The sequence below is a fragment of the Geotrypetes seraphini genome, chromosome 5 (genome assembly GCF_902459505.1).
Source record: "Geotrypetes seraphini chromosome 5, aGeoSer1.1, whole genome shotgun sequence".
Classification (NCBI taxonomy): domain Eukaryota; kingdom Metazoa; phylum Chordata; class Amphibia; order Gymnophiona; family Dermophiidae; genus Geotrypetes; species Geotrypetes seraphini.
Genome location: NC_047088.1, coordinates 168,505,891 through 168,650,069, shown reverse-complemented (window position 1 = coordinate 168,650,069; position 144,179 = coordinate 168,505,891).

The window sequence follows — 144,179 nt, the reverse complement described above, 5'->3', positions numbered from 1 at the left end:
GAAATAGTAAGAGCCTCATCTCCTCCTAATCCCTTCCTCCTTGAACAAACACAACCTCCTCTCCCTCCTCCTGGGCCTACCTTAGAGTCCCTAGTGGTCTAGTGGCTGATCGGGACAGAAGCAATCCTCAGTCACTCCTGCTGTCTCCACGGTCAAAATGGCTGCTACACTCTGTTAGGTAGTGGTAGCCATTTTGAGATTGGAGCCAGCATGGACAGGAGCAACTAGGAGTTTCTCTCCATGGTACGATCTGGGAGGGCTAGATCCAACATGTTTCGCAAAAAACCTTTTCAAGGATCCTCCCCAGAGCCATCCTTTGCCATCCGACTCCACTATGCAAATTGTGTAACAGTTAAGCAACTAAGACTCCACTATACAAGAGAAGAATAGTAGAGTCGGATGGCAAAAGATGGCTCTTGGGAGGATTCTAGAAAAAGCTTTTAGGTGAAACATGTTGGATCTAGCCCTCCCGGATCGTACTTTGGAGAGAAACTTTTAAGATAAGTGAAATGTTTGAAATAAATGTTTGAAAAAGTTAGGAGTCCAATAAGAACAATAAATAAATAAAAATACTTAATTTTATTACTGTAAGCAGCTTAGAAATCTGATAAGCAGGATAACAAATTTTAATAAAACTTGGAAACTTGATGAGCAGCAAGTAGTGTCACTGAGGTCCGGAAGAAGGTTTTTTTTTTAAAATAAAGACACATAGGCATCTACTAGGCTTCCCCACTTAGGAAATACCCTCTGCATACCTGTATGGTGAGGATCTATTGTATTAAATTATTTAGTATCCAGGGGGCAGAATACACATTCTCTTAAGATTATCTGCTATGGCTTATTGTCAGTTCGAGTTGTTAAGTCCACCCAGTTGGCTGCTATATATAACAGTACCTTTTCTGTAACAATGCACATCTGTGGAACTCTCTTCATGCAGACATTCTCTAAAAAGGTCACAGATTATTTGGCATTCTATAAAATACTTATTTCTTTGAAGTGGCATTTGAGCTATATAACAATTTTTTTTGTCTCTTCACCACAATACAATATGATCCCTTCTTTGAGACTTCATCTTTTCTCTGGAGGATCCACTGTGTTTTTACATCATGAATTTAATTTGTTTCAGCCATAAGGAAATGTTTCTGCTTCTCCATTATCAAGTGGCTGGTCCTAAGCTATGTTGACAAGGCAAGGCAGCATGATGAATGGGAGCAATGACCAGAAATGAAATGAGCCTACCTGCAGGGACTAGTCAGCAATTGATCGGTTTCCTCCCAATGCTCAAATCATTCCTCCAATAATAAAGCTAATTTTTAAATTATACAAGCAGAGGAAAATAAGGGGAGATGGATGAGTGAGGGAAAACTATTAACATCTCCCCTAATGGTGATGTAATAAGACTTTAAAAGTATTATAGTACCATAACAGTTACAGTTATTTTATTTGATATACCACAATTATTAACAAGATTGTTAAACAAAATCTGAGAGGAGAAAGTAAAAATATCACATTCTTGGAGATGTTTGTATTTGTCTCTGATTTTTGGTGCTCTGTTAGGTTCAGATGATTGCTCAAGGAGGACAAAGGAATTTTATCTCCAAATACCGTTCCTATCACCTGTCTTTGAACACAATACTCCAAGAAGGGCCTCACCAACAATTTGTGCAGGGTTATCAATACCTCCTTTCTTCTGCTGAGTACTCCTGTCTTTATACAGCCCAGCATCCTTCTGGTTATAGCCACCACCTCGTCACACTGTTTCTCCGCCTTTAGGTCCTCAGACACTATCTTCCCAAAGTCCCTTTCCCTATGCATACCAGCCTCTCACCTCTTAGCACATGCAGCTCCCTTGGATTTCTGCTTTCCAAGTGCATCACTCTGCATCACATTCATTGAATTTTAATTAAGAACATAAAAATTGCCATACTGGGACAGACCGAAGGTCCATCAAACCCAGTATCCTGTTTCCAACAGTGGTCAATCCAGGTCCCAAGTACCTAGCTACTATAGGGCCAAAGTTGTAAAACAGATTGTATGTTGCTTATCCTAGGAATAAGCAGTGGATTTCCCCAAGCCATCTCAATAATGGCCTATGGACTTCTCTTTTAGAAAATTATCCAAACCTTTTTTAAACCCCGCTAAACTAAATGATTTCCACCACATTCTCTGACAATGAATTCCAGAGTTTAATTACAAGTTGTGTGGTTTGTTTTAAATCTACCACTTAGTAGCTTAATCGCATGTCCCCTATTCTTAGTATTTTTTGAAAGAGTAAACAAGTGATTTACCCTTTCCATGCCACTCCACTGCGCATCTTCAAAAAGATATAAAAAGGATGGAGTTGGTCCAGAGGAAGGCTACTAAAATGGTGTGTGATCTTCATCATAAGGCATTTGGGGACAGACTTAAAGATCTCAATCTGTATTCTTTGGAGGAAAGGCGGGAGAGGGAAGATATGATAAAGATGTTTAAATATCTACGCAATGTAAATGCGCATAAGTCGAGTCTCTTTCATTTGAAAGGAAACTCTGCAATGAGAGAGCATAGGATGAAGTTAAGAGGTGATAGGCTCTGGAGTAATCTAAGGAAATACTATTTTACAGAAAGAGTGGTCGATGCATGAAACAGTCTCCTGGAAGAGGTGGTAGAGACAGAGACTGTGTCTGAATTCAAGAGGACCAGGGATAGGCACGTGAGATTTCTCAGAGATAGAAAGAGGTAATGGTTACTGCGGATGGGCAGACTAGATGGGCTATTTGGCCTTTATCTGCCATCATGTTTCTATGTCATTCTTCAGTCAAAGAAAGCACCTCTGGAATGGTAAATGCATTCCGAAGAGATGCAAACTTAGATTGTGAGCCCTTAGAGAGGAGAGTAATACCTACTGTACTATACTTAGGGTTACCATATTGTGTGTTAAAAAAATCCCGTACTCATGACCCTGTCCCGTTCTACTTCAGCCCCGCCCCATTTTGCCTCCAGCCCTGCCCCATTCTGCCTCTAGCCCTGCCCCTGGAAAGCTTCATCTTTTCATTCCTGACTTCCAGGCCGCGTGGATATGTGTGATGTCATTTGTGCATGTTCAGAGGCCACCCCCAGACGCAGCTAGAGCTTTCCAAAACCTGGACGAATTGCTGGGTTTTGGAAAGTCTGTCCGAGCACCCAGACAGTCCTCTAAAAAGAGGGCTTGTCTGGGTTTTCATGGTCGTCCGGTAACCCTAACTATACCTGAATGTAACTCACTGTGAACTTCTACTTTTTCCCTACCTATCCTTTTCTATGAGGTCAGAGCTTTAGAGCTTGTACGGGTATATTGCAGACCTAGTTCTGTGTCTGTCTAGCAATCATTTAACCATCCTCTCCTGCAGGAATTTATTATCTTAGCTTACAATGGGGATACAAAATGAATACTTGATCAGCACTTGAGCACCCATTTGTCACAATGAATATGCAGATACCATAGTGAGAAGACTGAGTGCTGTAAGTAATGGCTTTGCTCAGCAGTGCAAATACCACAGAGGGATAGAATGCTGTTCAAAATACTAATTGATAATAAATCTCTGTGGATGATATAATGAATATTGTCTGAGGCTATAATGAGAAAGGCCTGTGCAAATTCAGATTTTGAAGAACAGTGTAAAATTTACTATTTTAAAGGAAAATTGTTAATTACCATCTTTCTCTGGATAACAGCAGTTAATAGAACCTTCCACCATTTTGAAACAAGTCAGGAAAGTTAAGTTTCAAGTCTCTTTATTTTTGCTATACTGTCTATCAAAATAAATGTCTAGGGTAATGTACATGAAGCAGAAGGAAAGTAGGGGAGGGAAGAATTGTTTAAAATACATTGAAGTAAAATTAGTAAAAATGAGATGGTAAATGGGGAGTGGTAAAATCATTAGGATGGGAATCACTTCAGAGGCAGCATTAGATGTTTCAAAGCTTCACCAAGATCAAGGGATTAAGAGACGAAAGTTGGTATTAAAGAGTAAAGGCATCTTTAAAGAGGAAAGTTTTAAGTTTGGCTTTAAATTTTTCAAGTGAGTTCTCTAATCGAACATCTAATGGGAGGGCATTCCACAGAGTAGTATCGTAAAACAGTTCCCGTATTGACGGTATTGAGAGTAGATTTTGATTATTAGATCGGAGAGCCCTAGATGATGAGTATGGGATCTGAAGTCTATCCATGAACGCCGGTTGGCCAGAGTTTTTTGTTTTAAAGGTAAGGAGGAGTATTTTATAGGAGAGGTGATGAGTGATAGGTAGCCAATGCGCTTTGCGAAGGAGAGGAGTGACATGGTCAAGTTACACAGTTTTGTGGCTTCCTGATATTGATTGCTGAACTTCTAGCTATTTCTATGCCTGCTTTGGTAGACTCCCTACATATTTTTCAGCTTCAGGACGAGGTCATTAGTGTAACAATGCAAGAATTTATAACTCTCTTCTTGGCTTGCCCCCTCTGCTTGCATCCCTCCTACTTCTGGCACCTTCTCAAGTAAACTTACATTTGACCCTTCCATGTCATAAGAAGGGATTTATTGTATGCACGGCACTTTCTCAATTGCTTCAGCCCTCTGAGCTTCCCTTTCCAGCTGGTGAGACCTTCTGTCTGTTCCAAGAGTTGTCAGTACCCTCTGATTAGAGCTGATGTCCCACAATGAGCAGTGACAGCTGCTCTTATCCATTTCTGCATTGCCAGAGGACAGTGGCTGCCAGCAATTCATTGACAGCCTGTGTAAGGATCTTCCAAATATATTCTTGTTACGCTTGTTCCTTTCGTTCTCAGAGGTTATACATGGTTAAAGTGATGGATCATGTGCTCATTATGTTAGTAACATTTGCTGCAGTTTTACTAGAATTTATACATGTGATCTCAATGATTTAATATGTGGTGTATAGTCATTATGATAATTATTCATTGTTTCATGCCTCATGCATACTGCATCACTCTCAGAAATGGCTTCCTTCTCTTTGATTATGGATTTAGTGAATGTTTGCGTTTTTTTGGTTATGAGACAAAGTCAGGAGATCATTGCACCTGTACGAGAACGATAGTTACTTAGCCTTCAGTTGTACATTTTTCTCCATGATGCATGGGGGAGATATAATTAGAAGGTAGAATAATGTGTACATGTCATTGTTTTTAATAAGAATAGTGCTGTGATATGCTGCAGGGAAAGCTCTGTTGTGTCTTTTTAAGTGGTGGAAAATGTTTCTAAGGGATTTCTTGGATTATCTGTCACAACACAGACAAATCTCATAAAGGGTAAAGGGTCATGCATTTGCTATACCGTCTTTCTGTGGGTACAACCATATGCAGTAGATTCTCAGTTAACCGGCACCCATGGGGATTGATAGATGCTGGATAAATGTAGTTTCTGGTTCCATGAGAGTTACTATTAAAAATAGGCCTACCTAAATACTATACCCCATGCTATGCCATACCATAAACTGTTCCATACAAGTCCTATAATGGACTGGCCACTCAGACATGGCAACAGAGCAGTGGGGCACCTTAGAGGGCACCCTTTATGTGAACTTCACATAAAGGGTGCAAGATAAGCATCTCTCTAGAGCAGTGGTTCCCAACCCTGTCCTGGAGGAACACCAGGCCAATTTGGTTTTCAGGCTAGCCCTAATGAATATGCATGAAACAAATTTGCATGCCTATCACTTCCATCATATGCAAATCTCTCTCATGCATATTCATTAGGGCTAGCCTGAAAACCCGATTGGCCTGGTGTTCCTCCAGGACAGAGTTGGGAATCACTGCTCTAGAGCTCCCATACAGGTTATGGTGAACCCTCTAACACCCCCCAAATCTCACTATACCCATCTGTCTACAACCTGAATAGCCTTTATGGCTGCAAGTGGCACCTATAAGGCAGTAGAGTAGGGTTTCCACCATGAATGTAGTGCTAGAGAGGCTTATGGGACTTGCTACTTCTTTCTAAGGTTCACTAGCCCACCCACCAAGCTACTTAAGACACCTGTGTGCAGCTCTTCTAGGCTTTCCTATTCTAAGTGCTGATGTTCTGGAGACAGGCATGTACATTTATATTCTGATCTTTGCAGGTGTGTGTGGTGGGGGGGCATGAGCACTGGGGGAATGTCTTATATTGTGCTTGCAGTGGTCATCTGATCAGTTTGGGCACCTTTGTGGCACTGAGACCCTTCTAAAACAGGTCTAGTTCCAAACGTATAAGTTCTGTCAAGGATGTCTTCAAAATGTTTATCATTGCAAGACATCCATGTCTAACCCGCCTTTGAGACTGTCTAAAGCCCACCCATAATATGCCTCCACCCATAGGTGACAGAACGGGGAGGGGGGGAGCACAGGCCTCCCCAAAAATTGGCGATGGCTCAGCTTCCCCACCTTACATCCTAATCTGGCGGCTGTAATTTTAAATCTTTGGTGTGTAACTTCCCTTCCCTTCCTTCCTACCCCCAGCGGGACCCTACAGCACAACCTCTTCAGCTCCAGCACAACCTCTTCAGCTCCAGACTATCCCACCCGGGTCACTGATATGTTAAATGTTCTGGCAGCCGCGGTACAGCATCCACGAGATGAGACTTCTGCTGTCGGCCTGCCCCAGATGTCTTCATTCAGCAGCGACTTCCTCTTCCCACCTAGGAGGGCTGCTGCTGAATGAAGGGTTCCAGGGTAGGCCGACGGCAGAAGGCTTATCTCCTGGATGCTGCACTGCGGTTGCCAGAACATTTAAACTAACAGTGACCCGGGGGGGGGGCAGGTGTGGGGGCGTCCAGAGCTGAAGAGAGAGGTCGTACCGCAGTGTCCCGCTGGAGGGGGGAGGGAGGGAAGGAAGGAAAGAAGAACAAACGCTTCACGCCACAGGCTGGGGGTAGGGGGCTGGGAAGATAGGGAGGACCGCCTTCCCACCCATTGCACTATGAAGCAACACAGAGGCATTATGATATTTTTGTTGTTTTATTCTCTACTAGCCTTATAGCCCGTTACATTAACGAGTGCTAGAATGTATGTGTGTGTCTGTCATTATTTTTTTCTCTCTCTGTCTCCTTAGCCGCTTTCTGTCTTTCTTTGTTTTGGCTGTCCATCACCACCCCTTGCATGCTCCCCCTGCCCATTCTCTCTTCCTTTTACCTCCCCTTATCCAGCAGCAGCCCTTCTCCCTTGTTTACCTCCCCCCTGTCCATCAGCACCTCTTCCTGCTCCCCCTGTCCAGCAGTACGCTTCCCTTCCTTTCCCCCTCCATCCATCAGCACCTCTTCCTGCTCCCCCTGTCCAGCAGTAGGCCTCCTTTTTTTCCCCCCCATCCATCAGCACCTCTTCCTGTTCCCCTACTCCCCTTGTCCAGTAGTAGGCCTCCCTTCCTTTTTCACCTCTGTCCATCAGCACCTCTTCCTGATCCCCCTGTTCAGCAGTAGGCCTCCCTTCCTTCCTTTCCCCCCTGTCCATTAGCACCTCTTCCTGCTCCCCTTGTGCAGCAGTAGGCCTCCCTTCCTTTCCCCAACCCCCACCAAAGCAGAATCTCCCCTCTGTCTATCCCCCCAACAGTCCAGCATCTCCCATCAATCCATCCTCACCTCTGTCTGCCGTTTGCCATGTGGTCAATCTGCTGCCGACAGGCGGGGTCCAGCTCCGGCGCGTCGCTCGCGCACAGCAGCGGGAGCAGCGCCACCAGCAGCAGTGCTGCCATCGGGAGCCCTTCTCGAGAGAGCGGGACAGGCTGCTGAGGAACTTCGGGGGCTGCTGAGACGGCAGAGATGGAGCGGCCGAGCTGAACTGGCGTCCCCCACCTCTCCCCGGTGCCAGCGACGCTCTCCCTCTCAGCGAGCCGTGCTGTAAAAAAAGGAGATTGTGACGTATAAGCGCGCATGCGCACTCGTGCTGTCGCAACAGAATAGGGAACACGCGACGCGAGTGCGCATGCGCGCTTAACATTTTATTATTATTGATTGCATTCCTATTAAGTCCTATTCTATTTCTTTGACCACTGGCCACTGAACAGGAGATTTTAATATATTCACAATAATACTTAGATCCTTTTCCTGGATGGTGATTCCTAACATCATTTTGGTTATTCTTCTTCCTTGTACTTGTCCACTAGGTATCCCAATTATCCACTTGGGGTACTTTTTCAACAGTTATATCTATTCAGATCTCAGATCTCAAATCTTTAAATAATTCATCTTGTACTTTGAACATTTGTTCTACATCATTCATGAAAGCATTGACAAATGATTTTTCTCCAATAATTATGTGTATTGTAAATAAATCACTTCATGAGGGAGAAGTACGGTATGTATTGAAGCAGGCAATCGCTAGACTGTTAAAAAGCAGCAAGCTTGATCATCTAATCCTGGCAATTATCCTTTCTTGTTGCTGTTCTAACTAGAAGGTCATTGAGAGAATAGTTTTATCTCAATTACAATCTTTTATTGATGAGAAAGGAATTTTGAATCTTTACTAGTTTGGAGTCTGTTTTAAGCACAAAACTTTAGTACTACCTGTTTTTGATTTTGCATTTGGCACTGTGATGTGATCTATGTGAACTTTTGAGTTCTAATAATTTAAAAAACATCTATATAGGGCTGAAAATTATAAACCGGTGAGTCTCACATCAATAGTGAGTAAACTCATGGAGAAGTTGATCAAGAACAGATTGGACACATTTCTGGATGATAAAAGATTAAGGGATCCCCACCAGCACGGCTTTACAAAGGGAAGGTCTTGTCAATCCAATCTGATAAGCTTCTTTGACTGGGTAACGAAACAACTGGATGGGGGTGAGTCCCTGGACATCATGTATTTGGACTTTAGCAAGGCTTTTGATAGTGTCCCAAACCGTAGGTTATTGAGCAAGATGAACACGCTAGGACTAGGAGAAACACTGACAGCATGGTTAAAAGATTGGCTTAGCGGCAGACTTCCAAGGGTAATGGTAAATGGTATTCCCTCGAAAACATCGAGAGTGACCAGTGGAGTGCCACAGGGCTCGGTGTTGGGCCCGATGCTGTTTAATATCTTCGTAAGGGATCTGACTCAGGGACTTTGTGGCAAAATTACATTATTTGCAGACGATGCCAAACTTTGCAACGTTGTGGGCAGGGCAACGGAACCTGGCAGCGCTACCAGTCCCAACACTATGGAGCAGACCTACTTCGGCTGGAACAATGGTCCAGTACTTGGCAACTAAACTTTAATGCCAAAAAATGTAAAGTAATGCATCTTGGAAGCAGTAATCCATGCAGAACATACACCTTGAATGGTGAAAACTTGACAAGAACTACTGCAGAAAGGGACTTAGGAGTACTCATCTGGGACGATATGAAAGCTTCAAATCAAGTGGAGAAAGCTTCAGCACAAGCTAGACAAATGCTGGGTTGCATCAGAAGGAGCTTTATCAGCCGAAAGCCTGAAGTCATACTGCCATTGTACAGATCCATGGTGAGACCTCACCTGGAGTACTGTGTCCAGTTCTGGAGGCCGCATTATTGGAAAGATGTGAAGAGACTGGAGTCGATCCAGAGAATGGCCACTAGGATGGTCTCGAGACTTAGGGATCTCCCTTATGAGGAACGTCTGACCAGACTGTGTCTATATTCTCTCGAGGAGCGCAGACAAACGGGGGACATGATAGAAACATTTAAATACATCACGGGCTGCATTGAAGTGGAGGAGGAAATGTTTTTTCTTAAGGGTCCCATGGCAACAAGAGGGCATCCGCTAAAACTTAAAGGGGTAAGATTTCATGGGGACACCTTTCTTCACTGAAAGGGTGATTGATCGATGGAATGGTCTTCCATGCCAAGTGGTCGAGGCCAGTAACATGCTCGACTTCAAGAGACATTGGGACAAACAAGTGAGGTTGCTACAGAGTCATGCTTAAAATATGGACTCATGGGAGAGGCAAATTTGCTGAGGGAGGGTTCTTGAGTGGGCAGACTTGTTGGGCCGCCGGCCCTTTTCTGCCATCATACTCTATGTTTCTGTTTCTTTTACTAAGGTACACTAGCGTTTTTAGCACGCGTTGAAGATTAGCAAGCGCAAACCATGCGCTAAATGAAAAATACTAATGCAAGCTCTATGGAGGTGTTAGCGTCTAGCGCACGCTTAGCACGTGCTAAAACCACTAGCACACCTTAGTAAAAGGAGCCCATAGATGTGAGACAGATGCCTTAAATATAAGCCTGAATAATGCTGGCCTACATGTTGGGCACCTGACCAGGACTGCAGAAACAATTCTCTTTTGGATGGCAACATGTGATTGGCATGCAATTGGCAGCCGCTTCTTAATCAATTGCCGATGTCGGCATCCAAAAGAGAATCAGGCCCGAAGGGGCAAATTCTATAAATAACATCCCGACTGTAGGTGACGGTAGATGTCATACCATTGTCTAACCAGCTAATCAGGATGCACGTTTTAAAAAAATCACCCCGAGGCAGGCAGCCTACATTGTAAGTGTTTTTGCAAGCCTAGGGAGACGCGTAGGACTGCCTAAGCTCGCCCAAAGCTAGGCATGGACATGGTTTTGCCCAGAAGTAGCCTTAGGCAAACTTAGGTGGCCCTAGGCATCTCCCTAGGGTCATGATAGGCATCTGAAATGTAGGCCAGCAAAATGCTGGTCTACATTTCAAATAGATGTGGCCACTAAGTCAATTGTGGCAAAGGAATATCCCTGTTATTATCAGTTTAGCAGCCACGGGAGGAATCCTTCCCTCTCAGTAAAGTTGGCGGGCAGGGGATCCCAACTCCCTCCTGCCGGAACCCCCAAGGCCCCCCCCCAATGTTCACGGCAGGATGGATGCCCACTCCCTTCTGCTGCCACCTTTCTGAGACATCCCCGGGCAGGAGGAATGCCCACTCCCTCCTGCCACTGGCCCCATCATCACTCCCTAAGATCCCCCATGCCACTCCCCCCTCCCACGAATGCCCTAGTATCTTTTTCTGATGGCCGACAAGAGGGATGACCACCCCTCCTGCCAGCAGGCCCACCTCTACAGAATGGCGGGCCTTCCCCTTCTCAGTGCATCCGATAGGAGGGGCCTTACGCACCTGGGCTAACAGAAGTCTTAGGCCTCTCTCCCAGTGCATTCTGGCCACCCCCAATCAGAATTCTCAAAGCTGGCAAAACGATGGATGTTTTGATGCAGTTGGGGTTTCAGTGCATAAACCATCTACCCTACTCACCAGATCTTGCTATATCTGACTATTTTCTGTTTCCAAACCTTAAAAAGAATTTGAAAGGGTGACAGTGTTCAAGTGATTCAGAGGTTATTGCAGTATTTCAGTGACCAGACATCAGAGTATTTTTGGAAGGCTTACAGAAACTTCATACATTATATGCAAAGTGTGTTGAACTTAGCAGTGAATATGTAGAAAAACTTGTAAGTTTCATGGCTGCACGTCATTTCCTTTTTTGTTGGACTGAGAATTTTCATCACCCCCTCAAATATAAATAGAATCTTATCTCCTGCAGTTTCTCACAATCGACATGTGATGTAATAATTATGAATAATTTTGTGGCATCTACAAATTTGATCACCTCACTCATCCTTCCCATTTCTGAATTATTTATAAATATATTTAAACGCACTAGTCCCAGTACAGAGTCCTTCGCTATACAGCTTCTTCCATGTTCCGCCTCTCTGTCACTTCCTGCTTGTAATATTTATTTAAACAAATTTGGTGGAACCTGTTTTCCTAGATTTTGCCCTGTAAATTATTTAAGAAGTTCCTTAAATTTTAATCATCTTTTCCTTCCATTTAATTGTTCTACCTTTTTTTCCTGAAAAGTTTTTGCATGATCACTATCTCATTTTCTTTCTCATATTTGATAAGAAAATTGTACTGTATGGCACATTAATTATACAAGAGCTAAATAAATAATGCAAACAAAATCTCAGCTCACAGTTCAAACTTTGTGTTTGTACATTCCCTTTCTGTGGTTATGGAACAGTTGTGCATGCCAATGATGTCTGCAGAGTACACAGTGGGGTTATGGAGAAGCATGCTCTCATACATCAAACTACAGTAGTTTCCTATATATAACTAGGGCTCAGCTCAAAGGCATTATGACTGATCCACCTTCCCTGTCCTGTAGTAAATCTGCCATTTTGAAAATTCACCTCTAGTGGCTTCTGTCCCAGACTGGCTATTTGTTTTGGATGTCCTGTGCTTTCCTTTAACCTCAAATGTTTTTTGGCATCCTGATTACTTCTTTGGCATTTTTAAATCCAAAGTCCAAATCCTTTGCTGCTGGGTAGCTGTTATATTTTGAAAGGGTTTCTTACTAACAAGTTCATAACTGTGGCCAGTTATGAACTTGTCAGCCCGGTATCTTTTTCTAAGTGCTTGAATTCAAACCTCACCTAATTTAAGAAATTCTGTAATGTTTAAATTTATTTCATGTGGAGCATTAGATGGATCTGTGACATCCCAGAAATATCTGGCTTATTTTAGTTGCTAATCAGTATCATTTGATAAATTGAATGGAACAATTAAGGTAACAATTAAGCCCCAACAGTATATACTATAAAATCAAATTGACTTTTCTCTCAAAAGAGGTAATAGGGCAGCAGAAGCTGAGAAATCTGGGATAGTTTTTCTTCTTTACAGACAGACATGGTATGTGGTGTAAATGTTTTTCTGGAAAGGCAGGCAGGACTCTGAACAAAAAGACATATTTGAATGAAAGAACTGAACTCTGAGGGCCTGATTCTCCAAAGTGCGTCCCGATTTTAGGCAGCTATAGGCGTCCTACAGCTGTCTAATCAGCCAATCGGGATGCACGTTTTTTAAAAAAATGCTCCCCAGGCAGGCCGCCTATATTGAAGGAGCCTCCGGGAGCCTAGGGAGACCCGCAAGATGCCTAAGCTCGCCTAAGGGCCTTAGGCGAGCCTTAGGCAAACCTAGGCGGCCCTATGCGTCTCCCTAGTAGAGTAAGAAACGCTTAAAATGTAGGCCAGCAAAATGCTGGTCTACATTGTAAGTAGATGCGGCCGCTATACTTATTGCGGCAAGGGATCTCTCTGCCGCTATAAGTATAGCGGGCCGCGGCCGCCTGTCCGATTGCTGGCAGGAGGGTGCCCAAACCCTCTTGCCAGAAGATGCCCCCCCCCGACACTACCGACCGCACCCCTGACACTACCAACCGCCCCTCCCCCGACATTACCGATCTCCCTCCCACCCCGACACTACCGATCGCTGGCAGGAGGGTGCCCAATCCCTCCTGCCCAAAGATGCACCCTCCCCCCCGACAATATCGATCGCTGGCAGGAGGGTGCCCAATCCCTCCTGCCCGAAGACGCACCCTCCCCCCCAGCGCTAACAACCCCCAAACCTCCACCCCACCAAACTAACCTTTTCTTAAGGCCAGACGGGTCTTGCCCATCCAGTCGGCAGGCCCGCCTCATCGAAATGAGGTGGGCCCGCCCCTTCCCGGCCCATCCCGCCGAAGCCTAAGGCCTGATTGGCCCAGGCTCTAGAAGCCTGGACCAATCAGGCCTTAGGTATAGAGGGTCCGCCCATCCCCACTTAATCTAAGGCCTGATTGGCCTAAAAGAGTTAGGGCTCTTTTTACTAAGCTAAGCAAGTGTTTATAGTGCGCGCTTAGCGTGCGCTACATTGCCGCGTGGCTAGACGCTAACACCGCAATCTAGCTGGCGTTCACTTTTATGCTTAGTGCGGGGGGGGAGGGAGGGACAGTGCGCGCTAAAAACGCTAGTGCACCTTAGTAAAAGGAGCTCTTAGTTTATGAGGCTAACAAAATCCAAAGAAGATTTTTACGAGCTGCAGGAGGAAGACCTATATGGTCTCTAATAAGAAAAGCACTGAAAGAAGATAAGTTATCGTTTTTCATCTTCACCCCTATTTTTGCATCTTCTTTTAGGGGTCCTTTTACAAAGGCGCGGTAGCGGTTTAACGCGCGGAATACCACACGTTAAACTGCCTGTCGCGCTAGTACCTAACGCCTCCACTGACGAGGCGTTAGGATTTTAGGCTGCCGCGGGGGTTAGCGCTTGATGAAATGTCCGACGCGCTAACCCCAGTAGCGTGCCTTGATAAAAGGAGCCCTTAGTTTAGCTAGCTCCTCACAGAGGGGTCCTTTTATTAAGGTGCACTACCCGATTTAGCGTGCGCTATAGATTATTGCACACATAATGCTAAGGCATCCATTATATTCTGTGGGCGCCTTAGCATTTAGCGTGCGCTAAATCGGTTAGCGCACCTTAATGAAAGGATCCCAGAGTGTTGTGAAGATCTTTTATCCCTAGATTCAACACATGCTGCCCAGATATGCGAGCCCAAATTTGTGCATGTGTCTAAGGAGTAAGTGCAACTTAATTAACAAGCCCTTAGCTATCGATAGTTGGTGCTAATGAGTAATTATTGAAGTTAATTGGCACTCAAAATTTAGCTCTGTATCTGGCTATATGCTATTCTGTAAGGAATGGTTCCTAACTCTATTAGCGTATGTTTCAACAAGGGCATGGCCATGGGTATGTCAGGAGCATTCTAAAACGTGTGTGTAGTTACAGAATACGGACTCAACGTACCTAACGTGGGCACCAGCATTAACACCAGGTCTCAGCAGGCATAAATCTAGTGTCTAAAGTTAGGTGTGAGAATTATCATAATTGAGAATTAACATACAGGCACCCTCTTTATAGAACCACGCTTAGCACCGATTATTTCTGGCACTCAATTAGAATTAAAATAACGATGGAGACCAGATGTTGCTCAATCCTATTAAATAAACAGACTCGACACGATCGTGTTTTGGCCCAGAAGGGCCTCAGGAGTCTAAGAAATAAGACATGTATTAAAATTAAAAATTATTATGTGTCTTTCTTTTTTAACTATTCATGTAATTTGATATTAAGTATTTATGCTTATTTGCACAGTATTTTTTTTATTCAGTATTTATTAAATTCAATATATCGTTCTCCCAGGGGAGATTTTTGTGTGATTTTTAAGTGGAGGTTTCTCAACATTTTTTTTAATTTTTAATTTTAATACATGTCTTATTTCTTAGACTCCTGAGGCAGGCCCTTCTGGGCCGAAACATGATCGTGTCGAGTCTGTTTATTAAATAGGATTGAGCACCATCTGGCCTCCTTCGTTGTTGTTTTTGTGCCCCTTTCTGGTGTGAAGGCAATTTCTCCTGTTTGTCTTTTGGACTGAATTTTGAATGCCATTTATAGAATTATCTCCTATATCTCTGCTTCACTTTCATTCTTATCTTTGTTTTCAGAGGTCCTGTTCCCAGCCAGCTGTAAACACATAAGAACATAGGCAATGCCTCTGCTGGGTCAGACCTGAGGTCCATCTTGCCCAGCAATCCGCTCACCCGGCGGCCCAACAGCTCCAGGACCTGAGCAGTAATCCTCTATTTATACCCTTCTATTCCCCTTTCCAGCAGGAAATTGTCCAATCCTCTCTTAAATCCCAGTACTGTATTCTGCCCTATAACGTCCTCTGGAAGCGCATTCCAAGTGTCCACCATACGTTGGGTAAAGAAGAACTTCCTGGCATTTGTATTGAATCTGTCCCCTTTCAACTTTTCCGAATGCCCTCTTGTTCTTTTATTTTCTGAAAGTTTGAAGAATCTGTCCCTCTCTACTCTCTCTATGCCCCTCATGATCTTATAAGTCTCTATCATATCCCCTCTAAGTCTCCTCTTCTCTAGAGAAAAGAGACCCAGTTTCTCCAATCTCTCAGCGTATGAAAGGTTTTCCATCCCTTTTATCAGACATGTCGCTCTTCTCTGAACTCTCTCGAGTAACGCCATATCCTTCTTAAGGTATGGCGACCAAAACTGGACGCAGTATTCCAGGTGTGGGCGCACCATCGCCCGATACAGCGGCAGGATAACTTCTTTTGTCCTGGTTGTAATACCCTTCTTGATTATACCTAGCATTCTATTCGCTTTCTTAGCAGCCGCTGTGCACTGTGCCGTCGGCTTCATTGACCTGTCCACCATTAGCCCCAAGTCCCTCTCTTGGATACTCTCATTCAATAACATCCCTCCCATCGTATAGTTGTACCTCGGGTTTCTGCTTCCCACATGCAATACTTTACATTTCTCAACGTTGAACTTCATTTGCCATTTTGTCGCCCATTCCCCTAGTTTGTTCAAGTCTCTTTGCAATTTCTCACAGTCCTCTTTAGTCTGAGCTCCCCTAAATAGTTTGGTGTCATCTGCAAATTTTATTATCTCACACTTCGTCCCTGTTTCTAGATCATTTATGAATATATTAAATAACAGCGGCCTGAGCACCGAGCCCTGCGGAACACCACTCTTGACCCTCTTCCAGTCCGAGTAGTGGCCCTTCAACCCTACCCTCTGTTTCCTACCCGCCTACATACACATAGAAATATTTATTAAGCAATTGCACATTATCTTCATCAGCTTTTGCCTTTTCCTCCTTTTCTGTTAGACTGTTATACTTACAATTCTCTGTTTAGTCCACAAGATTCTGTCTAGAGATGTTCCTCTCTACTTTACAACTTCCCTAAAGCCATAGGGTGCATTTTCGATAGGATGTCTAAGTCCGACTTGGGATGTTTCCCACCAATGTCCAAAGGTTGAGGCTGGGAAATGTCTATTTTTTTAAACCATTAGACATACTCCCCCTCCTCATTTTTTTTAAATTGAACTATTTGGATATCTTTGCCAACAGGACATTCAACCTTAGGACAACTAACTTCATTCACTATTTTTGACCACAAAAATATCCAAGTTCAAAATATCCAAATCCAGACCATTTAGACATGGGAAGGGCCATCATTGTAATGGACTGGCCACATAGACATGCAATCAGAACAGTGGGGCAGCTTAGAGGGCACTGCTGTGAACTTCACATAAAGGTGCCATATATATATCTCACGATAACTCTCATAATTTATGGTAAGTCCACCCAAACTCCCCCAAAACCTAATATACCCACCTATCTACCACCTCAATAGAATTTATAACTGCAGGTGGCACCTATATGGTAGTATAGTAGGGTTTTGGTGGCTCATGCTTTTCATTTTAAGTGTAGTGGTTAGATCGGCTTATGGGCCTGGGTCCTCCTCTCTATAGTTCACTAGTCCATCCATCAGGCTGATTAAGACACCTGTGTACTGCTCTACTAGGCTTTCCCATACCAGTGCTGCTGTTCTAGAGACAGGTATATTCTGTTTCATTCAGATCTTTGTGTGATGGGAGGGGGTCAGTGACCAATTCCTCCAGTGGTCATCTGGTCAGTTTGGGTTTCTTTTTGGCACTTAGACTCTTTTAAAACAGGTCTAGTTCTGGATGTCTAAGTTCCATCCTGGACATCTTGGGATATGTTCGATCAACACCGCAAGACATCCAAGTGCTAAGCAAGCCCAAAGCCTGCCCATTACACAGCTCCTCAGCAGCTAAGAAGTCTTGCAAGGCATCCAGAAAATCGGCTTCGAAAATTGGTACTTGGACTATTTGGCGAGAAAAACATCCAAGTGCTACTTTATGCTGTTTTTTGGACATCTTTCTTTTTTGAAAATGAGCTCCACACTTCCCAAATTGCCTTTTACATTCAAAGAATTAGAAAGGTTGCAGTTTCCAAATTCTCAAAAATGTTAGCGTGTGCAGACTTATAAGTTATCATTTTCAATGACAAGTATGTTTGAATGAAATAATTTGCTCACTAATATTAAAAAGATAAAGAATTATTTTTATTTTAGGAAACAACTAAAAACCATTTTGTATGCTGAAGCATTTGCAGGGAGCATTCTTTATATGGCATTAGACATTAGGCGCTACTTCCACACAGAATTTTCAGCATGGAAAAGCATTCTGATAGATGCAGGTGCTGAAACTGTGCAGAAATGGCAGATCTGTGCATAAAGACACTTGAACATCCATTTACAGAATGACACCTAAGTTTTTTCCTATGAATCTGCAGAGGGGGTGTGGCCATGGGAGGGGCATAGGTGGGTCAGAGACATTCCCTTAAAATGTGTGCAGTGTTATAGAATAGTGTGGATCTGCACCCGAATTGCATGCCAGGATATACATTTGGTTTTTACATCTGGTTTCAGTTGGTATAACTCCTCGTGTCCCAAACTGAGTATAGATAAGGTTACCAGACGTCCGGATTTTTCCAGACATGTCCTACTTTTCCAGCTAGCAGCGACATTGGGACAGCATCTGTGCATGAAAGGATGCAATACAGTGATATTACACACATATGCGCATGCGTGTGACATCATTGCTTTAGACCAGCACATGTGCAGATGCCTTCCCGACAAGCAAACAGGTTGAAGGGAAGGGGCTGGGGGTGGAAAGGGGCATAACTTGGATGGAATGGGGCGGGGCCGTGCGGAGCTATGCAGGGCCATGGTTCCGGATTTTTCCCTAAGTATGGATGCAGCGCTATGAAACTATTTTATAGAGGGCACAGATCCTGGAACACCCATTACAGAATGCCATTCAGTACTGATGTTTTTGGCACCAAAGTCTTAGAGCCATTTACTGAATCCAGCTTTTGCTGGGTAGATTTGGCTTTGATGGCAAATATACAGTTTTGATGAATAATCTGTGAAATTGCGTTTGTAACTGTCATTTTTTTAATTTGTTGCTTTATGGTGATTCTGTTTTATTATGTTTGTGTTATTATATTTCACCTAGAAATTTCTGAGATAGTGGGGAAAAAAAAGATTTAGGGCTCCTTTTACGGGGCTTAGCACGTCGGACATTTCAGTACGTGCTAACCCCCACGACAGCCTAAAATCCTAATGCCTCGTCAATGGAGGCGTTAAGTACTAACGTGGCAGATGGTTTAATGCGCGGTATTCCACACGTTAAACCGCTACTGCGCCTTTGTAAAAGGACCCCTTAAATGAATGAATTAATAAATACATATTGCCCCCTGACTCTGAATATTGTCTGAATATTGTGCCTGACAATTAGATGCTAACAGTCAATTACTGGAGTTAACAAGCATTTAATTGGCATTAATTAGGAGTACAATGCCCTTTATAGAGTACTTCTCTTTGAAAGTCAAAACAATATACTACCAATCTACATAAAGGGCTTATTACTATATAAGCTTCTTAAATCCTCTTTCAATGTAATAAACTTTTTTTTTTTTACAGGACCTCAGCGATGAAACTCAACAGTGTTTAGACTTTTCACCAATGAGTCATATCCTTCACTTTCATCACCGGTCCAATAGAATATTTTTTATATTTATTTAAAACATTTGATTTCTCAATTCAACATACATAATCTTTAAAACACAAAGGTCTCATAGTTCTTCCAGAGAACAAGAGCAAAAACAGTAAAAGAGGTAACTTACTAGACATTTTATCATACACTGTCTCAACAAGATCACATATTCTGTTCAATGTAGGGAACAATTAATATAAAAATGCATGAGCAAAAAAATATCCAAAATGTAGCTGGTTGCCACAAAATCTCAATATACCTGTTAAGGCATTCCAGAGAACGGACCCAGCAGTAGAAAAACATGATTTCTTTGTCCGCACATAACGCTCTGTATTAATTTTGCCCGTGTCAAGTAACTAATGGTTCTCTGACCTCAGTGCTCTGGATGGTCAAATAGGCAAGGAGCCGTAGATTCACTTTCACATTTTCTATATGTAACATTTTTATGTTTTCCAGCACAATCCTTAAAATATAGTACTCATCTTTCAGTTTCTTGAATACGCTAAGGTGAATCAGCCAGGGAACTTCATTCCGACATGGTACATGTTTCGCTATTACTATTTCATGGATAGCCCTTTGGAAAACCGATTGTCATTCCTCCTGAATGTTCTTTTTTTAAAATCTTTATTTATTTTTAAAACTTTCAACAAGTGTAACATAAGATACAATCATTTTATATTTTAACATCACTTAATATACCATCAAAGTTTAACTCACATCAAATATCCCTGCCCCCTTATACCCAACAATTGTACTTAAGCATAATAAATCAAAAAATATTCCCTCCCCCACTCCCCACCCTGCACGTGTATGAATAAAGGGAGAAAATAATATTCATTCTGTACAATATTTTGTTAATGGCTCCAAAACATCCCTAAATTTCTTAAAATGCCCCTGCTGTATAGCTATTACCTGTTCCATTTTAAAGATTTGGCATAACGAATTCCACCAAAAATTATAATTCAGCCGATCCCAATTTTTCCAATTTTTCATAATTTGCTGTATGGCAACCCCTGTCATGATGAGCAAAAGTTTATTATTACTGGAAGAGATTTGACTCTTGGCTCTCATGGAAATTCCCAAATAACACAGTGTCATATGATAATGCCACCTGATTTTCCAGTAGATTATTCACTTGGCCCCAAATGGATTTCCAAAAACTAAGTATCCTCCTGAATGTTTTAAAGCTGGAAAGAAGTCCCCTGGCCTATTCATCGCAGTGTATTAATGAAACTGAAGGATGAATATTATGCTTTAAATTGTGCTGGAAAACATAAAAATATTACTTATGGAAAATGTGAAAGTGAATAGATATATACTGTATATATAAATCTGTTGAACTAGTGACAAAAGTAGACTGGAAGATTCTTTGGTGAAAAGCCTAAGCACCATTAGAGCATCACTGCTGAGGTCCTGTATTACAAGTTTACTGTACTAAGGGAGGATTTAAGTGGTTCTGGAGAATACTAGCATAGCGGGGATAATCACAGCACTGAACTTTGGACACCATTTATTGAATGCAGCTCACAGTTACAACAGCCATAGACCTGGTGTAACTGTGGGTGCCTAAGTGCAGGAAAGGTGTGTCACTTCCTCTACTGCATAAATTGTGCATGTAAGTGGTAGTCCCTCTTATGTTCCTTTGTGAATGACCCCCTTGAATTTATGTGCTATATCATCTACACAAGCCCTTATGCTTTGATGCCAGTTTCAAACATAAGTGTACATTTACCTGTGAAACTGACAGTATTCTATATATTTTTGTCTCAAGCAGAGCATAAATTTGGGCACCCAGTTGAAGAGCTACTGTTTTAATGAGCACCACTAACCCTATTGATGTGATAAGTTATGCATGTTTTATTGTAATCCGCTTAGGCATTAAGCAGAATAGAAAATTTTAAAAACACCTAGCCCCAGAGGGCCAAAATTCTCAAATAGTTGGCTGAAATGCTCTTCAAACCCTGTAGATACGTTAATTTCAAACTTGCTCGCCTGATATAGAGGGGCATTTTCAATATGACATTCAAATCTGATTTTGGACATTTTGTGACACAAAATCCAGTACCAAATATGCCCATTTTCAAAACTGCAAAATGCTTATCTTGGTTTTGGGAAAATGGCCATTTTTCAAATGTGTGTTTACCTTTTTGAACCTTAAAAACAAATTTCAAAAATAAAAACATACAAAAGAAGCCATTGGAATATAGCAGGGATCAGCATTCTTAGTAGTCTGGCCATACAGACATCCAGGCAAGGCAGGATTAATTCTTTGAGGGCCTCTAGGCACACAAGTACACTGGGTCCCCTGGCCCTGCCCTGCCCATACCCCACCCCTTGCCCCGCCTCATCCACATTTATTTACTTGTTTCTTATTTGTTTTTATGCTTTTTATTAAATGATTATATATATATATCCCCTTTCCTCGTTGTCTTCCTTCCATCTACTATCTGCCCCATCCAGAAACTCTGCCTCCCCTTGCCCCCCCTTGGTCTGGAATCTCTCTCCTTCCATCTCTACTTTCCTCCCCCTGTGGTTTTTAGCATCTCTCTCTTCTCATTTCCTCCACTCAGATATCTCTGTCTCCTTCCCCATTCTTTGGCATCTCTCTCTCTTCCCTTCCCTTCTCTTGAATTCCTTCTCTATTTTCTGCCTCCGTCTAAATAAATTTATTTCTTACTATTCAGTCCTCAGTTTCCCTCTTTTCATTGTGTCTACTCACAGCTTGCCATCCCTTTCCTTCACCCCTCCACTATCTCATTAGCTATATCTTCTTCCTCCCCATCCAGCATATGCCCCCCATCCATCATGTGGGAAAGCAGCAGCAGTGGTGAGGAGGTGAGGGCTCCTCACCTCCTCACTGCTGTTGCTTTCCCATATGCGCCTAATGCTGATGGCACAAGTTCTCCCCATTTCCATCATCTTCCCCCTTCTCCCCACTTCAGTCATCACAACCAAACCCCCTGCCCCCCAACAGCAAAGAAATATAGCAGGAAAAATCACAACCCACACAGTCATTCAAACCGATACCCTTACAGACACACTCTGGCCAGCATAAATCCCTACAATAGTATGATGTCAGAGTTACCCAATTATCAGGTGCACAGACTATTAAAGACCCTACTCTCTGCTTTCCTGGTGACTCTCCACACTCCTCCCCCAGCATCCCCTGAAAAACAGTATAACACAAAAAGAGAACTGTCTATATATTTTCAAGGGGAAAGAAGTCCCACAAATCACAGTAGTGTGTCCATTCTGATAATGTTCGTCCAGAGTATGTGCAAAGTTCTAATTTAGCATAACCCTGCATCTGTTGGAGCCAGCAACCAAACTGAAGGGAATGAGATGATGTCCAGCTCAGCAGAAAAGTATGTAGCAGATAACAGTACTAAGAGAGTTCAAAGGCACTCATCTTTCTTTCCGATTTTTTTTTTTTCAAACAGTTACGGGCCCCGGCATCAACAGCAAGTAAGAAGATCAGCAACGAGCCCCCTGGCATCAAAAACAAGTAAGATCGGCAACGCGGTGCTGAGCCTAAAGCTTCCCTCTGATGCAGCTTTCTGTTTTCTCCCAGGCAGTTCGTGTTAGAGGGGAAGCTTTGGACTGAGCACCACATTGCCGATCTTACATGTTGATGCCAGTGGACCCATTGCCGATCTTTTAAGTACCGTTGATGCTGGGGGGGGGGGGGCCCATGGCCGATCTTAACTGCCCGGGGGGGGGGGGGCCCATAGCTGATCTTACTTGCCGTAGATGTATTAAAAAAAAGGTGAGATGAAGGGAAACAGTAGGACAACTGCTCTCTGTTTGTCCTCCTTCAGCAGGCCCCCCCTGAAATTTCGGGCCCTAGGCACATGCCTCCTAGGCCTATTCATTAATCCGGCCCTGCATCCCAGCAGAGCAGTGGGGCACCTCAGGGGGTGCTGCAGTGAACTTCATATAAGGTCCAAGGTACACAGCTCACCATAACCTCCTTTTATTGTGTGGTGAGCCCTCCAAAACCTACTGGACCCAACTGTGTACCACACCAATAGCCCTTATGCCAGCAGGTATCACCTATATGTAAGTACAGTTCCATTTCATTTACATCTTTGGTGGAGTGTAAGGGAGTCAGTGACCACTGGGGTAATGTTTACATCTCTCCAGTGGTCATCTGGTCACTTTGGGTACCTTTTTCATTGGACACTTATTCATTATTAAAACAGGTCTACCCTCAGATGTCCAAATTGTGCCTGGACGGTTTCTAAACTGTTCAATTATTGGAAAAAAAAAAAAAAGCCTTCCAAATCATAAGCCCACCCTAGACCCACCCACACCATGTCTTTATCATGCTCCCTTGAAGTTTAGATGAACTACTGATCAACAGCATAGAAATCCATCTAAAATACATGTATAGGTTTAGAAAATAGTGACTTGGAATGGTTTGTCAAGAAAAACATCCTTTTTTCCTTTATGCCACTTTTTGGATGTTTTTTCCATTTTGAAAATGAGCCCCTAATAGTAACTGCAAACAATCTCTTAAGCATGTTACTCATGTGTCTCACTTATGGAATTTTCTACTGTTGGGTTCCGGAACTTGGGGGTAGTGAGGATGGTTGCTTGACTGCTGAGCTCCTCCTTAGGCAGCACATTCAGATTCATTTATCAGCATTGAAATATTGCTTTTCTTCTGATAATGGCATCAGGGAAACAAACTAGAGTAGAGGATGCCTATACTGCTAAAGGAACAAGTAAGAGACTGAAGGCTGATCCCATTGCTCCATCTAATGTGCCTTTACCTAAAGACTCCATAGAGATGTTAGAACAAATGATGGAGAGATTGAAAAGTGTACAAGAACTGCTTCAAAATAATTCAAATAAATTGGCATCAATGCAAGAAGAAATGGGAAATTTAACTAAGCAGGTACAGATCTCTAATGTTAGGTTGGAGACCTAACATTAGAGCATCGAGTAGAGACTTGTGAGACCAAATTGCTACAGTGCTAGTCTGATCATAAGGCTGTTTTAAGATTTGTCAAAAGAGCTGGAAGATTTGAGCAGCAGGGGAGACAGAAAAATGTAAGAGTGATCGGTATTCCGGAGGGAGCTGAAGGTTCAGATCTTATAAAGTTTTTGAAAGAATTATTACTGAAAACCCTCTCATTAAAGTTTTCACAGCCATTAGAATTTCAGAGGGCTCACAGAATCTCATTAAGGAAAAATAATGGCTTTAAAGGGCCCAAGTCGATAATTTTTAAATTGCTGCGTTTTTCCCAGGTAATGGAAATACTTCAGATGGCCAAAGAAAAGTGAAATATTAAATGGCAGGATTCAAAGATCTTTCTCTTACCTGATTTTGCCCTGAAAACTGCAAGTGTAAGAAAACAATTTCTAATGCTCCGCCCAAAACTTCGGCAGAAAGGAGCAAAGTATGGGCTCTTCTACCCAGCGGTGATGAGAGTAACTCCCTTAAATAAGATTGTCAACTATAAGGAGACAGGAAAGTTGCAGGAGTACATTGACAAGTGTGCAGAAGAAGAGATGTCATAATTCTTGGAGCATGGGTTTTTTTTTAGCTTAATGTTGGTCTAGTAAGAAAATTTTTTTTTTGAGAGGGTAATAACTTTTATTCCTTTTCCTTTTGATTTATCTATGTTTTAACCATTTTAATGCTTATATAATTTACAATTGAGGGACACAGTTAGAGATGGTTATTTTTTAAAAAAGAAAAAAGAACAAGCAATGTTAATATTCTATCATAGATTCCTATCCCTAATGCCGGTTTTCAACACTCTTTATTGGATATAAAGATCAGTACGTAATTGGATGTGGGAGCTGTCAGTCTCTGGAAGAAGCTATGAAGTCAGGAAAATGGGAGTGGATAATATAATGGAAGTTTATTGCTGATACCTTACTTTAGTGTGGTAATGTGGTATCCAACTGTACAGAGCAGCTTTAAAGAATCAATAATGTGTGTTTAGTGACATCACCCTGGAATAACTTTTGCTAAAATGCCTGGTTTGTGAGTGAGGCTTGGTTTGGCTCATTGTGGATCTGGTTGATGGAGGCGGGAATCGCATCAGGATTTGTGCATGGCCTTCTATGTGGCCCTGTCTGGGGAGGTCTACATCAGTGCTACAAGCCATTTCAGGAACTACACAATTGTAAGCTGCTCTGGCACAGTTCCCGCACAACCAACTTTGCAGGTATTCTTTCCCAGGGTCTGCGCATCGCTCCACCTGAAGCTCCTGTGACTGGCTATATGTTTGGAAAAGGGATCTATTTTGCAAACATTGTCTCCAAAAGTGCCAACTATTGTCATGCATTCCCTGGAAATCCCATAGGCTTACTCTTATTTGGTGAGGTGGCCCTTGGAACATAGATGAACTGAAATCAGCCTCCAAAATAACTAAATTGCCTAAGGGGAAGCATAGTGTGAAAGGTTTGGGAAGAACAGCTACTGACCCTGCTGCTAGCATTACCCTTAATGGTGTGGAAGTTTCTTTAGGAAAAGGAATTGATTCGTACATCAGCAATACCAGTCTACTTTATAATGAATACGTTGTCTGAGGTTGCTCAGGTCAATCTGAAGGAGCTGCTGAAGCTGAAGTTCAACAATTAGACATCACTCTGGTGAAGAAGTCCAGAGTGCCCTCAGTAACAAGTTATCCTATAGCTACATAGAGTTGATGTACAGTATGCAGACATGTCTGCATTAATTTCTGACTTACTTACAATTTGAGCTGCTAAAGACTGCTTTGCAGATTCACAGCAATCTATTTAAACTTGAATGCAAACACTTCACTACACAAGTTAATTTAAGCAAGTGATACTTAAAAACTGATGAAGTCTCCTGTATTTTGTTGAAGATATGCTTCCATAGTTTTGACTATATTTGATGTAAAAATAAAAGCTAACTTTAAAGCTAACCTACATCAAAATGGAGCTGAGGGATCGTGCCCTGACAGACATCAGCCTCCTCTCATCATACATTAAGTTTCAAGTTTCAAGTTTCAAGTTTTATTAGCATTTGATGAATCGCTTATACAATATTTCTAAGCGATGTACAAGTTAAAAACCGCCAGATGGTGGTCTCACATATATATTATACAAATTAGTCATAAAAACAAACAATTGACATTTAGACAGTAGGGATAGAGATAAGTATGAATGTGTAGGAAAGGAGGGAAAACTTACAATATCTTTATCTGTTGAAATTAACATAAAAGGGAAAACACAATAGGTAATGAAGGGGATTGGAAAATGTGATAGTCATTACTAAATGTAAGGGGGTTGATATGAGACGTGCTATGTGTCAAAGGCGTCTTGAAACAAAAAGGTTTTTAAAATTTTCTTAAAAGATTGAAGGTCTTTTTCAATTCTGATATAGTTTGGTATGGAGTTCCATAGTGTAGGGGCCATAACGGAAAATATATCATTTCTTCTTGTGCCGATAATTTTTAATGAGGGAATTGATAAAAGGTTTGAAGAGGATGAACGCAGTGAACGTGAGGTGTTGTGTGGAATAATCATTTTTGATATGAATTGTGGTTCATTATAAGTTAATGTTTTATATACTAGAAATATAATTTTAAATGTAATTCGGTGGGAAATGGGAAGCCAGTGTGATTTAATCAGTAAAGGTGTGACATGATCGAACTTTTTTGCTTTATGAATTAATTTTATTGCAGTATTTTGAATTATCTAAAGTCGTCTTTTTTCTTTCTGAGTTATATTGATTAAGAGTGAATTGCAGTAGTCAATTTTGGAAATGATCAGAGAATGGACCAGAATATTAACTGACTTAGATTCTAAGAATGTGGAAATTGAACGGATTAGACGTAATCTGTAAAAGCATGATTTGACTATTTCACTGATATGATTATGGAACGATAAGTCTACATCAACAGTTACACCAAGGATTTTTAAATGAGGTACTGATTCCAGAGGGGTATTGTCAAGGATGAATGGTGAAATTGGTGTTAGGTTTCCTTTCCTGGTGAAAAACATGGTTTTTGATTTTTGGATATTTAGTGCTAATTTATTAGTGTTTAGCCAATTTTTTATTAGTTCCAGTTTTTCATTGATAGCTTTTATTTCTTCAGCTTTTTCCGGATTAAAGGGATGTAGAAGTTGAATATCATCTGCATAGGAAAAAGATGTGAAACCTAGCGATTGTGAAATGGTAAGAAGAGGTGATAAGAAAATGTTAAATAGGAGAGGCGAGAGTATAGAACCTTGAGGTACCCCGTAGGTTGAAGAGTAAGTTGAGGAATAGGTATCATTGAATCTGACTTGAGAAGAACGGTCCGATAGAAAGGAAGTTAACCATTTTAAAACTTGACCTCCTATGCCTAATGATTTCATCCGATTTAGTAAGAGTTCATGATCAATTGTGTCGAATGCGGCAGATAAATCTAAAGAGAAAAGGGCTACTGATTTGTGATGATCGAGGAAGTAATGGATATTTGTTATGAGACCAATCATTGAATATTCCGTGCTATGATGTTTTCAAAAACCTGTTTGATTGGGGTGGAGGGCATTCGAAGATTCAATGAAGTCTGAAATTTGTTCAAAAACTAATTTTTCTGTCAGTTTCATTAGAAAAGGTAAGTTGGAGATAGGGCAGTAATTTGAGACATCATCATGAGTAGTTTTAAAATTTTTTATTATTGGTGTGACAATTGAAGATTTCCAGGAGATGGGAAAAGTAGCAGAGAGAAAGCTATTTTGGATAAGAGAGAGAATAAAAGGGCCGAAGTAGTTAAAGAATTTCTTTAGGTAGAATGGGGGAATTATTTCTAATGGAGAGCCTTTTAGATTAATTGTTTTTAGGTATCCTTCAATTTCTCCTAAGGAAGGTGTTTTGAAGTTAGTACATTTGGCTGTTGGTATACTATTGTTAGTGTCATCGGATGCAATTGTGGTTATTTTATGGCTTGGAAGATTTTGGCTAATGGTGGTAATCTTTTGACAGAAGTGATCAGCTAATTCCTGTGCTGTTAAAGTTGATTTTTGATTAGTTAGTTTGGCTTTTGTCTCTGGGTTGATGGGTTTAAAAATTTTAAATAGAACTGATGTGTTTTTTGCTTTTTGAATTTTGTTGGTATAGTATGATTTTTTTGCTTGGGTGATTTTGTTTTTATAGAGAGAAGCATTATCTTTGAATTGTTGAAGGTTAAATGAAGATTTAGAGGAGCGCCATTTCCTTTCTGAAGTGCGAAGTTGTGTTTTTAATAAAGATAGTTCTTTGGAGTACCAGGGTTTTTTTTGTTTACGGGTAGATATAGTTTTTGAGATTAAAGGTATTTTTGTATTTATAATAGATTCGAGGGAAGAGTTCCAAAATTGAAGTTGTTCTTCAATGGAGTTAAAATTTGGAGAAGGTGTGGATGAGCCAAAGAATGGTGAGATGTCAGAAGTTTCCAATTTAGAAAAGTCTCTGAATGAGATCCTTCTAGATTCAGAAGGATAGTTTGAAGGTAAAGGTTCTGCAAGGTGAAGGTTTAGCAATATTAGACTATGGTCAGACCATGGGACTGGGAAAATGTTTGGAACAGAGTGAGAAATAATTTGAGATATAGGTGTTAAAATCATGTCAAGGATATGTTGAGCTGAATGAGTGGGTTCTTGGATAACTGTTTGCAATTCCAATTCTTTGAATAAGTTTAATGTATCTGAGGTGTTTGGATTTTTGGGGTTATCAAAGTGAATGTTGAAGTCTCCTAATATAATCGGGCAGTTAGTGGTTGAACAGTAGTCAAAAAGCAAATTGTGAAAGGAGGTTAATTTAGAGTGGTCTACAGGGGGAGGAATATAAAGTAGAAGAAGGTCAATTTTTTGGGTTAAGTTAATTTTGATATGAAGGTATTCAATTATGGAGTTATTTGTGGATTGGTCATGGAGTTTTATTAGGTTTTTGAGGAAGATAATAGCTAAGCCACCACCCTTACGATTATGGCGGTGGTTCCATATATAGTCATAATTAGGGGGACAACAAAAGGAAAGGTAAGGTTCTTCGCCTTCGGAGAGCCAGGTTTCAGTAATACAGAGGATGTGTAAGTTGTGTTTAAGAATAGTGTCTTTTAGGAGATGATGTTTGCTTTTAAGAGATCTAGAGTTGATCAATCCTAGTTTTAAAGTATGAAAGTTATAAGAAGAAAATGTTTGAATTGGTAAAAATGTTTTTGGTGTTGAATCGTTTGATTGAGATATAGAGGTAGGTATAGGTAAAAGTGTATTTGGAAAGTTTCTGGAGGGTTTGTAGGTTAAGGGTCTATAACCTAACTGTACTGGGATATTCTTGTGTATAGAAGCTGTAGTTGGATCTTCCATAATGAATTATATTTTGGATATGTAAAAAGAGGATAAAAATGCAAGATAATAAGTTATAGTTCGTGTAGATTTGAGCTTTACTGGGGTTGAAAGGTATTTGTCAAGTGATTAGTGAAGGCGCCCTCGGGAAGCGCACAGAAGGAGCGAACTAAGGAGCAGATCCTGCTCCTTTTGCGCACATCCTTCGGCGCGCGCCTCTGCGGCGTGCGCCATCAGAGAATCCAGTTATGTATGGGCATGCGCTGGGTCAGACCAGAGGTCCATCGCGCCCAGCGGTCCGCTCCCGCGGCGGGCCCATCAGGTCTATGACCTGTGAAGTGGTTCTGACATTTCTCTGAACCTACCTCTACTTCTATCTGTACCCCTCAATCCCCTTATCCTTTAGGAACCTATCTAAACCTTCCTTGAACCCCTGTAATGTGCTCTGGCCTAATCACAACCTCCGGAAGCGAGTTCCATGTGTCAACCACCCTCTGGGTAAAAAAGACTTCCTAGCATTTGTTCTAAACCTGTCCCCTCTCAGTTTTCTCCGAGTGACCCTTGTACTTGTGGTTCCCCACAGTCTGAAGAATCTGTCCCTGTCTACCTTCTCTATGCCTCTCAGGATTTTGAAGGTTGCATTATGGTCAGCGTCTCTCAGAACCAATTGCAGGACATTTCATCACTGAAACTCCCTCATCCATCTACTGTGTTGAAGCGGACCAGAACTTGCTTGTGCACATACAGTCATGCGAACTGCCCTATCTGCAGTTTGCCCAACTTTAGTCATAACCACATCAGGGAGCTGGAAGCATCAGCCACCCCAGTCTGGAGTTGCTTAATCTTAATGGAAATGAAATATCCACATTCTCTAGAGTGAATTGTGCGAAGCTGGAAAATCTGTAGACTTAGAACTCCGAGGCAACAGGCTAGAGAGCACAGCGGGAGTCCTTTTGCACAACCTCTACCTGGCTCAAAATGCGATCATACACCTAGAAGGCTTGGAAGGGCTGGTCCAGCTTCAGACTCTTCATGTACGAGACAACTAGATGGCTTCTGAAGTAGTATGAAATCCTTGCAGTATCCAAACATCAGAGGATCCAGATAGGCAGAATAATGGATTTGTAGAAACTGGGCTGTCTGAGAGGTCTGCGGGCCCTGGCAATGCAGGATAACCCCTGTACAGAGGTTAATGACTATCGCAGGGAAGCCCTAATTGCAGGTTTTCCTCCTCCTCACACGGCCAGTGCCCAGACTGCTAATGTTGGAAATCTGGGATGTAAAAATGTTTTGGTGCCAATCCTCTGCTGTATTATTCCTACCCGCTGGCTGTTAAAGGGGAACTGGCATTTTCCTAATTAAGGGAAGGAGATTAATGGTGTAAAATTGTACAATTGAAAGCTGAATATAGTTTAGGTGAGAAAAAGTTCAATTTATTGCAAAAAAACCCCCAAAAAACCAAAACAAACCTCCCAATCATAAGCCCACCCTAGTCCCACCCACACCATGCCTCTATCATGCCCCCCCTTGAGATTTAGATGAACTACTGATCAACAGCATAGAAATCCATCTAAAATACAGGTATAGGTTTAGAAAATAGTGACTTGGAATGGTTTGTCAAGAAAAACATCCATTTTCCCTTTATGCCACTTTTTGGATGTTTTTTTCTTTTTGAAAATGAGCCCCTAATAGTAACTGCAAACAATCTCATAAGTATGTTACTCATTTGTCTCACTTGCAATCCAAAATAAAGTAAGTTTTTAAAATATAGCCTTGAAGTGTGTTAGAATTAATATTAGTACTAAGTTTTAATGTTTAATACCTAGTCTGAGCAAATAGGTTAAGACGGTTTACAAAATTAGTAGTATGTGTAAGCTTGAAATCTTTTGGTGGCCCTCAGAGCTTCTCATATTCACACTGCAGCCCTTTACATGAATGCATTTGAATATTGGGCCCTTGGTTTTCTCAATTCGGCAAAGATAAGGGATACATTTAGGAAATTTAGGTGCCCAGCTCTTTTTGAATATCTGGTTCATTATTTCTTTCTGCCAGTTTTAATTTGCCTTTGCCTAAAACAGATTTTCCACTGTTCTAAATAATAAGATCAAAATTTGTAACTAATCATCGCCTGATAGCTGAATAAGCAATTTTATTCACTGCTGAGAGCTACAAAGGAGGCTACATTGTTCAGGACATTGTCTTGACAAAGAGATGTTTATGCAAATGGACAGGAGTTCATTAGTTGAAACTAATAAAAAGAATTCAAAGTGTGCATACAATTTATTTTGTGAGAAAATACCAAACTTCTTCCCAGGTCATTTATTCAATTATTCTCAAGCATTGACATGTTGGACAATATAAAACTACTTGGGAGAAATCATATGTACACCCTGCTGTTTTTCTTGCTTAGTAAAGGGACTGAAAGCAGTGGGACAGTTCGATTCAGATATAACTGCTAGTCATCGTAATTTGTATTTCCCTAGATATGGTGTTAATGTTTTTATAGTATCAAGAAAAGAAAAAAAGGGTAAAACCCAAAAGCACCAGCAGATGTAAAGAAACATGGAATATAAAATGTCATGCCCAAAACACCAGCCTAAGTACACCAGCCTATGTACAGCAACACTTTTGAAGATAAGTACATAAACTTCATTAGTCGTTTTAAAGTATAAAAAGTGTTCAAAATAAATATAAAATTATTGAGCATCAGCCATTAAAAATTTAAGCCTTGACCGATGAGGAGGTTACACATGAATCTCCCCGTTATGAGATCATAACCTTTATGGGACGGAGGAAGGGTGTTTCTGAGGTCTATGGCTAAAACAGAAGTAGCAACATCAGTTAAGGATTTAAAGGAGTAACATAGAAAGAATATTCTAAAAGTTGGAAGCTTGGAATTTGATATTGGATTTATGCATTATGGTGACAATTCCAGGAATAAGACTTTAAACAGTGCCTTATAAGGTTGTTGAACATGCCCAAAACACAAGCATTTTCCAAGAATACAAATAAAATAATTTCTAATGATAGTTATATATGTCTGTGTGAGAGTTAAGAACATGAGAACATGAGAATTAACATACCTGAATCAGACCAAAGCTCATTAAGCCCGGTTTCCTGTTCTTGACCCAAAATTGGGGAGGCCTCAGCCGAGTAACCCTGCTTTTGCCCCTACCCAACCCTCCACCCCTTTCCCTCCCAACAAACGCAGTCTGAGTCCATGGTAAATTTTCCGCTATGAGAAGTTTATTGTAGGCTGCAGCATGGTTACTTAACAATAAGCAATACAGTAGTTATCATTAGTACCTAACTTAATTCGCCTACAGGCATAACAATTCTCAGCACTAGCAATAAATACTTATCTATCACTAATTTCTACTCCGGCTTTTAGCTGTTATAATCTAGACCCAGGAAGCCACACTATCACACGAAGTGAGGGGAAACTGTGACCATTGCCATTTACATTAGTCATTCCAAAATGTGTAGCTGATTGTATATGAGTAGGCACTGCCGTTCAAGCCATGCTCTACTCCCACTTGGCCCGAGCTGCCGTCCAAGCTTCTCAAGCCCCGCTGACTGCTCCTGCCCCCTTGTGCTATTCAAGCGAGTGGCTACCACTGTTTATTTCTCGGACATGCCCCTCCATCCAAGAGGGGCTCCTCATTTGCCATCAAGGGGTAGGAGCCCTCACTTTAGAATGGCACAAAACCTAGTCCCCTTCCACCTATATATATATATATATACCCCCCTCTGCTCATCTCGTGGCCTCCCTGAGTCACCAATCCTGCCTGCTGTGACAAGCTCAGCCGCTGCCTTGGCGGTTATGCCGGCAGTGCGCTGACATGTAGCTCATTGGGCGGGAGTGCGGGTGTCCTCTTCCTTCCGGCGTGCCACTAAAAAGATGGCTGCGCTGGGAAAGACCTAATTTAAACTGTCTGCCATTTGTTTCGCCCCACCCCTTTCTCTTTCCCATTGGCTCCTCCACTTCCTTCCTGCCTAACCTGACCAGTGAGGCCTCCCTTTTGGGGCAGGCCTCGCAAATTGCTCTGGCCTGCTTCTTTACCTGCTAGGATCCTAATAAGTAGCAAGATTCCATGCTGCTTACCTCTTGGGATAAACAGTGGATTTCCCCAAGTCTACCTATATAATGGTTTATGGACTTTCCCTATAGGAATTTGTCTAAGCCTTTATTAAACTCAGTTATGCTGGGTTTCCCAAATCTCCTTCCCAAATCTCCAGGCTCTAGAGCTTAGATATGCATTAAGTGAAAAATAATTTTCTCTGATTTGTTTGAAATGTACTATCGGGGCTGACCCAAGCATAGCCTATGCCTTTAGCAGTCATATAAACCCTAGGAGCAGCTGAAAAACCTTAACTCCCCCTATAGTATAGCATCTTCTCTTCACTTCCCTACCCTTCATAGTTCAGAGTCACCCCTTCCCTTTCCCAACCCTATGTCCAGCATCTCACCTTCTCTATTCTAACTCTATATCTGGTGTCTCCCCTTCTCTTTCCTACTATTATTTCATCTTCCCTAGCCTTCTAAGGAGTCCAGGATGTCTTTTCCCCTAAGGAAAGAATTCATCAAAGCTTTAGTGCATGATAAAAGCTAGATTCTATAAATGGCACCTAACATATCAACGCAGTAAAAAGTCCTTAGCACTGTTCTATAAATGGCTCTTAAAGTTAGATGAACCAAAAGGAGAAGCCAAAGCTCTGCACCAAACCCAAACTTTATGCCATATCTATAAAATGGAAAGATTTACTGCGTTACAAAAGGATTTTAAGAAATTTCAGGATGCATGGAAACCATTAACAAAATATTGTCAGGATTAAGTAGAAGTATTTCCCTTATGTTTATCAGTTTATGAGGTAGGGAGGGGTGTATTTTATTTTTACATATATCATACAAGAATGGAGTATTTGGTTGGGGGGGATGGGCGAGGGATAGGGATAAGAATCTATGTAATATACCAATGATTGTTTATAAGTGATCTATTTATTGTTACTGTGAATGAAAAAATATTAACACTTAATGTAATTTGTGAAAATGAATAAAGAATTAAAAAAATAAAATAAAATAAAATGACATAAACTAATTAAAAACAAAAAAAAAAAAACCCCAAACTGAAAAACCAAAGGAGCAGAGAAGGCCAAACTAAAAGCTTTAATGGCAAAAATGACGGACCGTGTTTCAGCTCCAGAGTCGGCATCAAGAGTCTTTAAGTCGTCCACTCAACAGAAAGACAAAATAAATTAGCTTATGTAGCAATCTAATTCAGTAAAAACTTTTGGATGATAGTTTTTGATGAATTAGATTACAAATTTACAAGTTTTTATTAAAATTTGATATAATCACCTAATTAAAATGGATACAATTTAAAACGTACAAGCGCAATGATTATAATACAAAACACAGACTAGGCTATACTGAAACAGACGGGGGAGAAGGGAGAAATACAGTCGTAACATAACCTCATTTATTTTGTCTTTTGTTGGGTGGACAACTTGAGGACTCTTGATGCAGGTTCTGTAGCCAAACACGGTCCATGTTGGGACCATTTTCATGTTCCACTTCCTATTTGTGTCATTAAAGTTTGGTCTTCTGTGCTCCTTTGGGTTTTCCTCTCAAAGTTAGGTGCAATGTACAGAATAGTGCTTTTCACTAGGAACTGTGCCTAACTCAGCTATTTACACCAGCTGAAATGTGGTATAAATTCTTGTGCCTAAATCAGGCACACATTCCTTCTTATTCTACTACTGCACACATAAATTGCAGGAATGCTCCTGATTAGTCCATCGCCATGCTACCTTTTATGGAACTATGCGTAAAACTTATGCATGCAATTTTTAATTCATCCCAACTTACACTGATAATTGCTTGTTAAGATTCCAGTTATTGGTGCTAATTGTCTCTTTATTCAATTAAATTGCATGTGCCATATTTTGCAAGCACAATTTATAGTGCCTTTTATAGAATTTGGGGAAATATTATGATGCTCTAAAGAGACAAATATAAAGAACCCTCTGTAATCAATTACAGACCTACAGTAATCTATACAATATTTAGAGGAACATCACTCCGCAGCACAATCACACATCAAAGAAAGCAAAAAGACATGAAAAAGAAAAGAAAGTGGAGAAAAAGCCTCAGTTCAGCTTCATGGGCACTGATGATCAGTGCTGGGGGGGGTTGTTCGGCAGGAGAGATTGGGCATCTCTCCTGCCGGGGAGGTTCAGGATTATAGTAAGAGAGATTAGACATCTCTCCTGCCACAATCTTTGCTGGGGGGGGGGGGGGGGGGAGAGGACAACGGTTCCAGGATTCTGTAACCGGCATTGTTTATGACAAACGCTGGTTAGAGAATTCTGCTTTTAGGTGAACGACTAAAAGGTATTGTTTTGGGCGTTTGGCACTTGGGCGATTTTTTGGTTGTGAATGTGTGGTAAGGATACACGTAGTGGCAGTCTGGGCAATTACATTGCTGAACATAAAGGTAGGCCAGTCTAAAAAAAAAACAATCTCATTTTGGACGGTTTTTTTTTGAGAATGGACATTTCCCTGCTGTCTACTTTCTGCGCCTAGGGACTTAGGCCAAAAGGAGACTTAGACGTTTCTTTTGATTATGCTCCTCTTAGTGTTTTTGGCATTCAGTTTCAACTTATGTTCACACATCCACTCATCCACCACATCCATTATGCAAAGTTTCAAGAGAAACTGAAGAAGTTATTGGAATGAGTAATGTTTTTTTCTTGTCCAATAAAAAAAAGCTTATAACATACTTATTGGGTATAATCCAGTTTTGTAAATAAATAAATAATAAATTTAAAATAGTTTCTTGCCTTTAGTAAGGTATTATTTGTTATGAAAACCATTAGGTATTTTCATGACTTTGATATATTTGCTCAGCGTGAGCCCACATCACAGACAATCTGCTTTATTTTTTAAACATCTTTCTAAATCTTGAATATTCCCTTCTGGTTTATCTGTCTCAATAGTAACAGTGTACTGTATTTGATTTGAAAAGAATCATTTCAACATCATTATCTGTTCATGACAGATATTCCACTTTTTCACTCATGCTATTTGTAATCTCATGGACTTCTTCCAAAGCTTTCAAATCTCAAAGGAAATTGCACCGGAGATAGAAGAAAAGTAAAAATAATTAAAGATTCATATTTAACTATAGTGTAGCACATAAGATCCAGTGTCTGCCAAAGCTATCCAAAGTTGAAAGTCATGGATCGCTGCATTTACTTAAAAAAAGAAAGAAAAAAAAAGCCTTCAGTACAGCAGAAATTGGTGCTGCAGTGGAATATCAATATTTATTTATACCTCCAACCGTCTTCATTGTATCCATAAGCTTTTCACAAGATTGCTACTATTAGATTTTTTTAAATTAATTTTTTCAAGGTTTACATGCTAGTTTCAAGTTCTAATATAAGGAACTAACTCTGAAACGTAATAATGTGCCCTCTTTTATAATAAATATTTCAATGAAATGATATTTTAATAGCTATTCCACTAACACCGACCTAGGAGATCCTGGCCTTGTTAGATCTAAGAAACTAAACAGGATTATATTTAGCTAGTAGCTGCATGGGGAAAGATCCCTCTTTGGAGTCAGAAGGTCCTGGTAAGTCATTTTAGGAGTGTTGCCTGATTATAGTAAATATTACTATAATTTTGAGCAAAGCTTTCTTATTGTATTCCCTGTTTACTATTCACAGCAAGAGTATGTAAACACAGTCTGACCTGGTTCCCATAAATTTTATATGTATGGAATGCATCTCTGTACAATTTGTATGTTTTGTATGTGTCTTTCAAAGTTTACTTTATGTATATGATTATATTAACCCTCTCTTCTATTAAACTGCGCTAGCAGTTTTTAGCACAGAGAGCTTCGCTGAATGGCCCGCGCTGCTCCCGATGCTCATAGGAACTCTATGAGCATCAGGAGCAGCTCGGGCCATTCAGCATGGCTCACTGCGCTAAAAACTGTTATCGCAGTTTCGTAGAAGAGGGGGTAAGGATTTATTTATTCAACTATTTATTCATTTATTGGTTATTTATTTATTCTTTGAGTTTTTATGCTTTATTTATTCATAACGTAATGTGTTAAGTTATGTGATCTGTTAGTGAGATATGTTTTGTTGTATTTTATAGTAAAGGTTAAGCCCTGAAGCAGCCCTTGCAGGGTGAAATATAGGTGTGCCAGATAGTATTTTAATCTATTAAAATAAAGATTTTAAAGACTTTTTCCACTTTGATTGTGTCTACCTCCATAATTTTCATACTTTAAGATTTAGAAGACCATCTGCCTACTTGGTTTTGTTTTTTTGTTTTTTTTGGAGGGGGCAGAGGAAGTGGTCAAGGTAATTATAGTGGAATTGAAAAGAGGATTGGACAAGTTTCTCAAGGTCAATGGAATACAAATTATTAGGCAGGAAAATTTGTGAGAACCATCATTCATACCTGGAAATCTACTTTGTAGTATCTACTGGGTATTTGTGACCTGTACTGGTCAGCTTTTAATCAGTTTTTTAAAGCTTGTTAAGATATCTAGAACACTTCTATTCTGCAGATAAATACAAATGGGATAGGATAGGAGGTGTGCTAGACCCTGATCGATTTTTAGAGAACTGTATTTGTGAGGAGCTAGTTAAACTAAAAGTGGGCAGGAATGTTTAAGAGGAAGGCATAATAAAGGACTCAAATTATCCCTGTCATCTTCTCAGCAGCCTGTAGATTCAAGAAAAAACAACAACACAATTTGAAGTGTCTGTATACAAATGCTAGAAGCCAAAAAAATAAAATAGAGGGGTTATGAGTGCTGTATATAGCACTGAATGATGAGGTAGATATAATAGGCATCTCAGAGACCTGGTGGAAGGAGAACAATCAATGGGACACTGTGTTACCTGAGTACAAATAATATTGCAAGGATAGAGTAGATCAAATTGAAGGGGGGCTTGCACTGTATGTTAGAGGAAATTGAATAAAACTAAATAAACATTCTGCATGATATAGATAGCAGTGTGGAATCCATATGTGTTATGTTTTATTAAAACTTGTAATAATGCTTGTTCATATGACGGGTCCAAGCGGTTTACAATAACTATAAAATATAGAAAAGAACTCCAATTAAAATAGGACAGACCTAAAGAAATTTAAACAAGAGATAAATTACATTCACACATAAATACACCACCACATCAACCAAAATCAACCTAAAAGTTTTCTAGCCATTAAAATCACAGGATTCACATTATAAAGACCCTTTTCCCCACAATATATATGAATTATCTCTGATAATGAAGAATCTTTACCAAATGCCTCACAAAAATAAAATGTTTTTAGTCTAGTCTTGAATTCTTGCATGTTTACCTCCAACCTCAATTCACGTGGTAAATTATTCCATAATTGAGAGCCAATGTGTGAGGGGAAGGAATATGCAGATAGGGTTATACTACTGTTGCCTGGGACAGAATGAACAGACAGATGAATAAATGTTTTCAGAGATTAGGAAAGCTGGCAAATTGGGCAACAGTATAATAATGGGTGATTTCAATTACTACTTAGAGAAGAGAGCAAGCACGTTCTTATAAATCTACAATGCATGCTTGAAACTGGCCACCCAGCTCTCTCCTGTGTTATACCTTCACTCAGTCATTGCTTGCAATCAAACTCTAGACCTTATACAGTGGATGAATCAAAATATGAAAAATAAAATAAACAATTAAAAAAAAAAATGAAAAGAGTGGAAAGAAAGAGCTCAGTTAACTTCCTTGGACAGCAAAATCTCCACTCTCACACTGTTCAAAATATCATGCAGGGAACTAAAAAGATCTTACAATGTTCTTAATAATCACAGGAGAACAGCTTGTCGAAAAATCTTAGAATGAAAAAAACACAATGATCAAAATATGAACTTAGCTGCATGGCATAATGACTTCAATCTTCATTCCTTTAAAGTCCACCTGTTCTGCATGCTTAAGTCCAGTCTTTACCCAACAGGGAATCACCATTTTGCCTTCACTCCGGCTGTGTCACAGGTTTAAAGTCACTTCACAGGATATTTTGAACAGTTCTAGTTACTGTTGATGAAACATGGTTATACCACTATGATCGTGAGACAAAACAACAGTCCATGCAATGTCAGTACTCAGGTTCCCCAAGGCCAAGAAAATTCAAGACCCGAAAGTCAGCAGGAAAGGGCATGGCCACAATGTTTTGGGATAAGGAAGGTGTTGTAATGACTGACTATCTTCCAAGAGTCCAAACAGTTAATGCAGAATACTACTATAAGTTGCTATGCCAATTAAAGGAGGTATTGAAAAAAAAAAAAAAAGGAGAGGGAAGCTGAGGAAAGGAATTCTGTTTTTGCAAGACAATGTACCTACTTAAAAGGCTGGCAAAACAACGGATGTTTTGATGCAGTTGGGGTTTCAGTGCATAGACCATCCACCCTACTTATCAGATCTTGTTCCACCTGACTATTTTCTGTTTCCAAACCTTAAAAAGAGTTTGAAAGGGTGATGATTTTCAAGTGATTCAGGGGTGATTGCAGCACCGGAGCTGTATTTCAGTGACCAGATATCAGAGTATTTTTTGGAAGGGTTACAGAAACTTCAGACACAATGTGCTAGGTGTGTTGAACTTAGGGGTGGATATCTGTAATAACTTGTAAGTTTCATGGCTCCATATCATTCCCTTCTTGGTTGGGCTGAGAACTTTTCAGCATTGTGCAGACTTTGTCAGATCTTCTAAGCAAAGTCATGTGTCTACTTGTTATCAGGCCCAGCGGTCATCACCCATCACTCCATCACCTCCAGGCACTTCTGGTCTTCTTCTTCACTCACATCTAAAACCTGACTAGGTTCCTCTGAGCTCTTTTCTAGTCACTACCGGGTTCTCCAAACCCTCCCTGGACTTCTGGGTTTTTGAGCAGCTTCCAGTACCATTAACAGTCTTTAAATTGCCACCGGTCCCTCCTCCGGCCTCTTACCAGTCACTGTCTGTCCAGAGTCCCTCGTTCTTCACCAGGTCCTCTCCAACCCCCATTGGACCTCTGGGTCTTTGGGCTGCTTCTGGTACCATTACCAGTCCCTCTGCCACTTGCCACCAGACCTGCTAGTCCCTCCGCTGGTCACTCGCTTGTCACTTTCAGCCAATGCTCCCTGGTTCTTTAGGCTGCTTCCTTCAGGGTCTTCTGGCTGCTCCCGGTACCATTACCAGTCTCTCCGCTGGTCACCACCTGCCCTGCCAGTCCCTCCACCGGTCACTTGCCAGTCCCCCTCAGCCTAGCACCTTGGACTCCTCTGGCCACTTACTCCGGTCCCTCTGCTGGTTACTTGCCAGTCACCTTCAGCCAGACTCTCCATTGTTCACAGATGATTGTCAAGCTGGTCATTCCAAGCTCTACTGGCACTACTCCCTGAGGACTCTTTCACTCATTCTCTCCCTAAAGACTCTCCTAATTATTTAGGGCTAGATGCACTAGTCAGTCAATAATACCAACTGGATCACTATTGACCGATTCTCTGGCCGATTGTGGAACAGCGATTTATGCGCTACCAAGTTTGCATGTTCAGCTTTATAGGCCAATGAGCAGTCAGTTGTACACACAAATCCTAACTGATGCCAATTAACTGCAAAAATTGGTTGTTAGTACCCAATTATTGTTAGTTAAGGGTTCATTAATCAATTAATATGTATACACAATTTGGGCTCATGCTCATATTTCAGCATGCAACTTTGGAAACTATTAACGTAGAACAAAATCTTTTCCAGAGAAAGAAAAATGTACAACCAGAGGACATAATTTGAGGTTGAGGGGTGGTAGATTCAAGAGCAATGTTAGGAAATTCTACTTTACGGAGAGGGTGGTGGATGCCTGGATTGCGCTCCCAAGAGAGGTGATGGAGAGGAAAACGATAACTGAGTTCAAAGAAGCGTGGGCTGAACACAGAGGATATAGAATCAGAAAATAATATTAAAAATTGAACTAAGGCCAGTACTGGGCACACTTGCATGGGCTGTGTCTGTATATGGCCATTTGGTGGAGGATGGGCTGGGGAGCGCTTCAATGGCTGGGAGGGTGTAGATGGGCTGGAGTAGGTTTTAATGGAGATTTCAGCAGTAGGAACCCAAGCACAGTACCGGGTAGAGCTTTGGATTCTTGCCCAGAAATAGCTAAGAAGAAAAAAATTTAAAAAATTTTAATTGAATCAGGTTGGGCAGACTGGATGGACCATTTGGGTCTTTATCTGCCGTCATCTACTATGTTACTATGTTACTCAAAAGGAGGTTTACAGCATTACCAGCGTGCTTAAATGAAGGAAAAAAGGATCTCAGAAATCCATGCCAAAGATGACTACAATCTCAATTGGCTAACTATGGATGGGGGTTTCATTCATCGATCCTTAAAAAATCCTTCAAGATAACTGGATTGCATACACAAACTAACAATCTTGTCTCATACAATGATAATCCATGTTATTTTTATATTTTGCTTATTTATATATCTTTTTTATGTTCCTTTAGATTAAACAGTGACCAACTGTTTATATAAAGTTATTTAACAATCACTAGGCAGAAACAACTTGAAACTGCGAGTGAGTTTAGAGCACAGAATGGATCATTTCTCAAATGTAAACTACATAGTGCTAAACAAGACACTTATCATATGTAGAGCATATAAAAATTCTTCTTGAACCTCAACCATCAACTTTTCAAAAGTATGCAGATAGCATAACTTTCTATGTTGTGCTTGCCGACTGGACCCGTTTCGCCCTACACATCGGGCTTTTTCAAGGTGAATGCCGGTTATTTAATGCGCAATCTGCAAAGACATAGTGTTAACAAGCTCACATTGCCCTGGTTTCCTTTCACACTATACCACGGGATGGGGATGGTGACAAATTCCGTCACCGTGTCATTCTCAAAGTCACCTATTTAGATCCTAACGTTAAACCGCTGAGTTTGTTCATGAGCTTTCCATAAGGAATCATATCAAAGGTTTACTGAAATCCAAATAGATTATATCTAGTCTATCTTTTTCTCATCCATGAAGTAAAGGGGGAATGTATCAACATCAGCTACCATTAAGATTGGTTATTTCATTGTTAACCTGGATTATTAGTATAATTAGTATTAGGTCTCATTGCATAAAATGCTAGCTGTGCTTCAATAGGTTATTTTACTACAACTCATTCAATCTTAATGGCTACCCATGTTGATAACTTAAACCTCCCCCTCCCCCCAGTGCTGAGTTCCTGTCCCAGAGAGCTAAGCTAAATGATACCTAGGCGCTTAAATATCGATGGTTTCCTTTTGTTTTGGGCCATGAAGCTTAATTAGGTCCTGTATATTCCTAAGAACTGAGATGTAAAATTAGCTAAGCCAGGGGTGTCCAACCTGTGGCTCGAGGGCCGCATGCGGCCCCGTGAAGTATTTTGTGTGGCCCCGGTCGAGGGCGATGCTTTGTTTTCCTGTGCTGCCCCCAGGTGTTTACCGTCTTACCAGCTCCCTCCTCTGTCTTGCTGCAGCATTTGCACATTTGTGCGGTCTCAGAAAAAAGTTTCTTCGGCCAGTGCGGCCCAGGGAAGCCAAAGGTTGGACACCCCCTGAGCTAAGCGATGCTAACGTCAATATGAAGTGAGCTGGATTGCTGTTGTCTGTAGAAGAGGAGTCTCAGAGCTGCCCGGTAATTGCACTATATTGACTACGGAGGTCGAAAGATATCAACATTTGGAAAACAAAAATGATTTTAAAAAATCTGAATTTACACTCTGACATTTAGGGCTCCTTTTATCAAGACGCACTATACGGGGTTAACGCACGTGATGTTTCATCACACGCTAACCCCTACGCCGGCCTAAAAACTACTGCTTGCTCAAGGGAGGCGGTGGCGGCTAGCGCATCCCACGGTTTAGCACGTGCTATTAAGCGCGGCTTGATAAAAGGAGCCCTTAATTATGATAGTAGTAATTTATGCATGAACCCCTTGAGCAGAAATAAGACAGTCTCGCACAGAAGGGGACATAGTCAACAGACTGGCTGATGTCTTCATCAGTTTCTGCAATGAGGTATGTAATATGATGTAATGAGGTAGAAGAAGGGTTAGTATAAGCCTGAAAAACGGATGTACTTTGAGTACATTGTGCACTTTCTCATTTTGGATAAGAGAACTGGATGCACAGCTTGCCAGTGAATCAGGTTCATTATTTGCAATACATGCTGAAAGCTAACATCCTAGTTTATTCATTCGATTTATTCACTTGATGAGTTCCTATTTTTATGCATGCACTCAAATTAACTGATTTGTAAAATAGACAATGTGCTTTCCGTATGCTGCTGCCCAGTCTCTGAATGAATTAGATTGGAAACTTGGGAACATTACATCTGTCATCAGTTGTAAGGGGCCTTTGAAGAATCTTTCCATTGCAATTCATAATTACTTATAACCGCTTATTTTATGCAAATGTTGACACGTGGGATTCGTAAAAAAATGGTGACAAGCATAGCAAGACTTATAGCTACTACTGGAGAGGCAACTAAGCGGATGAAATGCTATTATCTCCGTGGGTTCTTTCCGGTGTTATAATTTTGAAAACTAAAATTTTGGGGGAAATGTAAATTTTTTTTTTTGCAAGTTGTAACAGTTTAACTTTCAAGCATGTGCTTATTTTTAAACAAGATGAAGTAATCTTTGATTTTAAGGGAGGGGGTTACTGTGCATTCAAGTTATGAATTATGTTAGCTGGGAACTTAAAGAGAGCTACAGCATTGTGCAGTATGAATACAAGACTGGGGAACGATGTTACTTAAAATATAACTTAGGGTCAGTATGGACTTTATTTTTAAAGCTCTCATTTACATTTTGGATGTTTGAAAACAAACATTTAAATATCCGCATTGCATGGACATCCAAATTCCAATTTTATAAAGTCTGGAAATAGACATCTAAAACTGAGTTATGTCCCTGTGGCAAGGGGGCTTGGTCTGGGCAGGACTAGGGAGAGGCCAAAATATGGACGCCTAACTCTGATTTCAGAAGGGAATGGGACATCTATGTCTAAAAAAAATGGGAACTGTTATTTAGTACCTGGTACTCAGCACATCCAGGCTATAGGAAGTTGATTTGATTCATAATTAAGACAAATCACCTCCTAAAACACCAGTAGTTGCTGTCTCCCTCCCTCCCTCCCTCCCCTGAATGAAAAATTGGCAAGGGTTACAGAGCTCTGAGACAGCTTGGGGGAAATCCTTTATAAAATTAATGCCATAATAGATCTCCATGCAAAGTTGATGAGTAGCCTAATAATTAGACTGACAACGAGGGGATCATGGTTCAAATCCTGCTTCAACTTTGTGTGATTATTTTTTTTTTCCCCTGTAATTGTGAGTCCTCCAGGGACAGAAAAATACCTACCATACCTGAATGTATACTAAATAACTTTTGAGCTTCCAGGTGGTATATAAGAAACTTGTAAGCCTATTGATGTGGTATAGATTCAGGTATACTGTAGTAAACATTTTCTGTCCTTAACACCCTTCCTTAGACTACTGAAGTGGGATTTGAGCCCGTGTTTCAGTGCTCTAACCATTAGACTACTTTGCCACTCCACATGGACGTTTAGGTAGCCATTGTATTGTATAACATGGATGTTCCCACATTGCCACAATAATGTTCATGTTCCTTGCTTTGCCCTTTTCATAGTTTGGATGCTTCAGTTTGTAAATTGGATATTCCAATCCAATCCTTTAATTTTTTTATTTAAATTCTTTATTCATTTTTATAACTTACATCAAGTGTAACAAAAAGTAACATCATTTTAACTTAAATATATCACTTGAAATTCTATAATTAATCATACTCAATATATTTTATCCCATTCCCTCCCAACTCTTCAATATATCATAACACATATATCATATAATAAAGACTTTCTTTTAATTCAAAGCATCTAGTGAAAATTCAAAAAATTACCCCCCCCCCCATTATTTCATTTGTCCTAACCTGGGAAATGATATTTATTCACTGTAATAATTTGTTAATGGCCCCACACATCTTGAAATTTATTAAAATTTCCTTTCTGAAGAGCTAATGTTCTTTCCATTTTATAAATATGGCACACTGATTCCACCAAAAACTATAGTTTAATCTACTCCAATTTTTCTAATTGCATGTTATTTGTTGTATGGCAACTCCTGTTAAAATAAGTAAGAGTTTATTATTTTTGGAAGATATTTGGCTCTTAGCCCTCTTAGACATGCCAAATAATACTTTATCATATGATAATACCACATAATTTTCTAACAAACTATTAATTTGGCCCCAAATTGATTTCCAGAAAGCCATAATAAATGGACAATAGAACAATAAATGATCTAAAGCAGTGGTTCCCAACCCTGTCTTGGAGGACCACTAGGCCAATCAGGTTTTCAGGATAGCCCTAATAAATATGCATGAAGCAGATTTGCATGCCTGTCACTTCCATTATATGCAAATCTCTCTCATGCATATTCATTAGGGCTAGCCTGAAAACCCGATTGGCCTGGTGGTCCTTCAGGACAGGGTTGGGAACCACTGATCTAAAGTCCCTGCTTCAAGATGACAATGCCAACATCTATCCGACTTAGAGCAATCTAATTTTTTTAAACGAACAGAGGTTCAGAATGCTCTATGTAACAGGAAAAAACATGTTTGTCTCATAGATGCAGACATTGTACATCTCATCCTCCAAGACCAAATCAATCCTTCAGTTTTTATACCAGGTCATCTTCTCCAAAGAAGCCAGACTAGTACAAATCAATCCTGCACAGTCAATCCTAACAGAAAACCGTGTCTTTTGAATACACAGAACACACCTTCGCCTAGTATGGAATAAATAATCACAAACTAACCCCTCCCCTTTTTACAAAACTGTAATGTGGTTTTTAGCCATGGTGGTAACAGCTCAGACTCTCATAGAATTCTGAGCATCAGAGCTGTTACCACCATGGCCAGTGTTAAAAAACGCTCTACAGTTTTGTAAAAGGGGGGATAAAACAGAAATACATAGACAAAGGTTAAATTGAACCACCAAGAAGCTGGACTCTGCATATAATGCAACACCACAGAAACAGTGATGCATCTCCCCTAAAGCAAAAAATAAATAAATATATAGAATTTTTTTTCTATCTTGTCTTCTCTGATTTCTGCTTTCCTCATCTTCTTGTCACTCTCTTCCTTTCATCCACTGTCTACCCTCTCTCTGACCCTTCTATATGCATCTTCTCTCCTTCTATTCCCCTTTTAGAAACTTTATAACCCCCCCTTCCATCTATCCCTTCACCCCCATTGGTCTGGCATCCATCTTTTTCCCTTCTCTCCCACATGCCCATGGCCTCTCTCCGCTCCCTTCCCCCCACTTCCATCAGCACCTGCCCCCTTTCTTTCCCTCCAACCTAATTCCATCCAGTATCCTTCCTCCTTATATCTCTCTCCTCTTTCCCTGAACACCAATTTCATCAGCATCTGCCCCTTTCTTTCCTTCCAACCCAATTCCCTCCAATATCCTCCCCCCCTTATGTTTCTCTCCCCTTTCCATGCACACCAATTCCATCAGCATCTGCCTCCTTTCTCCCCTTCCACCACTCTTCCATACCACCCTAACCCCCTTTCTCTCCCTCCACCACCCTTCTATGCTCCTCTCTCCCTCCAAACCAGCAAGGTCCCGCGATGACCGCTTCTGCTGGCTCTGCTCTGGAAGACATAAGTGACGTTGGAGGGGGTGGGCCGGCAGATGCAAGGAGTTGCGGCAAGGTCTCGCAATGACTGCGGCTGTCAGTCCACCCCGTCCGACATCACTGACATCTTCTGGAGCCGAGGCAGCAGAAGCAATCATCCTGCACTTCAGCTCGGCTGCCAACTCTGCTTCGGAAAAAGTACGGCAGCCACACTGAGGTGCAGTTTAGAGCAGCGTGGGAGATTCCAGACCCGGCCAGCTGTGCACCCCCTTAGGGCTGGCACACGGGGAGGTCCACATCCCCTGTCCTGCCCTTGGTACGCCACTGGTTCTGAGTTAGATGTCTTTTCTAAAATGTCATTCTACATAACTATGATGGAAACAGTACTAGCGTCTAACAGTTCTAACCTGCAGCTTATTATAGCAGCTCCTTTTCAAGCCCTGGGAGTCGCTATTTTCTTGATAATTAATTCTGGATATTAAAGAGACTGGTACCATGCACTTGCCTCTTTCCCTATGTCTCGTTTTCAAATAAGAGAGAGACTATGCACTGTCCTACACAAATATTAGAGCACATCCTCCAGAAGCAACTGCATTAAACCTGGCTAGCAAAGTACATTGACAATGCATTTTTCAACTGTCTCCTACAATTTTCCATAGATAAGTGAAAAAAGCTAATCTAATACCAACTTTGTTTCCTCATACTCCACTTACTGACCCCACCATATCCAAGCTGCTGACCACAACAACGGACTACAAAGCGTTTCGAAAAGATATAAAAACCATACTATTCAAAAAAACACATCCCATATTATAATCTACCATCATCTTCTCTCCCTTCATAACCTACTGGCAACTCACAACCAACTGCAACTTCGTCCCCATAGGCAACATCTATCTAGCTGCATCGGGCGTAAAGCCAATTCATATCTAGAAACACAGTCTCCCCATAATACGAAAAATCAGATATAGCAACCTAGGAACAGACGATTTTTTGGTAACATAAGAATATGCGTTGTAATATTATGTAAAGTAACATAAGGTATGCGTTGTAATATAACATAAGGTTATGCTTTGTAATATCATGTAATGTAAGTTTGCAATGTACATGGAATAATAAGGTAAAATAACATAAAATAACTCTACGTAAAGTCTTGTAAAGTTATGTAGATTAAATTATGTAAGATAAATTATGTAAACTTAATGCAAGTTATGCAAGCACGGTAAGGATAAGTAAAGTAAACACAAAGTAACTCCAACGTAAAGTTATGTAAAGTTATGTACGTAAGTTATGTAAAGTTATGTACGAAAAGTTAAGAAAAGTTAGGTATTGCAAAGTTTGTAAAGTTATACAAATAATTTGTATTGTCCATCGCCTGGAAAATGTCCAGCCATCTTCTAATGTAATCCGCTTAGAACCGCAAGGCACAAGCGGAATAGAAAATCACTAATGTAATGTAATGTAATGTAACTTACTTATTCATACTCTCCCTTGTCCATATGTTATCAATGCAGTCTGTACCACCAAGAAATTGTCCGAGAAACAAGAAAAAAAAAATCTCTCACAATCTGCCATCATTAATGTCCCCTTACCTCCTTACAAATTTGTTTGCTGTTATAAGCAATTCTGTTGGGCCTAAAACTGATGTCAAAATTGCTTGACTAAAATGTATCACTTTCCCCCTAATGTTTTGTCCTTACAATTTTATAAAGACATAGAGGGGCATTTTTTATATAACATCTATGTCTGAGTTTGGACATTTTGAGAAGTGTATCCAAAACCTGGGTGGAAAAAATGGTCAATATCAAAACTGCAAAACATCGTAGTTATGGGTTATGGAGGTCAAAAGTATTAGCAACTTCTACTCGGTTCATTTCTTAAATTTAGCACTTTTGATCAAACATCTTGCAGTACTTTTTAACAGAAGACTTTGCCCTTGTAGGTTTTTTTAATGCATATTTTGCTTTTCCAGAGTAGAAAATTAAGCCCTTGAACAATAAAGGTACTGAAACTCTAATCACTGATATTTGAAATTAATATGACCTGCAAAGTTGTTTTGCAAAATAAAAGCTGTTGCATGCTAAAGGCTTTTCTTTCCTGGTTTCATTTCTCTTTTAGATGTATGGTATGGTGATAGCCCCAAGGAAGCTGGCAGAATACATAAAGCTACAGGAAAGACACTTTACAGAAAAGGGAGGATACAGCTATATGAGTTTCTGAATTTATTGGTTCTGTAAGATGTTTTTCTTTTTCCTTTTTTTTCATTGTATGTTTTGTCCCCTCCTTTTTCTTTTCTGATCATGTTTTGACTGTAGAGAGGTAAAATCCAGAATACACTAAAAGGTTTGTGCAGACTAATTTTATAGCAGGTTGCCTAGGTATATAAAATAAGTACTTGTACCTGCATACCTCTAAAGACCCATAGTTTTGGTACAATCGGTTCATAGACAAAATCGCGCGAGACAACGGCGCGCCGACAACTGAGCACAGACAACTGAGCGCAAGGTTGACGGCGCGCCGAAGAAAAGCACTATTTTAAAGGGTTCCGACGGGTGGTGTTGGTGAGGAACCCCCCTATTTTACTTAACAGACATCGCGCTGGCGTTGTGGGGTTGTAACCCCCCTCATTATACTTGAAACCGAACTTTTTGCCTGTTTTTTAGGAAAAAAGTTCAGTTTTAAGTATAATGTGGGGGTTACAACCCCCCAAACCCCCCACAACGGCAGCGCAATGTCTGTTAAGTAAAGTGTGGGGGGGTTCCCCCCATACCCCCCGTCGGAGCCCTTTAAAATAGTGCTTTTCTTCGGTGCACCGTCAACCTTGCGCTCAGTTGTCTGCGCTCAGTTGTCAGCGCGCCGTTGTCTCGCGCGATTTAGTCCCGTCACCATTATATCTAAAGGAAAACTGGTGAAATCTTACATGTTTAAACTAACAGAGGTTTGGAATACAATGCTATCTATGATAAGAGACTTAAATTCCCTTCAACTATTTCATAAAACACTGAAAACATTCTTATTCTCTAAGGAGCTCATAATTGAAAGAGAAAAACATCCAAGAACCGGCATAAGTCGGCAGTTGGACATCATCAGTCAAAAACGTCCAAGTGCCGATAATAAAACCAGGTTTCGGACGTATTTATAAACGACCTAGGAATTCAGAGTGCCGCTGAACGACCATAGCTAAATGGGGCATGTCAGGAGGAGTATCGGGGGCAGGATTTGGGCGGGAAGTGGGCTGGCTTAGACTTAGTCGTACTGCATATATAACTGAAAGTTATACAGCACAGGATCGACGGAACTTGGACGTTGTGACTTAGACCATTTAAAACATGGTCTAAGCCACAAAAAACCACCAGATAAGCACTGCAAACACATAATACAGACCCCCACACACTACCCTAGTGATCACCAACCCCCTCCCATAAAAATATTAATCACAACTTGAAAATTGTGCCTCCAGAACATCATCACCTGGCAGCATGGCATAGGAAAGCCTAGTCGTGCTGCACAGAGGCATCTTAAGCCGTCTTGGGGGTGGGTTAGGGACCCATGGAGAGGAGGACCCATGCCCATAAGCCCCTGTAATCACTGCAATTGATATTGAAACATGTGCACTAGAGGTCTGCATGGGAACGGGATCGCGGGGAATCCCGTGGGTCCCGCGGGAGTCCCCGGGAATCCCCCCTATCACACGCGACTCCCATGGGGACCCCCCACTGGCCCACGGGACTCCCACGGGGACCCCCCTCTAGCCAACGGGACTCCCACGGGATGGAAGGCTTTGGAAGTAGGGTTCGTCCATATAATATAATGGACACGTCAGCCTTAGTAAAAGAGGGGGTTTATAAGTTAATTACCTGAACAGAAAACAAAAAAAGGGTTCCACCAAAGAGATTCAACAAGGAAAACAGCAGCGCAAACACAAAAGAAACTGTGGAATTGATAATCCTGACAGAAAAAATTGCTGCTTTTTATGGGGATGGGCGGGGATGGAGGTAATTCCTTGCGGGGATGGGTGGGGACGGAGAGGATTCTGACTTGGATGGGTGGGGATGGAGAGGATCCTGGCGGGGATGGGTGGGGACAGAGAGGATCCTGGTGGGGACAGGCGGGGATGGGTGGGATTTCTGTCCCTGTGCAACTCTCTAATGTGTACTCCCCTATACACCCCAAAACCCTTTTTTACTGGCATATAAGTGGCTCCTGCAGTCATAAGGGCTATTGGGGTGGTAGATAAGTGGGTCTAGGGGATTCTGGAGGTGGTTTGGGGACTTACCATTACCTATAAGGGAGCTGTAGTGAGATGAAGACATGGCGCCCTTTTTGTGAAGTTCACAGCAGTGCCCTGTAAGGTACCCCACTATTTAGGTGGCATGTCTGGGTATTCAGTCCATCACTTTGCAGACCCATCCCACGTCCAACAGGGCTTATTCTAGGTATAAATGTGGTATAAAGATGAATGATTTAGCGACTTGGATGATCAGATCAGCAGGACGTATACTTAGACGATTTTTGAAACGAAAAAAAATTTGAACGTATTTTTCGAAAATGTGTCCTAAGCTGTTTTTTACTTTGGACGACTTGCGACTTAGAAGAAAACGGACTTAGATGTTCCTTTCGATTATGCCCCTCCACGCAATTTAGCAACTCATTCTAATTTAAACTCTTCTTCATTGTCACTTCTTTTTTGGGGTTCAATTTACTTTTTCTCCTTATCTTTCAATTTTTATCTCATTATTATTGGTTCACCTTATAATTTTTAACCAAGTTGAGCTTCATTTTTATGAAGATGACCCGGTCTATAAATTTAAGGTTTAGTTTAGTTGCCTATGGGGTATGTCTACTAAAGGGTAGTAAGTCATTACATACTGCTAAGTGCATTAAAATGTTTTGTTTTGATTAGTATTTTGATGTGCTAATCCCTAGCTTCTATATATGGTGCCCAAATTTGAGTGTGTTGCCAAGATACATGGGCATCTTACTTGGGTAAACAGGTGTTAACCATCAATAGTTGAATTTTATTGACACAGACATCGACTTGCTCTGTGATGGGAACATGCTACTATTGGGTTTCTGCCGAGTACTTGTGACCTGGATTTGAACACTATTGGAAACAGGAAACTGGGCTCAATGGACCATGGTCTGACCCAATATGGCTATTCTTGAAATTAATTAGCATCAGTTAGGATTTGTACTTCATGTTATTTTATAATGCTATAAATCCCATAGCAAGCTTCCCAAAAAGGATGGGGGGGGGGGGGGGGGAGGGAGGGACGGCATGGACAGGTTGAAGCATTCCACAAAGTTGCACATGGTGTTATAGAATAAAATATACCTAATGTGGGCATGAGGATTTATGGTCTTGGAAATAAACAGGAGAAACTGCCTTCACAACAGTGAACAGCAAATGCAACAACAAAGGTGACCAATTGGTGTTCAGTCCATTACAATAATAGAGACATGAATACCAATTGGTCACCTTTGTATGTTGCATTTGCTGTTCACAATGGATTTATACCAGGTTTCAGCAGGCATATGTCTGGCATCCAAAGAACTGGCACTAAGGGCTCCTTTTACAAAGGTGTGTTAGCGTTTTTAACGCACACAGCGGATTAGCGCGCGCTATAGCACGTGCTAGCTGAAAATCTACCGCCTGCGCAAAAAGGAGGCGGTAGCGGCTACTGCACGTGGCAATTTAGCGTGCGCTATTCCACGCATTAAGGTCCTAGCGCGCCTTTGTATAAGGAGCCTAAGTACTATTCAATAAATGGTGTGTGCTCATACACTGCTTTAGAGGAACCATTGCTACTAATCCTTATCTTTTTCATGAGGTAAAACTTCTCATCAATAGACACTATAGTCATAAAATGTTCCCATTATAGAGGATGATTTGTTAATGAAAATAAATTATTATGTATTCCACTATTACTGTAGTTTTACTCATGTATGTCATCATCATCATTCTGCCCACAGTGAATGAGAGACTGGCAGCTTTGCTTTCTCTCTGACATTCTTTGTCAACCTCTGAACTTGAAGACATTTACAGGTCTTTTAATATTTTAATTTTAGACTTGCAAACTTAAGTACCCACATTTTGAATGGTAGCCTTGCAAAATAAAACATTAAAGGTGACAGTGAGGTTATCCTAGACAGTCCTGTTAACGAACTGATTATCTTTGCATTTGACGGTATGAATAACAATGAAGGATATGGAGGAATTACTGTCTTGCAGAGAACTCTCAGGACACTGAACTTCAATATAAATAGCTGAATAACAGATACTTTAAAAAAACATAAAGTTCTTTGTCATATACGAAGTACACTTGAGTCTACAATTGGGGACATAAATCCAATAAACAAGAAGAGCTTATCCCCATAGTCCAAAAAATGTAAGCCACCGCCGACGCACCCCATCCCCGATGACGATGCCCACCCCCCTCTGATGACCTTTGGAACCAAAATAAAGGCAGGAGGGATGGGCATCCCTCCTACTGTACACTTCGTGAACAGGTACAGGGATGGTTCGGGGGTGTGGGGGCTGGGGGGGCATTTAGTTGCAGGAGGGAGTGGGCATCCCTCTGCCAATTTTTATTGACATGCAGGAGGGGGCAGTTTGGCTGACACACGGGGAGGGGGGGGGAGGGTTGCGGCTGCAGGATGGAGTGGATATCCCTTCTGCCTCTATTTTGGTTCCGTGGTGGGTCACGATTCTCTATTGGACGCTCATGTGTGATTCTTAAAAGCTGCTTAGGCGGCTTCTGAGACTGGGCATCCTAATCAGAATCAGAAACAATATTAAAAAGTAAACTTAAATAGGAATACAGTAATGTGAAAAAGTTTTAACCCAACCCCTCTATTCTGATTTCTCCTATTACAACTATATGTCACACTGCACTATAACCATATAATAATTTCATCCTAAGACAAGCAGTACAGCATATTCTCACATGTGAGTGATGTCATCCATGGAGCCCGTAACAGACAGTGCTAAAGTGTACTGTCAAATTAAGCTTTAGCAAAGCTTTAACCATGCACGTGCGAAGTTGCTATTCTCTGCTCGACTTTGGCTTGCAGCTCCTCAGTTCTCATTTTCCATGGACAAAGAAATTCTCTGGACTTGGTCCATGTACATTGCCTTCTCATCAACATTTTTTCCTTCGGTCATTTATTTCATTTTTCTATTAACTGTTGCTAGTATATTCCTTTTATTTTTCTTCCTTTTTTTGTTGAGTTTTTTGACTTCCAAAAAATTGTCTCAGTGGGCCTTGTGCCTGTTTCGGCCTTCGGTCCTTTCAACTTCGAGTAATCTCTTGGCATCACAACCATTGCGTTTTTAAAATTTTTGCCACGAGATTTTTCCTCTCATGTGAAGCCTTCTAGCAGGTTCAAGAAGTGCTCTCATTGTCAATGATCACCATTTCGCTCACTGATCCACACAACTGGACCAGAGCATCAAGTAGACCTTTGTACCTGCTATCTTACACTGAAGAAACACTCCCTTAAGGCTCGATGCCTCTAGCAGGAGAAGCTTTTTGGAGCATCCATGGCCTCAGAGGACAAATCAGTGCCACTAGTTCCAGAGGTACCAGCATCAATATCTTTGAACTAAAATATATACTGATAATATATATATATATATTGATGGTAACAGGAAGTACTCCTGAGTGTTTATAAACTGATACTTAACAGGACTAATGACTTTCTTTATAAAAAAAAATAAAAATAAAAATTGAGTATTCTGCAAACACCATTTCAAATTAGAAATTTGAGTAAACAAATGCAGATTCCTTTCTCCTTCAGCACATGTGGTATCCCTGTTTCTTCTCATTTTACTCTTTGATAAATGAGGCAATTTATCATTTATCCACACCATACTCTACTCTGATTTGAACGAACATTATTAGGCATTAATCCATTACTACCTGCTGCTTCTGTCTGCAGTTCTTGATGAATTATATACTGTATCATGGGCTGGCAAAAGGAATGTCACAATTCAAACCTTTTATGTTTTGTGATTATCATTACTGATGATGTATGAAACAGAGAGAAAAAAAGACAGCACGATTTCCATGAGGCAGGGTACCTAATCCTACAAAGTTTTAAGAAAGCAGTACATTTTTCTTACCAGCAAATTAAAAAAAAAGGACTATTTGCACTTTTCCTACAGCTTTTGTGCAGGGCAGAAACACCACCTATAAACTAGCTAAATTAAGGGGTGTAACTATCAACATATGCTCACATTGAGACATCATTTTACCACTAACTGGTGCTATTGTGTCACTGGTCCCATTTTATGCGATGAGACCAATTTACTAATTATTGGGATTACCAGTAAAATAAGGGGGGAAGGGGAATTGTATACTGTCTTTTTGTGATTACGTATTCAAAGCGGTTTACATATATATGAGAGGTACTTATTTGTACCTGGGGCAATGCTGGATTAATATAGTAAATGACAGCAGATAAAGACCTGAATGATCCATCCAGTCTGCCCTGTAATCACAATTTCATGGTAAATTAAAATGTATTTTTTCTTTGTTATTTCCAGGCCATAGAGCTTAGAAGTCTACACATTATTGGCCTTAGTTTTCAACTACTGGAGTTGCCGTTGAAGCTCATGCCAGCCTTTCCAAACCATCTCATTTGTGGTATTTAGACCGTAAAAGTTAGCCCATTTATATTCTAATTAGCGATCCTCTGTGTTCATCCCATGCTTTTTGAATTCCATCCCAGTTTTCCTCTCCACCACCTTCCTCGGGAGGTATCCACCACCAACCACCACTCTCCATGAAAATGAATATCCTAACATTTTTTGTTGTTGTTCAGAATCTGATATACTGCTCTCGCATTTTACTGACCTAAGCGGTTTACAAATTAACAGTTAAAATCAGAAAGGAACTCCATAGAACATATTCAAATAGGAAACTCCATTGAACATATTCAGATAGGAGAGGTAGAGATAGAGAAAGACACAAGATATACAGTATACATATCCTAATAAGTACTCAATTACAGGAGGAAACAAAAATTAAAAAAAAAAAAAAATACTTTGAAAATAAATAAAACATAATCCTAAGTCTACCACCCCTCAACCTTAATTTGTGTCCTCTAGTTTTATCAGTTCCCCTTCTCTGGAAAAGATTTGGTCCTATATTAATACCTTCTAAATATTTAAATGGCTGTATCATATCACCCCTGTCCTCCTCTCCTCCAGAGTATACATGTTGAGGTCTTCTAGTCTCATCTCATACTTCTTTTGGTACAAACTCCCTACTATTTTTGTCACTTTCCTCTGGACCACTTCAAGTCTTTTTATATCCATGATCAGATATGGCCTCCAAAACTGAACACAGGATTAAGTGACTTGCCCAGGGTCACATAAGTAACACTGGGATTGGATCCCACCCCCCACCCTCCACATAACACATCTTTATAATAGTCCATATTGATAACTTCCTCCCTAAGGGTTTCTCTCATGGGAGATCCTTGAAGAAATATGGTTGTGGTTGGATTTAGTAAATGGCACAGGGTGGGTGGGTAGGTGGGGAAGGGGGTGGGGAGATACTTTTAATTTGAGTGCAATTGTTGGATATGTAGAAAGGAGGGGATGATATATGTATTTGTCACAAAATATAATTTGATAGAATTTAAGTGCTGTTAAAGTATAAAATGTATGTATAATATGTTGCACTTATTTTTCATTTTAAAATGAATAAAGATATTAAAAAAAAAGGCACTCAAAATTCGGTGCTGGAAAATCTCGGCTTTAAGTGCTATTCTATAAAGGATATGCAACCTTAGCATCGATTCCCTTGCCTAATTTTAGGTGGCAAACTTACACCTGATGTAAATGCTGGCGCCTATATTTCAATCAGTGCTGATTAAAAAGCTTAATTGAGCTTGTTATTCAATTTAGATAGGCACCTATCTAGTTGGGCGCCTCTGAAATAGGCATCTAACTTTAGACGCTGGTTACAGAATTTAGGCCTTAATCCTCCACTGCCCCATGTACATTAGATAGATTGCGAGCCCACTGGGACAGATAGGGAAAATGCTTGAAGTACCTGTATATAAGCTGCTTTGAATATGGTTATAAAACTAAAAAACAGGAGGTATTCAAGTCCCTTTCCCTGTAGTATGTATGCCTACAATGTAGGCACAATTTCTGTCATTTACATTATTATTTTATAAAGATAAATGGGCACCTACTTGCCTTCTTAACTGAAGCTAAAAGTAATTTTCAGAAGATAGAATATAAAGGGTAAAAAACCCTCTTGAGGCTTTTTCACATAGTAACATAGTAAATGACAGCAGATAAAGATCTGAATGGTCCATCCAGTTTGCCCAACAGTACATGCTCTATAAATTACTGATTTAATGTAAATTGTCCTTTTTCTTAAATATTTCTGGGCCAGAAACCCAGAGCTCTGTGCTTAGGTTTTATCTAGTGGAGTCTCCGTCAAAGTTCACGCCAGCCCATCTAAACCATTCCAGACATCAAAACCCTCCCCCTCCCATCCTCAACTGAATGGCTATATACTGTATGGGACACAGACCATACAAGGCCGGTACTGGCCTTAGTTCTTCAATATATACCCATTATTTTCTGATTAGAGATCCTATGTGTTCATCCCATGCTTTTTTGAACTCTGTCACTGTTTTCTTCTCCACTACCTCCCTCGGCAGTGCATTCCAGGCATCAATCACCCTTTCCGTAAATAATTTCCTAACGTTACTCTTGAATCTACCACCCCTCAACCTCAAATTATGCCCTCTGTTTTTACCATTTTCCTTTCTCTGGAAAATATTTTCTTCGATGTTAATACCTTTCAAGTATTTGAATGTCTGCTTATCTAAATAGTTCTCATATATATTGATAAAAAGCTATCTATTAAACCTGCTGTGAAAAGAAAATCATGAGTGTGATGCCTTCTTCAAGTATGCATTTTCAGGTGGTTCAGGATTTAATGCCTTAAGACATTCTGGCCCAGATTCTATAACCAACACCAAAAGTTAGGCACCAAAATTGCACCTACCGGCGCCTACCTTATTTGCATTAATCGATGTGGTAACTGACCTTGCTATTTAAAACCCATTAAAAACCCATTAAAAAAGTAGGTGCCTACTGGGACCTAACACTTAGAGGCACCTAAGGTCAAAGAAGGAATGTTTAGGGGCGGAGATGACCTTAGGCAAGTCTCTAAAAAGCTTAGGAGCCAGAAATATAGGCCTTTAGAACCCTGGCCTACATTACCGGCACCTACATTTTTTTCATAGGCGCCAGTAGTCGTGATTCCGTTAACAGCGCATAAGTGTGATATTGACATGCAGCCAGAGCCGTTTTTCAAGGCGCCATTTCCAGAATCCGGGTATTTGAGTCTATTGAACCGTGATTTACATCATAGCATCCGGCTGAAGCATTTCAGCACAAGGTTGCTACCATTGTGATTGTGTGAACAAACGTGAAGCTAAACTCTCTATTGGTCATGATTTATCAGCTCCTAAGTGGCTTCAGTTTATCTCAAATATTAGACTTGATTATTTCTAGTTTGAAAACCTCTAGTCCTCTGTGTACTCCACTGTGGTATTTAAAGCTATGAAAAAAAAGATCTTATTGAGTCTATTTTATCGTAAATAATATCTTTCCTCTCTGGACATGTTCTTGTAGCTCCGAAGAGAGTCTCAGTGAGACCTATTCTGAAGAAAACTGATGCAGATATGACTAACTCTGATAACTATCATTCTATCTGCTTTTTTTGACCTGACTTCTAGAAATAGGTGTTTTGTGAAGTGTTTTTTCTTTTTAAACAACTGCAGACATGTTGAGGCTGAAAATATTCTTGTTTTTGTCAATTTGATTTTAGAGCTAATCATGACATTGAGACTTTATTGTTCTCTAGGTCTGGTACTATTTTTAGAGAATTTGATATAGGGACTTCATGGGGTTGATATTTAATGCGATTTGAGTCTTATTTTGCAAATCATTTGAAAAAAGTATTTTTTTTTCATGCTGACCAATCAGATTGGTATTCCTAGATCAATGGATTCCCTCAAGGCTTGACACTCTCTGCTATACTATTTAATTTGTGTCTCCCCATTTGTCATCTACCGGTGAGTCTCACATCCATAGTGTGCAAACTCATGGAAACACTGATCAAACAGAAACTCGACAAAATTCTAGACGAAGAAAATCTACGTGATCCCCACCAACACGGATTTACCAGGGGAAGGTCCTGCCAATCAAATCTGATTGACTTCTTTGACTGGGTGACTAGTCATCTGGATGCTGGGGAGTCCCTGGACGTGATATATTTGGACTTCAGCAAAGCTTTTGATAGCGTCCCACACCGCAGGCTGTTGAACAAACTAAAATCGATGGGATTAGGGGATACACTCACTACATGGGTTAAGGATTGGCTAAGCGGTAGGCTTCAAAGGGTGATGGTAAACGGTACCCCCTCCAAAACGTCAGCCGTGACGAGTGGAGTACCACAGGGCTCCGTCTTAGGGCCGATTCTATTCAATTTATTCATAGAAGATATGACCCAAGGGCTTAGAGGAAAAGTATCACTGTTTGCCGACGACGCCAAACTATGCAACTTAGTAGGTAAAAGCAGTGTGCCTGACACAGGACCTACGACAGCTGGAACAGTGGTCGTCAACTTGGCAGCTAAGCTTCAATGCTAAAAAATGTAAAGTGATGCACCTAGGTAAAAAAAATCCACACAGAACTTACACACTAAATGGTGAAACCTTGACCAGGACCATGGTGGAACGTGATCTAGGAGTGATCATCAGTGATGATATGAAGGCTGCCAATCAAGTGGAGAAGGCTTCGTCCAAGGCAAGACAAATGATGGGCTGCATCCGTAGGGGTTTTGTCAGCAGAAAACCTGAAGTCATAATGCCGCTGTACTGATCCATGGTAAGGCCTCATCTGGAGTATTGTGTTCAATTCTGGAGACCACACTACCGGAAAGATGTGCTGAGAATTGAGTCGGTTCAGCGAATGGCTACCAGGATGGTCTTGGGGCTCAGGGATCTCACGTATGAAGAAAGGCTAAAAAAACTGCAGATGTACTCACTGGAGGAACGAAGAGAGAGGGGAGACATGATTGAGACCTTTAAGTATATTACGGGACGTATAGAGGTGAAAGATGATATCTTCTGTCTTACAGGGCCCTCAGTCACCAGAGGGCACTCGCTGAAAGTCAAGGGAGGGAAATTTCATGGTGATGCCAGGAAGTACTTCTTCACCGAAAGGGTGGTCGATCATTGGAACGAGCCACCTCAGCAAGTGATTGAAGCCAACAACGTGTCAGATTTTAAGAGAAAATGGGATATTCAAGTGGGATCTCTAGGGGAGTAAAAGTCAGGGAGTGGGTCATTGGAATGGGCAGACTTGATGGGCCGTGGCCCTTTTCTGCCGTCAATTTCTATGTTTCTATGTTTCTATCTTCTCTTGATGTCTTCTGTAGATTATGTGCAGATGAAATTCAGTATTTTGTACCTATTAGCAATTCAGTTTCTGCAATGACAGTTTTTCTCTTTGTTTACAGGCTGTTAATATTTGCATGTCAACTAATAAGCTTTGTTTAAATATGAAGAAAATTAAAATTATGTCTTGACGTGCTTCATTGATATCTTCATTCCCCAAACAAGTTTAATATTGTGGGATTAGATTTTCCAATTATGCATACTCTTCATAATTTGGGCATACATCTTGATTCCCGATTATCTATGAAAAACTATGGGGCTCATTTTCAAAGGCGAAAAACATCCAAAAAGTAACATAAAGTGGCAGATGAACATTTTTCTCACAAAGCATCCAAATTGCTATTTTCAAAATGTATTTTCTAGACTGATCTCTATGCTATTCATCGGCAATTCACCTAAATCTAAGGGGGCATGGTATGGACAGAACTAGGGATGGCTTATGACTTGAATGCGTTTCTGCCATAATCAAATATTTTAGAAAACATCCAGGGACAATTTGGACATTTGGTGCTAGACCTGTTTTAAAAAAGAATAAGGGCTAGATTCACTAAGCAAACCGATCGTGTACCGATCTGTTTGCGACTCCTTTGTGACCTGATTTTCCTCCGACTCGATTCACTAATTTCTGTGTCGATCCGATTCCGATCCGTGCATGCAAATGAGGGGAAATAGCATGCAAAATAGGCAGGGACGTGATTCACTAAACAAATCTAGGACGCCAACTGGGCTGGCGGATCAACAAAAGAAGCAAGTGCTGGGGACCAGTCGCACACTCCTAACGACTCTCCTGCTCCATTGCCGCCCTGCACTCCTGCTCTGATCTTCCAGCCCTGCTCTTTGCCCCGATCTTGCCCTGCTCTCTGTCCTGATATTTCCCTGCTCTCTATCCCGATCATGCCCTGCTCTCTGCCCCGAGCTCTGCCCCAATCTTCCAACCTACTCGGTTCCAAAATGCCATTGCTAAACTCAGCTCACAATCTCCACTTCCCCTGCTCTCTGCCGCCCAGACTGATCTCTGCTGCCCTGACTCTGGATCTATGCCGCCTTCCCTGCAGTGCAAGCCCGTGGGGCTGCACTAAGGCGTGTTCCAGAACCCTTGAGCGAACACCGCCCCTCCCCCCGAGCACCTGCCCCCGTAATGCAGCAGAGTGAATTCATGGGCGGACAAGGCAGAAGCAGCCTGTTTAAAGTGCTGCCAGCCCACCGCTGCTTATGGAGGTATGTAGGGCTCGCTCACAGTTGGCGGGTTTCAGATGGGAGGGAGGGAAGGATGGGGGTTTGGCTGCATGGCAGGGGCGGGTGCTAGGGGGGGTTGATTGCTCAAGGGTTCTGCTGCACAAGGGATGGGAGGGAGGGAAGGATAGAAGCTGGGCAAGGGTCCTGCTGCATGAGGGATAGGAGGAAGGGAAGGGAAGCTGGGCAAGGGTCCTGCTGCACAAGGAATGGGAGGGAGGGAAGGGAAGCTGTGTAACGGTTCTGTTGCACAAGGGATGGGAGGGAGGGAAGGGAAGCTGGGCAAGGGTCCTGCTGCACGAGGGATGGGAGGGAGGGAATGACTGAAGCTGGGCAAGGGTCCTGCTGCATGAGGGATAGGAGGAAGGGAAGGGAAGCTGGGCAAGGGTCCTACTGCACAAGGGATGGGAGGGAGGGAAGGGAAGCTATGTAACTGTCCTGCTGCACAAGGGATGGGAGGGAGGAAAGGGAAGCTGGGCAAGGGTCCTGCTGCATGAGGGATGGGAGGGAGGGAAGGGAAGCTGGGCAAGGCTCCTCCTGCATGAGGCATAGGAGGGAGGGTGAGATGGTACATGGGGAAAGAGCATGTTGGGTTGGGGGGTAGGAAAGAGGGATGCCACTTGAGGGAAGAGGCAAAGACCTAGAGAGAAAGCATGCAGGAGGCAGAAAGTGCTGGACATGGAGAGGGTGAGATGGATGGGGAGGGCAGAAAATGTTACACTGTCATCTATTCTAGTATATACTTATGAAGGGAATTTTTTAAAATACAGTAAAATTCTGGAATCTCTTATGGAACACCTGGAATCTCTTTGGGGCACACCACTGTTCCGTGGCACAGTTTGAGAGACACTGATCTAAAATCTATTTCAGTTTCTTTTCTTGGCAGACAACAAGGACAACTGAAGATCAAGATAATATTTTGCTCTCTATTTCTCCCGAGGCCATGAATGCTTGTCTCACAATATTTCCATACCTGTCTAACCTAACATGTAGGAAGGAGTTGGAATCAAACAGAGACCTACCACTTGGCAGAGGATAGTGCTAGCTGCTGGGCACTTTAAACAGCCTGGTTTTAATTTTTAATAGGATAGGAATAAACAAGAGGCATGAGTGAAAGTCTGAGTCTTAATTAAGTAACACGATACGACAGGTAAACCATTGTTATGAATATAATCACGCCATAGGCTCTTCAGAAAGCTGTATGAAGTTATTATAGTCAAGGTGGTTTCTTAGCTTGTGCCATTGGTTAAATGAAACACATTTTTCTAAACTTGTGAAAAAATAGCATAGAAAAATATCCAAGACTTTTTCAGCTACTTTTTTAACGTGAATGTCGCAAATTTGTTTTGACTAACCCTGAATCTGAGCATGCTGTAGTGCTCTAGATTAGAATATAATTTAAAGTAATATTAATGCTCACTGCGGGGACAATTTTATGAAGATTTTTTCCACATGTAAAACCTGTTTTACACGTAGATAAGGCCTTTCATAAAATTGTGCAACTGTATACACATGCAAAAATTATGCACACTGAAAGATCATGCACATTTTTATCAGACCATGTGTATATATTCTTGGGAGAGGAGTTGTGATGTGCAGGGATTTTTTTTCTATTTGTGCCATAATAAATATGGCACCTGCATGTTTGGATTACCCCAACAAACTCCGAAGTTGAAGTGCAGCTCCCTCCCAAAACGAATCCATGTCAGCTTATATTGAGACACTGGAGAACAGTTATGGTGAGTCGTGTCTCCTCGGGGCTTTTCTCCTCTATTTGTGCCTTCCTGCCAGTTCCATTTTAATGTGCACAGAACAGCATCTCTGCAGTGCTTTTCTTTGCAGGCTAGCTTTTTTTTCTCAGTTTTTACTTCCTGTTTATAGAAGGTGGGCCTTCAGAGAGAGTTATTGCACTATTAAGGGCATTTGCACAAAAACATCCAAAAAACCCAGGATTTGCTATTCTCTGTCATTCTCTCTTTTTCTTTTTCCTTACAGGCTGGATCAAGCTACACATTGTCACTTTCTTGCTCACTGAGGGGAAGATTCTCAAAATTTTAATGTGATCGCTAAACCGGTTCCAGCTGGTTTAGCGTTCATGTATTATAGCAGCAAATTATCAAAATGGCTTACCGTGGTCTTTTCCGCACTTCCTAGCAGTCTCCGACTCTGCCAAACAACAAGGTCATTAATATTTAAACAAGCACTCCAGGCGATTCCCTATTATTGCCAGGTGATTCCTTAACCTCCCCCATCCTACATTTACAAGCAAAATTTTTCAGCAGGTCTGAGCTGTCCTAGACTTACTTTCTGATTAGTGCCTGAGCCCTGATTGTAAGTATTGACAGCTCAGACCTGCCATAAAACTGCCGCAATCAAGCAATCACCCCTGACATCCCCCCACCCCAGCAGCAGAAAGGATGCCCATTCCATCCCGCCATTGTCATTAAGCAACCCCTCCCCCTTCGACACCCTCAAGCAGTGGGAGGGATGCTCACTTTCTCCCGCCACTGCCATTGAGCAAATCCCCCCCCCCCAACACATCCTCCGGCATTGGGAGGGATGCCCACTCCCTTCTGCCGCTGCTGTTAAACAAACCCCGCTACACACACACCCCCAGCAGCGGGAGGGATGCCCACTCCTTCTTGCCACTGCCGTCGTGTCCCTGCCAACCTTCCCATGCCTCTGACTCCCCCGCCTCTCCCTTACCTTGTTTAGAAAGGCTGGCCATAGGGATACCTATTCCCTTCAGACAGCAGGCCCATCTCTTTAAAATGGTGGGCCTTCCCCTCCTTGGTGTTTCCTGGGATGCACTGGGGAGGGGCCTAAGGGAGCCAATCAGGGTCTTAGGACCCTCCCTCTGTTTCCCTTGGGAGGGGCCTTAGGTGTCTGAGCCAATCAGGGCCTTAGGCCCCTCCCTGTGCATCACATGATGCACCAGGGAGGGGAAGGCCTGCCATTTTGGGCTGGTGGACCTTGGAGCTGGAGGGACTGAGCCTCAACTTTGGCAAAGATAGAGGGGGAGGGGTTGGGGGATGGTGGGGTTTGGGGGTGCATCCAGTGGTAGGAAGGAGTGGGCATCCCTCCTATTTTTTGTGGGTTGGAAGGGGAAAGGGTGAGGAGAGAGGATGGTTTGTTTGGGGGGTGGCGCATGGCATGGGTAGGAGCATCCAGTGGCAGGAGGGAGTGGGCATCCCTTCTGTCAATTTTGGCTGGCAGAGGGAGTTTTCATGGTGACAGGATGGAATGGGAATCTCTCCTGTCTCTCCGTCAAGGGGGGTGGTTGGGGGTTCGAGGACTTGCGGTTGTCATCGTGAGGTGGGTTGGTAATTCGTCATGGGGGAGTGGCTCGGCTCGTGGTTTTTTTTTAATGAGGCAGATATTGTGCGTTTGTAAAACACATACATCTGTGCCCATTTAAAAAAAAGTTATGGCATATTATAAATATATTAATCTGTTTCCGTAGGACAGGTAAGCGACTAACCTTGACCAGTTGCTTTTTTCTGATCGCTAAAAGTGATCACTATTTTTGGTACATTGGGAAGCCATGTTAGAGCATCAATCGCTCTGCTAGTTTACATGGCATTTCAATATTAATGACCTTATTTGCAAGGCCGGATCGTCGCTAAACCAGTCAAAATTGGTTTAGCGACGATCATTAGACGATTGCTGACTTTAGTGTATCTAGCTCTTAGTCTTTTCTTTTACCAAACTCAGGAATTCTGACTGATCATATAAAGTGACAAACTGCACACACGAACACGGAGCTGACAAATGTCAACTGCATAGAAATCTACCAATTTCTGAAAAGGCAGGCTACAATCTCCCTTCTTTACTTGTCACTTCTGAAGAAAGAATGAAATAGTTTTATTGCTTCAGAAACGACTGATAGAAAATAAATATTATTTATCTTTCCTAATAACAGAAAGCTATTCTCATCCAAAGCATACTGCAGGTTAATAACTTTGGTCAGTAGCCCAAGTAAACTGAATCATGAACTAAACTATTATTCAATGGACAATCTATTCTATATACAGTATATACTGTTTAACAATGCCAGCCCTAGTTACAAGGGAAGAAGTAGCATGAGATTCAGTTAAGAAATCATGAAGATACTGAATTGGACTCTCAGGAGATAATTTTTATAACTTTTTTCTCTGTGCAAATACTGCTTTATATAAGCAAAGGACCTCTAATAAATTAGGCCATATTTAAAAGTGTACGCTGTGCAAACTGGCATATATCTGCACACGAGCTCACAAAAAGATAGACTGTTTTTATTTTACTTGCTTTCAGCAGCAACAGGGGGTGGGTGGGTGGGGGGGATAGTTGGAGTCACTTACTGAAATTTTCAGTTCCCTCCCAAATTGCCCTGAGTCTCCCTCGGTCTTGGTCTTTGGCAGGAGATGGAACAACCAAAAGCCTTCCTCTTATCCTGTCTTTTATAATCTTCCCCCTCCCCTCAGGAAAAGGGCCTCCTACTCCCCCCCACAAGTCTTGTCTATCCAAAGTTAGAATTCTGCGACCACCTGAAATATTCTCCACCACTGCTTTCATAGTAGAAGGAATTTTTCATGGGGGGGGCACACTCACCGCTCTCTACACCTCTTCCCTAAGAGGGCACCATTTTATACCCATTTTATTCTTCACAATCCGGTGCATAACCCATATCATGTCAATATTACTACCTGTACATATTTTTTCAGTGTACATTTTTATTAACACCCTTATTTACCATACTCAGGCATTGTTCAAATGACATCATCATCTCTCTTACATCACCTCTCCCCTGTTTCCTTCCCTTTAAGGAAACTTGGAGCATATTCAAACATAAACCAGGTTTCATTGTCACATCCATTATTTTACCTCTCCCATGTTCCCTTCCCTTTAAGGAAACTTGGACCTTGTTCCCCTTTTGTCACATCACATTTTCTTCACCCTTCCTCATCTTAGAGGAGCATCATTTCACTTCCTCTCTTGGGCAAGACATGGCACCCCTTTTTCAGGACCCATTCTCCTCTCGGAAAGAGACACATTACCTCCCCCTACCTCTTTGTAGGGGCACCAGGCAACCTTCCAACCCACACTCCCAATTGGGTTCTAATTCAACATTGTGTTTCTTTAAATACATCTTCACTTCATGTCTCATATAAAATGAAAATAGGCAACCTAATAACATTAAGATATACACTCAGTTGTTGTATATCTATCCCCTTCTCCTACTCACATCACCCTTGTTCTTTCTTTTGTTGAAAGAAATACAGCACATTAATTCTCCATTCTCTTAGTATATCAGATTTCTCTCTTAATATAATTTGCTATCATATTATCAATGCCACAATTCGAACACAGCCAAACACACTTTTTCTATACCATACCAGGACACATTCCACACAGATAGATATTCAATAAACCCCATTTAATTTTTATTTTACACTCATACTCATTTTATCCCTGATATTTATCACACTCATTAAACAGGTCTTAAAAGTTATGCAGTTAATCCATTTCTTCTTAGCTGTACCACAAGGGGTCAGGCTTCTTTATCAAAGCCCCAACCAAAAGGGCACAATTGACGCTTGTAAAATTTCTTTCAGTGTTGTCTATGCACCACCTCTAAGAAATGCTTCTGAATACTCCATCCAATCTGCCAATCCTTCCGAGATTGTATTGTCAGGGCTGGGATTCTTACAAGTGGGATCAGTTCTCATGTGGTTTTCCTCTGTGCCTTCACCATAAGAACATAAGAACATAAGCAGTGCCTACGCCGGGTCAGACCATAGGTCCATCCTGCCCAGCAGTCCGCTCCCGCGGCGGCCCAAACTGGTCACGACCTGTCTGTATCACCAGAAGAGGCTCCCTTGCCACCTTGGTTTCTCATTTAAGTCCTGTCTTCCTATCGAAGTCCTAACCTTCCGGTTTTGCACATGCACGACCTGGTTTGGTTTCTATACTCATTACTTGGTTAGCTTTCTATACTTGTGTTACATCCCAGCTCCTCCCTCAGTATCCCATGATCCCTTTATCCCTCAGGAATCCGTCCAATCCCTGTTTGAATCCCTGTACCGTACTCTGCCTGATCACTTCCTCCGGTAGCGCATTCCAAGTGTCCACGACCCTTTGGGTGAAAAAAAACTTCCTTGCATTTGTTTTGGAACCTATCTCCCTTCAGTTTCTCCGAATGCCCCCTCGTATTCGCTGTCCCTTTCAGTCTGAAGAATCTGTCCCTATCCACCCTCTCTATGCCCCTCATGATCTTGAAGGTCTCTATCATATCTCCCCTGAGCCTCCTCTTCTCCAGAGAGAAGAGCCCCAGCCTATCCAACCTCTCGGCGTTACATGTAGCAGCACGTATGTGAATCAACACAATCACCACAGGTCCCACACTAGGTACAGGATGTAATGCTTCACTCTACTCAACCTGGGTAGTTTCTCTTCTCCTGCCTTCACAGGCTCCAGCCAGGGGTCTGGAAGGTATGCCCTGGGTATCGGGGCATCCATCCGTGGGATGACCCCTCTCCAACAGCTCAGGGTGCACCAAGAATCCTCCCTCTATGAAGGCTACACCTACGTTAGCATCTCGCACATGCCGGTCAATTTCCAAACTCCTGACTGTCCACTCAGTCATCAACTCCATGGGTACTGTGAGATCCACTTTCCCCAGAACCAGAGACAAAAAATGAAAACAGTCTTGTGCTGGGTTAGTCCAGTATCTAAACCTTTTGGTATGTTCTTTGGGGTTCCCAGGTTTGTCTCTTGCACCATCTGGCCCTATAAAGGGAACTGATTCATTATACTCTTTAGATGCAAAGGAGCCACTGACGGTGACTTTCTCCCCGTGATATCTCTCTCACATGGGGTCACAGGGTTTTCCTCTCTTCACAGCTCTTGCGCTTCTGGAACATCCGTGCTAGGTAAAGTTCCACTACTCATACTCAGCATTCCTGTGTTGAACAGTCCCAGTCACTCTTTCCAGACTGGCATCACTCTTCCTCGGCCCCACCCCATGGGAACTTTGGTCTTCACACTGTACAACATTGAAGACACTGACCTAGAGGGTTCCAACCTCAAGGTTTTGATCCCCCAAACCAAGCTGCTTATGTTGAAAATGGTTCCCGATCTGGGTTCACTACTACCCAGGCTAGATTCTCCTCCAGTCACAAACCCTGAGGTGTCATCCTCGCGGAGCTCCAAAACTGAAGGTTTGGCTGATGTTTCCCACTGGAAGAACTTTCGGTCACACATGTAGCAGCACAATTGAATGGACATGTGAACTCTTCAAGCACCACATCAATCACACACAATGCAGCTCACGAGCACTCCATCCTCAACCGATATATTGACCATGGCAATCGTCGGTGGGTTATGATCAGATCTTTCAATATCCTGGCCAATCGGGGACAGCTCTCTCTGTCTCTATTCTCCACGTGCAATCGCTCAAACAAGGTGTGGTTCTGGTCCTCACTTGGGGTATAGTTCTGATCTAGACTCCTTTCACTCTCACCAGAACTTTCACCTTGCGTTCAACTGACATCATGATGCACTTCCCACAAGCGTCAGAACATGGGGGAGCAATTTCTTTGTCTCCTCCCTCTTTCCCACTGGTAGGAATGGGCACCACCTTGGCTTCAGTTTCTTCCTGCCCGGACTTTTCCCTGTTGGTGATCACAGTTCTTGGCGGGGACTTTCTCCACGGCTTCTCCATGCCAGCCATCTCCACTGGGGTCTTCTCCTCCCAAAATTTGCCTTCTATATGCCCTACATTGGGTGTCATTTTTGTAGCCCTGGTCTTGTCCCTGCCACGTGGTGTAGAGCCATCTGGCTATCTTATTAGGTCAGGGGGTTGCCCACCCAACACTAAGGCTCACAAAAAGTTTAATTTGGTATAATTTTACTTGCTTTCAGCAACAAAATAGGGTATGGGGGGGATGACTTAAAAGTACTGGAGGGGGGGTACGGGGATGATTTAAAAATACTGGGGGATGATTTTAAAGTACTGGGGGGTACAGGGGATGATTACAAAAAGTACTGGGGGTATAAAAAAATGTTGGTCGGCTGGGACGGATCCCTCCTGTCCTAGCCTACAACTAGACCACCAGAGGGGGGACAGGGTACAGAGCCTGGCAGGGAGGGGGGACAAGGTGCAGAGCTTGACAAGGAGTGTTGTGGGGTTGGGTGCAGAGCCTGGCAGGGAGAATTTGGTTCAGAATAGGTTTTTTTTCTTGTTTTTTTCCTCTAAATCTAGGGTGTGTCTTATGGTCAGGTGTGTCTTATGGAGCGAAAAGTACGGTATATGTTTCCACACAGAATCAATACCATATATTTACCCTAGCTTACCACTTGTTTGGCAAATAAAACTTGAACTTTGCTAGCTGCTGTCAGGCTAGTAGTGCTCTAAAAAGAGTCTGATTCAAAACAGAATTTCACTGACGTTAGCTCAGTTAGAATAGAAATTTCTCACCTCTGCCCAGGAAGAAATTCTCCACATCATATCTTTCCAGTCTCTCTGGTTGGCTGGAGGCAACAAATTCTCATTCACTTTCTGTCATGCTCTCATTCTGGCTCTCATCCCCACTTACTCACACATACACACTGGCTCCCATTCTCACACTATCATACTCATAATTAACCTTTGGCTAATACACAGGAAACCCCATGTTATATAGGATTTGTCTCCATAGCCATGTCCTGTCAGTGGTTAACGTTAGGCTAACATGGAAGTAATGGATCTTGGCAATTCATGATAGGTTCAACTTAATAAGGATTAAGTCATGGGAATCGGTCCTATGATGCAAAGGCCTGGTCAGCTTAAGCCTACACAACCCATTCTCTAATAGGCTCATTAAAGGGGATTCTCAGCAGACTTACCCTCTCCCACCTTCATGGGTGGGCATAACTGTCCAAGATCATCATGACCTAAATGACCTTGCACCATGTTTTTTTTCTGTCCCATGATCTTACCTAGAATAAACAATCCAGCTCCATATTGCAATGTTTTTCTTTTTTTCAAGTTCAATAAATTTTTATTGAGTATTTTGAAAAATACAAGGAGCAATTCAAATACATAAGAATAAGATAACGTTTTGTATATATATGATCTATAAATATAAAATTAATTATAAAGGACCATAGCATTAAGAAAAGCTCAGAGTAATGGAGTTGTTTGTGAAGACTGTATGAGAAAAAGATGAAAGAAGACAGAGTAAAAATAAAAAGAGAAAGGAAAGAAAGAGGAAAGGTGGAGAAAAGGAAGGGAAGACAGGAGTGTCTACAAAGCAGAGCGTACATATTAATCTAAAAATGACCAGGGTGATTTCTTGCTTTTTAAATTCATGGAGATTCGGAGTGTGATTTTACTCTCATATGCATATGATTCAAGTCTATGATACATACATAGTGAGTTCCACCAAAACGTATAATCAAATAACGAAAATGATTTCCAATTTTTCAGAATGTGCATGAGAGCAGTCACAATCATGGTATCAATGAGTTTAGGAGGACATTTTGATTGCGCGAAGCAGGGATGTTGAGATCGAAGGATTATAATGTCCATAGAAATTTCTTCTGAGCAGTTAGTGATAGATTGTATGGTATTCCAAATTTGGGTCCAAAAAGAGCGGACTAAAGTACAATGAAAAAACATATGATCAAGAGTTCCCTCCTCTTTCAAGCAGTTCCAGCAAATAGAGTCAAGTTTTAAGTTGGCTTTCCACATGCGAAACGGGGTCCATATTGCATTCCACATAATAAAGAACATTGATTGTGAAACTCTAGAAGATAGAAGTGGGCGGTTTGTTGAAGACCAAAAGAGTTCCCAATCAATGTCAGATAGCGGAATGGTGAGTATATTATCCCAGTGTTTCATAGATTGATATGAAAAAGTGAATAAATGATCTCTCAGAATATTATAGAAAAAAGATATAGCTTTTCCTTTTGATAGAGACCATAAAGACCAATGGTAGATAGTGTTTTTGGAAGACATGAAGTCATACCGTATATGCACAGAAGACAGCACTTCAATAAGTGAGATCCACTGTGAATAGGCAGAGGAAGGCAACAGGTATGTGGAGCAGAGTATATCAAAAGGAATTGACGTAGTGAGAGTAGACAATTGATGAGCAAACCATATACCTGCTCGCTGCCACCGTTTCCATGAAAGGGATTTGCCATGGTTTTGGATTTTGGGATTATTCCAAAGAGACATGAGTGGGCTTACACTAATTGAGATCTCAGCTATATTATCTAAATGATGGAGAGCATGCTGCGTTGAATTCAACAGAGAATACTTTCTCAAATGTCTAGGTATTGATATCGTTAGTAAGCAGGAGATGTGTAGAGGTTTGCATAGAAAACACTCCATTTCAAACCAAGTAGGAGGATCTTGAGAAAAGGAGTCATTAACCCAGTAGGCTCCATATTTAGCTAATGAAGCAATATAATAATGATAGAAATCCGGGAAGTTAAGACCACCGTTAATTTTAGAGGCCTTCAGCTTGGCTAGAGCAATTTGAGGTTTTTTCTTGTTCCATATAAATTCAGATAGCTTCCTATTTAGCCAATGGAAAAATGATTTCTGGCATAAAAGAGGAAGCATAGAGAGAATGTAATTAATTTGAGGTGCTAGGGTCATTTTGATGGATGCTATTCTACCCCACCAAGACAAATAAAGTGGAGACCACCGAGATGTAGTGTTAAGAATTAAATTTTTGATTTTAGATATATTAAGATCTTGAGCGAGGACCGGATCCTTGTGTATTAAAATCCCCAAGTATTTCACAGCTTCATTAGACCATGTGAATGGAAAGTTAGCCAAATCTGATTGAAGAATGTTATTATTCAGAGGAAAGATTTCTGATTTCTCCCAATTGACAGAATATACGGAAAGTCGGGAGTATTGTTTGATGATATGTATAAGATGAGGAAGAGAAGATTGAGGGTTCCTAAGAAAAATTAAGACATCATCAGCATAGGCTGCTAATTTAAAGTTTCGATCAGAGGAGGGAATACCGTTAATTAAGGGATTTTGTCGAATAGCAGAGAGAAGAGGCTCCAACACTAAATTGAACAGTAGTGGTGAGAGAGGACATCCCTGTCTAGTGCCTCTGTGAAGGGGAAATTTATTGGATAGAGAATTGTTAATTAGAATACGAGCGGTGGGACAGTGATATAATGTTTCTATCCATTTCGTGAAAAATGAGCCAAAGTTATACCATTTCAAGACACAGAAAAGAAAAGGCCACTCCACTCGATCAAAGGCTTTTTCAGCGTCTATAGTTAGGCCTATTATTGCAATGTTTTTCAATATACCAGCTTGGGTCAATAATGCTGACAGCTTAATTCTCTTAAAAACAAAAAACTGCCTGGAAGATCTGAAGAAAGACTGGAATTTGGCAGGTTAATCATTTAAAGAATAATGAGGATTGGGTCTCATTTCGTGAAATAGTTGCTAAATATGGGTTACCTGAAAACCAACACTATAGATGGATCCAGCTCTTACACTGTAACAAATTGGCTCATTTACATCATAAATTAAAAATCGAAGAACCAGACTATATTTCCTTATGCACTAGGTGTAGAGGAGCAGCCTCTAAATGGTATCAATGTTTAAAATTGGCCACTTGTAAGCGTCCTCTCGGTCTGCAAAGCACTTGGGAATTCAAATCGGGTTTCAACCAGGTGAAGCACATTGGGAAAAGATTTGGATGTCAATTACATCCTCTTTACACTCAGCAAACATAATGCAATCTCTCTTTTTCCTTATGCACAAAGCTTTATGGACACCACTGAAATTGTCTAAAATTGATAACAATCAAAGGACTGTTTTTTGGTCTTGCAATTTGGCAGTTGGTACTGTTGAACACATGTTTTTTTACGTGTACGATGTGGCTGATTACGGGAAGTTTGGTCATCCATTTCTAAGATACTTTCCATATCAATTCATTTGTCTTATAGATTAATTTTTTTTGGCACTAAAAATGTAGTTGTTGTGCTGGATACTTATAAAGACCAGTTACTGAAGAATCTAGTTATGATGACTATCCTTTTCCACTGGAAAGACTCTTCAAAATTGATGGAAATTGGTGTGTTTATATGCTAAATATGAAAAAATGTTTACAGTTAAGTGTGGCAATTTGAAGAGATTTCACCAAATATGGGAACCTTTGCTTAAATTCTGTAATTAATATATTTATGGCAGTTATTATGATTCTCTTACAACTTCTCACGATTAATGTTTTGCATTTATTGCATTAGTATTGTCCACTTGTTGTTTTGTTTTGTATATATAGAGGGGCATAATAAAAAAAAAAACATCTAAGTCCCCTTTTGGCCTAAGGCCCTAAACACTGAAAGTAGCAGCAGGGAAAATGTCCATTCTCAAAAAAAAAATCCAAAATGAGGTTTTTTTTTTTTAAAAAAATGGCCTACCTTAACAGCCTATTAGAAACTCACAGCAGATCGAGGAGGGGAGGAGTTAAGATGGCGGCAGCGTGAAGCCTGCGATCACACCAGCGGTCCAGGAAAGTTTTTTTCTCTTACCTTCGTTATGCCCCACTCTAAACGGAAGGGTAGTGTCCGAGCCGAGCCCTCTGTGGCTCGGACGTCTACCCCCGTTCAGCGCTCTATCCTGGACTTCGCTGCAGCTTCTTTTGGCCCCGTAACTCCAGGAGGTGGACCCGGGCTTTCTCCGGCCGGAAGAGCGGCTGGAGATTTCGGGCAGGAGGTTTCTCTCTCCCCTCCGGAGCCTGCTCCACCCCCTTACCCTGCTCAACTCGCGGCCCGAATGGAGGCTTCCTCTGCGGAAGTGAACGCTGGGGAGACCCCGTTTCAGGGGCTCGGAATCGCGAGAGCAGAAGAGCAGGGGGAAGTGAGAGCCAGCATTGTTACTGGCTCTGGAACAGCTAAATCGGAGGCGATTACCCTCAAGAAGATTTGGGATTCTCTCGAGAGGTTAAACAACCAGGTAGCCAGATCTTCACATGATTTGACAACTCTTGTAAGTACTGTGAACGCTTTGGGGAAATCCTTGGAGAAAACTAAAGATGAATTTTCAACGGAGATAAAAGAAGTTAAGGACAATGTGGTAAATATTCAAGCTGTAACCAATAATTTGATAAAGGAAAGAACAATTTTGAGTAAAAAAATTGAACAAATAGAAAATTACAATCGAAGATTGAATCTGCGTCTGTTGAACTTTCCGAAGGCCTTGGGGGTTACACCTATAGATATGTGGAAAAGGTATTTAATTGAAGTATTAAAGTTTTCCCCTGAACATATACCTCCACTTAATAGAATTTATTATTTGCCGAAAAAGAAAATTGAAGGAACCGACCCAGGGGCAGAGGAACATTTGACAATAGACGCTTTAAATGTTACTGAATTATTAGAAACTACTCTACCCGAATTCACAGAGAGAGCCACAATGTTCATATCTTTTGTTTTCGAACAAGATATGAATGCAATTATGCGTTTATATTTTCGAAATCCTCAACAAATGTTTCTTGGAAAGAAAGTATGGATTTTTCCAGACGTCACAAGAACAACGCAGGAGCGAAGGAAATTATTCTTAGCAATGAGAGTAGAGACTTTGACCCTTGGAGCGATATTCTTATTAGCATATCCATGCAAATGTTTAATTAAATATCAAGGTGTTAAATATGTCTACTATGCACCAGAACAGTACGCACCTTTTTAGATTTAAAGAATCTTGCTACCCGGAATGTTTAAGAGTAGGAAGAAAAGAGGGGGTTAAAGACTGTTAAGCCTTTCAAGAATATAGTCATTACTTATGTTTGTTATCTCTTCAATATATTCATAAAATTCCTCTCCCCCCTGAGTTAGTGGTCTAAGAAAGAAAGAATTTTTCCTGATAGCAGTAATTGTGAGTTTACATAATTTGTTTTTTTTCTGCTTTACTTGAACAAGAGGAATATTCTTGTGAATTATATTAATTTTCAATAAATAAAAAAAAAAAAAAAAAAAATGGCCTACCTTTACGTTCAGCAGTTTAATTGCCCAGACCACCACTACGTCTAATCTTAGAACACATTAGCAACCCAAAAATTGCCCAAGTCTCAAATGCCCAAAACAAGACCTTTTAGGCGAAGGAAGGGCCAGTCCTTCGCCTAAAAGCTGGATTCTGTAACCGGCGTCTGTCAAAAACAACACCGGTTATAGAATCCCCCCCTCAACAATTGCAATCCCCCCTCCCGAACTGCCGTGAAACACGGCAAGAGAGATGCCTAATCTCTCCTGCCATGGTTCGCGGCAGTTCAGGGGGGGGAATCGTGATTGCGACAGGAGAGATGCCCAATCTCTCCTGCCGTGACCGCGATCCACCACCACCCCCGAACCCCGACAATACCGGCAGGAGGGAGCCCAACCCCTTCTGTCAAGGCACTAGCCCCCGAACCCCCCCGACTCCCTCAAATACCGGCAGCAGGGATCTGCTGAGGCACACATCGCCCGTGACTCCCAACCCCTCCTGCCAAGATGTATCCCCCACGACCCCCCCACCCCAGCAATACTGGCAAGAGGGAGCCCAACCCCTCCTGCCAGAAGGCGATCCCCCATCCCCCTCAAATACGGGCAGGAGAGATCCCAGGCCCTTCTTCTCATGGTGCACCCCCCCGCTCGACGCCCCTGAACTTCCTCTGAATGGCGGGCCTAGGGCCTGATTGGGTTAGGTGCCTAAGACCACACCCACAGGAGGGGCCTTAGGTGCCTGGGCCAACCAGAATTGGCTCAGTTGCCTTAGGCCCCTCCTGTGGGCGGGGACTTAGGCACATGAGGCAAACCCAGCCCATGTGCCTAAGGCCCTGCCTAAAGGAGGAGCCCAAGACAACTGGGCCAATTCCGGTTGGCCCAGGTGCCAAAGGCCCCTCCTATTGGCAGGGCCTTAGGTGCCTGGCCCAATCAGGCCTTAGGCCTGCCATTTGGAGGATGATGGGCCTGCTGGCTGGCCAGGCTTGAAACCATAAAGTAAGTTATGGGGGGGGGTATCATGGGTTGGGTGGGGTGTCGGTGGTTGCGGGGGTTGGGGGCTTGGGGGGGGCAATCTGGGGTTCGAAGCAGTTCGGGGGGATCACGGCAGGGGAGATGAGGCATCTCTTCTGCCGTGATCGTTGCAGTGGGGGGTGGGAAGGTTGCCTGGGCTGCTGAGCTAATTGTGGCAGCCACGATCAGCTCAGCGGCCCCTATTCAGAATGTATACCTGTTTTAACTTGGTCTAAGTCAAAATGTATAAGTTCCGACTGGGCAACCTGTTAAAGTTTTTGGTTATACTTGCTGTATGACTAAGTTTAGGTCGGCCCACCACCCGCCCACCTCCCGCCCTTTCCCCTCCTCTAAAAATGCCTCTTTTCACTCTAGGCGTTTAAAGGCAGGGTAAAGGCCTAAGCTGGTTTTGGATACATCTAAAACCAGCTTTAATTATCTGTATTTGGACGATCTGCCTTTTTGATTGTCCAAGTACCGATTTAGGCCACTTTTTTAATGTTTTTTTTTAAATTATGAGCTCCATTCTGTATATATATTATGTATATTATGCATTTATTAAAATCTATAAAATATTTATTGAAAAATAAAGTGAATTCCTTTGACCTGTACTGTTCAGATCGGCAGCACACCGCTCTCACATGCACAATACTTTGAATTCTCATAGCATATCGAACTTTGTGGTTATATCTGACAGGACCCCAGAAGAAGGTCTCTATTACCAAAATATGGACTGTGTCAGGTCCATACCATAACATTCTTACTATGTATCTATGGATTTTCTTGTTGACCTGTACCATTTATTTCAATAAACTTACTACTGAATCAAAATCATCGATTCCACAGTTTTGTCCTTTGTGCATACTTCTATTTGAAATCATGTGCTTGGTTTATCCTGTTAGCCAGTGGAATTTGTTCCTGGTAGATCTTCTTGTTTTGCTTCGGTAAGTAGAAGTATGCACCATTGGTACTCCAAGGTTGGATCATATTACTCCAGTTCTAAGAAAATTGCATTGGCTTCCACTCCCTCAGTGAATACACCACAAGGTGATATATTCTTCTGCTCCGACATATTTCCAAAATCTTTGAAAAGATTACCATCCTAATCTTAGGTTACGATCTGAGGCTTGTATGAGGATTGTAAATGATAAGGAAACTAGGATCTACAAAAAGAAAATAAGAGATATGATGTTTTTAGTAATAGGAGTGCAGCTCTGGAACTCATGTCCCAGAGTTATGAGATTGTGTAAAGATCGTACATATTTCAAGAAACAGTTGAAAACTCAATTGTTTGTCGATGCATTTATGTACTATGTATAGACTGAACACTGAATAAATCTGGCATTGTATTGTCCCTATGGGTTAAAGTAGTGATGTTGTAAGATGAAGTAAGAACTCCAGCTTGATAAAGATTTACATGTTAATGTTAATTTTGTTCGATATACATTTGGTTTGTCTTTATAATATGTATGTTATTTTGTACATCGCTTTGATTTTAAGCAGTTTATAATTTTTTAAAATAAATTGTTTTGAGGGAAGATCCTCACACAGGCAGGCATACCCTTGGAATTAGGATAAAGCACATAAGCAGAGATGTAGATGTGCAGTAAATACTGTACAGAAAAAATGACAGCATAGCCCTAAGCAAGGAAAGTTTACAGAAAAAGAGGAAAAGGGGATTTCCGGAAGTGATAGTTATAGAAAACTATATTCTAATGCCAGTCAGATGCGATAGTGCTTTAAGGAAAAAAAAAATTGGGGAAAATGTAGGCCTGGAAAGAAATGAGTCAAGGCAATGATAATAGTAATTTCTAGGCCCAAATAGAACTAATTAAGGACTTAAAAGAAAAGGAATTCCTGCAGAGACCTAACAACATGAAAAGTCATGTTGAGTCTAACTAAGGTCCATTGAACCCAGCATCCTGTCTCCAAAAGTGACCAGTCCAGTTGGCAAGCACTTGGCAGATCCTAAATGTAGATCTATTTCTTTTGGCCAGACATAAGCTATGGCTCTTCCAAGTCTACCTGCCTAGTCATTTTTATATTTTCATCCAATAACTTGTCCAAACTTCTTTTGATTCTCTCTGTGTAAACTGCCTTGACTATATCTCTCTGGCAACAATTCCAAGGCTTTAATTGTGCACTTCATTAAAATATTTTTAATGAACTATTTTCAGTCTCCTGATTGTTAGTTAAATTGAGTGCCTTCTTGTTTTAGTGTTGTTCCAAATGTTAAACAACCATCCACTCATCATTTTATAAAGTACTATCATATCTCCTCTCACCATTGTCTTCTTTCCAATCTAAAGAATCACAATTTGTTTAGACTTTCTTCATAAGGGAGTTATTCCATTTCCTTTTTAATTTTTTTGTTGCCTTTCTCCTAACCTTTTCTAATTCTATTATATTCTTTTAGAAAAGTGACAATCAGAATTTCATGTTCAGTAATATTCAAGATACTGTAGATTGTACCATGGTCTTGTACAGGCCATATAAAGATACTCTTAGTTTTGTTGTCCATTCATTTTAAAGACTCTAATCTTCTATTTGCTTTTTTGGCAGCCACAGCAAACTCGATAGAAAGTTTCAACTTTAGTACATCATTTTGCACTTGTCCACTTTAAAAGCTTAATTTTGTGTTGGCCATCTAGGTCATAAAAGGGGCTTCTGGGACATTCACAATATGTAGTATATTCAGGGGCTGATTCTACAAACAAGCATCCCAATTGTAGATGGCAGTAGGCATCCTACCGCCGTCTGGCAGCCAATCAGGATGCACGTTTTTAGAAAAAAACTCAGGTCAGGAAAGACGCCTACATTGTAGGCATTTGTCACAGGTCTAGGAAGACGTGTAGGGACACATAAGCTCGCCCAAGGCGGGTGAGTTTCTGGATCCCTACGCAACTCTGCTCTGCTTTTCTCTCCTTCTCTTTTCCTGCCTCCTGCTTGCCTGCCCAAGCCTGTTGAACTCAGCTCCGTTGGCCCCTCCCCTTTTAAGGAGGAGCTCTGGTGGATGATGTCAGGGGGTGAGTGGAGCTACCTCTTGCCGTTTCCCTTGCTCTCTCCAGTGGGAACTGCCATTTTAGAAACATACATGTAGAAAGAAATAAGTGGCATGAACCTGCCACATTAAAGTGGCAATTTTTCAACCTCCTCATCCAAATGGCACAATGCCCTCATATAGCTGTCCCATTTTATAAACATTTACATATAAGCGCCAACAATTTATTAGTGAAGTCACAATGTTTGTATTTCTACATATAAATATGGACAATTTTTGTTGTCTATATTTAAAAAAATGTAGTGTGCAAATGATTTGGGGGCCCTTTTACTAAGCTGCACTAAAAGGTGGCCTGTGCTATGAATAGCGAGTGGGTTTCCTGTACGCTAAGGCCACATTTAGCAAGGCTGTAAAATGGCCCCATTTTTCATTTTGCCAATTCATGGCCATGTGCTAATTTGCTCATTACGAGGGGTCACTGAAAATTTCTTGGTCCAATCAAGAAGAAAATGATGTGGAGCCGGTGATAAAAAAAGAAAAAAACCCTAATGCAGCTTGATAAAAGGGGCCTCATTTTCTAGGTGGTAAGGGCTCATGGTCTAATCACATGCTAATTGGTTAGCATGCAGTTATGTAGATATTGCTCTGAAACATTTTTTTTAAAAATGCAGTTTGATTTATGATTTGCTTTTGTTTGCCATTGAAACCCATGGGAACATTAAAGTCTATAGGGAAACTAAAAAAAAACCCAGTTTGTGTACTTTTCAGTCCAGACAAGCTGAAGCTAGAGGGGTGAAAGAAAAAAGATAAAATAAATCTTTGCAAGGAGTTTCCAAACATCTAATCCCAATTTGTTTCAAACTGAAAGTAAAGGAAACTTGACAAAGCCATCATCTTGCAGTTAATAATACGAGAGCTTTTAGGCTCAGAAGCAGTGTTCAGAGCTTTTCTGTCCAGGAGCAGTGTTTGGAGCTCCTCAGACTTCAGGGAGATTAAAAAACTGAAAAGGAAAAAAAAAGAAATAAGGAGTTCTATCACTGGTATCCTGCTGCTTTTCTTCAGGAGGCACTCTCTGAACCTGGCGGGATCTTTTTCATTACAATTAGTTGTCTTAAATTAGAAAGATAATTGTATGTTGTTGGAAGACAGTATTAATGTACTAAATATATGAGACTGCTGAGGAAAAATATAATAAGGTGACAATTATTAAAACTTGGCGACTGGATGATCGGTATATAACAAATCATTGATCGATGATTGAAGTACTAATTGCTATGCAAATAGACTACTGTAATGATAGTTCTGGGTATTTCTCATTGTTCTTTTTCTTCTAATTTTGGCTGATTTTCTTTCTTTTGTTTGCAATTATATAAAACAAAAAATTGAACTAAAAAAAAGGAATCTTTTTCTCATTTCATAAAGAAAAAGTAAAAAAAAAAAAGAAAAGAAAAATTGTGATTATTGTGCACTGTATCAGTGTTACACCCTCTCCTGCAGCAGATTTTTGTTCTATGGTAGAAACTAAGAGGCCCTATTACCAAACTGCAACAAAAAGTGGCCTTTTCATGCCCCCACATGGGTAATTCCCCATTGCTTAAACCTTATTTATCTCAGGGGTAAAATGGCCAGTTTTCCTATTTCCTTTATTAATGGCCACATACTAATTTCCCCATCAATGCACGAGCCCCTAGCACTATCCATTATGTAGGTAGTAAGTGCTTATGTACTAAACATGGACTAAGTGGTTAATGCATGGTGATGTTGCTATGCTAAGCAATTAGCACAGAACATATCCATTCTCTGCCCCAGACCCACCCCAAGCGCTAAAAAATAAATTTTATCTTTTAGTGTGTAGTGCGCCCCACAATAAGGCATTTTTTTGCTGTGGCCACGTTAGTGCTTACCACAGCTTGGTAAAAGAGCCCCTTTGGCTGTAAGCTTTGAGTTCATTTTGTATAGATCATCTAGACAGAAAAGAAGTCATCTTTGTCAACCCAGTCATCCATTCAACCTTGTCAACCAGTAAGTCATCCAAGTCAACCAGTCAATCAACCTAATCATCCCTGACAACGAGTAAGTCAGTCAGTCATTGCCATTAACCCAGCGAATCAGTCAATCCTATGAAGCAGTCAGTTATCCCAGTCCACCAGTCAACAAAAACATCTCAGTAAACCAGTCATCCCAGTTAACCCTGTCAATCTGGTCAACCAGTCTGTCAACCTAATCATACCAATCAAGCAGTCAGTCAACCCAGTCATCCCAGTTAACCCTTTCAATCATGTCAACCAGTCAGTCAAAACTTCAGCCAATCTAGTCATCCCAGTCAACCCTATCAACCAGTTAATCATCCCAGTCAACCAGTCCATCAACCTAATCAGTCAGTCATCCCTGTCAACTAGTTATTAATCCCATTCATTCTAGGAAACCAGTCAACGCCATCAACCCTATTGACCAGTCAATTATCCCAGTCCAAGTTTTATTAAAATTTGTTGAAACGCCTACCATAAGTTCTAAGCTTTTTACAATATTAAAAGCAAGGGGGAGAGACTTACAAAGGCATATCGACAAGAAAAATTGTGGACTGGACAGGAAAACAATGGGTAAGCAATGATGAAATACAATAATTACAGGAAAAGGATACATAGAAGGGAACAATATGAGGAGAGGGGATTGGAAGGTCCTCTTTGTTAAAGAGAAGATCATTTTATTATTTTTTGAAAGAGGCTGAAAATAGAGAGCATATAAAGGAAAAGAAAGAAAAAAAATGTAAGAGTGGAGAGGAAGAGAATATTACACAAAAGCATCTTTGAAAAGTAAACACTTTACTCCGCCTTTGAATTTATCTAAGTTCTTTTCGGCCCTCAGGGTAATTAGTTAGTCAGTCAACCCAGTCATTCAGTCAATGAGTCATTCAATCCAGTCATCCAACAGTTAGTCAACCCTATCAACCAGTCAGTCATCCCAGTCTTCCCAGTCAACTAGCCAGTCATCCCAACTATTTGTAGCCTATTTTATTAAGCCACAGGACACCAGGTATAAATGTACATGGCTATGATGGTGTAGATTCAGTAAACAGATTTAATGGAGTTCTCCCCTTAACCTTTTGTTCCCTGTACGTTAGTAAGTCTCTTGTATGTCCAACTAATTACAATTGTATATATGACCCTATTCTTTTATGAAGTCTGTCCACCGCTTAGAATTATGATAAATAGCATAACAAATTTTAAATAAACTTGGAAACTTGGAACCCTGGGCAAGTCACTTAATCCCCTCAATGCCCCAGGTGCATTAGACAGATTGTGAACCTGCAAGGACAGACAGGGAAAAATGTTTGAGTGCCTGAATAAATTCATGTAAACCATTCTGAGTTCCCTTGGGAGAGCAATATAGAAAATTGAATAAATAAAATACTTTTATATGATATTTCTTGATTTCTTTTCTAGGTGTTTTTTTTTTTTTGCATTGTTTTCAACAACAAAACAACTTCTTTTTATATATCAACAATTGAAACATCACTCTCCTACACTGAACTCTGTGAAAACCAATTATATTATCACTTACAGGACTAAGATTATCTAGGCGAAGCCCACATCATTATGATAGCTTTAACCAACTTAGGGGTCCTTTTATTAAGCAGTGGTAAGAAATGGCATTAGCACACTCCTTTGTGTTCATTCTCATGTGCTAAGGCCATTTTTATGGCAGCTATAAACTCCACCTGATTCCCCATCAATTTCATTTGCGGCCATGTACTAATGTTACCACTAGGGTGCAATAGTCTCATAAATAGCTACACTCTTGTATAATGAAAACTATACTAGTTTAGTGATGTTTTAATTTGGTGATTTTTTAATTATATCACTCTTTCTCTCAATTGCTTCTTGTAATATATTTTTCTTCATTCATCCGTGACCTCAGTGGTTACACTCGAACATATTTCATGTAAAGTTTGAGTATCCAGTAGCCAGCCTCCTCATCAGTCACTTATTGTATACTGTATACTTATAAATAGCACCATTTAATGCCATAAATAAACTTATCTTAGTAGACAAACTGAATGGGGCTCCGACGTGAATTTGTGTTTCGCAAAAACACTCTCAAAGAGCATCCCCTAGAACATTAAACATACCATCAGCATTGCTTAAAACATCATACATTTTTCAAGTCCCCCCAGCCTGGTCTCCCCTTTGGAACTAGCTTTTTCTGGAACGTCCACATAAGCATGGGTTCTAGTTAGCTTCTTGAACTCTCCAGAGTGAGTGGAATCATCAGGTTCAAACAAGACATCTGCACACTTCAGGCATTCCAAAGAGATGGACACTGGTTCATGAGACACAGAATGTACCTGATAAGCCATCCTTATTGGTGAGCACCTCCTTGGATCTTAAATGATGAGCACTGATCTCCTTCATCTCTTTCATAGTCACAGTCACCTCTTTAGGTAAAGTTGCTTGGGTGGAAGTATTATAGTTCTGTGGTGGATATCCTGAAAACCTGTCCTGTTTGTGGATTTCAAGTACTGAAACCAAGTAGCCCTGGACTAGGGCTTGCCCTATGGAGTGGAAACTAATCTCACAACCAAATGCACTGAATTTTGAGAACAAGGCAGGGACTATTTAAACATCTAGGAGGCCAGATAAGCAGTTCAGACTTCTAAACCAATCCACACAATAATTCAGTTAACTTCAAGGATGTTGCTTTGAATCAGAATTTACTAAAGTCTTGTAAAGTTATTTATAATCAAACAGTGGCAAGGCCAATGAAATATGTAACAAACAGAACTTCAAATTGAAGCAAAGACCTGTGTTTCACTTCTGAATTTCAAAAGTGTTTTACTCCTTTAGACTCTCAAATCCCATCACTGGTTGTGGCAGGGTCAAACACAGTTCATATTAACGCAGTTCCTACTGCTGGGTGCAGATTGGATTAGTATCTCTCCTTAACTAGGGTTACCAGATGTCCGGGAAAACCCAGACATGTCCTCTTTTTAGAGGACTGTCTGGGTGCCCGGATGGACTTTCCAAAACCTAGTAGTTTGTCTGGCCACCTGGCCACATCTGAACATGCACATATTACGTCACACACTTTGAGATCCTCCAGACATAGCCCGGAAGTTAGAAAACAAATTTGAGGCTTTGCGGGAGTGGGGCTAGAGGCAGAAAGGGGAGGGGCTAGATGTGAAACAGGGCGGGGCTGGAGATAGAATGGGGCAGGGCTAGGGGCAGAATAGGGTGGAGCTATGTGTCCAGGTTTCTCCAGACAAAAATCTGGTAACCCTATCCCTAACAATATTAAGTACACTATGTTAAAAACCAAACAAAAAAACACAAAAACTAAACAAGCTTGTTTCTTGCATAACTCTGCCTAAACTTGAACAATTTTAACAAAATTTGTGATATACTATATCATCCTGAATAAGAGTGCATTCACGCCGGCTGCCTCACCTAAACAATGTTACTTCTCTACTTAGTTCTTCAACTGTCTTGATATTTTATTCAGTGTGAACTGATTGGGCCCTAGCACTTTTTGATTGGTGATTAGTTGAGCCCATTTTTCACAAATTCTTCAAAACTCTTGCACCAGTCTATAAGAGCCTTTCTCTAGATACAAATTTTTAATAAGGATCAGATCCTATAGATCTATAGATATCATCAAGCTTTTATCATGAGGCAGGGTATGTATTGGATCCTCCTTGAAGTCTTGGAACATCTTCCGGATTGGCTATATTTTGAATGGCAACTCCTGTCCCCATTGCGTTTGGGTCATGTTTTGAGTATCAAGATGCCTAGGCTTTATAAGGATAACAAAATCTTGGTTTCTACATGGCAAACATTAAAATTTATAACTAATTTGACACCGATTCCAATTCATCAGTCCACGTGTCAGTCCCTATGGTTAAACTCCAAGAATCAAATTGGCAGATATAAAGTTATCTGGAAGCACTGGATGCAGGTGGGTATACGTACATTAGATGATGTAATATCGAATGGAAAGATGCTTGAGTTTTCACAACTGCAACAATCTTTTGGTATTTCAAAGTCTCAAACATTTAAATGGTTACAGTTGAAGCAGGCTATTCAGAAGGGGTTTCCTGAATGGCAGAACTTAAAAGATCAGTATAGTTTGCCGGTCCTATGCTTCCAGATAGATTTCCTAGGATATCAGGCTGCCCAGTGGTATAAATTAATATCTGATTTTGTGAATAAAAAGCCAAAAACTAGCATTGAGACAAAACAGCAGATTTCTGCATTTCAATGGCCATGAATTTGGATTTGGAGAATGAGATGTACACCTTCAACATCTATGAGACAGACTTGGTTTTTCTTGTTGCATAGATCTTTCTGGACCCCTGTTAGGTTGCATAGGTTAGATAGATCTAAATCTAATAGATGCTGGCATTGTCATCTTGCTGTAGGGACATTGGATCATTTACTTTATCATTGTCCTTTGACACTTAAATTCTGGAAATCCATTTGGGGTCAAATTATCATGATCCACTAACATTATCAAATGACATAATATTGTTTGGAGCGATTTTATTACCCAAAAATCCAAATAACGCAAATCAGAACAAATTGCTCCTCATCATGACAGGAGTAGCCATGAAAAACTGGAAAAGTTGGGATAACTTAAATTATAGTTTCTGGTGGGAATCCCTATGCCAGATTTATAAGTTTGAAAGTATTAATTCTTTATAGTTAGGACACCATAGCAAATTCAAGGAAATTTGGAGCCTGTTAACAAAATATTGTAAGATATGAATATGAACTATCATCATTATTATTACTATTATTATTTTCCTTTGATTCATGATCGATTGTCATACATATCCAGGAGGGATGGGGGGTGGGTTAAGGTGGGATGGGGGGTTTAAATAGTTTTATATTATTTGTTGAAATAGAGTGCAATATGCTAGATTATTTGTTTGTTTATGTGTTTGCACTTTGTATTTGATATAAAAAAATGAATAAAGAATAATAATTACAAAAGGATCAGATCCTTCTGATTGAAAACCATGGTAACTGGTTTAAAGCAAAATGGTATATGCATATATTATGATGATAACTGTTAGACTGTGGTAACGTAGTTTAGATGAGATGTCTGGAGTGAGTCTAGGCTTATTGAAATTTTTATTCAGAATGACATTTTATTTAACTTGGTCGTTTTGACAGAGTTATGCAGAAAACAAATTATGTATAGTCGTTTTTGAAACATAGGCCCTTTTTTTACTAAGGTGCACTAACCGATTAGCGTGTGCTAATCGATTTAGCGCGTGCTAAACGCTAACACATGCATGTTAGTCTATGAACGCATTAGCATTTAGCGTGCGCTAATCGGTTAACGCACCTTAGTAAAAGAGAGGGATAGTGTTGTTATCAGTTATCATTTAACAGTGTGCTGGCACTCTTGATAACCTAGAAAGACTGGGATACAAATAGTGATTTTGCGATGTACGGGAACCTACATATTCTCCTGCAGATGTGATAAGCACCTTAGTCTTCATCCTCTTATCTCTGAACTACAAGATGCATTGGGATGGGGAAGGCCCTATAGGCAAGAGGGAGTGGGCTTCCCTCCTGCTGCATTTGCAGTGGAAGGTATGGGGGTGTCAGATGATATCAGAGTGGGGGTGGTTTCCATGATTTCGGGTGATATTGGGTGGTTGGGGGGGGGCAGAAATGTTGGGGAGGATGTAGGGGTCCAAGGCTCAGCTGATCCTGGCAGGGGGAATCCCTATCCACTGAACCAGCAGGAATCCCCGAAACCAGCATAGCTTCCGCGATCAACTGATGGCAAGCTTTCAATGTGCTGTTTTTCTCCTCCCATCTCTGGGTGGTGGGAGGGGGTTGATGACCACTGAGGGTGTAAGGGGGATCATTCCTTAATCTCTCCAGTAGTCATCTGATCAGTTTGGGCAGCTTTGGAACACTTAGATGCAACTAAAACAAGTCGAACTGCTGGCACCTAAGTTCCCTCTAGGAAAGCTTTGATTATCTCTGCAGTACGTCCATGTTTAAGCCTGCTTGATTCCCGCCCATAACACACCTCCCAACACGCCCCTTTGAGCTCTGAATATACAGCAGCTTAGAAGTGCTGCTGCCCGTCCAGAAAGTTGTTTTTGATTATCAGCACATGGACGTTCCTCCTATTAGAATTTCCAAGTGCCGATTTAGGCAGGTTTTTGGACGTTTGAAAGTTTTAATTATGCCCCTCTTTGCTTTTGTGATCAGGATATTGATATTTTGACATTTATCTTTTTTGTGCTAATTTTGGCTAAAGGCCTTAGTAAAGGGCCCCTTAGAGTAACTTCAAAACTTTCTATCAATATAAATATTAGTACAGTATAACTATAGAGATCTTAAGCCCACCAGCTCAGTTCAGTTCCAACTGCCTAAGTGGTAACATACCTGCATTGTTTTAAAATGGCATCCAGAGGCTGCAAACATCTGGCAGATGCATTTTGCTATGTATGAGGCCAATTTATCAAGACAAGAGGGAAAAAGCACTCCATAGAAGCATCTGCTACAATATGCGACGCCTACAAGGCATATTTCAGCATGCCTGTTGGGGATCAAGACAAACCTTTGGCACCTCATTCCACATGTGAGCATTGCCAAAAAAAACTCTGGAAGGTAAGACATTTTTGTTTCTACTTGGATGGTGGAATTTTCTGCTATAAATTTCTTAGAACATTTAACTCCCCCCCTCCACTCCGCCTGTTATGAAGCTGTGCTAGGGTTTTTTATCACCAGGTGCGGTGGTAAAAGTTCCAACGTTCATAGGATTTCTATGAACATTGGAAATTTTACAGCCACGGCCGGTGCTAAAAAAAAACCCAACTCTAACGTGATTTCATAAAAGGGGGAAGAGGGTAATTTTTAAAAATATTTAAATGTTAACATTTTCAATGTTATTTGAAAATATATCATATATGAAATATGTTGCAAGAATCTTGTACACATTAGTCAAAGGTAAAATAAATTAATTGTTTTAATTACCACAATATAATTATATTCTTCTACAGCAGAACTTGGCCTTCCATGTGCTTTTCCTCTGGCCCTCAGAAGCTTCATAATTCATGTGGTGCTTATAGCATGATTCTTAGGGCCAACTTTTGAAAATGATTGGGGGTGCTGAACTCAAAACTCACAACAAATTTCCCCTCACCCAGCAAAATACATCTGGTTGACCAACCTGCATTTAAATGTCAAGAGAAGGCAGGTAATGTAGACAAATCAAAAGCTAGAGACCTGTCACTTTCCTCCCTCCCCACACAGCTTGTCAGCATCATATTCTCTGTCTCTTTCTCCCTCTTTCTCTTTCTCTCTCTCTCACCCCTCCTTCCTACACACACACACACAAAATTCAGGTCATCTAAAGCACTTTTCTCCAGCCAGTCTCTCAGTCCATTATCTACACCACACTTTTTTCCTTCAATTTTTTTCCACTTTCCCCTAATTTATTTTTCCTCCTTTCTCCTCCTTTTATTTCCCTCCCTCCTTACTCCATCTTCACTATTTTTTTCTCCTTTTGCACAGGCATAATTTCATGTTTTATATTTGGGAGCATGGAATTCAATAGTACTCTTCCTGCTCCATTTCCTAAATCTTTTTTAGCCTGTTCTGCTTCTCATTTTCCCTTGACTCAAATTTATATGAACTGTAGATGAGCAGCATAGAAATCCATCTAGCAAATAGGTTTCAAAAATAACAAACTGGAAGGGTTTGATGACAAAAACATCCATCTTCCCTTTTATGTCATTTTTGGGAGGTTTATCTTTTTTTTAAATGGGCCGTATCTGGTGAAGGACGTAAGAAGACTTGAGGCGGTCTAGAGGAGGGCGACGAAAATGATAGGAGGCTTGCGCCAGAAGACGTATGAGGAGAGACTGGAAGCCCTGAATATGTATACCCTAGAGAAAAGGAGAGACAGGGGAGATATGATTCAGACGTTCAAATACTTGAAGGGTATTAACGTAGAACAAAATCTTTTCCAGAGAAAGGAAAATGGTAAAACTAGAGGACATAATTTGAGGTTGAGGGGTGGTAGATTCAGGGGCAATGTTAAGAAATTCTACTTTATGGAGAGGGTAGTGGATGCCTGGAATGCGCTCCCGAGAGAGGTGGTGGAGAGTAAAACTGTGACTGAGTTCAAAGAAGCGTGGGATGAACAAGGAGGATATAGAATAAGAAAATAATATTAAATATTGAACTAAGGCCAATACTGGGCAGACTTGCACAGTCTGTCTGTATATGGCCGTTTGGTGGAGGATGGGCTGGGGAGGGCTTCAATGGCTGGGAGGGTATAGATGGGCTGGAGTAAGTCTTAACAGAGATTTCGGCAGTTGGAACCCAAGCACAGTACAGGGTAAAGCTTTGGATTCTTGCCCAGAAATAGCTAAGAAGAAAAAATTTAAAAATTTAAATTGAATCAGGTTGGGCAGACTGGATAGACCATTCAGGTCTTTATCTGCCGTCATCTACTATGTTACTATATGTTACTATGGGTGGGACATATGTATGTCTCCCATGTACACGCTTAGGAGGAAATTCAATAAATGGAGATGATATTTCACAGCCAAAACACTTGAGTGCTAACCACTATTCTTTTTTTAAATAATTTTTATTAGCGAGTGCAACACAGAGTGTACAGAAATCCAACATTACAAGGATACAAGGCCCAGAATAGTTACAAAACTGAGTAGTAGATCAAACTGGCAGTATACTGAAAAGAAATAAAGAAACGGAATATCTCCATACAGAGCAAAAGCAAACCCTCCAGTCGCACTGCACATGCACATATTACTAACACACCATACAAAACTCAACAGACACTCCACAGACACACCATCATACACGCTCAGGCACTCACTCCTCAGGCTGGAACTGCCCCCGATGCCCCCGAAACGGGAAGAAAGAAAGAAAGAGAAAGGGAAACCAGAAAAATAGAAAAAATAGAAAAAGTGTAATCAAGAGGGATTGTCCAGCTGTGCCATCGAGTCCCCGGGACCTAATAACAAAGCTGCTTTCCAAAGCCCCACTTAGCAGCGATGGTCAATCCTCCTCCCTTTGGGAATTCTGTGGATTTCAAAGCGGGCAACCTGAGCTACCGATGAAGCCAATGAATAAAGGAGGTCGTTTGGTCGGACACCCAATATTGCAAGAGGAGATTTTTCACCAAGAGAACAGCTAAATAAAGAAATTTCTGCTGAGGACCTGAGACATTGGCATCCTACAACACACGCTGATCTCCCAATAAAAGCATGCCATAGTCATGGGGAATAGGATGGGGCAAGATCTGCTCCATAAAGGGGAGAACATGCAACCACAGTTCGGTGGATGGGCAGTCCAGAAAGTGATGGACCAAAGTCCCAGAGGAGCAGTGACACTTGGTGCAAATATCCCCCTCCCAGAGGCCCATATGAGCCCCTTGCTTCCTAGAGATATACGCCCTGTGTAATATCTTGAACTGCATCTCCTGGAGATCAGAGGAGCCTCCCATGGATCTAATATGACCAAACAAATCAAGGAACTCTCTCTGATCCCCCAGGAAACACATCTCCCCCCGCCACACAGAGGCCACTACATCAATGGGACCCAGAGACAAAGTTGCCCGTAGCATATGACACCACGTAGAGAGTTTATTTTGGGCAGGAGGGACCATAAAGAATTGTGCATCCAGAGGACCACAGAGCCAAGCATCCCCCCATCTATGTTGTAGCATAGTATAGTAGTGGCAAACCTGAAGGTACACCCAAAAAAGGTTCGACGGCAGATCCCACCGCTGCTGAAGCTGGGCATATGTGGGAAATACACCCTCGCCGCCCCCATCCCAAACGTCTCTCAATGTCCTACACCCCTGCTGCTCCCAGATCTGAATTCGGGAATGAAGCCATCCCCGGAATGAAGGCAAGGTTACCACACAAGGGCAACATCACCGACACAGCAGTTTTCTGCTGCTGTCGCCTCCACCACCTCCACGCTAGCCGAAGAAGGCGGAGAAGATGCATTTTTGGGGATCCCCCCAGGACCGCCGATGGCTGCATATGTAATAAAGCCAAAAAAGAGTGCGGTGCACACCAGGAAGTGAGCCACCCCCCAGGGGCATACTTGAAATATCCCGTCCAGCCCTCATGGATAAAGCGAAACAAAGTCGCTAAGTTATAAAGTCTGATATCTGGGAGGTTCAGTCCACCCCACGATCTATCCAACATCAACTTAGTATAACTAATGCGAGCCCTCTTGTGGCCCCAAATGAAAGTAGAAATAATGGAGTAAAAAACCTTCACATTCCAAGCCAAGAGCCGTACAGGGAGAGTCTGTAACGGATAAAGGAGCTTCGGCAAGAGAACCATTTTAGTTAAAGCTACTCTGCCCCACAGACCTAACGGTAGCTCCCTCCATCGGTCACAAAGAGCCGTGATTTTCTCAAGAGGGCGACAGACGTTATATTGATACATGAGGGACAAAACGGGACTCAAATACACTCTGAGATACCATAGCGGCCCTCCGACAGGCGGTATAGAGAAAGCTGAATGCCAGGCCTCCTTGTGAGTAGCATCCAGGGGCAACAACTCTGATTTGGCACAGTTGACTCGCAGACCGGAGATGTTGCCAAAGGTGTGGACCACCTCAAGTGCCCTGGCTAACCACTATTCTATAAAGTGAGAACACCCTTATCAAATAGCATTCAGCATGGCTCTTGTGTCTAACTTTTGGATGCTGTACTTGTACCTGCTAAAAGCAGGTATAAATGGCAGCACCCAACTCAGGCATGCATCGGGTGAATTCTATAAATCTGCGCACAACATTTTGGAACGTCCCCTGGCCATGACCCCTTTTTCAGATGCATGCAATTGACTTTAGGCACCATGCTCTCTATAGCTTAGCATGCAGGAGGATGTGCATGCAAACTTTTAAGACTGTCAATTAACATCAATAATTGGCTGTTTCTGAGCTTATTAGCTAATTTATTTGTGCATACATTTCTGATGCATGTACAAAGTTGGGTGGAGAAATTTGGGTGCAATATATAGACCCTGGGGGTTAACTTAAAGCCATCTACACAAATTCCTCCTATTTGCTCGTTAAGATCTTACAACAGAATGTCACAGAGTTCACAGAGTAATAAACCCAAGATCATGAGTTTATATTAGAGGTTCGCAAGGGTATCAGACCGCCCTACAAGTTGATACAGCTTGAAGGGAAAACCATTCCTCATATACCCGCGATTCCTCCTCCTCCGTATTAATATTTTTTCAATGATTTCTTTATTTTACTTTTTATGTTATTATCTTTTTCACATTTTTCTACAACATATTGTAACTGCTGGAGCTGTTTAGTAAATACTTAGCTTTCAGCCTTATTACCAGTCCCCTGAACGCCAACGCGTTTCGAGTTCTTTATCAAGGCGACATGGGGGAAGCTATTGGCATAAATATACTCTGCATATCGTAGTACAGCTTATCAAAAGACAACTCGCCTTGATAAAGAACTCGAAACGCGTTGGCGTTCAGGGGACTGGTAATAAGGCTGAAAGCTAAGTATTTACTAAACAGCTCCAGCAGTTACAATATGTTGTAGAAAAATGTGAAAAAGATAATAACATAAAAAGATAATAACATAAAAAATAAAATAAAGAAATCATTGAAAAAATATTAATACGGAGGAGGAGGAATCGCGGGTATATGAGGAATGGTTTTCCCTTCAAGCTGTATCAGCTTGTAGGGCGGTCTGATACCCTTGCGAACCTCTAATATAAACTCATGATCTTGGGTTTATTACTCTGTGAACTCTGTGACATTCGGTTAACTTAAAGAACATGGCTGCAATTATGCCAGTTCTATAAGTGGTGTAACTTCAAGCACAGAAATGTACAACAATCCAAAAAGGAGTTATGCTAATATTATGTAATGGAATTTGGACAAACAAGCATAGTGGAGAAAGTCTCGTGGTGCTATGTCTTCAATATAATCTTGGAAACAGGTCTCGATAAGATCGTGTTTTAGCCATTTGGCCTGCATCAGGAGTCTCCGTTATTTCCTTTCAAATGTAGGGCTCCTTTTACTAAACAGCGCTAGAGGTTTTTAGCGCGAACCGGAGAGGTAAATGTTCTAATGCTTATAGAATTACTATGAGCTTCAGAGCATTTACCTTGCCGACCTGTGCTAAAAACCTCTAGCGCCATTTAGTAAAACCCAGTGGTAATGTTCTGATTGATTAAGAATCTGTAAACCGTGAAATGATGAACATGAACACTACAGGAAGAAAAAAAAATCTGGACACCCAGATGTTATAAAACAGGCACTTACCACGCATCCTCAGGGCACCTGAATAGAGATACCCAGTTATGGAATTACCTACTTCCTGCTTGTCTACAGTACATTTAACACATGTGTACCCCTATGGAATGTTATAGGTTTTCTTTTCCATGTGTAAAACAGATTTTGCACATGGAAAAAGCTTTATAAAGTATGCCCCTTCTTTCCCCCTCTCCCCCCTCCCTGCATGGGACTAGCTTTATATGTAAAACAGATATGGTGATGAGTGCCAGCAAGTTTGTGTGCTTGTAATTCATAACTTACAATGCTTTGGCTAAGAAAATAAACTTTCCCATTCTGGCCTGCCAAGTTTCACAGATTGTTCACAAACATTGTACGAATGGATGCCAAAGAACAGTTTTAGAATAGAAATAAAAAATATTTACTAAGATGTATTCTGCTTAGAATCTGATGAATGCAATTATATTAGCAAATTGGCGCTACTCTGACTTGGTCAAAGCGCTTTTCTGGAAAGTGAAAGCAGCTATATTTCTATCGCTTCAGTAATGGAAGTCAAATACAACCTTGCTTATCTTTCTCCTCTCCCACATTCTGTAGCTATAATATTCTGTATTAGCCAGCATCATTTACACTGCTTAAAACCAGGTAAGAGGAACACTTGGTTATTATCTACCTTTCTCGGAGCCATGTAACAACAATGCTTCTCATTACATGTCCCTGTTACAGGCAGATAACTAATTGATCCTCATACCTCTATCAGAGCCAGGTGACTATAATGCTGCTCATTCTATATGTCTCCCAGGCTTCTAGTACTACAGAGCTGTTCATTTTAGCTCACTCCCTGAGCTCCCTGAGCTAGGTAATTGTACTGTTTTTATTACATGACCCCCAAGAGAGACTGGTGCTTGTAGTAAGCATTCACCATCATATCTCCTTAGAGATTATGCATGCTATGTTTTCTGTTTGTTAGTCTTCTGGATTTACCTAAGTTTTTTCCCCTTTTACTGTGCTCTTTTCCTTAAAGATTGTAGTTCTAGCCTTTTTTTTCTCATTTGTGTGATGTAAGTTCATATGTTTTGTTATGTGTTTTATTAACCTACTCTGGTCTTGTTTAGTACTTCTAATTTTAATTTGTTTTTATGGAATTTTTTGCATTGTACACCACCTAGAAATTTGATTAAGCGGTATAAAATTTTTTTTAATAAACTTGAAACTTGATCTTTTGGTTCTAGAAAATATTTTAAGAAGAAAACAACTAATTCTATGGAGGATAATTTTTATACAAACCAGCAAGCTAACTAAGATGGAAGATCTACCGTAGCTAGATAACAGATTTTATGCTGCTTATCCTAGGAATAAGCAGTAGATTTCCCCAAGCCATCTCAATAATGGCCTGTGGACTTCTCCTTTAGGAAATTATCCAAACCTCTTTAAAACCCTGCTAATCTAACTATCACCATATTATCTGGCAATGAATTACATGTTGTGTGAAAAAATATTTTCTCCAGTTTCTTCATCGCATGTCCCTTAGTCCTAGTATTTTTGGAAAGAGTGAACATGCGATTCATATCTTTCCACTCCACTCAGTATTTTATAGACCTCTGTCATATCACACCTGAGCCGTCTCTTCTCCAAGCTGATGAGCTCTAGCTGCTTTAGCTTTTCCTTATCCCATCCCTTTTATCATTTTTGTTGCCCTTTTCTGTACCTTTTCTAATTCAACTACTGTATATCTTTTTGAGATATGGCAACCAGAACTGCACACAATGTAAGGGAACCCAGATTTTCCCTTCTCTATACAGGGCCAGTGCTGAGCACTATGCAAACTGTGCATTTGCAGAGAGTGGCAGAATGTTGAGGGCAGTGAAGAACAGTAGCTCACAGCAAAGCAGGTTCTAAAAATTATATAAACTGAAAGAAGTATGAGTACTTTATATTACTCCCTCTGCAATCTTTCATGTGTAAGCTTAACTGATTACTATGGGCTCCTTTTATCATGTCGCGCTAGCGGGGTTAACGCGCGTGACTTTTCATCACGCACTAACCCCCACGCTGGTCTAAAAACTACCGCCTGCTCAAGAGGAGGTGGTAGCAGCTAGCGTGGCTGGTGGTTTAACGTGTGCTATTATGCGCGTTAAACCGCTAGCGTGGCTTGATAAAAAGAGCCCTATGTTGCTTATCATAGTTAGTTAAATGTCAAAGTTGACATTGTAGAGGTCATTTTAGAAGCAAGCACGGTATAATATATATATATATTTTTAAATGTACCGCCCTAGGCGGTATATTAAAAAAATTGTTTTAAAAATTTTTATAAAATTATACAATCAATGAATAAAATACAATTTACTAAAAGTACATTAAAATCCACTAAAATATGCAAGCCTTGAAAACAATATGCATTTACCAGTCATAATTCTAAAACATCAGTTTACAAATTTGTCAAATAAATCAGTTTTTAGTAGTTTACTAAGAGACATATATGACTAAGCCTGAGAGATAATGGTACTTAACCATAAGTTCATTTGACCTGTCTGAAAACCGAGCAATTTATTAAAAAATCTCTTGTAACGACAACACTTGATAGTCGGGAGAACAAATACATATTTTCAGATGTCTCTGAGTTTATATTCTGTTCTGTGCAATCTTATGTCCCACCAAATCCTCATTAATTAGAGTTCTAGGTGGGTCACAGGCCACAGAGTTTTGTATAAAGTTAGGTATATTACAAAGAATTAAACATGCTGCACAAAGTTATCAAATTATACATACAGTCCGAGGTAATATATAATAAACAGCAGCTGACCGTTAACATTGTCTTTGTTTCAGGTGATTTGTTTTTGCACCCTGATAGGGATTTCTTAAAAAAACATGTTTTTAGATTTTTGCAAAACAGTGTGTATACTGTGGGTGTGTGAATTTTGATGGGAAGTGAGTTCCACACTTTTGCTATTTGGTAGTTGAATGATTTGCTTTGAGACATCTTGTATTTTATATGTTTCAGAGTTGGGAATGATAGGGTCAGGTTGTTAGAGTTATGTTTATCCACAGATCTACCTAATAGTTCAATAAATCTGGGGCCGCTATTAGGGACATCACCGTATAGCATTTTAAATGCTACGTATCAAAGTTTGAATTATATTCTGTTTTCTATCAATAAGTATATTTATAAAGTGGTGACATGGTCGAATCTTGATTTGTAGTATGAGTTTTGCTGCAGTGTTTTATATCAGTCATTAATTTCATGAAGATAGCCTAGAGTAGAGCATTGCAGTAGTCTAGTAGTGACAATATTGTGACTTCACTACTATTCTGTAGTGCTGTTGGAAGAAGTAGGGTCTTACCCTTCTTAGCTTTATAGTGCAAGAAAGGATTTTTGGACTAAGTTGTTAACATGATCTGCAAAACTTAATGAGCTATCTGAAGTGACTCCCACTACTTTGGAGGTTTTCTCAATGTTGAAGCTAGTTCCAGTTGTCAGAGTAATAGTAGATTGGATTAATATGTATGTGTCATCCAAACCATAATTTCCCTGCCCATTCTTGGACAATACTGTAGTCATGTTTGCTTAGTTCAGTGATTAGTAGCAAGATGCATATAAGAAGAGCCATTCCCCTGGACTGAGAACTATCAAATTCAATGTAGTCATAAATATATTATATAATAGTGGTGAGATAGGAGATCCTTGTGGTACCCCACATGGTGGGGTCCAATAGTCAGAGGAGGATCCATCTTTTAACACTCTGTAGTGTCTTTTCAGCAGGATGCCTTGAAACTATTGTAAAACTCTTCCTAAAATTCCTATTTCAGCTAGTCTATTTAGCAGCAGAGTGTGGATGACAGTGTCAAATGCTGCTGACATCAAATTGTAGCAGTAACATTTATACTATTCTAACCATCAAAGTCCTGGACCTGTTGGGCCGCCGTGTGGCCGCGGACTGCTGGGCACGATGGACCCCAGGTCTGACCCAGCAGAGGCATTGCTTATGTTCTTATGTTATGTTTCTGTACTATGTTGCTTTCTGAAACCATGTTGGGAGGGTAGTAGTAGATTCCATATTCTTTTAGCTGGGAGGTGACTACAAACTCTATCAGCTTCATTATGAGTGGTATGCTTGCTACCAACCTGTAGCTTAATGGTTGGGATGTGTCTAAGCCTGTTCCTTTTGGGACAGGTGTAAGTAGAATTTCCCCAAATTCCTCTGAGAGCCATCCTTGCTTTAGTGTAGAATTAATCATCTTACTTAGCCAGTTCAGCACTTCTTCTGGCATATCTTAATATAGATGGAATGGACATAGGTCTGGTTGACATTTTATTCAGAAAGTCTGTTCACTACAGGTCTTAATACCATTGTTGTAGCAGTTTTATCTTTTGAGTTTTGTGTTCTAAGGTGAAAGTTACAATCAAAGTTGCCTCAGTAGATATCACTGCAAATAGTTTTCCCTCAAACCCATCAAATCTAGCTGTTTCAATCCTTCTTTCACATTCTTCCTTCCCACCAATTCCCATTTAAGAGGTGTCAAAGATTCTTTAGGTATCTGCAGAACCTCTCCAAAGTAATTCTTGATCATGTCAATAGATGACATTAAAGGAGACAATCTTAAATAGTGATATTGCGCTGTCTGTTGGAAACAGCTTGATATCACTATTGCTAAAGTGCCTTGATGAAACGGACGTTTGATTGTAAAATGATTGCCACCATCGGCTGCGAAAAGCACAGTTCTGTTTAAGTTGTGCTGACTAAAGAAAGCTGACCCTGAATGATAGAGCGGGACGTTATTCAAATAAGCACTATTTCATATTTTTACTTGGTTCACTAGTCCTAGCACAGTATATATAACAATTTTGATTGAAAGATAACATCGGAGGCTTTTCAAGGCCAATGATAGAAGCTAGTAGAGGAGCTATTATTGCATACAGCTCTCTCTCCTATAACCAAGGAACAGTGTTTGCTTCCTATGGCTTCTGAGGTCTTTTCCTCCATTACTGATTGTAGTTGGAATGCAAATAAGATTATTTTTTACTGGGGTTTGGATTTATTTATTCTACAAACAAGTTGTAGATTCTACCCCATTCCTCCACAGAACAGTAGCTGAATCTCCTGCTAATCTCTCAACAAATGACAAAGTACCTGAAACCACAACTGGCTCTGACAAAACTTTTCCAGTTTCCTCTCCTACTCTCTTAGTTCAGGAGGTTGGATCCTGAGGTAGCAGTGTGTTTACTTCCAAAGGGGTTCTACCAACACCAAAAGCCACTGCAGTACATCAGAAACAGCTGGCACTCCTATTGGCATGACCAGGAAACTCAGTCTCGGAGGCATCTTACGTTGTTCAGGATGCAGCAAAGTTTCCAATGCTGCTGGGATGGTATCTCCAAACAACACCCTAGAGTCACGGAACTCAGAATAACCATAATGAGGCATAGTAAAGCTCCAGATTTATGACTGGATCAAGACCGAGGTGAAGGTAGACCCAAGCAGGTAGGTGTTCGCTTTCATGTGCCTTTTTCTGAAGATATGAAGACTGCCAATCAGGTGGAGAAAGCTTCATCCAAGGCTAGACAAATGCTGGGTTGCATCTGAAGAAGTTTTGTCAGTCGAAAGCCTGAAGTTATAATGCCACTATACAGGTCCATGGTGAGACCTCATCTGGAATATTGTGTCCAATTTTGGAGGCCACATTATCAAAAGGATGCGCTGAGAATGGAGTCGGTTCAGCGAATGGCCACTAGGATGGTCTCAGGACTCAAGGATCTCCCATATGAAGACCGTCTAGGTAAGTTGCAGCTATACTCTCTCAAGGAACGCAGAGAGAGGGGAGACATGAAAGAGACATTCAAATATGTTACTGGAATGAGATGGAAGAAGATATCTTTTTCCTTACAAGATCTAAGGCAACAAGAGGGCATCCGTTAAAAATCAAGGGTGGGAGATTTCACGGTGACATTAGGAAGTATTTCTTCACCGAAAAGGTGGTTGATCATTGGAATGATCTTCTACTTCAGGTAGTTGAGGCCAGCAATTTGCTCGATTTTAAGAAAAAATGGGATAAACATGTGGGTTCACTTTGAGGAAGTGCTTAGGGGGGAAGGTTCTTCGAGTGAGCAGACATGTTGGGCCGATGGCCCTTTTCTGCCGTCATATTCTATGTTTCTATGTTTCTCTTCATCAGTTGAAACACGGAACTCAGCCAGCTGACTGGATGGGCCATTTGACCTTTATCTGCCATCATGTTTCTTTGTTTATATGACCTTCATGACAACATCTTGACCCTTAGATCAGGGTTTACTTACAGTGGAGGCAGTGCATGCAAATAAATCTCATACATATTCATTGTTTATATCTTGAAAACCAAATCAGTATATAAATAGTAAATATTCAAAAATATGTTATTTATCAAATTTTTCAGATCTCAGTGATGGCACTCAGAAGCAAATCGATATTTCATGCTGCTAAAGAGTTACTCATCAAATCTTCACCGATCCAATTTTCTATTGTAATTCTTCTGGATCTCATATATCAAACTATTTTCACTTTGTAACATATATTTTATAAAGAGCAAAATGTATAACTTACCTTTTTCATAGTGCATTTTCTTTCTGTCTAAGTCAGCCAGGGGGTTTATTCTGCCGACATGCACATGTTTCGCAATCAAGCTGTCTCAAGGCAAACCACCCCCCCCCCCCTAGAATATAGAATTTAAAAATCCACTCAGTAATACACAAAATTATCCTTCATAAAATTTCAACTACAGATCTCAAATCTTTATTAAATACCTTCTTACTGCCCCTCAATCATTCCTCAGCCACATAGAAGTTCATGCAGACCAAAGGGATAGCCTAATGGTTAGACCAGTAGGCTGAGACTTGAGAGAACCAGGTTAAGAACCCACTTCAGCTGCACTCAAATTCTTCCCCTGAGCACACCTACCCTACAAGTATGCACTACATATAAACAGCTTTTTAGATGTAAGAATAGCTTATAAAATTACCTTTCTGGTGTTTCTGGTTTACAAAAAGGAACATGGAGGTGGTTGATTATGTACGGTTAGCATATGGCTCCAGAAAAAGGAGGATGGATTGAGACATCCGAGTTTTACTTCCATTAAAAGCAACGGAGGTAAGGAGGACAGACTGAGACATCTGGGTTTTACTTGCTTTGAAAGCAAAGGAAGTAAAACCCGGATGTCTCAATCCATTTTCCTTTTTCTGGAGCCAAATGATAACCCTATTTGGGGCTTAGAAATGTTGTCTTCAGTGGTGGGTAAACTAATAGAGACACTTGTGGCTGCTTTTTGGAATCAAGTGGCAAGATCGAGTTCTAAATAGACACATGGAACCACCCTTCATCCTATTACCACCATGGAACCAAGTACTCTGCTAACCACTAAGTTATGACTGTAACAGATTCTGTGTACCTCATAGCATGCTTCACCGAACCATATTAACTCTCTAGCTGAATTTATTCCTCCCCTAAATGTTCTTTTCCAATTTACCTCCTTAATTGCACAGTATGTCAATCGCAACTCAAAGAATCCCTAAGATCTTAATGTATCTCTAGAGCATCCTTGTACTGTATCGTCTATTTAAGCTTCCTTGTACTGTACTATAAGTATTGTAAGTTGCCTTGAACCACTGTAGGCATAGCACAACTCATAAATCCCAGATTAAATTAGATTAAATAGATGGTGACGCATTGAGAATGGCTGACCTGCTGAGGCACTTACAGCTACGCAGCCGAAAAGGACAGGACATGATGTTCTTATGTCTGAACATCAGCTCTCAAAGACCTTTCTGTATGGTGAAATTAGGAAAGGGAAAATGTGGCCAAGGAGATCGAACACTTGCTATAAAGACATTTTGAAAATCCCACAGAGATCTCAGAAATAGTTGCCAGAAATAGATGTACTGTAAATAGGATTTGTGGTGACTGATTCTGTTCAGGTAGTTGATGTCTGTAAGGAGGTAGTTTATCAACAGCACCATCTTCAACTGTACAGTATCAAGCAGTCCTCTTTTTTCAATCCAAATAGTCACAAAAAGCTTCATGTCAAATATTAGATTTACCCTCATCACTGAGCTAACTGGAATTAATTTTCTCTCTTCCAGAGCATCGTAAGAAAAGATAATAAAGAAAAGGATAGTTGTATCCGGCAGATGACAAGAGCAGAGGCATTAAATCTGATGGGTGACTAGAGAATTAGACCGAGAACATGAATTGGATACGGTACACTTGAATTTATATAAAGATTTAGCAATAGCCCAATCACAGAAAGACTCATAATAAAACAAAAAGAGCATAGGCAAAAAAATTGGGGGCTCTTTTTCTAAGGTGCGTTAGGGTCTTAATGCGCAGAATAGCACGTGCTAAATTACCATGCGCGCTAGACCTTAACGCCAGCATTGAGCTGGCATTATTCTAGAAGCATACTGCGTGGTAATTTTGTGCGTGCACTAAAAACGCTAGCGCACCTTAGTAAAAGAGCCCTTTGTTTCACTTTTGGTATTTTCAGAAACTTTCTAGATTTTCAGGTAGTTTCTTAGGTTCAGTTCATAGATTCAGCCTACGGGGAAAAAAAAGAAAAAAGAATCAAATCTAATAAGAATTTCTGAATCGCACTTATCCATGCAGAATGTGTATTTGAAGTGTCTAATGTGTGAAATTTGGCTTAACACATGTTAATTCATAGGCTAACATGTATTAAATCAATTTTGTACACATACACACTAAAATCTTTAAGGTATGCTAGCTAATTACGTGCTAACGAATGCACGTTAGAAACTGGATAAATGATGGAAAATAGAGAACAGATATAAATGGAGTTCATGCTGAGGAATGAGGGGTGATCAGTTCATTTGGCAGAGTCTCATTTGACAGATTAAGAGTAGCTGATAAGAAAAGCAATCTAAGAAAGATAGAATAGTCATCCCCAACCTATCTGTCTCACCAATTCGAATTCCCAGGCACAACTAATACATGCAGTACCTACTTGTTCGTTTTTCCATCCCTAAAGGGCAGCACCTACAAGAGATACCTCGATAGAACACTATCATTCCAAGTAGGCAAATGATGTAAATGTTTAACCAACTTCATCTCAAATGCACTTTCATACCAAATGTTTAGAAAGTCAATAAAAACTTATCTCTTTGACAAATTTCTCTGACCCCCATTTCAACCTGATGTACCTCAACCTGGTGTACATCCAAAACACTTCCAGATAAACCTGACTAAACTTAACATGCCAATTTAAATTCAAAAGTTCTCTGTAATGTCGCTGTCTGAATACAGTCTCTTCCCTTGTAAACCACTTAGAACTGTTTGTGGTAGGCGGTATATAAAAATAAAGTTATTATTATTCTTTTGTTTGGCAGCTAAGATTAAATGAAAATAATTGTCATCCATGAAGTGGCATACTAAGGGTTGGGCGCAGGGGCACTGTCTTGGTTTGGGTCCAGGCACCCGTCCTCCTCTTCGCTTCCTCCTCGCTCCTTCCTGCATCCATCCTCCTCTCTGCCCCCACGCTCCTACCCTGCCCCCCTCTGCCACTGCCGCATGTGCACACTGCTTCCCTTCCCCTGTAGCTCTGTAAAGTTTCTGGTGGGAGCAACAATCCCCAAGCTGCTGTTGCACCAGCGTCGTCTCTTCCTTGTCACTTCCTGGACCCGCGCCTAGGAAGTGATGTCAGAGGAAGAGCAACTTGGGGGTTGTTGCTCGTGCCAGGAATGTTACAGAGGTACAGGGGAAGGGAAACCGCATGCACATGGCAGGAGGGGAGTGGGGAAGGAGCATGTTAAGGGAGTGGAGAAGAGGGTGGGAGTGGGGCACCACTGCCTCAGGCTTTTCTCACCCTCTCTATGCCACTGCATGCATGTTGGAATAATTTTATCATTTTTTTAAATACATAAAATCTTATTTTATGTGTGTCTTATTTTGGTCACACCATCAGAAGAGAGAGATCACTGGAGAAGGACATCATGTTTGGTAAGATCAAAGGAACCAGGCGAAGAGGACGACCTGCAATCAGATGGCTGGACACATTGTAAACAACCATGGGGATGATGCTGGAGGACCTTTTCAGACTAGCACAAAACCAATTTCTTTTTAGATCTGCAATTCATCAAGTCGCTAGGTCTCGAATACGAGTCGATGGCACCTAACTACAACAACAAAATGGCTTTTATAAAATCACTGAAGGACTACATGTGTAAAAGTTGGTGCAATGTCAAAACAGTGCACTTTTACGTGATGCAGGCATAAGCATGTTCTTGGGTGGAGGATGGGCAGAGTATGGACAGAGTTCCAAAGTACAATTGTTGGGCCCAATATTCAAAGGGGATTAAACAGGCAAGAGGGGTGACTGCCCAATGAACCTCGCTAAGATGTCAGGTCACTGATATTGAACGGCACTTAACTGATCGTTCCCAAGTGACTACATTGGGGGCAGTCGGGAGGTGGAGTTTGGGCGGAGCCACAACTTAGCTAAGCCAGTCTGCTAACTGGCTACGAGCATAAAGTTGGCTCACTTTCACTACATTTTGATTTCTAGAATGGTTAAAGCTACAGCCTCAGCTCCCTGAAGTTGTGGGTTTGCACTCATGCTGCTCCTTGTGACTCTAGGCAAGTCATTTAATCCCCCCATTGCCTCAGGTACATTAGATAGATTGTGAGCCCACCGGGATAGACAGGGAAAAATGCTTGAGTACCTGAATAAATTCATGTAAACCGTTCTGAGCACCCTTATAAGCAGCCTCATTTATAGGCAAAGCATGCATGCAGTGTGTGGATACAGCAATACATAAGTTAACTAAAGAAACAAACCCATTTATTTGCTTGCTTAAACTCAAATACATGCTTCGCCAAATCAGCCTGAAGCAAGTTACAATAACCATAAACTACATAAAAATAATTAGCAACTTTATTTCGTTGCCAACTGAAACTGGAAGGCCAACATTTTATTGAACATTTTGACTTTATTCAGCTGAAATTGCTAAAGATCATGATCAGTATGAGCTTTTCCAGTGAATATGGACGAGATGAACAACCAGAGTTTGAAACAGTCCACAGATTATCCATTTTGTGCAAGGAGGATTACCATCATTTTTGCTGTGTGATTTTGAAATACAACACAATACTGTATATGATAGATGCAAGTCAATAGAATTTAAAAAATACTTGGGAATTATTTAATATAAATATTTATCATTTCTTAAAGAACAGGTTTGTAGAACTACTGGGATATGAAAAGAAATGGTTACTTAAAGAATGCATTGTTCACGCCTTCATTCTGTTCACCAAGCTGATGGTTAAATGCCACAGTCCAGCCTACACTCCTGTTCTAATTTTAATCTTCAGTTTTATTAGAAAAAAATATAGGAAGACAGAAACAGAAGGTGGTAAACCTTTGACAGGATATTTTCTTTAATAAAAAGCAAAGGAAAGAGAGACGGGAATAAGGATCTGTACTGGTATTCAAAAGTAGGGTTTAGCAGGCAGTAAAAAAAAAATTCCTGGGCATTCATACCTTAAAGTTGTATCATACACAAATACATTCAATTTTCTAACAAGTTTAGTGGGAGCTATTTCAATAAATATTCTATAGGATTCCTACTCAATAAATCCTAATCACTTACTTACATATAGGGGCTCTTTTACTAAAGAATGGCAGGTTTTACACTTACAAGTTTCAAGTTTATTAAGGTTTTGATAAACTGTTTATCTAAGAAAATCTAGGCGGTGCACAATAAAATATAAAGGGGGAAAAATAAAGTAGTAATAAAAACATATTAACAACAAAAATTAATGTACTATAAATGCAAAGCTTGTGTGGTACATGCCAGGGGAGAGGGTGGGTGGGTAATTCCTGAATTTATTGTAGATAACTAGATAGGGATGCACCATAAATAGTAGAAGAGCTGCTACAGTGGTGCTGTCAACCACATAGATCTAATACCCTCGACATTCAGGAAGCCTCTGATCTCTTCCCTTGAATAGAGTTACCATATTTGTGAAGACAAAAAAAAAAGAGGATGCTTGACCCCACCCAATCTCTACCTGAAGCCCCACCCACATTCCATCCATTTCCTTGGTCCCTCTTCCCATCCTCTGCACCCTTTTAGTGTTTTTCTCTCTCTCCTTCAAACTTATCTCATTGCTGCTGCCGGTTGCTCAAAGATTAAATTACAGCCCCCCCCCCACACATATAGGTGCCCATCTCTCTCCTTCCAACCTCCTCTTCTGCTGTTTCTGTCTCTCCCCTCCCACCCAGCACTATACTACTCCATGCATTTTTCTCCAGCACACTCTCCTTTCGATAATGCTTCTTCAGTCCTCCCTCCCTCCATGCTGTTTCTCCGTCCCTCCCTCTCTCCTTCAACAATGCAAATGGTCCATAAGATCCAATATGGAAAACAAAAGAGCAGACCATATGAAAGAAGCAATCTTTATCCACCACTTAAACAGATATGAAAGTATTAGATAAATACAAGTGGGACATTATAAATAATGTAAGGATGTTTGAGACCCATTGACAACATTTTGTAAAGATTGGTTTTAGCCCTTTGATTATACACATCCAAGAGGGGTGGGGGAAGGGGGAGGGGATATGTCTAATATATTATTTGTTCGCAATTTTGTTTGTTTTGATCACTTTTATTACTTTTGGTTGTCTTTATGCTGCATGGAAGGGTGGGTGGGTGGGGGGAAGGGATATGTATTTATTATATCATTTGATGGTATTTAAGTGCTGTTTATTTTGTACATGGTTTGATAATATGTTGCACTGATGTTGGTTTTTAAAATGAATAAAGATATGGAAAAAATAAATAAATAAACAGATGTGCTCAATTTGGTCATGTTTGCCAGTATGGCTTCTTCATGGATACCAGGTAGTATAAAAGTCAAAAACTATGGGGCTCATAATAAAAAAAAAAGTCTAAAAAGTGGCCTAAATGGGTACTTGGACGATCAAAAAGCCTGATCGTCCAAGTACCCATAATCAAAGCTGATTTAGACATATCTAAAACAGTGGCGTACCAAGGGGGGACGGGGGTGGGCGTACGCCCCGGGTGCAGCCTTAGGGGGGTGCATAGCCGGCCAGGTCCGTAAAATGGTCCATCGCCAAGGCAAAGTGAGTCGATCGCGGAGCCCATCCTGGGCTCCGTGATCGACTCACTTTGTTTTGGCAATCGACCATTTTCTGGACCTGACCGGCTGTGAACCCCCCTAAGGCTGCTGTCAGAGAGGAAGTTCGGGCCAGCCAATCACTTCATGGCTGGGCGGAACTTCCTCTCCGTCGGCCTGACGCTGGGAAGCAGAGAGAGCTTGGGGCAGCTGCGGCGGCGGCTTTGGGGCCTGTTTCTCGATGGTGGCAGCAGTGGCTTGGTGTAGGTCAGGGAGAAAGAAAGAAAGGGGGCAGGCAGGGAGACAGAAGGGAAACAGAAAAAAAAGAAAGGGGGCATGAAGAGAGAAAAAAGAAAGGGAGGCAGGGAGAAAGAAAGGGCAGGGAGAGAGGAAGAAAAAGTTTGGGAAGGGAATGAGGTCTGAAGGAGAGGAAGCATACAGACTGAAAGAAGGGAAGAAAGATTGGATGCACAGTCAGAAGAAGAAAGTGCAACCAGAGGCTCATGAAATCACCAGAAAAGATAGGAAAAATGATTTTATTTTCAATTTAGTGATCAAAATGTGTCTGAATTTATATCTGCTGTCTATATTTTGCACTATGGCCCCCTTTTACTAAACCGCAATAGCGGTTTTTAGCGCAGGGAGCCTATGAGTGTCCAGAGCAGCGCTGGACATTCAGCGCAGCTCCCTGCCCTAAAAACTGCTATTGTGGTTTAGTAAAAAGGGAGAGGGTATATTTGTCTATTTTTGTATGGTTGTTACTGAGGTGACAGTGCATAGAGTCATCTGCCTTGACCTCTTTGAAAAAACCCCAGAATAGGAATTATAATTAACATTTTCTCAGCGTATAGTGTGCTTTGTGGTTTATTTAAATTTTATTGTTGGTAGATCATTTTGACTTGGTCATTTTAAAAGTAGCTCGCAAGCCCAAAAAGTGTGGGCACCCCTGAGCTAGAGCGTTGAAGCTGCTTGTGGCTGCCGTAAAGGTCATCTCTGACACAACCAGAAGTTGCATCAGAGACGACCTTTACGGCAGCCATATGCAACTACAATGCTCTGGCTGCTGTAAGAAGGCAGTTTAGACATCGCCAGCCACAGGCAGGGAGGTTTTTCGGACCGGGCCTGTTGTCCGGGGCGGAGGGGGGGTTTTGCAGATCCTGTTGCCAAAATCGGAAAGGTGAGGAAGGGAGAAAGATGGGCCTGTGGTGGATAGAGAGATTGAGAGAAGGGGGCAGATGATGGAAGTGGGTAGAAAGGGGAGAGAGAAGAGGTCAGATGATGGAAGTGGGGAGAAGGGAGAGCAAATGCTGAATGGAAGTGGAGAAAGAGAACACATACTGGATGGAAGGAGGGATAAAGAAAAAGGACATACGCTGGATGGGGGAAGAAGATAGAGTTAGTGAGATAGTGGAGGGGTGAAGGAAAGGGGTGGCATGCTGTGGGTAGACATAGTGAAAAGACGGAAACTGAGGATTGCATAGTAAGAAAGAATTTAATTTAAACGGAGGCAGAAAATAAATAAGGAAGACCAGAGAAGGAAAGGGAAGAGAGAGAGGAAAGAGAGATGCCAAAGAACGGGGAAGGAGACAGAGATATCAGATCAGAGCGGAGGAAAAGAGAAGAGAGAAATGCTAAAAACCACAGGGGGTAGGGAAAGAGAGATGAAAGGAGAAAGATGCCAGACCATGAGGGAACAGAGGGAAGATGATGGATGCCAGACCAAAGGGGGGGGGTGTCTAGAGGAGAGATGGAAGGGGGGGGCATACAGTTTCTGGAAGGGGCATAGAAGGAGAGAAAATGCCATATAGGTAGGGGCAGAGAGATGGCAAACAGTGGATGGAAGGAAGAGAGTACCAAGAAGATGAGGAAAGCAGAAACCAGAGAAGACAAAGGTAGAACAAAAATTTTCTATTTATTTATTGCTTTAGGAGACCTATGTCACTGTTTCTGAGGTGTTGCATTTTATGTAGAGTCCAGCTTCTTGCTGGTTCAATTTAACCTTTGTCTATGTATTTCTATTTTATCCCCCCTTTTACAAAACTGTGGAGCGTTTTTTAGCGCCAGCCGTGGTGGTAGCAGCTCTGATGCTCAGAATTCTATGAGCGTCAGAGCTGTTACCACCGTGGCTAAAATCCACAATACAGTTTTGTAAAAGGGGGAGAGGTTAGTTTGTGATGACATATTCCATACTAGGCGAAGGTGTTTTCTGTGTTCTGTGTGTTCGAAAGACATGGTTTTCTGTTAGGATTGACGGTGTAGAATTGATCTGTACTGGTCTGGCTGTACTGGTCTGGCTTCTTTAGTTTTACAATGGTGTATTGATGTTGTACTGCTCACTGCAGTATGTAAGATGCTGCCTTTTCCTAGGTACTCATGTGTGACATGTGGCTTGTTACTACAAATCATGTTTTTTGTACAGATGGGGGGGGTGCCAAAAAATGATGGGCCCCGGGTGTCACATATGTTAGGAACACCACTGATCTAAAACAAGCTTAGACCTTTCCCCTGCCTCTAAACGCATAGAGCATAAAGAGGCGTTTTTACTGGAGGGGAAAGGGCGGGCGGTGGGCAGGAGGTGGGCTGACCTACACCTAGGCGTACAGCGGGTATAACCAAAACTTTAGGCAGGTTGCCTAGACGGCACTTATACATTTTGACTTAGACCAAAAAGGGGCCGCTGAGCTGATCGCTGCAGCTCAGCGGCCCCAGCAACCTGCCTACCCCCTACTGCAACGTTCACTGCAGGAGAGATGACTCATCCCCCTCCAAACCGCGGCACTTCGGGGTGAGCATCGCAGCAGGGCATCTCCCCTGACAGCGATCCTCCCCCTGAAGTGCCACGGTTCAGAGGAGGGTGGGTGATCACCATCGCAGGCAGGAGAGATGAACCATCTTTCCTGCAGGAATTGGGCAGGAGGGGCCTAAGACAACTGGGCAGATTCTGGTTGGCCCAGGCGTCTCAAACCCCACCTGTGGGCGGGGTTTGAGCCACCTGGGCCAATCAGGCACTAAGGCCAGCCATTCCAGAGATGGCTGGCCTGTAGGACGGACGGGCTTGGCACCCATTTGTCCGACCAACAATTTTTAAGGTACAGGGAGGGAGGTGTGGGGGTCATAGGGTCGGCGGGGGGTCACGGGTCGGCGGGGGGATGATCGGGGGTTCGGGGGGGGAGAAGTCGTGGGGGGGTTAAATTGAAGGCAGGAGGGCCTGGGATTCCTTCTGCCCGTATTTTAGTGGGGGGTGGGGGTTATGGGGTGTCGCCAGGCCTTGGGCTCCTTCCTGGCCAGATCATGGGGAAGGGGGGGTTGGAGATTGCGGGGCAATAGGGCTTGGGTTCCCTCTTGCCACGATGCTGTCAGGGAGGGGGGACAGACACCAGTTACAGAATCCAGCTTTTAGGCGAAGGACTGAATCCTCCTTCACCTAAAAGCCCTTGTTTTTGGCGTTTGGGACTTAGGCTTTTGTAGGTGGATTATATGGTGTAAGTTTAGACATAGTGGCGGTCTGGGCATTTAAACAGCTGAACGTAGAGGCAGGCCATTATAAAAAAAAAAACCTCCTTTGGACGTTTTTTTTTATAATAGACATTTTTCCTGCTTCTACTTTCAACGTTTAAGACCTTAGGACAAAAGGGGACTTAGATGGTTTTTTTTATTATGCCCCTTCACGCCTCTAACCTTTGTCAATATGTAGTGAGTCAGACAAACTTGACAAAGAACCTCTAATGCTTAGCAACTTCAGCCATTTTGAAAAGTTGGTTCCATACTGGGAATCGAGCAGCAATAATATGTTTACTTATATGTTGCTATATTAGTACTAGGCTGCACTAAAATCCATAATTTCTTTTGAAATATATACTATATGACATTGGCTTGTGAAGTGGAAATGAGTTAATAAAGGCTAACATTTGGAACCTTCCGCACTAACAGAAACACTGTGCTGTGCTCTGAGGTTGCTCATATTAAAGTACTTGAAGGCCGATAGCACTAAATCTACAGTTAATGGAAATTTGCATTTTGGAGTCTGCTGTTGCCAGTTCTAATCCCCAGTGCAAGGCTTGTTTCCTTACAATATGTACAAAGCATTTATTTCTATTTTAGAAGAGGATAAGATTTATTTTATCTAATTTACGACAACCACCCTGATAAGAAACCTAGCAGAATTGCACTCTACATGCTGGTAGCTTTATTTTCTGAATGCTATTATATCTGGTCTCTGTCTCTCACGTTCTTCATTTAGATATGCTAATTAGACATTTCTTCCTTTATTATAATTTTCTAGTTTCTTCATTACTCTGAGCTAAAGTAATATTAATATATTTCCCAGTTCAGTCTCAGTGAGGCGAATGTAAATGACTTGAAGGGAAGTTAATTTTATCCTCTCAGGTTAAGCATTTCTCACATTAAAGATGAAACATTTGGGACTTTGTGTCTTATTGTTTTGTGGTGATATGCGCTAATTAAAAAAAAAATAATAATAAAAACGCACACTTCATTTTACTTTATAGAGAAAACACTTCAGTAAAACCAGGTTACGAGTTCCAAAGTCTGGTAAGTAAAAATATGCATCTGTAGACAACATGCTTGTTTTTCACCTACTGAATGAATGTTCAAGAAATATGCATGTGCTAAAACAAATTCTTGGAGGTTATATGTGATGAATTTCTAGTTACAACTGGGGAAAAAACGATGATAAGGTTTCATAAAGGGAAGATACAAGCAGTGGCGTAGCGAGGGTAGGAGGCGCCCGGGGTTTTGGCGCCCCTCGCCCTTTTCTCTGCCCTGTTTATGCACCCCTTCCCTTCGCCTGTTGCGAGCAGCATCTCCAACATGCTGCCCACACCAGCCTTGGCTCTCCCTTTGATGCCAGCTCTTGGTCGCGGGACCAGGAAGTGACATCAGAGGGAGAGCGAGGCTGCCATGAGCAGCAAGTTGGAGCTGCTGCTCATTCAAGTGAAGAGCTAGAGGTACGGGGGGGGGGGGGGGGGAATGAAAGCGCATCGGGGGAGGTGTGAGAAGGAACAAAGGTTGGAGAGGAGGAGAGCTGCATTACAAATTAGACATTACAAATTAGGACTCCGGAGGCTGTGGAGTAGGAGCTTATTTTATAGCAGAACCTAGCCCTTGGATTCTATATGGATTGCCCAAAGTAGGGTGCACAAATTTGGGTGCCCAGGGCAGATGCACATGCAAATTAATTTGTTAATGAGGTGTCAACAATCAATAGTTTGAGTTAATTGTCAACAAGCTGGATCCGCACATATACCTGCCCTAGGTGCTGCTCTATAAAATGTGCACTTAAATTTAATATCTCACATCTCAAATAGGACTGGCTGTGGGAGGACCATGGGTAGATCAGGGAGCATTCCCATAGGTTAGGTGCCATGTCATAGAATACTATAACTTCTATGCCCAACTGCCATAAATTGGTTTTGACAGACATAAATGCTGGCACTCAAAGGTAGCTATGAAATCTACACTAAGCTTGTTTACTCTTTCCAAAAATACTATGACTAAGGGGCATGTGATGAAGCTACTAAGTAGTAGATTAAAAGCAAACCGGAGAAAATAATTCTTTATTCGATGTATAATTAAACTCTTGAATTTGTTGCTAGAGAATGTGGTGAAATCAGCATACCAGGGAAAAGATTTGGATACTTTCTTAAAAGAGAAGTCTACAGCCAGGTCAGAGAGTGTGGCACTGTGGTTAAAGCTATAGCCTCAGCACCCTGAGGTTGTAGGTTCAAACCCATGCTGTTCCTTGTGACCCTGGGCAAGTTACCCACTACAAATCAATATGAGTTATGTAGGAACCAGAGAGAAAAAACTACACACTATATATAATAACTCTCTGTTGCACAGTCAAATTATTGAAGTAAGGACCAGTGGTCGGTGTTCAACTCACCAAACCCGATCTCTAATCAATATTAATTTAATTTCAATTTTATAGAGGAGGGGCCTCAGATCCCCGTGCGCTGCCAGAAATAAAACTTATCAGCCGCACTAGAAAGGGAAACGACCTCATCGGCCTCCCTCCTCCTCCTGCCTAATATGCTGATCTCCAATAGTTAGTAATCAAAAAACTTAAAACTTAGCTTAGGCAGGGACGGTTCAAAAGATTGAATTGTTTCAATGTGAATATTGTTGTAGCGGACCAATGAGGACCAGTGAGGACAGCAATTATTATGTTCTAGTATTTTATGAAAAGTGCTCTGCTTAGAGTGCCATTTATAAAATACTACTTTACCACAGTTCTTCTGGCATCTATCTTTTGTACCTGGGCCAATGGAGGGTTAAGTGACTTGTTAAGCATCATAGAGAACTGCAGTGGGAATCAAAAACAGCTTCCCAGATTCTCAGTCCACTGCACTAACCAATAGGCTTCTCCTCCAAACCAATGAATCCAGCTCTATTTGCTTTTCTTACAGAATATAAGCAAACAACACTATAAACCATCCTTCTCATTTCCTCAACAAGTACGGCAGATGAAGATATTCAAAACTATCTTTGAATACTAGGGACTTCTCATTTGGAACAAACTGCCAGTACACCTAAGAAAATCTACAACCTACCTTGAATTCCAGAAGGAACTAAAGACAGTGGCGTACCAACCGGGGGGGGGGTGGGGGGCGGTCCACCCCGGGTGCCAAGCCCTGAGGGGGGTGCTCCCGGTCCGGTCTGGTTCCCCCCCCCTGCGCTGGGTGTCGCGTCTGGAAACAGCCTGCAGCAAGATCGCGATGCCAGCGATCTTTGCCTGCTTCGGCTGTTTCCTCCGCCACGGTCCCGCCCCTCCTCTGACATCAGAGGAGGGGCGGGACCGTGGCGGAGGAAACAGCCGAAGCAAGCAAAGATCGCTGGCATCGCGCGATCTTGCTGCAAGCTGTTTCCCCAGGGAAATGAAGCGGGGAGGCCGGGGGAATGAGTGGTGGTGGTGGTGGTGGGGCCGAGCGGTCCTTCGAGGTAGTGGGAGGGGCAGCAGGCCTTCAGGGTGGGGCAGGCAGGCAGACCTTGTGGAGGGGGGGAGACAGGCATTCAGGGGTCAGGCCTTTATGGAGAACAGCAGTCAAGCCTTCAAAGGGGGGATAAGCCTTCGGGGGGTGCAGGCCTTTGGGGGGGGGTGACAGGCTGTCGGGGGGGGGAGCAGGCCTTCGGGGGGGGCAGGCCTTCAAGGGGGTGGACAGGCCTTCAGGGGGGGCAGGCCTTCAAGGGGATCAGGCAGGCAGGCCTTCAAGGGGGGGGACAGGCCTTCGAGGGGGTGTAGGCCTTCGGGGGGGTGCAGGCCTTCAGGGGGGGACAGGCCTTCAGGGGAGCAGGCCTTCAAGGGGGGGACAGGCCTTCAGGGGTGGGATGCAGACCTTTAAGAGGGGGACAGGCCTTCAGGGGAGGGGGGCCCCTTGTGTAGAAGTACACGGAGGGAAGGGGGAGGGGTTCAAAGAGACGTGCATATGCCGGACTTTGGGTGGGAAGAAATAATGGGTCTGAAAATAGAGGAGAGAGAGAGAGATGATGGACATGAGTTTTAGGGAGGGAAGGAACAGAAAGGGAGAGAAGTTGGATACAAGGGATGGTGTGGAGGGGGGGGATAGAGATACTGGTTAGGAGGGTAGTTGGGAAAAGAAAGGGAGAGATGGTGGACCCTGGGGTGGTGGGGAAGGAGGGAGAGCTGCTGGATGAAAGGGTAGTTAAGAAAAGGTGGATCTGTGGAGGGAGACAAAAAAAAAGGAAAGATGCCAGACATCCGGGGGAGGGAAGGGAAACGGAAGGGGAGGACAGAGATGGCAGATGGATGGTTAGCATGGAGAAAGAAGAAAGAAAGAGACCCTGGCAAGCAAGTTATCAGAAGACAACCAGAGCCTTGTACCAACAAGATTTGAAAAATAACCAGACAACAAAAGGTAGAAAAACTAATTTTATTTTCTGTTTTGTGATTACAATATGTCAGATTTGAAATGTGTATCCTGCCAGAGCTGGTGTTAGACCGCAAATGTGAGCTAGGATTTAACAGAGAGAGGAAAAGTCCTTTTTGTTTCTTTATTTTATTTATACCATAGCGCCAGTGTGGTTAGGAGAAGCCAAAGGGGGGTGAAAAAGCTATAAAATAAACCCACCAGGATGTTTGAAAAAAACATCCAATTGGACAGGAAAATCGAATCGATAAACCAATTCAATAGGCTGAATCGAATTGAAATTTTTTCCCCTGAATCTGGCAGCACTAGTTTGCGCTACTTTCTTAGACTTTAGGACCTGGGATTGGGGAGAGATGGCATCCTCAGTACTTTATAATGCAAGTGAAACGAGGATTTGGTCAAATTTTTGAAGGGTCTGCAGAAGAAAAATATTGTATAGGCCGGGGACATGAGACAGCAGGAAATGGGAACTTTTCTTCCTTCTATTTTTGTGAATGGAAAGGCTGAGGATGTCAGAGAGTTCAGTTAAAATATGTGCTTTATAAGAAAATATAATAATGTGTTTTATAAAGTTTATAGCATTGCTGGCCTACCCGGTGAGGTGTTCCTAGTGGTGGTGGCGGCAGCGTGTCAATGTATTGAGAGGAAGAGGTGATCTGGGAAATTCTGCTGAGCAAACTCCGGGCCCATTTCCACCCCCCAGTTAGTCCACTCCACTCAACTGGTTCACACACTGAGTGGGTCTTTGGGTGTTGTTTCTGGGTAGTTGTTTTGGGATCTCTTCCAGTGGTTTGTCAGTATCTCCTTCTGGTCCAAGGAAGGAAACTTTGTTAACCTTAGCACTGACCTACAGAATATGTTTGTAACAGCGCTGCTTGTGTGGCATTAGTCTATGTAGTGATCGAAAGAAAAAAACAGACCTTTGCACATTTTTGCACTATATGGTGGGTGTATGAGGAGATTCACATTTCCTGCACAGCTAAGTCCGTGTGAAGTTACCTTGTGCTGTATTTGACATCTAGCAAAGTCTCTGTTTGGAAGGAAATATCTCAGCTTAAAAATGAAGTGGCCAGAAGTTATGGTAAAAGCAGATAGCGTAGCTGGTTTTAAGAAAGTTTTGGACAAATTCCTGGAGGAAAAGTCCATAGTCTGTTATTAAGACATGGGGGAAGTGTCTGCTTGCCCTGGATCGGTAGCATGGAATGTTGCTACTCTTTGGGTTTTGACCAGGTATTAGTGTCCTGGATTGGCTACCATGAGAATGGGCTACTGGGCATGATGGACCATTGGTCTGACCCAGTTAGGCTATTCTTATGTTATGTTCTCATCTGTAGGTGCCTTTGTTTTCACTTCTTATTTTAATGTATTTTTTTTCTGGGAACTTATCTGTGTTTTTTAGAATGGGAACAAAAATGGAAGAGAATTAATGTGTGTGGAATGGGGGGGTAACTAATTTCTTCAGCTAAATAATTCAATCCACCTCAACCAGACATAGGAGAACTCACGTATTATTCACACACCCTCCAACCAAAAACGTCAAAAGAAAAAAACAGTTCGACAACCTCCTAGCCATTCGAGCTGCAACACTCGACCCCCAACTCTACAACCTATTGACCTCGACCACAAACTGCAAAACCTTCAAAAAAGAAATAAAAACCCTTCTATTCAAAAAACACATAAAACCGAACTAACACAATCAGAACTGTCCCAAGCATCACCTGCAACTACTCCATATATACTTCTGATGTCATGACAATTCAGACATAATTTATGTTATGTTATGGTATGTTTGGAATAATAGTTACATATATGAGGTTCACTAAAAGAAAATTTTCACTGCCTGTTTCTATTATGACCATTTATTCAGTTTCATGGTTATTACAAAAAATATTTTTTTACATGGGGGGGGGGGTGTCAAAAAATTATGGTCCCCGGGTGCCACATACCCTAGGTACGCCACTGACTAAAGACATACACTATAGTCACCCCTTCCTTCTAAAACTAATGTTCCTTCTAACAATGTAACTCGAGAACTTGATTTAAATCTTATTGCAGAAAATTGCTGTTTATAAGACTATGCATTGTATTACATAGCACAGTATTTGCACACCTAACATTTAAGTGTCTGCAATTGTATCGGCTTTGTAAATGGCATAGGAATTGAGCTTCTGGAGGAATTACTATAAAGAACTAATTTGACAACCACATGGATATTATGTTGGCTGGGTGTGGGTGGCAAATGACAGATACAAGCAGACCTTCACTGGACTGAGATGCTTGCCATGAATCAGGTATTCATAGGTTCTAATCTAATCTCTCCAACCAAAATTATCAGGTTAGGATCAAGAATTCCTATTCTTCAGTATTGTTCTCCAGTTCTGGGATTCTCCAGGGATTTGTACTCTCCTCACCCTCTTTAACATCTTTCTTTCCCCTCTCATTTTTTGGATTCAATTACTATAGTGCAATCTAATATAATGATATCAAGATTCTCTTTATACTTACCATACTTCTTCCTCTTCGGATATCAGTCCACTCAATTCCTGCCATCAAGCAATCTCATCATGGTTGCAGGATGATCATTTCATCCTCACCCCTGAAATCTAGTCCCCTCTCCCCCAAATATCCAGGGTCACTGATCATCTGGAAACAGTTGTATTGACCCCTAATGCAGGCAATTTTGCTGAAATGCAGCCAATGTCAGGTCATTCGATAAATAGAACTCTGCTAGCCCAATCTGCAAGACCCTTGCTGTTTTTTAGGGAGTTCATTACCATCATTAAGCCATTTAAGGTTGCTTAATCTGGCCTCAGTAAACACACATGTGGTCTACTGTAATTCTCTTTACAGCAGTCTTTCACTATCTACTTATGCATCTTCAATTAGTCCAATCAACAGCCATGAAGTTACTTCATAACACTGGACTCTTTGGTCATGTCTCACCCCACTTCATTCTGAACACCGGCTCTCTATTTCAGTCAGAATTAAATGTAAAGCATTGTTTAGTTTAGAAACGCCTCAGTTCAAGAGCACCCAAGTACATGCTGATCTTTTCCTTCCAATAATTCCATTCAGACCTTTGTGATCTTCCTAATAGGCCCTTCTGTCTTTCCTCTGACACCCCCCCCTTAGCTTTGATTAGATGTTCCTAGAGATACTCCTTTTTCTTATCTTGGCCCATTACTTTGGAACTCTCTTCTCTTGGATATTAATCTAGAACTTGTTTTTCCTAATTTAAAAAAGGATATAACACATGGTTATTTAAATCAGTGTTTAAGTGACTATACAGTGCACAGCTCTCTTTTCCCTTTCACCCCCCCAACCCTTACTTTTCTTTCCTGCATCTGTTATGCCCGCCACTTCTTTGTTTTGTTCTCTTTTACTTCTCCTTCTAACCCTGACCTTTCTTTATTAAGAAGAGAATTATATAATTTCCCTCGCCTTTCAAATTTTTTTTTATTGTTAAAGAAATTGCACAATGGACAGAATATCAAACAATTGAAATGCACAAATAAATAAATAGATATGTGTTCATAGGTATTAGTTATTTATTTTAAGACTTTCTGTCTCTTACAGAAGACAAGTAGTTAAAACTGGGTGATTGACAGCCAAGGGATAATTCTATAAAGTAAATGCTAACATTTGTGAACCAACCACCTAATTCTATAAAAAGCGCAAAATAATTGCTTGCACTACTTTGAGTGTGCTCCCAATTTGCCTACACAATTCAATTGAATAATGAGTCAATTAGTGTCAATAATTGTGATCTTAAGCAATTATTGGCATTAATTGGAATCAATTAAAATGTATATGTGTATTTTTAAGCACAGGATCCATACATAAATTATAGCTGTAGTTCCAAAAAGGGGTCCTGGGCAGATTAGGAGCATTCCTGCAATATATGTGTGTGGTTATAGAATAAAGGGGGATCCATTCCTAAGGCTCCCCTTTTATTATGCTGTGTTAGGGTTTTATATCGCCAGCCGCTGCATTAAAAGCTCCGATGCTCATAGAATTCCTATGAGCGTCGGAGCTTTTATCGCAGCAGCTGTCAATAAAAAAAAACAAAAACCTAATGCGGCTAGATAAAAGGGGACCTAATTTAGGTGTGAGGATTTATGCATTTCAGTTAGTCTAAATGGCTTCGCCTAAAGTTAGGTGTGAATCCTGGAGCCAGGGTAATTTTCCAAAGCAGAAGCATGCATACAGCATAACAGTATATTTCATTCACATTCTTGTAGTCTGAAAATTGAATGGCATCCACACAGAAAAAAGTACATGCCTCTTATTTATGCATCTTTGTGTAGGATAGTCACCCTCAGAGGTTGCTGGTAGCTTGCAACCCAGAGATATTTTGAACCCAAGGACCTGCAAGCTGATTTTCATATAGAATCTCCATATGGAGTTTCTTTTGAAAATTTCATGTCTGCTAGTGCCACAGGGATATTTCTACCTCCAAATAATTTCAAAAGCAAAGAATACAAGGTAATACACGTGACAAGAATAGAAAATGAAATCCTAGTATGCTTTTCAGTTGGCCTGTCCCATCTTCTCGGTGCCTCCTCTTTTCCTCCAAGAGAAACCTATGCCCTCTGTAGACAGGGTACATACTTTGCCCCATACAGGAAGAAGAGCAATTTTCAAAGCCTCTAGGCGTCATCCTTTGTTTTTGTAGGAGGCAATTTTGTTGTCATTGGTTTTCAGCTTCTATTTAAAGCTGCTTGCTGCAATTTTTGTGCACCTTGAAATTGCTTTTTAAATATAAGCTGATGATCTTCAGATGCCCATTTCATTGGGGGGAAGCACAGGATAGCCATCTTAAGAAATGGAAATTCTGTCTGTAGGCTGTTGAGACAAGTAAACAAATTACAGCTAAATCCCCAGAAGAGAGTTCTCTAGATGCATTGGCAAAATTATTCACAGCCTTTCTGCCCTTTCCATCTATATGAAGGAACGGTATTGAAAGCTAAGTTACATAGCCTGGGAGTGGAACTGGATTTTGTATTAATGTTTAATTATCCAATCCAAAACATGGTTAGGATAGGTTTTTTTGTTTGTTTCTTTTTAAATATGCACCAGATTCAATGACTCTACCCTTAATTTTCCTGGGTGATTCTAGTTAAGGTCCTATGTTCTGTTGTAATATGATTCTTAGACTATTGCAATGCCTTACACTCAAAGCTCCAAAATGAGAGCACAAGGGCCAGCTCAAACATTAGGCAAGTCTAGCTGGGTCACCAAAGGTGACAGTTTTTACGAGAGAGCAAAGAACAGCAAAGTTTAGGGGGGGGGGGAATATGCAGCCTGTGACAGTAAGAGCTTGCAAACTGCTTCTAGCCACAGGCTGACCTAACTCTGGATATTCAAAGCTATAGCATGCATAGCTCAGCATTAAATATCTATAGTATGTTTGCTGATCCAGAACTTAATTTGGCACTGACCAATATTCAGACTGGTGCCTGGTTAACTCACTGCATAAACTGTTTTGCTGTCTTAACTTTATGCCATTATTTAAGTTGCTACTCTGTCTTAAGTCCAGCCCCAGTCAACCCCTTCAATTTGCAATAAATCTATGATGTGTGCCTTAAGTTACCTAGACGCTTGCAAGTACTTGATGAATTGAGGAAATTCCAAAGATTATCACGTTCCCAGCAGGCTAATTGGATTGATTGCAAGATGAAGAATAGAAGAGGCTTTTTCTTTCTCTTTTGGCTGATTCTGTTTAGCGCTATGCTGTTTGCGCAATGTGTTTGAGTTTGATGAGTTTAGCTCATATGTCATGTCTAACTTTGGGCACTAGCATTTTTGGCTGCCAAAAGCTGGTAGAAATGCTGACATCCAACTAATAAAAGGCTAGAATCCCCAAATATAAACTAAGAAAGGTAGACAGCACTGCACATCAACCAGCCGTGACCCCAAATACGGGCAATATAACTGTAATTATATATGCAATTAAATATAGCCTCAGTGCTATAGTGAAAGCTATGGTGCTCTGATTACCAGTGCTCCTGGCTTACCATTTGATAGTGGGGCTCTTTCTCAAGCCATGCTGTGCACCATCATGAGTCTCACCTGTGCACAACTTAAAGTGAATGTTAAGTGCAAGAGCAATAATGAATGAATAGATAGAAAAATCAAACAGTCTTAGTACAAATACAGTGCTGTCAACATTTGAAAGTTATAGCTCAAACCAGCAAAAAAGAGAACTTATCTGCAGTGGCTGCCAGTCCGATTCATATTCAACGTTTTCAGTTTCTCAGAATAATATCATTATTTCCAAACAGGGCCCAAAGGCCCAGTGAAAGCTCAACTGGTCCAGTTTCAGGTCAACCACCCTTCTTCAGGAGCTTAGGCAAGAAGAAACCTTCCTTGAGGAGGCAAGCCAAAGGTTTGTAAGACGCCGCCGGTGAGACAAGAATGGCATATATAATTACAGTTATATTGCCCGTATTTGGGTGTCACGGCTGATTGATGTGCAGTGCTGTCTACCTTTCTTAGTTTATATTTAGGGATTCTAGCCTTTTATTGTTTCGATATTCTCCTTTGGGTTTTGATATTGTGTGGACATCCAACTAAGGGTACCCAACTAATGGCAGGCACACAAATGACATTGTGCCTAACTTCAAGAAAAACCCTTGATCTACCCATGTCCCCTTTGGAGTTGCATGCTTTGAAAATTAGGCACATATGTTACATAATAGGGATCATGGTAGATCCACATACAACTCATAATTACTGCCAGTTAACACAAAAAAATTGATTATTATCAGCTATTTAGCTAATTGGTTTATGTGTGGATCAAGGATACACACCTAAAATTGCATGCCCAACTTAGAGCAAACTATACAGAATTTGGTGGATTACTGATATTACTACTATTTAACATTTCTATAGCACAAATAGATATATGGAACACTGTACAAAAACATATTTAACAGACGATCCCTGCTCAGTAGAACGGAGCCATGAAATCCAAGTGAGGGCAGTGTGTCAAGGAGAAGGCAGTGTCAAAAGCAGTGGATAGATCAAGAAGGTTGAGGATAAAGTACTGGCCTTTGGATCCGGCCAGGAAGAGGTCATTGGAGACTTTGGCAAGGGCATTTTCAGTAGAATGCAGGGGGTGAAAGCCTGATTGGAGTGGGTTAAGGATGACTAGGCAGGTTAAGGATGCCTGGATAGAAAGTCCAGGCAGCAGCGGTGAATAGAAATTTATTGGCCACAATGGAAGAAGGAGCAGATATGTTGGCCCATGGCTAGATAAATGGGGAACCAGTCATAGTGACTGAACCACCTGTAGCCACAGTCTCCAAGCGTGGGCATGAGGGAGAATTGTGACATTGGGCCTGTGGTATGAAGCAAAGGGAACAGTATTAAAATCATCCCTGAAATGGAAGAAAAGAGAGAGGGAGAGTATGTGTGAATATGTGTTTATCCATTTTGGGGATAGCTTGGGAAAGAAAATTCACCTTAACCCTTCTTGATCTCTGCATTTGGAATTTACAATGAAGATAGCACTTTAAGATGTACCGGGAGCACACTACAAACAAACATGGATGACAGCAATCTCTGTGGCTGGTCTACAGTTATGGAATGCATTAACTGGTACTTTGAGGTGCTGACAGGATTTGAAAGCTTTTAAGAAACTTTTAAAAACACAATTGTTTGTCAGGGCATATTTTGCCTGCCTTTTTGATTTGGGTTGGCAGATTGTGATAATTGTGATGTTATATGAGTTACTATGATGTTATATGATGTTATATATGTTACTGTTGTAATACGCTTAGGTTTTTAAGCAGAACAGAAATTTTAAGAATAAATAAATTATGCTGGCATAATAACTTTGTATTCATAAATTAAGCACTTCTTTTAATACTTGTCATCATAGGATAAGATCTTTAAAAATCCCATGTGACCATTCCTGTTTCAATAAAAGTTAGTGCAATCTGAACAGAATCCAAGTTTCTTCAGGAGATATACTCTTACTATTGTGTTTCCCTGAAAATAAGACCTACCCCAAAAATAAGCCCTAGCATCATTTTCAGGATAGGTCTTAATATAAGCCCTACCCCAAAAATAACCCTAGTCCCAGGATCTGCTGGCAACTCTTCAACCCGCAGCCGAACCCCTGGTGACCCTCCATCCTTCCCTCCCCGCCGATCGCGAGCAAGCTCTACCTTCATCCAAAGCAGCGTCGGGCCGGCAGCACTCTAAACAGGTTGCTTGGCCTTCTCCGTCGGGAATTCACTCTGCCATGTAACTGATGAGGGAGGGTGGGAAGGAAAGATGCTGCACATGTGGGGGAGAGAAACGTAAGAGAAAGAATTGGGGTGAAGGAGAGGAAGGGAGAGATGATCATGTGCATACTACGAAAATAAGTGTGTTTTTTGGGCCCAAAATTAATATAAGACACTGTCTTATTTTCGGGGAAACACGGTAGAATTTGGCTCTGTTCAGTCATTGTCCATTGAGGACTTTTACTTTGGGTGTAAAGCCCTTTGGCAGAGCTGATAAAATGTGAAAGACATTTCCTTGACATATCAATGTGCCAAACATTGAATTGGTTGATAGCTTCGAGTGTTCTGCCACTTCTTTTCAATATAAAAGATGAATTTCACCACTGTTGGCATGAATTCAAGGGATTAAGTGCAGTTCTTAGCAGACAGATGTATACATCACCATTGATTTTCTTCCTAAGATCATCTGTCAGTAACAGCAGCTAGCTACAGGAGCCCATGATTGTATATACCCAAAAAGATGTTCAAGCGTAGATATCCTGTGCAAACAATATTTTTTTTATATGAATACCCTCTGGCTGCAAAACACAGTTATGCGTGCCGTGATCCCATAATGTTCTGAGTTACATAATAAATGTAATTGGCAAATTGACAGTTTGCACAGTGGTTGGAACACTAGCTGAGAAACTTAGCATAAAGCTATAATCTTTTGAGCTATAATCTCTAAAGGTAATTTGTATATAACCTTTCTGTGTGCCAAAATTCTATAAATGGTACTTAAAATTGCACTTGCAAATTTGAGCGTGTGCCTAATTTGTGCACACAATTTGATTGAATAATGAGCCACTTAGCGCCAATAATTGGCATAAACGGGCAATTAATTTGAATTTACAAGCCCATCTTGCTAGGTGGTATTCTATAAAGATACATGCGTAAATTTTTTTGCATGCAACCGAAACGGGGGCGTGGGAGGGGCAGGGGAGGGGCAGAGCAGAGGCATTCAGTAAAGATGCATGCAGTATCACAGAATCCAGGGAATCCACACTTGGGGCTCCTTTTATCAAGGTGCGCTACGGGGGTTAGCGCGTCGGACATTTCATCACGCGCTAACCCCCCGTGGCACATCCAAAAACTAACGCCTCGTCAATGGAAGTGTTAGCAACTAGCGCGGCAGGCGGTTGAGCGCACGGTATTCCGCGCGTTAACCACCTACCGCAACTTGATAAAAGGAGCCCTTAATTTAGGTACAAGGATTTACACAAGGTTTCAGTTGGTACAAATCCTCGCTTTCAAAATTGTGCACAAGACAAAGTGGTAAGCACTATTCTATAAATGGCGCTCACCTTAGAGTTCCGTTTATAGAATAGCAATCAGTGTTCATTTTTTTAAGGCACCCACATATAGTACTTTATGTATAGCGAGAAAGTAAAAAATTAAAATACTACTACCTCCATATTTCATACAACATACAATTCTCATGATAGCCCATATGATTCCTCATAGAAGCTCCCCATCTTATCTTTGTTCACTTATTAGGTTCTAGGCGGGATATAAGATTGTTATATCACCCCCTTCCCCTTTTATCAAGCTGCGCTAGAGGTTTATAGCACAGGCGAACAAAGTAAGTGCTCTGACACTCATAGGAATTCTATGAGCGTTGAAGCATTTATCATGTCATCTTGCGCTAAAAATCTCTAGTGCAGCTTGATAAAAGGGGCCATAAATAAATATTACCCCTTTGCATTCCATTTGTTCTGCAAATCAACATTGTCTGGTTATTCCCTCTTCCATTGCTCTAAGCTTGACTCTATTAGTGTCTTCTATTGCACTATCCCTGGAATGCTCTCCCACTTTATTCATGCCGAACCCTCTTATTTAAAGTACAGAGCCTTCTTGAAGTCTCATCTTTTTTCTTAAGCCATCCTAGGGGCATGATGGGGCTGTTTGGCTGAGTGATTGGGCATTTTATATTCTCTCTCCTGTTCTTTTTGCTGCTTTCCATTGAAAAGTACTGAACTGATGTGCCTCAGAAAGCATCTGGTATGCTGCACAAGTCTTTGCCCTCCTTCAGTAACAGGCTGATTTGCACCTGCTTTGTGCTGCAAAACAACCTGTTTCGAAGGGCTCATCATAATTATTCAAATGTTTCTCTATTGATGCTAATACAAATCGTCCTACTTGTTTAAACGGGGTTGACAATAGAAAGAGGGATGGGCTGGCTTTGTATGTGGGGGGAATGAGAAGAGGCAGAGATGGAGAGGCTGGTGGTATTCATTGGGGAGGGGAACAGAGGTGTAAATGGGGTAAGTGGGTAGAGAGGGACAGGTGTGTGTTTCAGAGAAAGAAAGGTGGCTTTGTGTATTTGGGAAAACTGGCAGGAGTAGAAGGGACAATCTGGTGATGTGTATTGGTGTATTGGCTATATGTATGTAGGTGGGGGCAGAGAGGCACATGTTGCTTGTAGGTTTGTGAGTGTGTGGGGCAGAAAGGAAAGGGAATATAACTTGATATACCGCCGTTCTATGGTTACACTTACAATCAAAGCGGTTTACTTAGATTTCCAAAAAGCCTTTGTCAAGGTACTCCATGAATGCCTACTTCGGAAACTGAAGAACCATGGGGTGGAAGGAGATGTACACAGATGGATCAGGAATTGGTTGGCGGGTAGGAAGCAGAGGGTAGGAGTGAAGGGCCACTACTCAGACTGGAGGAGGGTCACGAGTGGTGTTCCGCAGGGGTCGGTGCTTGGACCTCTGCTATTCAATGTATTCATAAATGATCTAGAAACAGGGATGAAGTGCGAAATAATAAAATTCACAGACGACACCAAACTATTTAATGGGGCTAGGACTAAAGAGGAATGCGAAGATTTACAAAGGGACCTGAACAAACTAGGGGAGTGGGCGACGAGATGGCAGATGAAGTTCAATGTAGAGAAATGTAAGGTCTTGCACATGGGAAACAGAAACCACAATGGGAGGGCTGTTATTGAGTGAGAGCACCCAAGAAAGGGACTTGGGGGTATTAGTGGACAAGACAATAAAGCCGTCGGCACAGTGTGCAGCGGCCGCTAAGAAAGCGAATAGAATGCTAGGTATAATCAAGAAGGGTATTACAACCAGAACGAAAGAAGTTATCCTGCCCTTGTATCAGGCGATGGTGCGCCCGCATCTGGAGTACTGCATCCAATATTGGTCGCTGTACCTAAAGAAGAATATGGCGATACTCAAGAGGGTTCAGAAGAGAGCAACACGTTTGATAAACTACAAGAACGAGGGGGCATTCGGAAAAATTGAGAGGGGACAGATTCAGAACCAATGCTAGGAAGTTTTTCTTCACCCAATGGGTGATGGACACCTGGAATGCGCTTGCAGAAAGTGTGATAGGACAGGGTACGGTATTGGAGTTCAAGAAGGGATTTTCTTGACGCCTTCGAGATCTAAATGTCTTTTTCAGGGCTACATAGCTTTATTTTATTTTTAGCCACCCTTCCTTTTGTTTTGTTCCCTATGGGGCTCATAATCGAAAGAGAAAAATGTCCAAACACCGGCCTAAGTCGGCACTTGGACAAACATTTCTCAAAAACATCCCAGCGCCGATAATAAAACCGGGTTTTGGACGTATTTAAAAATGACCTAGGCCTTCATAGTGCCGCTCAACGTCCAAAGCTAAACGGGGCATTTCGGGAGGCGTGTCGAGGGTGGGACGTGGGCAGGCTTAGACTTAGTCGTACATCATGCATAACTGAAAGTTTAACAACACAGCCTAGACAGAACTTGGACGTTGTGATTTAGACCTGTAAAACATGGTCTAAGTCACAAAAACCCACCTAAACTCACCAGATAAGCACTGAAAACACATAACACAGATCCCCACACACTACCCCAGTGATCAACAACCCCTCCCCACCCCCATAAAAATTTTATTCACAACTTTAAATTTCAGCCTCCAGACCATCATCACCTGGCCGCCTGACATAGGAAAGCCTAGTCGTCCATCACAGAGGCAGCTTAAGTTGTCTTGGGGGTGGGTTAGGGACCCATAGAGAGAAGGACCCATGCCCATAAGCCCCTGTAATCACTGCATTGATACTGAAACATGTGCACTGCCCTATACACCCCCAAAACCCTTTTTTACTGGCATATAAGTGGCTCCTGCAGCCATAAGGGCTATTGGGGTGGTAGATAAGTGGGTCTAGGGGATTCTGGAGGTGGTTTGGGGGGCTCACTGTCACCTATAAGGGAGCTGTAGTAAGGAGAAGCCATGGCACCCTTTTTCTGAGTTCACAGCAGTGCCCTGTAAGGTACCCCACTATTTAGGTGGCATGTCTGGGTGTGCATTTCATTACTTTGCAGATCCCTCCCACGTCCAACAGGGCTTGTTCTAGGCGATTTGGACTTGGACGAAAAGTTGGATGGAACTGTGGTATAAAGATAGACGATTTAGTGGCTTGGACGATCAGATCAGTAGGACGTATAATTAGACGATTTTCGAAAGTAAAAAAAAGTTGGACGTATCTTTCGAAAATGTGTCTTAGACTCTTTTTAACTTTGGACAACTTGCGAGATGGATATAAAAGGACTTAGACGTCCCTTTCGATTATGCCCCTCCACATGTTTTCTCTCTACTCGATTATTGTAGTTCTTGCCCTTTTTCCTTTTGTTCCTGTTTGTCTTTGTTTTTAAATGTTTTTAATAATTATTGTTTTTAATGATGTTCTGTCATCTTAAATATGGTTGTTTTTTTTAGTCGATACATGTTTTTATGACTTTGTACACCGCCTAGAAGGTTGATTGGGCAGTATAAGAAATTTTAAATAAACTTGAAACTACCTGGGGCAATGTAGGATTAAGTCACTTACCCAGTGTCACAAGGAGGGAAGCAAAAGAGAAACACACGCTGGACGTGTTGAATTAGGGGTGGGGGAGGAAATAAACTTAGATAAATTTAAGGGAGATTTGAAATGTTTCTTATATAAACACACCTTTGAGCATTGCCTCTAGACCACCCTCCTCAAATTCATTAAAGGTAGCTTTGAAGAACCCCTTTCCCTTCCTTTATATTCTTCCCCTTTTTTGTTCTTTTTCTTGCTTTTATGTGCATTGGGAGGATAGAGAAGGGAACAGGCTGCATGTGTGTACTGGGGGGGGAGGGGCAGAGAGAGGGATGGTTTTGTTTTACTGCTTTATATATTAAATCTAGCCATAGTCCCTATATTTTTCTCCTAAGTTTCTACCTGTCAAATTATGCTTTAGGCTTTTTAATTCTGTACATTTTATGGCTTTTCACAGTCATGTGGCCAGTGGCCAATGACTAGCAAATATGACAACTTTGTGAAATTTGGTTTGGTGTGTGGCAAGGATCAGATAAGCTTGAAATACAATACAATACAATATGGGAACTTGCTGTATATTCTGCTACATTACCAATAGGTTTAGTGCAGATCATAATACTGAAGAGAAGGAACATAATATCCTAAAATCACAAAAGGGAAATCAATTACAATAAAATCACAAAGAAAATTAGAACATTATAGTCATTAAAAAAGATCAAAATTCCCTTCATCTATGAGACAAACATGTTTTTTTTCTGTTACATAGATCTTTTTGGACCCATGTTAGGTTGCACAAGTTAGATAATTCTAAATCTAATAGATGCTGGCACTGTCATTTAGACATTGGGACACTGGATCATCTGTTGTTCTATTGTCCTTTGATACTTAGCTTTTGGAGGTCAATATGGGGTAGAATTAATAACATTTTGGAATCAATTCCTTTAAAGTATGAGACAGTAATTTGTGGTACAATATTACATGTTAAGCCCCTTATAGATTAATATAAAGGTCGTCTTTTCCTTATAATGACTGGGATAGCCATCCAGATGATCACTCGAAATTGAAAGAACTGTGAGCGGTTACATTTTTCGTTCTGGTGGGCAAGTCTTTGCTCTAGTTATATATTTGAAAGAATAAATGCTGAGAATCTGGGGCAAGGTAATATATCTAAATTGATATGGAGCCCATTGGCACCATATGTTATCTCATTACAATTGATTGTTGACTGTGAGTCAGTCTTTTGTTTACTTTGGTACATATCCAGGGAAGGGTGGGAGGGGGTTATTTATGTCATAAATTGATTTTTGAATATTCACACTTGGGATGGGTGGGAAGATATCAATATTCAGAATAGGGTAAGGTTTTTATGGTAATATATGTTTTTGTGTTTTATTGAATGATTATTGGATGGGTGGGTGGGGGAAAATGGTTAATTATGAACATGTGAAAGTTGAATGTGCTTTTGTTGTATCATTATATGTTGCTTTTGTTGTATTGCACTGGTGAAGTTTTGAAAATTAATAAAGAATTAAAAAAAAAAAGAATTCCCTTCATTCTATGCTTTTAAATTAAGTTGTAAAAAGATGCATTTTAGGTAGTTTCCTAAATGTAATATATGAAGAATCAGTGGTATAAATTAATTTCTGAATTCTTGAATAAAAAAACCCAAAAAATAGTCTTAAAGACATTTGGAGCATCGAGATAAAGCAGTATATTTCTGCGTCTCGATGGCCACGAATTTGGACTTGGAGGATGAGATGTACAGCGTCAACATCTATGAGATCTGGTTTTTCTTATTACATAGATCTTTTTGGACCCCTGTTAGGTTACACAAGTTAGACAGTTCTAAGTCTAATAGATGCTGGCAATGTCATCTAGATATTGGGACACTGGATCATCTGTTGTTCTATTGTCCTTTGATACTCAACTTTTGGAAGTCAATATGGGGAAAAGATTAATCTCATACTGGAATCAACATTTCCTTTGACATATGAGGTAGTTATATGTGGAACACTATTACATATTAAACCCCCCATGGATCGCTATAAATGCCGGCTTTTCCTAATTATGACTGGGGTAGCCATGCGGATGATAACCCATAATTGGAAAAATTACGATCACCTGAATTTTCCTTTTTGGTGGGCTAATCTATGCTCCAGCTATAAGTATGAAAAAATGAATGCTGACATGTTGGGGCATAGTAATTTGTTTAAACTGGTTTGGGGACCGTTGATGTCTTTTGTTACTTCATTGTAGCTATCTTTGGTTTTTGTTTGTTTCCATACACATCCAGGGAGGGGAGGATATTTCTATCTTAATTTGGGTCCTTTGAGCATATACATCCAGGATGGGATTAAATTACTATGGGCTCCTTTTATGAAGGTGCACTAGCGTTTTTAACGCATGCACAAAATTACCATGCGGTACGCTTCTAGAATAACGCCAGCTCAATGCTGGCATTAAGGTCTAGTACGCGCGGCAATTTAGCGCATGCTATTCTGTGTGTTAAGGCCCTAATGCACCTTAGTAAAAGGAGCCCTATATATTTGATTTTTTTGTTTTGTTATTGAGGGGATGTGTGGGTGGGGGGGATAAAATGGTTGTTCATGTATATTCATAAGATGATTGTAACATAAGAACATAAGAGTTGCCACTGCTGGGTCAGACCAGTGGTCCATCATGCCCAGCAGTCCGCTCACGTGGCGGCCCTCCGGTCAAAGACCAGCACCCTGAGACTAGCCCTACCAGCGTATGCCCTTATTTAGCAGGAACTTGTCTAACTTTGCCTTGAATCCCTGGAGGGTATTTTTCTCTATGACAGATTGTGCTTTTCTTGATTTATTATATGTTGTTATACTTTTATACTGTTAATATGTGGAAAATAAATAAATAATTTTTTTTTAAAAAAAAGAAGAATCAGTTTATAAAAATAAGTGGAAAAGAATCAGAAAATTAGCCCAGGTTCCTCAGGTCCCACCTGTGGGTGGGGTTTCTGCCACCTGGGCCAATCCAGCCCCATTCTGGACCCAGCTGGCCTGCCGGACGGGCAGGCTTGGCACCCGTCCGTCTGGCCAATATTAAAGGTACGGGGAAGGGAGATGGGGGTTGAGGGGTCGTGGGGTCAGCCGGGGAGTCACGGGTCAGCGGGGGGGGGGGGCGATCAGGGGTTCTGGGGGGGCAGTTGTTGGGGCAGGGGGGTTGTGTCGAGGGCAGGAGGGCCTGGGATCCCTCCTGCCCGTATTGTTGTGGGGGATGAGGGGTAGGGGGTCGCCGGTGCCAGGAGGGCTTGGGTTCCCTCCTGGCCATATCGAGTCGGGGGGGCATGATCGCCGGGGCAAGAAGGCTTGGGCTCCCTCTTGCCCCAATGTTGTCGGGGGTGCCGAGGGTGCCCAGGGCAGGAGGGCTTGGGTTCCCTCCTGCCTGACTGTAATTGGGGGGGTTAGCGATCGCAGGGCAGGAGGGTTTGAGCTCCCTCTTGCCCCGATGTTGTCAGGTGGGGGCCGCGGTTCGACGGGGGCAAGAGGGCTTGGGTTCCCTCTTGCCCCGACATTGTCGGGGGGGGAGGGTGATGTATCACGGCAGGAGAGATTGGGCATTTCTCCTGCCGCGATGGTTGTGGTGGGTAGGTTGCCAGGCCGCTGAACTGATCGCACCAGCAGCCATGAGCTCAGCGGCCCCTTTTTCAACACTTAGACCTGGTTTGACTTTGTCTAAGTCAAAAAGGTCTAAGTGCCAACTAGGCAACCTTTAACTGTTTTGGTTATACCTGTTGTACACCTAGGTTTAGGTCGGCCCACCTCCCGCCCACTGCCCACCCTTTCCCCTCCTCTAAACACACCTCTTTTCTCTCTGTGCGTTTAGTGGCAGGGGAAAGGCCTAAGCTGTTTTTAGATACGTCTAAAAACCAGCTTTGGTTATGGGTACTTGGACGATCAGGCTTTTTGATCGTCCAAGTATCCACTTAGGACACTTTTTAGACTTTTTTTTTTTTTTTTGATTATGAACCCCTTAAAGTTTAGTTTAGTCTAAAGTAGGAGAAATTCTATTGTAGCCAAACTATTGTAATTGTAGCCAAATTCAATTGTAGCCAAACTGAAACTGGCTGCCGCATTTTGCAACAGTTGTAGGTAGTCCAAGTAAATTTCAGTACATCCAATATATAACATACTGTATAAATTGTGATTTTTTTAAATCACCTTTATGAAGAGATTCATGAAAGGTGGCATTACAGTAATCAATGGAAGATTGTATAGCTTGAACTCATATTGTCAGATGTTCAGTTGAAAAATAATGTCTTAAATTGATAGGGAGAGAGATCCACAATGATGGGTCTACAATGGAAAAGATTAGCATTAAGATGATTACACGGAGAACTTGGAAATCGGTCCTTCTGAAAAGAATCATAAAACAAACCCAGATCACACACTCAGCAGGTATTGCTTCCAGCAGATAAGATGGACATAAATCTAAGTAGCAGTGGGAAAGTGTGTCCTTGAATTTAAAAAAATGGTTGAGAAGAACTGAACTAGGGGGACACTCTATAAAATTACATAGTAGTACATTTAAAATAAATAGGAGAAAATATTTTTCATTCAGTGATATGGTTAAGCTTTGGAACTCATTGCTGGAACACGTTGTAAAAACAGTTTAAGTGAAAAGGATTGGACAAATTCCTGTAGTCCATAACCTGAATGCACTGCTTATTTCTGAGGTTAAGTAGCATGGAATCTTGTTACTTTTTGGCAGACTTCAGAGGGTGGTGGTTAATGGAACCCTCTCTAAAACATCGGAGGTGACCAGTGGAGTACCGCAGGGCTCGGTCCTGGGTCCACTCCTTTTCAACATATTCATAGGGGATCTTACTCAAGGGCTTCAAGGTAAAATAACACTATTTGCCGATGACGCCAAACTATGTAATATAAGTGAATGCAGTTTACAGAATTATATGGCGCAGGACCTGCTTACATTGGAAAGTTGGTCCTCAACCTTGGAGCTAGGCTTCAATGCTAAGAAATGTAAGGTCATGCACCTCGGAAGCGGAAATCCATGCAAGACGTACTTTAACTAGGACTTCAGCAGAACGAGTTTTAGGAGTAATCATTAGTGCAGACATGAAAACTGCCAATCAAGTGGAGAAGGCTTCATCTAAGGCAAAGCAGATATTGGGTTGTATCAATAGAAGTTTCGTCAGCCGAAAGCCTGAAGTCATAATGCCGTTGTAAAGGGCCATGGTGAGACCTCATCTGGAGTACTGTGTGCAATTATGGAGGCCACATTACAGTAAAGATGTGCGCAGAATTGAATCGGTTCAGCGGACGGCCACCAGGATGATCTCGGGGCTCAAGGGTCTCTCGTACGAAGAGAGACTGAACAAATTGCAGCTCTACACTCTCGAGGAACGAAGGGAGAGGGGAGACATGATCGAAACATTTAAGTACCTCACGGGACGTGTCGAAGTGGAAGATGATATTTTCTTTCTCAAGGGACCCTCGGCCACAAGAGGGCACCCGCTCAAACTCAGGGGCGGAAAATTTCATGGCGACACCAGAAAATATTTCTTCACAGAGAGAGTGGTTGATCATTTGAACAAGCTTCCAGTGCAGGTGATCGAGGCAGACAGCGTGCCAGACTTTAAGAATAAATGGGATACCCATGTGGGATCCCTACGAGGGTCAAGATAAGGAAATTGGGTCATTAGGGCATAGACAGGGGGTGGGTAAGCAGAGTGGGCAGACTTGATGGACTGTAGCCCTTTTCTGCCGTCATCTTCTATGTTTCTATGTTTACATGCGATCTGAACTGGCAACTGTTGGAAACAGGATTCTGAGCTAGTAAGGCACTTATACGTTCTTATGTGACAAAAATGAAGGCGAATTAGCAGTGCAGATAATGCTTACCATGATGAATAGCTGCATTATTTATTCTGTCTTATCTCCACCCTTCAGGGAAAGAGGCAAAGGAAGAGATGCAAATGAGGAAGAGTAGATCCTTGTGACACCCATACCACATGAATATAAGAATTGTCAGACTGGGACAAACTGAAGGTCCATCAAGCTCAGTATTCTGTTTCCAACAATGGGCAACCCAGGTCCCAAGTGCCTAGCTAGATCCCAAGTAGTACAACAGATTGTATGCTGCTTATCCTAGGAATAAGCAGTGGATTTCCCCAAGCTATCTCAATAATGGCCTATGGCCTTCACTTTTAGGAAATGATCCAAACCTTTTTTTTAAACACCGCTAAGCTAACTGATTTCACCATAATCTCTGGCAACAAATTCCAGAATTTAATTGCACGTTGTATGAAGAAATATTTTCTCTGGTTTGTCTTAAATCTACTACTTAGTAGCTTCATCGCATGCCCCCTAGTCCTAGTATATTTGGAAAGAGTGAACAAACGATTTTCATTTTCCTTTTCCATTCCACTCATTATTTTATAGACCTCTGTGATATCACCCCTGATCTGTCTCTTCTCCAAGCTGAAAAGCCCTAGTCTCTTTAACCTTTCCTCATAGGGAAGTTATCCCATCCCTTCTCTGTACCTTTTCTAATTCCCCTATATCTTTGTTGACATGTGGTGACCAGAACTGCAAACCGTATTCGAGGTACCATAGAGCCATACAAGGGTATTAAAGCATTTTCATCTTTGTTTTCCATTCCTTTCCTAATTCCTAACATTGTATTTACTTTCTTAGCCACTGCTGTACACTGAGCTGAGGGTTTCAAAGTATCCTCAACAATGACACCTAGATCCTTTTTCTGGGCAATAGCTCCTAACGTAGAACCCTGCATCCCATAGCTATAGTTCTTTCTCACATGTTCCACTTTGCATTTGCTCACAATAAATGTTGTCTGCCATTTTGATACCCAGTCTCCCAGTCTCGCATGGTGTTCTTGCAATTTTTCACAATCCTCTTGCAATTTAACAGCTTAGGGGTTCTTTTATTAAGGCACATTAGCCGTTTTAGCGCATGCTAAATGCTAATGTGTCCATTATAGTCTATGGACGCATTAGCGTTTAGCGCATGCTAAAACGTCTAATGCACTTTAGTAAAAGGACCCCTTAGTGTCATCAGCAAACTTAATTATCTCACTTGTTATTCCCATCTCTAGATCATTGATAAATATGTTAAAAAGCAGCGGTCCCAGCACAGACCCCTGGGGAACCTCACTATTTACCCTTCTCCATTGAGCATATTGACCATTTAAACCCACTTTCTGTTTTCTGTCTTTCAACCTCAAACCGTAAAAGGATATTACCTCCTATGTGAGTATTTAATGTAGAGAATTGCGTGGGGACAGAAATCAAATCTGTCCTCGCCCATCCCCAGTAGAATCAGTCCCATCCCCGCTGGAATCAAATCCATCCCCACCCGTCCCTATAAACTTCAGAAGTAGTTATTTCATTTAATTATGCTACTGAATTAAAGGCTCTGGTAGAGACCCATTTACAAATAAGCAAAGACACTTTATTCATTTGGAAAATTTAATTGGGAAGAATGCATACTTTGTAAACGGGTTTCTACCAAAGCCTCTAATGTAAATATAAAATATAAATACTCAGCTGATGAGAATCCCCAAGCTGTCAGCTGAGGACTTCCTTTGCAGTTGGCCAGGGTCACTTTTGCAAGCTTGGCAGGCAGCAGTAGCGTCCCTGAGTCACAGATGCTGGCACTTCAGTGGCTCATGGATGTTGCCAGTGACTGCTGTGCTTGGTGGAGGGGAGTTCTGGCCCTCTCTAGAGGAGGTACTCTGCTGGCGGTGCTTGGTGATCCCCACTAGCCACAACAAGGGTCAGCAAGTACTTCAGCACTGTAGAAATAAAACCAGAAATTCATTTCCTTTTCTTTTGAATACAATACAAAGACATCTGCTATATACATTTCCGAAAGCTAACATATTTTAGTCAATAAATTCCATTTTTTACCTTTGTTGTCTGGAGACTTATTTTTCCATCAAGTTGGTCCCAGTTTCTTTTTTCCACTTTCCCGCCTCCTGCAAATTCTTCTGTTGCTGTCCATTGGTTCCTCCTACCATGGTCCAGCATTTATCCCTTTCTCATCTTTCGCCCCTTCCCACCAGCCCCATGCCCAACATTTCTCTTATTACCCCTTCCAGTCTGTTTGTGGATCTCATGTTCTGAAAAATTGGATTATATTTCTTTCTTTCATAAAAATAATTCTTTGTTTTAAATGGAAGACATCCTAAAATTATACTGAAAGTTCACTGAAGCTCCCTCCCTCAAGACTACCTCTCCCGAGTGCTGCACTTCTTCTCAGGGCAGCAGATCCTGCCTTTTCTGCCCCCTCCCGCAAGACACTAGATTTCCCGAATGCTGCTGCACTTCTTCGCAGGGTAGCCGGCCTTGCACGCTCCATATGGCTGATGCGAAGCCATGCCTCCAACGTCAGCTCTGACGTCGAGGGAAGACTTCCGGGTCAGCTACCTGTGGCATGCTGGAAGCGCTGCATGCTGCAGGATGGCAGGAAAAGAAGATGAGCCACTCGGCTCGAGCTGTCTCCCAACCCCGTGGGATCTCCGAAACCACGAGGGGCATCCCCATGGGATCCCGATGATCAGAATGGGCATCTCCACGAGATCCCTGTGACCTGAAGGGGGAACCCGCAAGATCCATGTGGGTCCCGCGGGATTTCCGTTATCCCCATTCCCATGCAGCTCTCTAATTTAATGTTAATTTATTAATTTCTAACCTACCTTTTTAGCTAGCAGTATGTACAAATTAGGGGTGTGCAGGGCATAATTCTTGGTTTTGTTTCATTTCTTGTGTAATTTATGCATACCTTCATTTTGATCTCTTTGTTTACATTATAATTTTTTAATTTTGGAAACCAATATATTGAATAGTTCACAATATCTATTTTAACAATAGTGAGAACAAGATCACTCTTTTTTCCAATAGTTCACGCTATTCACAAATAGTTTGTAGTCTTTGAGAAAACCATTCATACTTCATGAAGAGGGTGCACAGTTCACAAAGGTTTTACAGTATTTGTGAATATTGTGCACTTTTGGCAAAGAGTGAATGATCTTTTGGATAGTCTGCATTATTTACGACACAGAAAAAATCAGAAATTTCAGATTTTTTTCTTGTCATGTTGGACAATAGCTGATACAAAATGTTGTTGACATGTCACATCAAATGAATGTTCATGAAAGAGCAGAGATGGCTGAGGACATGAATAACAGATACTGAAAAGTCACACTGAAGAACCTTTATTTAGCCACCCGACACAGCTGTGTTTCAGCATGTGCTTACTTCAGAGGTCCTTCAAAACCTTTTGCATATTAGTTACTCATTGGGATCAATATAGGATTCAGAGTGGGTCCTCAACTCAAAAAGGTCACTGCATAAAATAGCCACTATAAACAAAAGTCACCACTGATGGTCAAAGAGTTTCATTTTGACCAGCAGCGGCAGTTTATGTATGCTCTTTAATAGTAGGAGTTGTTTCTGTGATCAACAAGATGCCTATATTCAGGCCAGTGCCCAATTAACTTAAAGTGGCTAAAGTTAGGACAACTTTTTTGCTGTCCTAACATTAGCCATTTACATAACTGTTTAGTTATCTATCACCACTACACAGTTAAGTAACAGTTCTGTCCAAGCTCCAACCACTGGTCTTCCCAGAACCAAGGACTGGATTCTATAAATGGCCTACAAAATCAGTGCAGAAAAAAAGTAGTACTTAGTGCTGTTCTATAAATGGTACTCAAAGTTAGGCAACATTTATAGACTAGCACTTGGCACCAAGAATTGCGCCCAACTTTAGGCATGGCCATTTACAATATGTGCTTAAATTTCAGGTACGTCCCTAATCCACCTATGAACCCCTGCATGGCTGTGCCCCATTTTTGCAACTGCACGTAAAATGTATGCATGAATACCTAATACCTATGTCATTTTTATTTAAATTCAATTAGCATCAAAAATTTATTGTTAAGATCCCAATTATTAACACTAATTGGCTCATTATTTAATTAAATTGTGCATGGAAATTGGGCACATGCCCAAATTTGTGTATGTAATTTTTAGTGCTTTTTATACGTCCTGCAGATCTGATCGTCCAAGTCGCTAAATCATCCATCTTTATACCACATTTTCGTCTAACTTTTCATCCAAGTCTAAAATGCCTAGAACAAGCCCTGTTGGATGTGGGAGGGGTCTGAAAAGTGATAGACCGAACACCCAGATATACCACCTAAATAGTGGGGTACCTTACAGGGCACTGCTGTGAACTTCACAAAAAGGGTGCCATGTCTTCTCCTCACTACAACTCCCTTATAGGTCATGGTAAGCCCCCCAAACCACCTCCAGAATCCCCTAGACCCACTTATCTACTACCCCAATAGCCCTTATGGCTGCAGGAGCCACTTATATGCCAGTAAAAAAAGGGTTTTGGGGATGTATAGGGGAGTGCACATGTTTAAGTATCAATGCAGTGATTACAGGGGCTTATGGGCATGGGTCCTCCTTTCCATGAGTCCCTACCCACCCCCAAGACGACTTAAGCTGCCTCTGTGCTAGACGACTAGGCTTTCCTATGCCAGGCTACCAGGTGATGATGGTCTGGAGGCTGAATTTTAAAGGTGTTATTAATATTTTTATGGGGTGGGGGGGGTCGGGGATCACTGGGGTAGTGTGTGGGGGGTCTGTATTATGTGTTTTCAGTGCTTATCTGGTGAGTTTAGGTGGGTTTTTGTGACTTAGACCATGTTTTAGATGGTCTAAGTCACAACGTCCAAGTTCCGTCGATTGTGGGCTGAATAACTTTCGGTTATATATGCTGTACGACTAAGTCTAAGCCGGCCCATGTCCCGCCCAACTCCCGCCCTCGACACTCCTCCTGAAACGCCCCGTTTAGCTTTGGTCGTTCAGCGGCACTATGAAGGCCTAGGTCGTTTAGAAATACATCCAAAACCCGTTTTTAGTATCTGCACTTGGACGTATTTGGGAAATGTTCGTCCAAGTGCCCACTTAGGCCGGTTTTTGGATGTTTTCTCTTTCGATTATGAGCCCCTTAGGCTATATGTGGATAGTGCAGCGGAGATTAATGTTGATATTCAGCTGCACTGACCAATTAAACATCACAGAATATTAGGCGGTTAGGCGGGAACAAGCAATTTAAGTTGGCAAGAGGTTCTCCTGCCCAGCTAAATCATTCTGATTATTGACCAGATAGGGTCAGTCAATCTACTATTTTGTTAATTGATTTGCTTACAAGAACTCTGGGTTGAGGTAGTATGGGAGAGAGGAGAGTAATGTAAAAGTTCTGGTTTATTTTCTAGTTATGTTTTACATGTAATTAGGGAACAGACAGGTAACTAACCAGGACTTAAATTGCCTATATACAAACGCTAGGAGCCTAAGGACCAAAATGGGGGAGCTAGAAGTTATAGCCAGAAATAAGGACCTAGACATAATAGGAATCACAGAGACATGGTGGTCAGAGGACAACAAATGGGATGTGGCCCTGCCAGGGTACAAACTCTACAGGAAGGACAGGGAGCACAAGAAGGGGGGTGGAATAGCACTGTATATAAAGGACTACATTCCTTCATCCAGATCAGAAACAACAATAAGGGCAGACAGTCTGGAGTCACTATGGGTTAAGCTAACAGGAGGGGAAGGAGCTGACATCAAATTGGGACTTTACTATCGCCCACCAGGACAGCCAGAAGCAAACGACCTGGACCTGGAGGCCGAACTGAGGCAGGTGTGCAAAAGTGGAAGGGTGGTGGTTATGGGGGATTTCAACTATCCGGGAATAGATTGGGACATTGGGCACTCAAATTGCACAAAAGAAACTAAATTTATAGAGGTGATAAGAGACTGTTTCATGGAGCAGCTGGTCAAGGAAACAACGCGAGGGGATGCTACTCTAGACCTAATCCTCAACGGGCTAGAAGGACCCGCAAAGGAAGTGGTGGTACTAGCACCGTTAGGGAACAGCGATCACAACATGATCCAGTACAAATTAAACATGGGAACATCAAAGGTGAAAAGAACCACAACGACAGCACTCAACTTCAGAAAAGGAAACTACAAAGACATGAGGAAAATGGTAGGAAAAAAGCTCAGCAACAGCTCAGGGAAGATGAAGACCGTAAAGGAAGCCTGGACACTGCTTAAAGGCACAGTGCTCGAGGCACAAGACCTGTGCGTCCCAAGGTTCAGGAAAGGGTGCAAAAAAAATCGAACTAGAAACCCAGCATGGATAACAACTGCAGTTAATAAGGCGATAAGAGACAAGAAATCATCCTTCAAGAAATGGAAAAAGGAACCAACAAGGGAGAACCAGGAAGAGCACAAAAGGCACCAGAAAGAGTGCCATCGAGAGGTCAGGAAAGCAAAGAGAGAATATGAGGAAAGACTGGCAGGAGAAGCAAGAAACTTCAAACCCTTCTTCAGGTATGTGAAAGGGAAACAACCAGCCAGAGAGGAAGTGGGACCACTGGACGACGGAGACAGGAAAGGAGCGATAAAGGAGGAAAAAGAGATAGCTGACAGGTTAAACAAATTCTTCTCGTCAGTCTTCACCAGAGAGGACACATCCAATATCCCAGAACCTGAGGTGATTATAAACGGGGAACACGACGAAAAGCTGGTACAACTAGAGGTAAGCAAAGAGGATGTCCTCAGACAGATAGATAGACTGAAGAGCGACAAATCACCAGGCCCAGACGGCATCCACCCAAGGGTACTAAAAGAACTGAGAAACGAAATAGCAGAGACACTTCGCCAAATATGTAACCTCTCCCTAAAAACTGGAGAGATCCCAGAGGACTGGAAAATGGCAAATGTCACGCCCATCTTTAAGAAGGGATCAAGGGGTGACCCGGGAAACTACAGGCCTGTGAGCTTGACCTCGGTTCCGGGAAAGATGATGGAAGCAATGGTAAAGGACACAATCTGCGAACACATAGAAAAAAATGGGCAACTGAAGGCGAGCCAGCATGGCTTCTGCAAGGGAAGGTCGTGCCTCACAAACTTGCTGTACTTCTTCGAGGGAATAAACAGCCAGATGGATAAGGGGGAATCCATAGACATCATTTACCTTGACTTCCAAAAAGCCTTCGACAAGGTACCTCACGAACGGCTACTAAAAAAGCTGTGGAACCACGGGGTGCAAGGGGATATCTACCGATGGATCAAACACTGGTTGGCAGGCAGGAAACAGAGGGTTGGAGTAAAGGGACAATACTCAGACTGGCAATGGGTCACGAGCGGAGTTCCACAGGGGTCGGTGCTAGGACCTCTATTGTTCAATATATTTATTGACGATCTGGAGACGGGGACAAAATGTGAGGTTATCAAATTTGCTGATGACACCAAACTCTGCAGCAGGGTTAGGAACAAGGAAGACTGTGAAAACCTGCAAAGGGACCTAACGAGACTGGAAGACTGGGCAAATAAGTGGCAAATGAGTTTTAAAGTAGAAAAATGCAAAGTCATGCACGTAGGGAAAAAGAACCCGATCTTCAGCTACAAAATGGGGGGAACACCGCTAGGGGTGAGTAACCTTGAAAGGGATCTGGGGGTGATGGTTGACACATCACTGAAACCATCGGCGCAATGTGCGACAGCCTCAAAGAAAGCAAACAGAATGCTGGGCATCATCAAAAAGGGTATCACAACCAGGACGAAGGAAGTCATCATGCCGCTGTATCGCGCAATGGTGCGCCCGCACCTGGAGTACTGTGTTCAATACTGGTCGCCGTACCTCAGAAAGGACATGGCGGTACTCGAAGGAGTGCAGAGGAGGGCGACTAAACTGATAAAAGGTATGGGAAATTTCTCTTACGCTGACAGGTTAAAAACGCTGGGGCTGTTCTCTCTGGAGAAGAGGAGACTTAGAGGGGACATGATAGAAACCTTCAAAATCCTAAAGGGCATAGAGAAAGTGAATAAGAACAGATTCTTCAAACTGTGGGGAGCCACAAGCACTAGGGGTCACTCGGAGAAATTGAAAGGGGACAGGTTTAGAACAAATGCTAGGAAGTTCTTTTTTACCCAGAGGGTGGTGGACACATGGAACAAGCTTCCGGAGGAGGTGATAAGCCAGAACTCTGTACAGGGGTTCAAGGAAGGTTTGGATAGGTTCCTGGAGGATAAGGGGATAGAGGGGTACAGATAGAACTTGAGGTAGGTTATAGAAGTGGTCAGTAACCACTTCACAGGTCGCGGACCTGATGGGCCGCCGCGGGAGCGGACCGCTGGGCGGGATGGACCTCTGGTCTGACCCAGTGGAGGCAACTTCTTATGTTCTTATGTTCTTATCTAATTAGTTTTATGATATGTAGTATGATGTTTTTTGTTTGTTTTTATATTTGAAAGGGCAGATAGTCAGTTTTATGATGTAAATCACTTCATGCAGACGGAAGCTGTAGCAAAAAACAAAAGCAAATACATTAAATAAGTTCTACATAGATTTTTCTGAAATTACTTGTTAGGATCATGCAAATCAAATTCAATATTTCCTTTTTTTTGTTGGTAAAATATTGCATTAAGTATCTCAAACAGAACTGAGAAAATGGAAAATGAAAGAATTAGTGAGTGTGGGCGTGTGTGAGATCTACCACAATAATCCGTGTGTTGAATACTTAGTTATTCATTCAATTTAATATGTAGTTGGGGGTCTATGCAAATGAAAATGCATGAACAGAAAGATCAGAGAAATGGAGATGCTGTATGTAGTCCTTGTGGGATTCTGCTGGTCGTGATGATTTCATATGGCTTTGAAATTTTAAATCATAAACAATATCATGCCAAATGAAACATAGAACACAATGAGGAGTTGTGAGGACAAGATGTCAAAAGTTCAGCATTTCTCCATATTTCTTTATCCCACTGACCTTTTGACTGTTGTATCAGTGCCAACAAATTTGTACTGAATATTTCATTTTTGTGTTTTGTAAAAAAATTTTCAATAAAAAACTTTTTGAACTGAAAAAAAAAAAGTTCAGCCAAGGGTGTATAATTCAAAAAATCACTTTATTGGAGAATATGTCACAATAGCTCAAAGACTAGACACTGGCAGTGTTTCGGCGTATGTGCCTTTATCAAGAGCCTGTCTCAAATGTAGGTACCATAAACACACGCACTTGGGTCAAAGCGTTGGAAAATCTGGTGAAAGCAAGGTACAAACTAGTGTCTGCAGAAAAACTGAAGACTACAGGTGAAATATAGAAACATGACGGCAGGTAAAGGCCAAATGGCCCGTCTAGTCTACCCATCCGCAGTAACCATTATCTCTTTCTCTCTCTGAGAGATCCCACGTGCCTTCCCCAGGCCCTCTTGAATTCAGACACAATCTCTGTCTCCACCACCTCTTCTGGGGGACTTTTCCACGCATCTGCCACCCTTTCTGTCAACACAATGGGCCTGTTAATCAGCAGTTAAAGTGATTCGAATTAAATATGTTACATGATGACCACGGTGTTTTACTTTTTCCCCATTTTCAGTGATACCGAATAGGTGGGTAATGCAGTAACCATGCTGGCACAATTCAGCAGGCCTTGCATAAATGTATAAGTTACCCAGACAGTCACCACTGTGTGGATAATTACTTGGTCTATTCTTGCATCAACCTAAATCTAGCCCTTTCTATTTACAACTAATATTGGGCTGTTAAGTCAGCTTTTCACTCAATACTATGCATCTGAGTTTTAAAAATTAATTGCTAGTGGAGGAAAGATCCAATATGGCACTGGCAGGGTTGGACGCTGTGAGTTGTGCTCCTACCAGCTTTCATTTTGCTTTGTATTGAAGTCAGTTGCTCGAATGATGAAGAGAAAGGGTAAAACTAGGGTTTTTCCCAATGAAACCCTTCCATAGAACCAGCAAACTACTCAG